The following is a 121896-nucleotide window of genomic DNA, read 5'->3' as shown; positions in this document are numbered from 1 at the left end:
TGGTATTTTAATTTTTTAAATTTATTTGACAGATAGAGTTAGAGATAGTGAGAGAGAGAGAGACAGAAAGAAAGGTCTTCCTTCCATTGGTTCACCCACCAAATGACTGCTATGGCCAGGTCTATGCAAATCTGAAGCCAGGAGTCAGGTGCTTCCTCCTGGTCTCCCATGCAGGTACAGGAGCCCAAGCACCTGGGCCATCCTCCACTGCCTTCCCAGGCCACAGCAGAGAGTTGTACTGGAAGAGGAGCAACTGGGACTAGAACCTGTCACTCATATGGGTTGCTGGTGCCGCAGGCGGAGGATTAACCTAGTGAGCCATGGCACCGGCCCTGGTTCCTAGAATTTTAAGTGAACAAAATACAATATGAAGTTTTTCTATGTTGTGGTAATACGGTTCCTCCCTTTACACTTTATATTTATTTATTACAAAAAATAATTAAAACCATACACTAAGAATGCTTGTGTGGTTGTATCTCATCAGTGTGATCACAACTATGTTCATGTTCCTTTTCTTGGCCTCTTATTCTTGGATGCCTGCCTTGACTATGTTTACTTGTGTTTTACAAAGGTTCAGGAAAGAATATCCTCAATAGGAGCAGAAGGGTAGATCACTTAGCCTTATGTGGAGCTTGCTCTTTGCCAGGAGATAAGCTCCCAGGTTTATAGTGCTTCCCTTTCTCTGCCCTCTGTTGGGTGTGAGCCTCACCCTGTTCATGAACTGCAAGAGCCTTCTTGGTCTTTGCAACAAGAAGGGGATTTCAGATAGGAAACCAGTATGTATTTGCCAGAGAATTGCTGTTAGGCAGCACTTTTAGAGGCAGATGGATAAGAATACTGGTTAACTTAGCCATATTTACAAACTCGTTTATTTCTCTTTTTTTAAATTTATTTTATTTATTTGAAAGGCAGAGTTACAGAGAAAGAGGTCTTCCAGCCACTGCTTCACTCCCCAAATGGTAGCAATGCTGGTGGTAGCTTCTCCAAAGCCAGGAAGCCAGAGCTTCTTCTGGGTCTCCCACATGGGTGCAGGGGCCCAAGAAGTTGGGCCATTCTCCACTGCTTTCCCAGGTGCAGTAGCAGGGAGCTGGATTGGAAAAGGAACAGCTGGGACCTGAACCAGTGCCTATATGAGGTGCCAGCATTGCAAGTGGCAGCTTAATCTGCTATGCCACAATGCTGGCTCCCAAACTCATTTATTTAAGGCTACTTTATCATATTACTCTACTTAAAATTTTCCATTTCTTTTGTTTAATTTCTTATCCTTCACCCCTTTCTGGTAGAGCCCCAACCTGTTAGCATTCCCCCTTTCATATTTTTGCACACCGGTTTTCCATTGTGCTGTATTAATGTTTTTTCATTTCATTTAGTATGAATATTACATCTCATTACATAGCTAATTTCTCTTTAGAACTAGATTGTGAACCTTGTTATGTCAGAGACTTGTTGCATGTTATGTGTCTCCAACTCTTACTGTTACTTGTATAAAAAGAGCTCAGGAAATACCGGATAGTTAAGTAAACTTTCCTGTAGGGTCAGCCACATTTCTATCATAGTCAGGACATATTAAAGGTATTCTTTCATGCAGATACCTTAGTTAAAATAGATCTATTGCAGACAACCTAATGGCTCTGGCTAAAATTTCCAGTAGTATATTGAAAAGAAATGGTGAGAGTGGGCATCCCTCTCTGGTACCAGATCTCAGTGGGAATGCTTCCAACTTTCCCCCACTCAATAGGATGCTGGCCATGGGTTTGTCATAAATTGCCTTGATTGTGTTGAAGAATGGTCCTTTTATACCCAATTTGCTTAGAATTTTCATCATGAAAGGGTGTTGTACTTTATCAAATGAGAAGAGAATGTCTGATTCGTACAATCATTTGTCAACAACTGAGTGTTGAGCACAGAGCTGTCTCGGGGTACATGCTGAGCCCTCTTAAGACCTCTCAAACCTCCCAATCTAGAGTGGCATTTTTCAGTGTGGTGACTACCAGAATTATTTTCATGGTTCCATTGGACCAAGTTTCAGCATAATTGGACATTAAGTTGTCTTCCTGAAAATAGTGTTTGGAAGCTCATAAGAAAATTAGATTACAGGAAAGTTAAAATATTGCAGTTTATCTCTCTAGCCAGCCTACTGTGGACTATTGATGAGGCACAAAAGGTGGGGAACAAGTTCAGGAAGAAGGAACAGTGTTTATGAAGATAAAGCAATGGAAAATGGCATGATGTAGTAAGGAAATCTGTTTACTTAGAAATGGCTGGGGCCATAAATGTACTGTAGCAGGTAAAACTGCTGCCTGCAAAGCTGCCATCTTATATGGATGCTGGTTTGTGTCCTGGCTACTCTACTTCCAATCTAGCTCCTTGCTAATAGCCTGGAAAAGGCATCAGAATTTGGCCTAAATATTAGGGACCCTGGCAACCATGTGGAAGACCTGAGTGAAGATCCTGGTTTAGGACTGGCAGAACACTGGCCATTTTGACTCTGTGACTAGTGAACCAGTAGATGCAAGATATCTCTGTCCTTCTTTTCTCTCGCTCTCTTTCTCTATAACTCTGACTTTCAAAATAAATATATCATTTAAAAAGGCACATGGTTTGGGAAGGGTGTGGATTGTAGTGGCATGGATATAGGTTGGAAGCAAAGCCAGACCCAATGGGTCTTACACTGCATACTCACGGCTTTACAAAAATCAGCTCAGGAATTTTGGGATCTCTACAGTATTGATGGAAGGATAGTGTGACCAAATGGGTCATTTCTCACCCCTTTAGCCCCTTTAGCCCCTTTAGCCCCTTTAGCTGGCAGTGGTGTGCATTAAGAGTGGGAAGTATAGGTTTGTACGAATGAGAGTATCTGGGAACTCATCAGACCCATTGGAGCATAAGGAAGCTCAATTGAGAAGCTGATATAGGTGCTGTTGAGAGGATGGGATCAAGTAAGTGGGAGTGAGGATACCTCCTCATGTGTGATGGTTACTTTTGAAATGAGGAAACATGAAAAGGAAAATTCCTCTGAGTGTGTGGAGTGAGGGACGAAAGCCTTGGGAACGACTCAATGACTTCTCAATAGGGAAACTGAGTGACTAGTCCTATAGCAGAGTGGGGGTATTGTGGAGCACTGGGCGTGAAAAGGATGGAGATTGAGCCTGATTTCAGCTGGTGAATGGGATTCCTCCACGTCATCCAAGGTAGTGGGCTGGTGGGTCTAGAGTTCCGTATGAGCCTGCTGGTAGCTAGGTGCTGCTGATGTTTGGACTGTCAAGTGCACAGTGATGAGAACTGGCAGTACCACTGGCCTTCAATTCGCTATAACCAAAGTGCCCCTAGGATTCAGGCAAAAGTAAAAGTGTGAGAAAAAAACATTAGTTTATTTAAAAGAAACAATAATCCAATAGACAAAAGAAATCTGCAAAATTTAAAAAATTTAAAAACAATTGTAAAACATTCAACATTTGCAATGCCATTTGAGGCAACCTCTTTTTCCATGCATCTAATACATGTGTTATGATGTGGTCTCAGGCATTCCTGAAGTATCCACAATGGCTGAGTTCAGAAAAGATATTTTTTCTTTGGGAGAACTACAGTTCAGTTCATTCCTTGTTCCTTGGGTCCTTCCAGAGCACCTCTTCTCCACGTCGAGAAACTCAGCAAATGCAGATGTAGAGTTTCTGCAGTGTTGAGATGTGTCACCCTCTGACAATATTCTGGAGGAGGTCAGGGCCAGTCCTTCTATAGTATCTTGGCACTGGCAGCTCTCTGCCTTCTCTGGGCACTGGCGTTCAATGCCTTTTCTGCATAGCAGCATTCCATGCTGCCTCCAGGCAACAATGTCCCCATGGCACAGCACTGCCCTTCTGGGTTCAATCCCAACTGAAGTGCTGACTCATGTGCCTAGCTTCTCAGGCTTTAGCCTGACCGAAGCTGTTTGAGAGAAAAGGGTCTGCCATCATGTTGCAAGCATAGCAGGCAGAAGCTTGATGAATTTTCCTCTGCTTGACAAGCATGGCATGTGGCTGGGTCCCTTGGCCTTCTGCCATATCTGGGCAGTGGCTGCTCTCTACTCTTTCTTCCTGTGGCATGTCAGTGCCATCACTGGGAAGCAGCATTCCATGCCATCTCCATGCAGTGACATGCACATGTGACTCCACTGCCCGCCTGGCTCTTTCTGGGTCTTCAGGCACTAACACATGTGCCCAGCTTCTCAGGACCTACCCCAGTACTGAAGCTGCCTGAAAAGTGTCCAGGAAAGAGTTCACCATCGCATGAAAGACCTAGGAGGTAAAGGACTGATGAGTCTGCTGAAATGATTGTGGACTGACTCAGATACCTCTCCACCTTAAAGCAGATGCCACAATCAGAATCCCCCTTATCTGTCTCAGGTCTTGTGCCAGGACCACGGACCAAGTACAGACCAACTACTCTCCTGATGAGCAGAATGAAGGCATGTTTTTCCATATCCTTACCTTAATTTTCAGTAGTCCTGCTGTCAACTCTGAGCTTAAGGACCATGTACCCATGAGAAGGCACTCGCAGGTATGGAGGCTGATTGTAGGCTTCTTATAGACAGGAGAGGATGTGAAGAGCCTGTTAGGAAAAAGGACATCATTATTGGCACCTCTCATTCTGAAAAGGACTAAGAGTTGAAGATGAAGGTGATACCTAGATAACAGGAGGATTACTGAGATCTTGTCATCATGGAAAGGGTCCTACAGGGATCTCAGTTTGTCTTCATCATACACTCCTTTTCCCCACCAGGACATGTTGCTGAGAAGTCACTGACCTTTCTTGTCTGAAGTGTGCCAGAAATATCCAGGCACATCAAGAAGGTAAGATCTCGAAGTCAAGAGCTGAGAATCTGCAGGTCTGGGCTGCGGTGGGTGACAGTGAAGAACAGAGACCTGAGAACTAGTAAGAGGGGCTGGGAGGAGGAGTCGGGGCCCAGACAGAGGAGAAGCAGGAAAGGGGAGCCAGACGAACAGAGCGGTGAGTGGGTGACTTGGAGGGAACAGAGGCCAGGGTGCGCTTGGAGGTCTGGGAGGTCTTGGAGGTAGGAATGTCCTTGTGAGAAGAGATGCTGGTCAGAGCAGGGAGACGGGCAGGGCAGGCAGCTGAAGATTTCTTGTGCTGGAGGACAGGCTTAGGTTTGCCAGAGGGAGGAGCCAGGTGAGGCAGGCAGGTTGGGAAACAGGAATCTGAAGGAGCAGGACTGTGAGGCTGGGGATGACGCAGGAGAATCGGAGGTAGCTTTTTTGTCATTTTCAGCAAAAATGCTTCTAGTTACTCATCTGGCCAAAGAGAGTCAAAATGAGTAACTGGACACATGCCTAAGACTACGCCCACTTTTATCTCCTACACCACCACCCCCAGGTTATTGCATCACAGAATGCCCCTTATGACGTGTGTGTGCCCCTCCCCTTTGATGCAGTGGGGAGCCCCTCTCCCACCAGGGACACAAACCCAGGGGCTAGGTGGAAGAGTGATCATGGCAGATAGCAAAGAGAAGAAATGAGACTGTAATGCCATCCTCTGCCCTTGGGACTGGATGTACGTTTGTCCAATACATATACAGTTGTAAGAGCTAGGATAGTGTTAGGGAGTGGGCCTACAAGGTAGTTTTGCAGCAGTAATTAGGAAATGAAAAGAAATCAGTGCCCACATCTGTTGAACTTACCTTTTCCAAGTAGGATTATGAGTGAATCAAAGAAAAGATGCTGTATCCATGCTAGGAATGAGAAGGACATTGAAATTTACAGAGGGAACCATTGGAGGCAGGCTGTGCATTACAAAGCAGTGTGAATCAATTTTGGGCCAAAAAGAGAGGACATAAAAAAAGTAAGGGCAGAGTGTCCCAGATCACTGGAATGTAGCAAGCTCCCACCCGAGCTCCTGCACAGGATCTAACAGGGCTGCTTTGGAACATGGCTTCACCTTGTGTGGCTCCCCTCTGTGGCCCCTTGGTTTGTTGCCTGACTCTGAGCTGGAACCAACAACACAGCACCAATGTTGAGGTTGACTGCCCATTGCTGTGTGCCTACTGACTATCTGGATTGTGGTGCTCACTTGATCTCCCCAATAAAAACATTTTATCTATGTATGAGGAATATCTTTGGTTAGAATCTTGAGTCATACTTCCATTTTCACTGGAAATGTATTTAAGGTTTATTCCTTTTTCTCACTTCATCTACCACTAAGTAATATACACAGTCTAGGGCCAACCTAGTATGTTCCCCCTCATGGAAGACATCTTTTGACCCTCAAAGTATTTATTTATTTATTTATTTATTTATTTATTTATTTTGACAGGCAGAGTGGACAGTGGGAGAGAGACAGAGAGAAAGGTCCTCCTTTGCCATTGGTTCACCCTCCAATGGCTGCCGCGGCCGGCGCGCTGCAGCCAACGCACCGCGCTGATCCAATGGCAGGTCTCCCATGGGGTGCAGGGCCCAAGCACTTGGGCCATCCTCCACTGCACTCCCTGGCCACAGCAGAGAGCTGGCCTGGAAGAGGGGCAACCGGGACAGAATCCGGCACCCCTACTGGGACCAGAACCCGGTGTGCCGGCACAGCAGGTAGAGGATTAGCCTAGTAAGCCAGGGCGCCAGCCCTATTTTTGTTTGTTTGTTTATTTTTTTCTTTGCAAAGTATTTTTGATAATTTTAATTTTCATTATTTAGCTCAAACAAAGGAGGGTTGACATTTTCACAGTTTGAAAATATCAGTTTTAAATATTTTTTTTATTTGAAAAGCAGAGAGTGTGTGTGTGTGTGTTCATGCTAGAGCAAGCACTTGGGCATAATGAAATCTGCTTTAATCTCTCAACTCCCAATTTTACCAGGTCTAGATTGGCTGAAAACAGGACTGTGGGACTCAATCTAGGTTTCCCATTGGGTGGAAGTGACCTAATGCTTTAATATCACCCTCTGCCCCCAGGGTACACATTTGTAAAAATCTGGAATTGGGAGCTTCCCCAGGACATGAGCCGACTCTCTAACATGGAAATTGTACATCCAAAATGCCATTTAAGCCCTGTGCCAAACATATGTGCCCTTTATCACTCCTCACTAGAACATCTTTAGTTCTAACAAAATCAAAATTATTCTTTGTAAATGTTCTTTTGTTAAACTTGGATATGAGTTTCTATTACATTTATTCAGTTTGGTCTTCAAAGACACAAACTGATTATACCTAAAGGTCTTTCTTATATATTTACCATTTTCAGTAATTTTTCACATTTTTGTGATTGATTTATTTGAAAGACGATTACTAAGAGAGAACAAGATAAAGAAGTCTATCTTCCATTCACTGTTTTACCCTGTGTGTGGTCATGCCATTCCTGATTACCATTGTTCCTCGTTCCTACCCCCATCTGAGCAAGCACTCCTGCAGTCTCTCATTTTAAGCGCTGGTTAGTCAATGATGGGTAAGATCCCCTGGGGGACAACCTAAGACAGGCACAGCTGCACATGGAAACCACATGGAAACAAGGTTAACAATGGTATGGCCAAGAATCATACCTCCCGTTGCTCAAAAACAAATGAAAAGGGGGAAATGGGTGGAATGAGAAGGCCATGCCAAGATGACCACTGGCAATGGAGCCTGCCTGGCAACAGGCTGTGATTGGTTAGGGCATAAACCGCCCCTTGACCAGATTGGCTACCTTGGCTATTTTTTTTTAACTTTATTTAATGAATATAAATTTCCAAAGTACAGAATATGGATTACAATGGCTTCCCCCCCATAACGTCCCTCCAACCTGCAACCCTCCCCTTATACACTCCATCTCCCCTTCCATTCACATCAAGATCCATTTTCTATTCTCTTTATATACAGAAAATCAGTTTAGCATACATTAAGTAAAGATTTCAACAGTTTGCTCCTACACAGAAACATAAAGTGAAAAATACTGTTTGAGTACTAGTTATAGCATTAAATCTCAATGTACAGCACACTAAGGACAAAGATCCTACATGAGGAGTAAGTGCACAGTGACTCCTTTTGTTGTGTTAACAAATTGACACTCTTGTTTATGGCATTAGTAATCACCCTAGGCTCTTGTCATGAGCTGCCAAGGCTATGGAAGCCCCCTGGGTTCACTGACTCTGATCATATTTAGACAAGGCCATGGTCAAAGTGGAAGTTCTCTCCTCCCTTCAGAGAAAGGTAGCTCCTTTGATGACCCATTCTTTCCACTGGGATCTCACTCGCGGAGATCTTTCATTTAGTTTTTTTTTTCCCCCCCCAGAGTGTCTTGGCTTTCCATGACTGGAATACTCTCATGGGCATTTCAGCAGGATCCGCATGCCTTAAGGGCTGATTATGAGGCCAGAGTGCTGTTAGGACATTTGCCATTCTATGGGTCTGCAGTATCTCACTTCCCATGTTGGATCATTCTCTCCCTTTTTGATTCTATCAGCTAGTATTTGCAGACACTATTCTTGTTTATGTGATCCCTTTGGTTCTTAGTCCTATCATTATGATCAATTGTGAACAGAAATTGATCACTGGGACTAGTGAGATGGCATTGGTACATGCCACCTCGATGGGATTGAATTCGAATCCCCTGGTATGTTTCTAACTCCATCGTTTGAAGCTTGAGCATGTCCCGAATTGCACATCTCTTCCCTCTCTTATTCCCACTCTTATATTTAACAGCGATCACTTTTCAGTTAAGTTTCAGCACTTAAGAAGAATTGTGTATTGATTACAGTATTCAACCAAAAGTATTAAGTAGAACAAACAAAAAAAATACTAGGAGGGATAACATATTAAGCTGCTCATCAACAGTCAGGGTGAGGGCTAATCAAGTCACTGTTTCTCATAGTGCTCATTTCACTTTAACAGGTTTCCTTTTTGGTGCTCAGTTAGTTGTCACCTATCAAGGAGAACAAGTGGTATTTGTCCCTTTGGGATTGGCTTATTTCACTCAACATAATGTTTTCCAAATTCCTAACAGGGATCACTTTTTAGTTAAAATTTAAACACCTAAGAACAATTGTGTGTTCATTACAGAGTTCAACCAATGGTACTAGAACAAAAAAAATACTAAAATGGATAAAGTATTACATTGTCCATCAACCGTCAGGACAAGAGCTGATCAAGTCACTGTTTCTCACAGTGTCCATTTCACTTCAACAAGTTTCCCCTTTGGTGCTCAGTTAGTTGTCACCAGTCAGGGAGAACATATGATATTTTACTTTGGGACTGGCTTAATTCACTCAGCATGATGTTTTCCAAATTCCTCCATCTTGTTGCAAATGACTGGGTTTCGTTGTTTTTGACTCTGTATAGTATTCAATAGAGTACATGTCCCATAATTTCTTTATCCAGTCTACCGTTGATGGGCATTTAGGTTGGTTCCATGTCTTAGCTATGGTGAATTGAGCTGCAATAAACATTAATGTGCAGACAGCTTGTTTGCTTGCCAATTTCATTTCCTTTGGGTAAATTCCAAGGAGTGGGATGGCTGGGTTGAATGGTAGGGTTATATTCAGGTTTCTGAGGAATCTCCAGACTGACTTCCATAGTGGCTTAACCAGTTTGCATTCCCACCAACAGTGGGTTAGTGTCCCTTTTTCCCCACATCCTCGCCAGCATCTGTTGTTGGTAGATTTCTGAATGTGAGCCATTCTAACTGGGGTGAGGTGGAACCTCATTGTGGTTTTGATTTGCATTTCCCTGATTGCTAGTGATCTTGAACATTTTTTCATGTGTCTGTTGGCCATTTGGATTTCCTCTTTTGAAAAATGTCTTTTGAGGTCCTTGGCCCATCTCTTAAGTGGGTTGTTTGTTTTGATGTTGTGGAGTTTCTTGATTTCTTTGTAGATTCTGGTTATCAACCCTTTATCTGTTGCATAGTTTGCAAATATATTTTCCCATTCTGTCAGTTGTCTCTTCACTTTCCTGACTGTTTCTTTTGCAGTACAGAAACTTCTCAATTTGATGCAATCCCAAATGTTAATTTTGGCTTTGACTGCCTGTGCTTCTGGGGTGTTTTCCAAGAAGTCATTGCCGGTACCTATATCTTGCAGGGTTTTTCCAATGCTCTCTAATAATCTGATGGTGTCAGGTCGTAGATTTAAGTCTTTAATCCATGTTGAGTGGATTTTTGTGTAAGGTGAAAGGTAGGGGTCTTGCTTCATGATTCTGCACGTGGAAATCCAATTTTCCCAGCACCATTCATTGAATAGACTGTCCTTACTCCAGGGATTGGTTTTGGATCCTTGATCAAATATGAGTTGCCTGTAGATGTTTGAATTGATTTCTGGTGTTTCTATTCTGTTCCATTGGTCTATCCATCTGTTTCTGTACCAGTACTGTGATGTTTTGATTACAACTGCCCTGTAGCTATTTAAGCTGCTGTACCATCTGAAATAAACAAATCTGCAGACTGCTCGCCTCTGGACTGCTTTCACCCGTCTCCCGGGGTCTGTGTGATGACTCTGCGCCTCTTGCCCCACCACGCTCCTCCTCTCAGAACGAATCCACAGCAACATCCCTCCATATCCCCCAAGTTCCAGGGCTGGACCAGTGGCCTTTAACTGCATTTCATTCTCAAACATGTGTGCAGGGACCCTAGCACTTGGCCTATTTTCTGCTGCTTTCCCTGGAGCATTAACAGTGACCTTGATCTGATGTGGAACAGCTGTAACAAAAACTGGAGCCCAGGTGGCAGTTTCACCCACTGCACCCCAACATAGGACCACCTCGTCAAATTCGTTGGCCACATGTATTTCAGTTCAATTTTTTATTGCAACTTCCTTGTCCCTTGTTATACTTTCGGTAATGTATAGCCTACCTTATTATGATCATTGTTTATTTGTCTTCCACTCCTTTCATGAGATCTTACAGCTCAGATACCATTTCCCGTTGTTTTCAGAGAGCACAGTTCATAAACTTTCCAATCTATTTTGAGCTCTCCTGTTGTTTCATTTGGAACTTTGAACCTAATGATCAAAAAACAGTCTTGAAACTATAATGCCTTAGCCTTCGTGCCACTTGTGCAAATCTGTTGAGAGTAGGAGGCACACCTAATTCAATGATCTTACATAGCAGATGTTCTGGAAAGATAGTAGGAACATCCCTTCCAATCAGTATTCATTTTATGAAAGTACAAGTGTATTCTGTCACATAGAGTGAGCCTCTCCTAAGTAACTCAGTCTTGGATGACTCTGGCACGTTTCTTCCATCCCTAGATGCCACAGAAGACCATAGCAGTCCCAGCTGTATGTAGGTGGACCTGCAACTTCAGGGGCTGCATATGAATTTGTGTTTAACATTCCTTTGTTTCTCAGATTTGTCATTAGTGATGTTATGGGCGGAATCATTCATTATCTTTCGCAGGAGTCTGTCCTGTGCATGATTGGATATTTAACATTATCTCTGTTTTCTAACCACTGGAAGTCAGAAGTAGCCTTTTCTTTCTCATACACACTCCCAGCCACTGAATACCATAAACATGTTGATTTAACCTTTCTCTTTCTTGGTGTCATTATGTACAAGCTCTGCTATCAGTTTCTCCCACACAGCAGTCAGGAGCCTGGTACTTCTGAAATCTAAACCATTTCATCTTACATTAAATGCTCTATTGCTGTGTATTGCCCTTGGTACAGTCCTAGAAACATTCATCATTTCGGGCAGGGATGCAGAAAATTGTATTGCCAAGGGCCATTTGAATCCTTATAACATCATTCACAATCCATATAAAAATAAGATAAGATATAAAATTCATATCCTATATGAGGTTCCAGCATTGCAGGCAGAGGATTAACCTACTGCACTATAGCATTGGCCCCCAAGTAGGATTTTAAAATTTATCTTTTGTTAATAATTGAGAAGCAGAAATGGGGAGAGGGAGACACACATCCTATCTGACTGTTCATACCACAAATGCCTGCTGTAGCCCAGACTGGACTTGGCAACAATCCATCCAGGTCTCCCTCACACATGGCCCAGATACAAGTTCTTTTGCCATCACCTGCTGCATCCCAAAATCTGCATTAGTAGGAGGGTGAAGTCTGGTGTCAGAACTGGAGATGTAACTGAAGTAGCTTTCCACTCAGAGTTCAAGCCTCAGTGTGCCCATCAACATGAGGTACTCATGTTGACCTGACCTCTGGAGCCCTGATTTAGTCTGCTGTTGGACTGTCCCTCACTCTCCTTCACCTTAACTTGTTTCTTTGCTGCTTCTGGAAAATACAACATGCTCCTATCTGAAGGATCTTAATATTTGGTTTCTTCCACTTTGAATTCCTGCCTCCTGTTCTCCAAATGATCATCCCCTCTTCCCTTCAGGTATCATCAGATACCATCTTACCACGGTCATCTTCCAAGATCCCTGGTAGTCATTGTTCAGTGATATATCTGTGACCTCTCCACATGGCTTCAATCCTAGCCATCTTCCTACCCCATTCTATCTCTAAGCCCTCCTTACCATTTGTCATGCCAAGTCCTGAACTTTTTTGTGTGTATATTCTTTCTTTAACAGAGTGAAGGCAGTGAGTTTTTGCCTTCTTGTCAGTGCTTGGAATCCATTCTGTCTTACATAATAGAAACACAATGTATGCTATATGAGAAACTAAATTACAGAAGAATGAAGAAAATGTATTTCAAATTATTGTGATAAATCTGTGACTTGCTCCAAATCTGTGACTAGGATGTTTGAAGTTTTCTTATTGTTGTCCTTCCTTGAGTTACTTTGATTCCTTTTATACTGAAGATATTTCTGCCTATGTTGTATAGGCACTGATTGATAAGGCTTTCCTCTTAGTACTACTTTTGCTCTTTCCCACAATCTCTGGTGCACTGTGTTAGTTTTCATTAATTGAAAGGTAGGTTCAAATTTTCTGATTACTTCCTGGATACACTGCCTACCAAATTTTTGCAATATTTACATGTGTTTTAAAGTTTTACCTGTTCTCACTTTCAGCTTTATTGCATTGTGGTCAGAAACATGCTTTATATATGCTATCCCAGAGAAGCTTTCATGAGCTTTCAGAGGATGTATATTCTGTAGTTTTTTGAAGAAATGTTTTATGTTAGACAGCATTGATCTAGGTTACAATTTAATTCTGCTCTTTCTCTATTGATTTTCTTTATAAATGATGTGTCCATTTCTGAAATTGGGAGTTTAGCGCCCCTTACCCATATTGGAGACTGTCCCTGAATGTGTGCTAATGCTTGCTTTATATAAATGCGTACTGGCATTGATGGCACAAATATAGTTACAAGTGGTAATTCCTCTTGTTGTTTTGAAATTTTGATCATCATTTAATTACCTTCCTTGTCACTGTTTCTGCTTTATATTATATTATGCAATTTAATTTTAGTTATTCATTTTTTTAACTTTTATTTAATGAATATAAATTTCCAAAGTACAGAATATGGATTACAATGGCTTCCCCCCCATAACGTCCCTCCAACCTGCAACCCTCCCCTTATACACTCCATCTCCCCTTCCATTCACATCAAGATCCATTTTCTATTCTCTTTATATACAGAAAATCAGTTTAGCATACATTAAGTAAAGATTTCAACAGTTTGCTCCTACACAGAAACATAAAGTGAAAAATACTGTTTGAGTACTAGTTATAGCATTAAATCTCAATGTACAGCACACTAAGGACAAAGATCCTACATGAGGAGTAAGTGCACAGTGACTCCTTTTGTTGTGTTAACAAATTGACACTCTTGTTTATGGCATTAGTAATCACCCTAGGCTCTTGTCATGAGCTGCCAAGGCTATGGAAGCCCCCTGGGTTCACTGACTCTGATCATATTTAGACAAGGCCATGGTCAAAGTGGAAGTTCTCTCCTCCCTTCAGAGAAAGGTAGCTCCTTTGATGACCCATTCTTTCCACTGGGATCTCACTCGCGGAGATCTTTCATTTAGTTTTTTTTTTCCCCCCCCAGAGTGTCTTGGCTTTCCATGACTGGAATACTCTCATGGGCATTTCAGCCGGATCCGCATGCCTTAAGGGCTGATTATGAGGCCAGAGTGCTGTTATTCATTTTTTGAGGCAGAGGTAAAGAGACAGAAAGAGAGATCTCTTCCTGGTGTTTCATCTTCAAATGCTCACATAAACCGACATGAACCTGTAGAATGCTGAGAACCATGAATCTGTGTGGGTTTCCCACGTGAGTGGCAGGGACCCAAATACCTGAGACATCACCTGCCGCTGGTTAAGGGGGTACCTGTAGGAATCTTGAATTTTAAATTGAGCTGAGGCCTGAACTCAGCACAGCAATTGGGTAATGGACATCGCACCATGGTTCATACATAAGGAATTTATCAAGCACTTATCCTTATCAAGGTACAGTACAGCTCAGGTTCCATACATTTTTATTTAATCATCAAAACAAACGTTGCTCTTTAGATGCTCTTATTTTCACAATTATTAGATTGAGAAACCGAAGACCAGTGCAGTGGCATAATAGGCTAAGCCTCCACCTGAAGCACCAGCTTCCCATAGGAGCACCGGTTCATGTCCCAGATCCTCCTTTCATTGAGAGAGAGAGAGAACAGATTGAAGAATGAGTATAGTGGAAGAAACATTAGGGAAAACTACAGAAAACCAGTTTTCAAATATAGCTGGGAAGATTTCCTAAGCAATGCTCAAAAAGAAGAAGTGATAATGAAAAGATTGGTAAAACCTTTAGAGTGACGACAGCCACAAGCAGAGTGAAAAGAGAAGTGTGTGAGATCTTGAAGTTGTGCATTGGCATTTCTTCCTTAATACTAGTGAGTCGTGTGTTGTATGGATGGTAATGTACTACAAGTACATTTCCCAGATGCCTTGTGGTTATGTGGGACCATTTAGTGTAATCAAGGGAAGGCAAGCTGCTCACATTCCCATTAACATATAAGGGAACCGAAGTCAGGGATATTAAGTGACACACCCATTCCTCCATCCTGCTCACAGGGAGAGCTCACTTGGGGAGCCTGTCTTCTGCCACCTTTTTAAAATCAACACTTCCTACATTCTAAGTTTCATATTCTGTTCTGAGCACATTACAAATGCTGCCTCATATGATCCTCAGAGCATCCTTATGAAATATGGTATAGTTTGTTACATTGCAGTATTTTCATTATTTAACAGGGCTGAGTCTTAAAAGAACTTCCTGGCCGGCGCCATGGCTCAACAGGCTAATCCTCTGCCTTGCTTCGCAGGCACACCGGATTCTGTCCCGGTTGCCCCTCTTCCAGGCCAGCTCTCTGCTGTGGCCAGGGAGTGCAGTGGAGGATGGCCCAAGTGCTTGGGCCCTGCACCCCATGGGAGACCAGGAGAAGAACCTGGCTCCTGCCTTCGGATCAGCGCGGTGTGCCGGCCGCAGCGCGCTGGCCGCGGTGGCCATTGGAGGGTGAACCAACTACAAAGGAAGACCTTTCTCTCTGTCTCTCTCTCCCACTGTCCACTCTGCCTGTCAAAAAAATAAATTAAAAAAAAGAACTTCCTAACTCACCTGAGGTCACACAGCTAGTAGGCAGTAGCCAGAATTCAAACCCAGACAAGCCTGACGTCCTGCTCTGTTCTCAGGCACTGCCCGTGTTGAAACCATGCATCCTATATTTAATGAGTGAGGACACTTGCTTACCATAGGCTCTGGGATCCATTCAGCTTTCTGACTTTGTGTCTCTGGGAGTTTCTTTCTTGGTTCCTGTGCAGCATGGTGTGTGAGATTCTAAAACTCACCTGGGATACAAGGCTTTCTGTAGTGAGGAGTCAGGTTTTTGGTCACATTACTGCCTCTGTGCCCTTTTTTCTGGCAACCTCGTTTGTTAGAGCAGAGCATCTTGGCCTCAGAGGCTTTCCTAGGCCTTGAGAATAGAGTCATTTGTCAACAGATGTGTCTTGAGCAGAAAACTGCCTCATTGTACATTCTGAGCCCTGGCAGTAGAGGACTGAGTGAAAAGGACACAGTCCTTGCTCTCTGGAGCTCGTGATCTGGACAGAGTCAAAGTAACACAGTGTACACACATGGAGAAGACACCCCAACCATGACAGTGACTCCTGCAGTATGGGAACCAGTAGAAAAACAGGCAGGGAAAGAGCAGGGGAGTGAATGGAGTAGGTAATTTGGGTCCCCATGCTGGAGGCAGAACACCCTAGAGGAAGCAAGAACAAAAGTGCTGGGGCATGAGCAAGTTTGCAACACCTCAGGAGGAAGGTCATAAGCAGTCTAGTAAAATCCTTATCATTGAAATAAATATGGCTGCCAACATCATGTATATTTGTAACAACGCATCTTTGACCCCCCAAGTCTTCACTGGAGACAAGCATTTGGACAGTGGAATGAACCTGGCCTTCATAGCCATACATTCTCTGCCACTGGTAGCTTCCCACGTGGCTTACCTTTTTTGGTCTGCACTTTATTCACCTGTTTCTTGAGAGAAATATGCCATTTTAGCAGGATGGCAGAGAATGGATTGAAGGAGAATGAGGCAAGGGTTTGGCATCAGTGTGGGCGTGTTCTTGGAACAACACAGATAGCCATGAACTGCCTGGTTCTGAACCCTCATCCTCTGTTGCTGTCCTTACTGCTCTCAGTCCCAACTGCGGTCCTCCCTCAGGTTGGGAGAGTTCCCCTACAGATAACACGTTACAATACTTTGCTTAATCCTTTCCCCCTCATGATGCCATGAGTCCATCCAATCCCCAGTTCCCACCTATTCCTCTACAATGCTTCCTCCAAGGACACAGTACCCATAGGGAACTTTTTCCTCTCTTCTCTGAGTTTTCTCAGATGCCTTGACTTATCATCTGCATGGTGCTACATATCATCATGCCACACCAGAGCTTTATAGAGTGTGTGTGAATTAGAGAAAAACTGCATCACAGTGCACATTCAGAATCTAGCTCTCTCCATTTCCTAAAGCCTGCACCATTCTAAGTCACCATTCTAAGTCAGGCACCATTAAATCCTTAGCCTCTGTCTAGTGTTTTGTCAAAAGGAAACAATGTTGCTTCAGTGCTGAACAGGTCCCCTTCTCTCCCTACTGTGCTGTGCACCTGGCAGACTGCTCCCAGTCTCCAGATACTACTCATGTTGCTCTTTATTTTTCTTTTTTTTTTTTTAACTTGACTGAGATGCTGCTCCTCAATCTGTAATCACCTGTTCCAGAAGGAATTCCTAGAATTTTTTCAGCCCACTCATTCTGGGTATTAATGCTGATTCCTTCTAAGCGCGTTTTCCTCTCTTTAAATCCCTGAATAGGCAAGAAACATGGTGAACACTTAGGGAAACAGCTCTACCCTGGAAAGGAGAGTAGGATCCCCTTAGGGAAACCCATCAGAAGCCAGGCTGTCCAGGAATGTGTGCTCGGTCTCAGAATACAGTGTGAGCAGCCACCACGCACATGGATATATGCAGATGGATGCCTGAGTGTAGTTATGCCTAGGCCATTCTCTGCCTGCTGAATGATACTGGAAGCAGGCCAAAATCCAGGATGTTCTTGCATAGGCTCTGGTTTATGGGAAGAATTTCTATGAGCTCCTTAGAATTTCCAGTCTGTAGGCTAGCATGCTTTTAATTATCAAGACAGATTATACAAGTACCCAGACTGGCATTTCAAATACCCACCTAGAGGCTATGAGAGTGGAGAGAAAGAAATGTTTAAAATGATTGCCTTGGCAATTTTGAAATGTCTGCAGAGCAGAAAGTGTGTTTGTACTCTCCAAATATCCCTGTTATGACAATCCACTTATCCCTAATTCCCCTGGGCTGTAGGCATATGTGTCACTGCTTTTTATTCCAGGTTCCTGTCCCTTGTGAGAGAGAATTCAAAGCAGTGACATTAGTATATAAATTAGAACAGAATTTACTTGAGAGAGAGTACATTCAGGCATGAGTGTGTCAAGACACAAGGAGAAATACTCCCCATGGAGAGCCACAGAAAGTGATTTTCCCATGAGAAGATAGCATGACAGATGCTGAAAGTGTGCTTTCTGTGATGATTGGTCTAATTTGTGGAGTTAGGTGTGATCCTCTACTTCAATATACAAATGAGGTGGAGTTAGGGCAGAATTTAGTGTGCCTCGGGTCTTTGGAGATAGTTTAATGGTATTTCCACCTGGAACTCAGTGTGCAAGTGCACTTAGTGTCCCCTCCTCCTGGTTCTGGAAGAGACTAAGGTGCAGCATGGGATTGTGGGTGTAAAGGGGTGGAGTTAGGTTGCAGGCTTCAAACTAAAACTGAAAATATTCAAGCTTTTCTTCCCCATCTAACCCCCTGCTTATACTTGCCCAATGCCAATTCTTTTAAGCTAACGTGTTCTCCTGTTTTGAAGAATGAGTTGCAGCTAATTTTCTCCTAGACACAGATTAATGAGATTTTATTGCTTTTGTTTGTTTCTTCTTGCTAGTGGACGTCAGATGTGGAGAGATGTTCAATCCTGGGTGACTCCTGTGAGGCCTCTGTCGCTCCCCTCAGTTTCCCTCTGCCCCACAGTCCCAGCGCCACCAGCCCGAGGCACTACTGCTGCAGTGTTACCTGCTCACCACCAGCCAAGTCCCTACCAAGAGGCCTGCTCAATGCTTTGCACAAGTGGACAAGACAGAAGTAAAGAAACAAAAGGTAAACATGGGGAAAGCTTTCCTCTGGAACCCAGGGGTTTTCTAAGTGTGTTCAGCTGGTGGACGTCCTGTCAGGTGTCACAGGGGGATACACACATTTGGATGAGGAGCTGGCAGTCACCGGGCAGGTGTGGGGATTGTTTTCTTCAGAATCTGCCATCCCCACCAATTAAATTTACAAGATTACCATTTCCTAAATGTAAGCTCTTATGGGGCGCAATAATATGTGTTGTGTACGTGTGTCCCCGAGGGAGGGATGGACTTTGCATTTCCTAGCTGGCATAGACACGGCATGGTGTGTAAGGACATAGCACTGTGTTGTTGTCCTACTGTCTCCAATGCAAAGTTGTAATGGTAGACAGTCTTCTCCTATGTACAATGAGAGAATAATGCATGGATCAGTTGTAGAGCAATATACAGTTATGTAGCTCCTCATTGAACATTGGAGGAAGAGACTTGCCTACATCTATTCCAAGGTCCATTTATTTTAAGATTTTTTATTTATTTATTTGACAGCTAGAATTACAGACAGTGAGACAGAGAAAAAGGTCTTCCTTCCATTGGTTCACTCCGCAAATGGCCACAACGGATGGAGCTGCACTGATCCAAAGCCAGGAGCAGGTGCCTCCTCCTGGTCTCCCATATGGGTGCAGGGGCCCAAGCACCTGGGCCATCCTCACTGCCTTCCGAGGCCATAGCATAGAGCTAGACTAGGCGAGGAGCAACCGGCACCAGAAACGGCACCCATAAGGGATGCCGGTGCTGCAGGCAGAGGATTAACCTAGTTCGCCATGGTGCTGGCCCCTCCAGGGTACATTTAAATATTCCTCTTAGTATTGGGTGTAATAGCAGAAGATGTAAAGCTGCCACTAGCAACACTAGCATTCCATATCAGAGTTGTATCTCTGCCTTTCAGATACATACTAATGAAAAATAAAACATTGGAACCTGTCAGGCCTTGGATCAGATTTGGGGTGATCTCATGTATTTCTCTTAGATATAATGTGTCCTTTTTCTTCTTTTATTTTATCAAGCCTGTTTTCTTTATTAGTCTTTAAAGGATTGTGATTTTATTTTCCCTTTTATAATATTTAGCTCTTTTTTTGGTGTTTTTTTAAATATTGTGTGTGTGTGTGTGTGTGTGTATGGGATCTGAGTATTATATCTTCCTCCTACTAATTTTTGTTTGAAATGCTCTTATTTTTCTCCTTGCTTGAGTTACTGCAATGCATTGTTTATTCAAGATCTTATTACCTGTGTTGTATAGGCAGTGACTTACATGGCTTTCCATATAATTGACCTGATGTGCTTTGCCTCAACCTGTGATCACCTCCTCTAAGAAGACTACATGTGGAGCTCTCTACAAACTGATTTAGGAAGTGTTTCCTATAGGATTGCCAAATGTTTACTACTTGTATTTGTTTCAAAATTGTACAACATCCTCTCATCCAGCCCTATCATACTGTCACATGATATTCATGTATCCAGCCCTGTTGTAGTATTCCTATAACAACCCTTCTGATACTAACTCTTATTCTCAGCCTTATTAAAAGTTAGCTCAAATCACAAGTTTATATGTGGCAGGACAAATCACAAGTTTATGTGCAGAGGGCAAGAATGTGAACTCAGGTGCTGTGATTCCAGAACCTCCGTTCAAAACATCTACAACTAGACATGTGGTGATTGAATGAATGCCATGTATGGCCATTTGGAACATGTTGGTTTGAGTGGGAGTTAGTTAATTGCAATGAAGTTGAACATGACAATCTGGTTAGTGTGGATCCATTATTGGCATCACTGTTGAGATCTCCAATGCTCCCTCTAGGACACGCTAACCATAAGGAACTATTTCCTCTGTTCTATTTTCACATATGCCTTGATTTACCATCTGCATGTTGCTACATGTTATCAAGCCACACCTGAGCTTTATAGTGTTTGTGTGAATTAGAGAAGAAACACGGGCCGGCGCCGCGGCTCACTAGGCTAATCCTCCGCCTAGCGGCGCCGGCACACCGGGTTCTAGTCCCGGTCGGGGCTCCGGATTCTGTCCCGGTTGCCCCTCTTCCAGGCCAGCCCTCTGCTGTGGCCCAGGAGTGCAGTGGAGGATGGCCCAGGTGCTTGGGCCCTGCACCCCATGGGAGACCAGGAAAAGCACCTGGCTCCTGGCTCCTGCCATCGGATCAGCGCGGTGCCGCAGCGCGCCAGCCGCGGCGGCCATTGGAGGGTGAACCAACGGCAAAAGGAAGACCTTTCTCTCTGTCTCTCTCTCTCACTGTCCACTCTGCCTGTCAAAAAAAAAAAAAAAAAAAAACACATCATAGTTCACATTCAAACACTAGCTCTGTTTCTTTTATGTGGCCTACTTTAAGTCAGGCATCATTAAAACCTTACTGTCTTCCCATGCTAGATGTTGCACTGGCAAAAAGAAACAAAGTTGAAAAAGGGCATCCAATCCTCCTACTCTACAGCTGCACTTTCTGGTGACTTGCCTGCAAGGATTTTTTTGAATGGTTCATTGTGCCAAGTTTCAGCAGAACTCGACATTTTCTTGATTTCCTGAAAATGGTGTTTGGGAAATTTGTTTACTTATAAACAGCCGGAGATAAAAGCATATGTGTGGAGATTTTAACTGTGGCTGGCACACAGTATGCACTAGCACCTTTATTAAATGCATATGAAAGGGCCAGCATTGTGGAGTAGCAGCTAAAGCTACTGCTTGTGGCAGAGGAATCCCATATTGAGACCTGTTTCATGTCGAGGGTACTCCACTTCAGAACCAGCTCCATGCTGACAACCTGGGAAAAGCACCTGAAGTTTCCTAATGTTTATCCCCTGCCATCCAAGTAGATAACATAAGCAAACTCCCAGGTGCTGACTTGTCCTGTCCTAGCCTTGGTCATTGTGGCCATCTGGGAGAGTACCAGAATACGGAAGACTTCTGTGTCTCTCCACCTCTCTCTGTGATAATCGAATCAATAAAATCATTAAAAAAAAAAGCATAGGGGCAAGATAGGGGAGTAGAGTTGCATAGAACTGAGATGGAAGTGCAATTGGATCTAGGGGCCCGAGTAGTGCCTAATCATCTCAGGAACATGTTCATCTTGGGAACACCAGGTTCACTGCTGTGGTTGAAAGAAAGATTGATGTGATCAAATTGGACTTCTAGGGGTGCACATTAAGTGTGGAAAGGACCAGTTTGTACGAAGGAGAGAGTAGCTGGGAACCCATCAGATCCATCAGAGCATGAGGGAGGCTCTTTTGGGAAGCAGATTTCGGCACAGTTCAGGGGGTAGATTTAAGTGTGTAGCAGTGGGGAATCCCTGCTCCCAGGCGATGCTGTCTTTCAAAGGCAGGAATCCTGGAAAGGGATCCTCCTCAGTGAGGGAGAGAAGCCTTGAGAACAACTCTAAGGTTTCTTAATCTGAAACCACAGTGCTATGGCAGAGCAGGGAGTTCTGGAGCCACAGAAGGAGGCTGATCAGCTGGTGAGTGGGGTTCCTGTGGGTCAGCCAAGGGGGTGGAGAGTGGATCCTGAGTTTCAAAGAGGCTCTGTGGTGTTTAGGAGCTGTTTCATGTCTCTTGGGTGCACAGATGAGGCAAAGTCGCAGAACCTTGGGTTTGGAGTCAATTGAACAGCCTCGTACCAGGGCTCAGGCAAAAGTAGAAAGTATGAGATAAACACATTATTTTATTAAAAAGCAGAAAAAATCCATTTAAAAAATCAGGAAATTTCAAACTTGGAAGAATGGAATTATAGAACACTCATCTTTCACAATGCCATCTTAAGCACATGGCTGCATGCCCATGCATCTAATATACGTGCTCTGACGTGGCCTCAGGGGTTCCTGAGGCATCCACAATGGCTGGGTCGGAGAGACGTTTTCTCTCAGGGAAAGTACAGTTCAGAGCTTTCCTTCTTCCCTGGGGCCTTCCAGAGACCTCTGCTCCTAGTGGAGAAACTCAGTAAATGCAGTAGAGTTTCTGCAATGTTGACATGTGCCTCCCTCTGAAAATATTCTAGAGCAGATCAGGTCCCAGTCCTCCTATAGCATCTTGGCACTGGCATCTCTCTGCCATTTCTTGACAGAGGCTTCTCTCTACTGTCCCTGGCCAGTGGTGTGTCAGTGCCATCTCTGGGAAGCAGCATTGCATGCTGAATCCTGGTAATGACATCCACCAGTGCTCCAATACCTGCCTGGAACTCTCCGTGTCTTCAGGAACTCAGCCGTGTGCCCAGCTTCTCAGGAACTCTCCTGGTACTGAAGCTGCCTGAGCAGTGCCAGGGAAGAGTTCCACAGCATGTGTCAGACCTAGGAGGTAAAAGACTGGTGAGTGGGTTCCCCCTGAGTAATCATCTTCTGAAATGACTGTGGGCTGAGTTACATGCTGCTCCACCTTAAAGCACACGCCACAGTCAATACCCTCTGTTATCTATCTCGTGCACATACACGTGCATTCATTTCCACTGAAGTACTTGAAAACAAGAAGTGTATCTGACCTATCTCTGCGTTAACAGTAAACCTGGGAGAGAGAGGTGGGTGTTTGGTCTGGTCTGCTGGTGGAGTGAAAACCTGACCTGTTAGCCCTGTGGTTTCTCCTACCTGCACCATTGCATACACCCTTCCATCACCCAGATACACAGATGGAGTCCTTCCCTTTCTGGCTGAGCTACAGGATGACCTTTAACAGGTATCATTCTGAGCCTTTCCTGAGTGCCTTTGCACTAGCAAGGCTCAAGCACCCTTCTGAAATCATCACAGCTTCCTAAGGCTAAGAGGAGAATTTACTATCATTCTGCTGAGAAACAGTGTGTTAGCTGGGGAACAATGAGCAAGACTGCGTCCTGCCAGCTGAGTTCTCCAGCAGCTCCCCAGTCTTATGGGAGAGCGGCTCTCAATACACATGTGGTGGGGACAAGGGTGAGGTTGAGGCTGAGACATAACAAGGAGTTCAATTATGCATAGCAATATTAACTCTGGTTCCAGTTACACATTCTCTTATTTCCCAGGTTATTGATAAGGGCATCTCACACAGGAGATAGCCTCAATGCACTACAAGGTTTTTGTGAAAAATTTTCCAGGAATATTCAAGTCACTTAACTTATGACTTTGCAACTCTTCTACCCTATCAACTCTCAGCTTTAGGGGGGGCAATGTGACAATTGAATGAACCTGCTCTTTGTAGTCAGAGGTTCCTGTCCTTCTTCTACTACCAACTAGGTGGCAGAATGTCTCTTGATCTTATTTAAGTCATCTATAACATGTGAGAAATAGGTCTAAACAGCATAAGTGAGAATATAATAAAAGAAAGTGAACCAAGGTAAATGGTATTACTGCTTGGTTCTGAAAATCCTCATCACCTGTGACATCGCTTAGTGCCCCGTGTCCCAGAAGGTATCATTACTCTAGCTAGTGCGTCCCCTCATGATAACACCTTACTTCCTTTGCTCCTGATCTGCTCCTCTGTACGCTGCTCCTTCACAATCCTGTGACTCCATCCTCTCCCCATTCCCACCCACACTCCCACACAGACACAACATTCTACTTCCATCAGATTCTACTTGATGGTAGTGGGGGTCAAGAAGAAGGGAATCACAGGAAAGACACCCTTCTTCCTTCATTGCCAAACAGGCCCCCTTCTCTCCCTACTGTACTGTGGCCTGGCAGACTGCTGCCCATCGTCAGATAGCACTCATGTTGCTCTTTATATTGCTTTTCTATGTAACTTACCTGAAGTGCTGTGCCTTGTTTGTGATCACCTCTACCAGGAAGACTTCCTAGAATTCTGCACCCTGACTTGATGCCCAGTTTGTGCGCTGCAGCCACAACAATCCTATACCTTACTTATATGAAAATGTGTTTATTACTCAGTCTTCTCTATTATAGGACAGAAGCTCCATGATCTACAACCATTATACCCTAATAATAATAATGAAAATAATAACATTTACTGAGCTCCATGTACCAGATGCTTCTCTAAATACTTACATTATTGAAACCTCAAAATTAAGCCTCATGTGTAAAAAGAATTTAAGACATATGTTTTAAACTAATGAAACTGAACTTTATATATTGAGCTAGTAACTAACCATTAATCTAAGTGTGACCCAAGACAATGTGGCAGTAGCATCAAACATCTAAATGTTTGCTGAGTGAATTCATTGTTGAGGATAAGAGTGTCATATTGACATGAGTTAATAAACTGGCATTAGGGTAACTATGTTAGTATATTCTGAGTCTGTGTGGTGATTCTTGTTTCTGGGATGTAATCAGAGAACTCTGATACTTGTCCCACAGTGTTACTAACCTTAGAGGCTTCCCAGTCCTCTGTGAAGCCCGTGTCATCCTCTGTGCAGTCTCCCAGTGAGACTGAGGACCCCAGGACTCACCACCTGCACGTTCCTCCATGTATCATCTCGTGACTTGGAGCCTTCAGGCATTCCTGTGAACTAGAGAAAAACAGCCTTGTAGTTCATGTTGGTGCGTAGCTGCCTGCCCATCATAGGCCAGGCACCCATTTGGCACTTACAAAGAAGAACCTCACGGTCTAGAGTGGCACAGTCCAGAATAGTGTGTGCCAGCCATGAATAAATGAATCAAATATGAATTAGACTTTAGTTCCACAGCCATTCTAGCCACATCAAGTGTTCACTAGGCACATGTATTGGCTGCAGTTTGTATGAGAATGGAACCATTTCTGTGTTCTGGAGACATACGTTGAGAATAACAGAGTCTGAGGAAACTGAAACATTATGCCACAGTATACCAGAGAGGAGAAAGCATGAGCCCAGACACCTGCATGGAGTGTGACTGAGTCTGTTCCTCGATCCTAGAGGATTGTGGACGTGGTGAAGCTTCATGGGTGTGGAGAAGGAATACCTGGAAACTGTGAGTTGAATAGCCCAAAAATTCATATACAACTAAATGAAATGTGAGTTCTTGCCATCTAGACTGTGGTGCCTATCACATGCCGGGTTGTAAGTGGCTGACAGGGGAACTCAACCTCAAAGGCTGAGATCAGAACACAGTGAACTTCTTTTGTGGAGGGAAAAAAGAATAAACCCTGGCTGTCCGTGTATAACAGCAACCTGGTGCCCGGAGAGTTGTCCACAGAAACCCAGGTCAGACCAGCTTTCTCTCCTGTGAGCAGATTAAAGGTATCCTCTTGCACACTCTTACCTTAGGGGCCACTAGTCCTGCTGTCAGCTCTGAGCTTCCAGGTTGTGTTCCCAAGGGAAGGCACTTGCAGGTGTGGAAGCTGATTGAAGGCTTCTTATAGACAGAGAGGATGTGAAGTGCCTGATAGGAAAAAGACATCATTATTGGTACCTCTCATTCTGAAAAGAATGAGCATTTGAAGATGAAGGAGATATACAGTTAGCAGGAGGATTACTGAGATCTTGTCACCATGGAAACGGTCCTACAGTGATCTCAGTTTGCCTACTTGTTATCCTCTTTTCCCCATCAGGCCATGTTCCTGGGACGTCACTGACCTCTCTTGTCTGGATTGTTTCCAAACTGTCCTGGCCCATCAAGAAGGTAAGATCTCGAAGCTAAGAGCTGAGAATCTGCAGGTCTGGGCTGCGGTGGGTGACAGTGAAGAACAGAGACCTGAGGACTAGTAAGAGGGGCTGGGAGGAGGAGTCGGGGCCCAGACAGAGGAGAAGCAGGAAAGGGGAGCCAGACGAACAGGGCGGTGAGTGGGTGACTTGGAGGGAACAGAGGCCAGGGTGCGCTTGGAGGTCTGGGAGGTCTTGGAGGTAGGAATGTCCTTGTGAGAAGAGATGCTGGTCAGAGCAGGGAGACGGGCAGGGCAGGCAGCTGAAGATTTCTTGTGCTGGAGGACAGGCTTAGGTTTGCCAGAGGGAGGAGCCAGGTGAGGCAGGCAGGTTGGAAAACGGGAATCTGAAGGAGCAGGACTGTGAGGCTGGGGGTGACGCGGGAGAATCAGAGGTAGCTTTTTTGTCATTTTCTGCGAAAATGCTTCTAGTTACTCATCTGGCCAAAGAGAGTCAAAATGAGTAACTGGACACATGCCTAAGACTACGCCCACTTTTATCTCCTACACCCCCCCCCCGGTTATCGCATCACAGAATGCCCCTTATGATGTATGTATGCCCCTCCCCTTTGATGCAGTGGGGAGCCGCTCTCCCAGGGGGCTAGATGATCATGGCACATAGCAAAGAGAAGAAATGAGACTGTAATGCCATCCTCTGTCCTTGGGACTGGATGTGCTTTTGTCCAGATACAGTCTTTTCTAAGGGCTAGGATAGAGTTAGGAGGTTGGGGCTTGGAAGACAATTCTGCTGCTGGAACTCAGTAAATGGAAAGAAGTCAGTTCCCCAGTCTGTTGAACTCAAATTTCCCAAAGCTCTTTCCCATCCTTTGTGTGACTGCATGAATATGAGTGAATCAGGGAAGAGATGCTTTGACCACCTTAGCAATGAGGAAGACATTAAACAGTAGAACAGGAACTATCACAAGCAGGCTGTGGGTTACAAAGCAGTGTGAATCAAGCATGTGCCAAACAGAGAGGACATAAAGAAAGAAGGGCAGATTGGCCCAGAGCACTGGAAAGCAGCCAGGCCTCTCCTGTGCTCCTGGGCAGGTCTTTCAGTGCTGCGTCACAGCAGAGCTTCTCGTTGTGTGGCGCACCTTGTGGATCCTTGGTTTGTTGCCTGACTCTGAACTGGAACCAACAACACAGCAGCCATGCTAAGGATTTCTGCCCTCATGAGTGTCCACTGACTGTATCTGGATTATGGCACTCACTTGATCTCCTATAATTAAGTCAAAAGGTTATTTTTTTAACTTTTATTTAATAAATATAAATTTCTAAAGTACAGTTTATAGATTACATAATGATAGGTCTAAGAGTCAAAGGGAACACATAAACAAGACTAGTGTCTGCTAATACTAACTGATAGAATAAAAAAGGGAGAGAACTATCCAGCATGGGAAGTGGGATACACAGCAGACTCATAGAATGGCAGATGTCCTAAACAGCACTGTGGCCACAGAATCAGCCCTTAAGGCATGTGGATCTGGCTGAAGAGCCCATGAGAGTATTTTAGGCATGGAAAGCCAAGACACTCTGGGAAAAAAAAAAAAAGCCTAAATGAAAGATCTCTGTGAGTGATATCCCATTGGAAAGAAGGGGCCATCAAAGAAGGAGGTACCTTTCTCTGAAGAGAGGAGAGAACTTCCACTTTGACTATGACCTTGTCTAAAAAATGATTGAAGTTGGAGAATTGAAAAGGCTTCCATAGCCTTGGCAACTCATGACAAGAGCCTAGGGTGATTACTAATGCCAAAAACAAGAGTGTCAGTTTGTTAAGTCAACAACAGGAGTCACTGTGCTCTTACTCCTCATGTAGGATCTCTGTCCTTAATGTGCTGTACAATGTGAATAAATGCTATAACTAGTACTCAAACAGTATTTTACACTTTGTGTTTCTATGTGGGTGCAAACTGATGAAATCTTTACTCAATATATACTAAATTGATCTTCTGTATATAAAGAGAATTGAAAATGAATCTTGATGCGAATGTAGTGGGAGATGGGAGGGTTGTGGATGGGAGGGAAATTATGGGGGGGGAGCCATTGTAATCCATAAACTGTACTTTGGAAATTTATATTTATTAAATAAAAGTTTTTTAAAAATCGCTAAAAAAATAGATCCCTTATGTTTATGCTGAAGGTCAAAAGATGATCCTTCCAAGTTTTGCCAAAACTGGGTCTCATGAGACCAAGTATACATGACTTCTATGGTCTGATACTGAGAGAATAACTTTTGGTGACACTGACTACATATGATGCAGCATGTGTATTTTAATTTTTATTCTAGGCTCTTGTCTTGCACAAAGGAAGTATTCTATGTGCAGACATGTATAAGTTGCCAAAGTGATAAATTTTATTCAAAATGGCAAGAAAGTAAACACACATACATGCATGAGTGTGGGTTGCCCCATATGGAAAAATACCTACCATGAGTGGGTAGTGGGCCAGAGGACTCCTTCAGAGCCTTTTGTACCTGAACTATATTGATAATATGCTTCATATGATCTTGAGTATATGAATCATGTGACTTTTTATGGTAAAAAAAGAAGATGGACAAACATGAAAGAAACCCACAAATCACACCACTCAATAAAGAATGGTAGCAAAATCAATCAAGGTAAGGGGCTTGTATTTGGCAAATTGTGATTCTTTGATTCTGGAATTTTTTTTCAAAGATTGGACTAAAATCATTTATATGATAATGAAGTGAATCTAATGTGGAATAAGGAGGCAGGTTGCTAGTTTAGGTCTGCTGAGCTGGAAGCCACAAGCCTCCATATGTAATCCTTATCAGTCAAAAAGCTCCCTTTCCCAGGATGCATTTGCTTCATTCAGGAACTACAGGAAGATGCCATGAACAATTGAAGCTCCACATGGAACTTGTAGAGGTGCCATGTAACTCCCAGGTGGCTTCATGCCTATAGAAGTACCACCCCCTTCCTCATAAAAGAGGCCAACAACACTGTTTCAAAACTGACCATGGTTGGGAGTGCTTCCAGGTGCCCTTTCTGTCTCCCCTCCCCCAGGCTCCCTCCCTTTGGACAGTCCTCTGGCCAAGACAAGAGCCTAGAATAAAAATTAAAATACACATGCCGCATCATATGTAGTCAGTGTCACCAAAAGTTATGCTTGAAAATGGTTAAAATAGGCCAGCGCCACGGCTCAGTAGGCTAATCCTCCGCCTTGCAGCGCCAGCACACCGGGTTCTAGTCCCGGTCGGGGCGCCGGATTCTGTCCCGGTTGCCCCTCACCAGGTCAGCTCTCTGCTGTGGCCAGGGAGTGCAGTGGAGGATGGCCCAAGTACTTGGGCCCTGCACCCCATGGGAGACCAGGAGAAGCACCTGGTTCCTGCCATTAGATCAGCGCGGTGCACCGGCCGCAGCGCGCCGGCAGCGGCGGCCATTGGAGGGTGAACCAATGGCAAAGGAAGACCTTTCTCTCTGTCTCTCTCTCACTGTCCACTCTGCCTGTCAAAAAAAAAAAAAAAAAGAAAGAAAATGGTTAAAATAATTAGATTTTATGTCACGTTTGCTTTGTTACAATTTTTAACAATGGCCTAGTTCTTGATTTGGAGTTAAGAGATTCTGAGTTTGTTGGAGAGGGCTGTGGGGAGTATGAACCAAGTTCAGGGACTTAGAATGTGTTCTTCATTTCAAGGGACCAAAAATGAATCTGATATGGTTAAAATATGGAAATGATTACTACAAGATTTTATAAATCACATAGTTCGTTACTATATAGTTTTATTTTCTTCTTCACAAAGCTTAAATGGGGAGGAGTAGTGCCAACAAATCCAGGAATTACAATCTACTCACTATTTGAAGTACATTAATCATGTAATGAGTGAGTCCTAATTTAGACTCCAACGATTAAAATCAGTTTTCTCAATTAAGATGGAAGCAGGCCTCTGTGGCATGCAAAATCTGACTGAAGTTGGAGTGTCCCTCTGTGTGTGGAATTCCTGTGAGACCTGGCTGGACCAACACAGCAGAAATAGGGAAAGGCACATAGTTCCCTCGAAACTGGAGAATGGTGCAGTGTTGGCCAGCAAGGCATGAGGATGTTCTGACAGCCCAGTGCACACCCTGCTCATCCTGAGAGAGCTGAGAGGTGCCCGGCAGTGCAGAGCCCCACAGCCTACCCTCTCAAAGTGCCTGTCAAATCCTTAGGTTTATATATATTTTGGAGGCCAGTGGTTGAGGTACATGCTAGGAGGTAAAGAGTAACTCTTTTCACAGAAAACCATACCTGAAGTTAATGGAAAAATGAAATGATAATTTCCATGAGTTTTTTAAGCCCTCTCATACGTTACTCCCATCACAAGTTGTGTGTTTAGAATCATTTCGAAATCATCTAACTTGTTTTATTTAAAAGGCAAAGCAGGAAGAATTTTAGCATTTAGCAGCATATCCTGTCCAGAATCCACAGTAATGACTTGGAACTATTTGTGATTTCCTGGGTCAACTGACTTTTTGAGTTAACGTTGATTTGCATAGGGAGGGGGATGGTGGGGTAATGGGAACTTTGTGAGGAATCACAACTGCTGTCACATGTGTTGTAGCCACCCCATGAATGTGCCGAATCCCATTGGAAGGGGAAAAGTTTGGTGTTAGAGGAGTTTAGGACATGCTATCCCCAACTTTAGTACCTTGACCTTTGAGAACACAGAATCAGATCACCTTTCTCTTCTGAATTGGATCATGAAATTTAGGAAAGGGTTTCTAATCTTCTCTTGAGTAGGAAAAAGGGCTTTAGTGAGCAGTGCCCTCCCTGCACCCAGAAAGGACCCTCCTCTCTCTGAAGATGCAGTCACACAGAAGGATGGGAACAAACTGGCCACGCTGACTTCCACTCAGATTGTCACCCCAGATCTTCCTTTCTCATCCAGTCTCATTCCCTCTATTCAGTCATTCAGCAAACGTAACCCCAGAACACAGTGATTGGTCGACTTTGATCCATTTTTTCAGGTTTTCTTTCTCTTATGATGGCTTTTTTATAACATGAAACTTACATGAGTTGAATTTTTATTCTTTTCTGTTGTGAATCTGTTTTGTTTTATAGAGACCTCAGCCATGAACCCAAGCAATGCTACAGAAAACAATATTTTCTTATACGCTGTGTATATCTACATTTATTAGAGAACACTCTTGTTACCATAAAGCAGTCACCAAACGTCCTGGTATATGGGAGTGTGCCCTACTTTTAAAATGGAGTTAATGAGGGGTGGAGCTGCAGTGCAGGTAAAGCTGCAGCTCACAATGCTGGCTTCCTATATGGGCGGTGGTTCATGTCCTGACTGCTATACTTCCTATCCAGCTCCCTGCTAATGGCCTAAGAAAGCAGCAGAAGTTAGCCCAAGCATTTTGGCTCCTGCCCCCTCACCCACATGGGAGGCCTGGAAGAGCTCCTGGCTTTAGCCTGGCTCAGCACTGACCGTTCCAGCCATCTGTGGAGTGAACAAATGGATGGAGGATCTCTCCTCTGTATCTCCTTCTCTCTGTGTAAATATTTAAAATAAATAGATAAATATTTTTTAAAAGTAAGTAAATAGAATGGAGTTGATGGTGCTTTATCCATATTTGGAGCCATGACCTTTACTCCTCTCTTTGCAGTGCAAAGCCCTCTAAACTGTGCTACTTTGTTTCTTTGTAAAATTTAAGAGGCTCAGCCTGATTTAGCTCAAATGTGAATGGAATTCTTTTCATGAGATCATGAAAACAAAATGAGATATTTTACTTGCTTGCACCTATTAAGGTTTGTTACAAATCTGGCTTTATACTAGTCTAAATAAATTACATTGTCCCTCTTGTTTAATTCTGATTTGAACAAGCGGCAAGCAGTCATTGTAATTGTGGGCATATTGTACATTACACATGACCAGTGCTGAGCCCAAGCTCTATACCATCTTTGGGAGACAGGGTGGCATCTGAATCCTCATCCAAGAAAACAAGAAAGATGAACTTGCCAAAATTCTAACACAAATGTGTTGTAGTTGTAGGAATTCACAAAAACATTTCATGATGTGTTTGGGAGTGCGCCATGGTTTCAATGTAGTTTTGTTTTTTGTTTTGTTTTGTTTTGTTTTGTTTTGTTTTTGTTTTTTTGGTTTTTTTTGACAGAGTGGACAGTGAGAGAGAGAGAGAGAGAAAGAGAAAGGTCTTCCTTTGCCGTTGGTTCACCCTCCAATGGCCACTGCGGCCAGCGCGCTGAGGCCAGTGCACCGCGCTGATCTGATGGCAGGAGCCAGGTACTTATGCTGGTCTCCCAAGGGGTGCAGGGCCCAAGCACTTGGGCCATCCTCCACTGTACTCCCGGGCCACAGCAGAAAGCTGGCCTGGAAGAGGGGCAACAGGGACAGAATCCAGCGCCTCGACCAGGACTAGAACCTGGTTTGCCGGCGCCACAAAGCGGGAGGATTAGCCTAGTGAGCCGCGGCGCCGGCCCTCAATGTAGTTTTAATTCCTGCCTCCTTCCCCCTCAAAGTTTCAGATGCTGAAAAGTTTGGTCCCCTTGTGGCAGGGCTGGGAGCAGCCTGGGGCCTGCCATGGGTTACATCAGAGAGGTTAGCAGTGATCTTATTTCTCTGGTATTGAATGAAGAACAGAATACAATCTGAATTCAAGAGGATCTTGTTTAGGAGGGAGTAACAGCTGTTCCTACGGGAGAAGGATAGACTCCTGGCTAGGTGGACAAGGGACCAGGGCCCCTTCCTCACAATCTGGAGATGAGTCTTGGGGGACCTGAGAAAAGTCAAGCAACCGGCTTCTGTGTGATTGCAGACCTAAGTTTTACCCAGTTAACCCATCCAAACCATCACTTCTCAATGCCTCTCTGGACCAATCACAAGAACTCCCCTGGTGCCATCTATAAAAGCCCCTGAACAATCAGCCCTCAGCGGTTTCCTCCTTCAGCTACCCCTTCCAACTTCTGGGAGTTTCTCTGCTTCTTTCAATAAACTTCATTTGCTCTGCTCACTCCCTTGTCCATGGGCCTCATTCTTCATGAACATGAGACAAAGAACCTAGCAAAGAAAAGAGTTGTAATTCTAAAATTCAGCTGAAAGAAGATCTTACAACATTATCACAAGATAACAGTGGCTCCTACCTGGTAGAATTGATAGAAATACAGAAGTGAGAGGTGTCCATATTCTGTAGGGATATAGGCATTGCTCATGGGATGGAGATGAGGTGGAGAGTAAAGGATAAGTCAGTAAAAACCACACAGATATGCCCTGACCACCTGTCAGGGCGGTGCTGCTGGAGTTGGATTTAAAGGCTCTTTCTCCACCCAGGCATTCTGTAAGCATGACTCGATCTCTGCATAGTCCTCACTGTCATTTTTGCTTCACTCTGTAGAGCCAGTGTTTCTGCAGCTGCTTTTTCCTTCTTCCATAATGCTGACTGCTGACACACTGAACAATTCTGAATAAAAGTACGAGACCCACCAATAAACTGATGGCAGGTGGACACACCAGTGTTGGTCTCTGTGAAAAGTGAGTTGTGGACTCAGGCCATTGGGCAGCAGCTCCACCACCACCTTGCCTGGCTTCCCAAGGATCAGCCAGAACCCAAGTTCCACACCAAATGGCAATCGCTTCATGGCAGGCAGTCACTACAGAGCTTCCTAGGAACCGTAGATCTTTTTCTTTTATTTAAGATTTACTTTATTTATTTGAAAGGCAGAGTCACAGAGAGAGGTAGAGCCAGAGAAAGAGAGAGAGGTCTTCTGTCCCCTGGCTCACTCCCCAAATGACCGCAACAGCCAGAGCTGAGTTGGTCAGGAGCCAGGAGCTTCTTCTGGATCCCCCATGAGGGTACAGGGGCCCAAGGACTTGGGGCCATCTTCTACTGCTTTCTCAGGCCATAGCAGAGAGCTCAATTGGAAGTGGAGCAGCCAGGACTTGAATCGGTGCCCATATGGGATGCTGGCAGTGCAGGCGGCGGCTTTACCTGTATGCCACAGCGAAAGTGGCTGTGCATCCTTTTTGACTGGAAAGCCTTTCTGTAATTTAACATAAAATTCTCCACCTGATAGAACCTCAATAAATATTTCTTGATTTTGTGTGGGTTTAATGAGAATGTGAAAAGGTGATCTAGATTATTTTCAGCATGGCATATTTATCCCAATGTTCCCTAAATTTTAAATCCAATTTTCCTTAACTTTATAGATATGTTATGGAAACTCTGTCTAGTTAGGCACACATTAAAACAAGTGAAAATATATGTCATATGCTACTTTATAAACACCTTTCACACATGCCTTGTCTCATTAGATTTCAATGAACTTCACAGAATTTAAAGAAAAAAAAACTTAAACTTTTGCTTTAGCAAGTAAGATGGCAGTGGTACATGCCATCTTGATGGGATTGAATTGGAATCCCCTGGCACGTTTCTAGCTCTACCATTAGGGGTAAGTCTGAAAAGCATGTGCCGAACTGTACATCTCCTCCCTTTCTTATTCCCACTCTTATATTTAACAGGGATCACTTTTCAGTTAAATTTAAATGACTAAGAATAATTGTGTGTTAATTAAAGAGTTCAACCAATGGTATTAAGTAGAACAGGAGGTTATGGGGGGGAAAGCTGCTATAATTCAAAAGTTGTACTTTGGAAATTTATATTTATTAAATAAAAGTTGAAAAGAAAAAAAGAAAGAAAAAATTACTACACTTCCACAGGAGTACAAACAAGGGATAAAAACAATAATCAAATTACAAGATGTCCACTTTGTTCCTATATATTTCTTGTATTCTTTTCACATAGAATATTGTGATTAGTAGTGCACTAAGCCTGTGAATATAGAGTGGACTGAAATTGTTTCTTTGTAAGACTTGAAAGGAGGGAAGGAGGGGGGTTGAGGGAGGGAGGGAAGTATGATTATCTTAGAATTGTACCTATGAAATTTGTTCTATTTATATTAATAAATTAAATTTTTACTAAGGGCAGAGCAACAGAGGGGAGGTGAGAACACACTTCCATTCTCTGGTTCACTCCTCAAATGGCTGCAATAGCCAGGCCTAATCCAGGCCAAAGTCAGGAGCCAGAAACTCCATCCAGGTCTCCCACATGTGTGGCAGGTGCTTAAGTACTTAGGCCATCTTCTGCTGCTTTCCCACACACTTCAGGAGGAAACTGGATTAGAAACAGAGCAACCAGGACTCAAACCAGCACTCAGATAGAGAATGCAGGAGTCATAAGCGATGGCCAAACCCATTGCACCACAACACCGGCCCCGGAATTAATTCTTTGGACAATAAATAAAACTGGCAGTTCGAAAGAAGGAATAACATTTGTCATGTGGCTCCTGTCTTCCCCCATCAGCCTCATGCAGGTTTAAATTACAGAAGATACATTCTTCTAGGCAGCTCTTCTCATTGAGGATGTTCTCATCTAGAGAAAAGTAGAAATTGGGAGGGAAGAGTTGCAGAAATCTATTTCCAAGAAGAAATTCTTTGTGATTATATAAAAATAAAATCATTTCTTCTCAGCCTTTTGGCTAAGATCAAGTGTAAAATAGAAAATTCACACCCTGAAATTCTAAGATATCTTTAAAATAGGACTATCAATATCTGCAATGTATCCCATGCCCTCTTTTCCTGCCTTCTCTCTGTTCTTGGTGACAAAATAAAAATCCCTTGAGAAAAAAAATTATGGGGGCCAGGCCTGTGGCATGGCATAGTGAGTAAGGCCACCTCCTGCAGTGCCAGCATTGAATATGGATACCAATTTCAGTCCAGGTTGCTCCACTTCCGATTCAACTCTCTGCTGTGGCTTGGAAAGGCAGTGGAAGTTGGCACTGGTCCTTGGGACCCTACCCCTGCATGGGAGACCCTGAAGAAGCTCCTGGCTCCTGGCTTTGGATTGGCCCAGCTCCAGCCATTGCAGCCATTGCAGCTATTTGGGGAGTGACCTGGTGGATGAAGACCTCTCTATCACTCTCTCAGCCTCTACCTCTCTGTAAATCTATCTTTCAAATAAATAAATAATATTTTTTAAAAGTATGAAATGGCACATGACCAGTCTTAGGATTCTGTGGAATTTTAATGCTACCACTAATCCATGAGGACACCTTTAATTATCTTTTAAAATTACATTTTATTTTTCTTTACCATTCTAATAGCTCTTAATCCATTTGTGTTACTATAACAAAGTCCCTGAGTCTGAGTAACTGTTAAAAAGTCAAGAGGTGTCCTTGGCTCCAGGCTCTGGGGGCTGGAGGATCCATCCACATAGACTGGGACCAGTGACCTGGCAAAGACCCTGTGGCTGCACTACAACCAGGCAGAGAAGCAGGAAAGCCACCCACAGAAGCTACCAACCAATAGCCCACCCTCTTTTAACCAACCCCTCTTGCAAGGACTAACTCACTCCTTGAGAGACTCAATCCATTCTAGGAGACCAGGATTTGTCTACTCATGAGGATGGAACCCCATGACCCAAAGCCTTCCACTAGGTGCCTCCTCTTAAATTTTCTACCACCTCAGTCAGTTCCCACACACTGGGGACCAAGCTTCCAGCACATGAACCTCTGGAGGACAAATCACAGCAATAGCAATATTAACTCACATTTCCAAATGAGAATTTACTCACAAATTAAAGGATTATTTATCAGTTTTCTGTCATCCTTCTCCTGTACATATTTTATTATTTTTTAAAATATTTATTTATTTGACAGAACAACAGAAAGGGAGAGACAGAGAGAAGGATCTTCCATCCACAGATTCACTCCCCAAATGCCTGCAACAGCCAGGTCTGGGCCATGCTTAAGCGAGGAACTCCATCCGGGTCTCCCACATGGGTGGCAGACTGAAGCTCCTGGACCATTCTCTTCTGTCTTTCCAGAAACATTGTCAGGAAGCTGGATCAGAAGTGCAGCAGCCAAGACTTGAACTCGCATTCCAATATGGGGTTCCAGCATGACAAGCAGCCACTTAATTCACTGCAACAACACCAGTCCCAAGTACATAGTATTATACTGTTGAAGGTGAGCGGTCAGAGGTCCTGGTTCTTTGAAACTCCAGTGAAGAACTGAAGGAAGCTCACACACACACAGGATAAGCAGCCAAGGTTTATTAAGAAAATGGGTGCCCACTCTCACCACTGCTATTCAATATAGTTCTGGAAGTTCTAGCCAGAGCTATTAGGCAAGAAAAAGAAATTAAAGGGATACAAATTGGGAAGGAAGAACTCAAACTATCCCTCTTTGCAGATGATATGATTCTTTATTTAGGAAAATACATTCTTGATAACAAAAAGGAGCAGTCACCCAGTGAGAGAGGGCTGGGGGCCCTAGTGGCTGTTGGGGCTATGGCTTTATAGGAGCTGCTTTTTGGTGAAGGGATCCTTGAGTAGGAAAGTTTTTCCTGTGGAAAAGACCTCCTGCCTGAGGTCTTGGGCAATCCAGCAGAGGGCAGGGTCCCTCATCCCTCCCCTGCAAGTGGGTTATGGTGGGCCCTCCCCAGTCACTCATGCTGAATTCTCTACTTGGCAGAACTTAAGTAATAGGTAAGATATTTTTGTCCTGCAGTTTTAATTTTCATTCAGTATTGTTTTCTAATTGACCCAAGGAAAAGGACAGGGAGCCAAGGCTCCCTTCACACTGAGTGAGCAGTCTGGAGCTCAAGAATCTGGGCTCATGCAGTCTGGAGCCCAACCCCTCATTGGACAATTATGAAAGCAAGGGCAAGAGAGTCAGAGACTGGCCAAAAGCACAGGGCTGGACAGAGTCTAAAGGAAAAAGATTTCTAGTGAGGAGGCCTCATGTGTACAGGAAGCCCCAGGACAGTGGAGTCAAAGAGGGAGACAAAGCTGCTCCCCAGGTCCCTCCCATTGCCCTGCAGCCTGCAGGTTCTGCTCCTTGGCCCTCCAGGGGCTGAGAGCACCACTGCGATGAGGATACTCAGAGGGGTTCAGGGTTTTCTGTTGAGGCCGCAGAGGTAGCTCTGCAGTGAGCCTGAGAAGAGCCACTCGTAGGCCATTCTGGCTGCACCGTGCCTTCCACTCAAGCCACACCTCCCATTACTAGCATCCATCTCTATGTATGTGCTGCTCAGAAGGACAAAGTGGGCTCTGAGATCATCTCATGTATTCATGTGGTGACTGTGCCCTGAGCACTTACCCTGTGGAGGGGTTGCGTTAACCCTGGTTGCAACTCTGCAAGAGACCCGCATGGTCTTTGCCCTCCAGAAGCTCCCAGTCTGAGGAGAGGTGGATAAAAGAATGGCAAATACATGTGGAAGAGAACAGCAAGTGCTGTAGGGAAACAAAGATGTGAATGGTGGGGAAGCTGGGCCACTGGAGGTGAAGGCTGCCAGGTCTTAGAAAGGTAGCATTTATGCTCCTATCAGAAAGACATTGGTTGAGATTTGTGACTGTTTTACTTCTTCCTGTGGCCAAATCAGAAATCAATCTCAAGTGTATACCCCTAGTGAAATACACTCTGGAGCTATTTCTCATTCCTTTATTTAAAAGTGACCCTCTGTCTTTAAATAGGGAGAGCGAGTCTTGGGTTTAGCGTAATCATTGTTTGCAAGCCTCAGAGAATTCCCTGCAGAAGGGATATCAATATCTACTGAATCTCCCTTCCTTCCTTCCTTCCTTCCTGAGAGCAAGAGAGAGAATGAGAAAGAGAGAAACTCCCCCACCCACTGGTTCATTCCCCAAATACTCACAGTTCCCAGGGTGAGGCAGGGCTGAAGTTGAGGGCTACAGATTCATCCATGTCTCCATGTGGGTAGAAGGAACCTAATTACTTAAATCACCCCCTGCTGCCTCTAAGGGTCTGCACTAGCAGGAAACTGGAGTCAGAAGCTAGAGCAGGGTATCAAACCCAATAACTGACAATTTAGTCACTAGGCTAACTACTCACCATTGGATCCATAATTTTAATATCCTAAGCTCACCTAATGCTTTCTGCTTTGATATTATGTATTAATTCTTCAACCTGTATTTAAAGGTATCTCCACAATTGACTGCATCCTAACTATTGAAACATCTGTCCTTACACACTCTTCCAGCCTGAATGACTATTTTACCCCACCACCACCACCACCCCTGTTTTACCCCACTATATCATTTTTTGCTTCCTTCGCACATCCTAAAGTCCACTACCTGCTCCATGAATCATCTTGCCCCATGCCAGTATGTGCATGTTTGCCCTGAGAATCTTTGACCTCTGCTAACGTGCCTCAGGGCATGGCCAGTGGGCAGCCCAATGCTGGGAGCAGAGAAGTCAGTGTGTATCTCAGTGCTGGTCTCTACCTCTGGTACTCATGAGTTGCCATCTCCTCCTCCTTCCAGACACGACAGTCTCCCTGTCCCCTTGTCTCTGGTAACATCTCTCTCCCCTGTTGTCCATAGTCCTAAAGTTGGTCTGCTCTTTCTGCTGATGTTAATCTCCAGGTTCTCTTTCTGGCCCCTCATTGTTTAGGGAGATCTTCTAGGATTTTAGAAATTTGTTTTCCTTCAGGATGTAATTGAAGACATGGTTTTGCAAGCAACAGAAATGTTTTTCCCCCAGTATCAGTGAACTACTTGCCACTTGACTTTGTTGTTACTGCATATGCTTCCTCCTGTTATATTATTCACTATCACAAAGCTGGTGTAAATAAGAGTACAGCCCTTCTCTGCAGGCTTCATACTGACATATTAGCCTACTAGTGTGGGGCTTGGGGACAGAAAAAGAAGCAAAGAAATGTGTCTTACAAAAAAAATGTGATTTTTAAATTTTTTTTCTCTGCAATTTCAATGCTGCAGAATTTATTCTCTCCCCCCAGTCCTGGATCTTTCCCTGACAAAACAGAACTTTGCTTTTTAAATTATCTCTGTGTTTGACATTTGTATCCCTCAAAAGGCATTTGAGTCTAATTTTCCTCAATGTGTTAATATGTTCCAGGATAATAGGACTTTAGAGACATTTTTGCTCTTAGCAAAGCATCACGCTTATGGAACAGCAGCAGTGTACAAAATAGCTGTATACTGGCCTAGGAAGTAATGAACCCCCATAGATTCCTCAACACAAGGAAGTACTTTAGAAGAAATACGGTCTCCTGCCAAGTAATAGAGAGAACTGTTATGCACCAAACAATATAAGACTCTAGGATTTAGTTGAAAAAAAGCAATGACATGTATAATTACAAAGCAGCAGAAACTATTTCTCACGTGGCTGCATAGGCTGTGTTTTGTAGCTAATATCTAATGTAGCTTACTGGTTTGCCTTTATTGAAGCCAAATTTAGAAATTTGCAAAGAAAGTAAGTCTCATAAGATAATGGCTTAATGTTTTGAACAGTGCCAAAAAATTGTTTAATTAAACTTATTTTTTGAACTTGATAAAAAAAGAAGTACCTTAGACATTGGGACACAGAAAGTTAAATATTAGTGTATCAGTGCCTGTGTAAGCAAACACACTTTTATTTGTTAAATTTAGTCACTATAACAAAATCCCCAAGACAACCTAACTTACAGAAGAAAGAGGTTTATTTTGGCTGATGCTACTGGAGGTTCAAAGTCCATGATCAGGCAGTCCCATTGATTTGACTTTTGGTGATGGTGTTCTTGTTGGCAGAGTCCCAAGGCACAGAACGTTACATGGCAAGAGACAGGGACTATGCATGTCTGTCTCTGACCATTGTCTTTAAAAAAAATGTTTGCTTATTCACATCTATTTGATAAACAGAATGACTCGGGGGCGTGGGGTGGGGGGGAGAATCTTCCATCTGCTGGTTCACTCCCCAAATGCTCACAGCAACCAGGGCTGCAACAAACCAAAGCCAGGAGCCAGGAACTCCATCTGGGTCTCCCACTTGGGTGGTAGGGGCCCAAGCATTTGAGCCATCAACTACTGCCTCCCAGAATGCATTAGCAGGAATCTGGATCAGAAGCAGAGTAGCCAGGACAAGAACCAGCACATCAATATGAGATGCAGGATTCCCAGCAGCAGTTAATCTGATGTCCCTGAGTGACTGCCTCAGCTAGGTCCAGGTTTTGTTGAGCCATCAGGATTCAATCATGAGGGCTCCATCCTAATGACCTAATCCAACATAACCATCTCCTGAAATCACCCCCTCCAAATAACATAATTGGCTTATGTTTCTACCCTCTAGGCACGATTAATGTAAGATTCTGGGAACAAAACTGCATGAGTTTGACATCAAACTATAGCATCACTCTGTCTATCTCAACAGATTGGATAATAGTATCTTTCCTTGAAAAGATAAGTGTTAAACAAGATGCTGGAGCCTTTGGTTGGTTTGTGGAAACATGCTTTATAGACTTTTATTTTTTGAAAAAGGGGAAAAGAACCCACATTAGTTTGTGTACACTTTTAGTTTTCATTTTGATCCCTCATTTGTTGCTTAAATATCAAGTTTAGAGTTTACTCCAAGCAACTGCTTCTGTCCACTACATATCATTTTGAATTTCCTGGTGTTAGCTCTGTTTTCTCTATTGTAACTGTCTGTTGATACAACCACTTCAAGATACAAGTTTCTCAAAATTGGTTAACATGTAAATTATAGGCTGTCTGATGAAGACACACTGCACCAAGGACACAGAGACTCACAGACCCAGTACAGGTTCCATCCTTCTGGAACCCAGTGTCCCAGAAAACACTCAAAGCCATGTGTAACTTCAGAATGGGATTTGGGACAAGCACATTGGCTCTGGAGGTGAACCACAGGAATCTGTGATTAAACATTAAATGAGCTTTTCAGTAGGATATGAATATATATATATATGTATATATATCAGATCTAGTAAACACTAGAGGTAGATTAGAATAGTTGCCAGGCACAGACTAAAATCAGTCAAGATCTAGAGAGTTGTAGCTTCAGAGGAGGACTTTTGAAATGTGTGTTAATAATACTAAAGGTTGCCGGCGCCTTGGCTTAATAGGCTAATCCTCCACCTGCAGCACCAGCACACCAGGTTCAAGTCCCGATCGGGGTGCCGGATTCTGTCCTGGTTGCTCCTCTTCCAGTCCAGCTCTCTGCTGTGGCCCGGGAGTGCAGTGGAGGATGGCCCAAGTGCTTAGGCCCTGCACCCACATGGGAGACCAGGAGAAGCACCTGGCTCCTGGCTTTGGATCAGTGTGGTGCGCCGGCTGCAGCACACCAGCTGCAGCAGCCACTAGGGGGTGAACCAATGGAAAAGGAAGACCTTTCTCTCTGTCTTTCTCTCACTAACTCTGCCTATCAAAAAAAATGCTAAAGATGATCACAGTTGGATATGGCCATGTCAGTACTGCACATGTGGACAAGTTAGAGACCCAGTGAGAAAAATCATATGCACTCGGTTAAGGAACAAGACTTGGTGGCATTCTTTGCAGGAGCATTTGGGATGGATTGGGAAGATTTGACTGAATGTGTGGCTGTATTTAAAAAGATGCTACCATGATTGCTTCAGGATATGGCACAGTGGATGAGGAGATGGAGGCAGAAGGGGACTTAATAGTAGTGGAAGATTCTATGGTTGTTGGTAAACTGAACAGGGAAAGGGCACAGCCTGGTACAGGCTGTTTTCTCTTCTCTGTGAATTCCTGTGGAGCAATAATTTGCTCCAAACAGTAGCCCATGTTCTGATCTCTACTGCTTTTCAATGTCATTCCTGTCCCCCCTCCCCAGTTGAATGATGGATCCCTAAAATCAAAAGCAATGACTTAGTATTTTGTCTGTACCCATAGTGTTCCATATATTTTACATGCAGAGATATTTAACCCATTTCTTTGATGAACCTCAATATTTTTATTGAAAACATTTTTTATCTATTCATTTGAGAGACAGACACACAGAATTTTCATCCACTAACTCACATCTCAAATGCCTGCAACAGCCAGAGGTGTGATGGGGCTGAAGCTGAGAGTTAGGAATACATCTGGTTCTCCCAGGTGGGTGGCAGAGACCCAGTCACTTGAGCCACTAGTTCCTCCAGAGTCTCCACTATCAGGAAGCTGGAGTCCAGAGCCAGAGCCAGGAATTGAATCCAAGCACTCTTATGTGGGATGCTGGTGTCTTCACTGGAATCCTAACTGCTAGGATAAAATGTCTGCCTATATATACCTTCTGAAATGTTCTTTTAAAATGATGTATTACCATAAGCCGGGTTAGTAATTTTAAGAAACTAATAAGGTAATGCTAATTGTCTCCCTTTAAAAATTAACAATTTTTAATTTATTAGCTATGTTATAAAGTATAATCTTTCAAGAGTTTGGTCTTTTACAGATTCAGTTTTATCTTAGCAATTATATTTAGGAATAAAGAGCCATTAGCTTAGTGATATGAATTTAGACACCAATTTGATTGGATGATCTGATTAAGTGGATTAATATTAAGTATGTTATATAATGCATAATGATGTATCAGATATCACTTTTGTTCTCTTTTAGTGAAGTGCTTACTTCATTTTAGTTTAAATTTTCATCCCCCTCAAACTCAGAGGTTTTCCCCCAAAGTGTTATGTTAATGGTATGAAGCTCATAGAAACTTAATCCAATTATGGTGCTTGGAGATGGGTCTTTTGGGAAGTGGGGATTGGATTGAGTTGATTTGAATTGGATTTCATTCTGGTTACCTTATAAGAGATGACAGGGGCATAGACAGACATACTCTGTGATGCCATGTACCACGTTCTGCGAGCAAGAACACTATCACTAGAGGCCAATCAGTGGGGCTGCCCAATCTTGGACTGTGAACCTCCAGAACTGTAAGCCAAAAAAAAAAAAAAAAAAAAAACCTTTTCTAATAAAGTTAGGCTGCCTCAGGTATTTCGTTATAGTAATGAGGCAGACTAATACAATGAGAAAATGGAACATGAAGTTAAACTGAGTCAAATTGAGCGAAAGAAAACCCAAGTCTGCTTTCCTTATTGATGCTATTTCCATGTGTATAATAATTATTTCTATGTGCAGAATTATAATTTTCATGTATATAATAATGATTTCTTACACTGACTTGAGAGACTACCATTGACTTTCACAGATAATCAAAGGAGAGTGTTAACTAGAGCAGATGACTTCCTGTATAAATAATAACTACCACATTACAGAGACCTCGGTTTCCTTTCCTCGATAGTGGTTCTGGATTTCCATTTTCTATTAAACTGCTGACCATCTTTGCAATTCCTGTGAAATGAAATGCACAAAAGAGGCTTAACTATCACTTTCCATACTGCTACCTTGTCTGTCTGCCTGCTGTCCACTGGACAGCTTCTGCTTGTAGGTGAGGAATCTTCTCTTGTGTCCTGCACCCATCATCAGGGCCTAAACAATCAACAGTGGGCATGTCCTGCTGAAGCAGGGGGAACCCACACAAGCATGGTTTGGGGAGAGCATGTTCCTTGCTGACACAGCCACTCTTCCTTCTGGTCAGGAGTTCCTCCTGGAAACAAGATGAATGCTTTGGAGAAGGGAATGTCAGTGGAGTGTAAACTTTATCTCAGAGTAGCTTTGCAAAACCACAAACCAAATGTGGAGCTGTCATCACCTTTACAGTGTTGTCAAAGATGTATTAATCAAGATAATGTCCAATATTTTAGCTCTTTTCTCTTGGGAAAGATGACAGCATTCCTATACACACTCTGCATACTCGTTGCCATCTAAATATAGTATCCTCCAATGTAGTCATGTTTTTTGTCTGACTCAGATTTTAATCTGGACTATCCATCTTCAGCAATTTAATGTAATGAATCCATTAATAAAACATAATGGCAGTGAAGCATTCGGCATAGCTGTTAAGATGCCAGTTAAGATGCCATATCCCATATTGGCGTGCCTGCATTCAAGTCCCAGCTCAGCTTCTGACTCCAGCTTCCTGCTAATATGCATGCTGGAAGGCAGCAGGTGATATCTCAGATGCTTGGGTCGCTGTGAGACCAGCTTGAGTTCTGGACTTCTGAATTCAGCCTGATCCTGCCAAGCTATTGTGGACATTTGGGGTGTGAACCAACAGATAAGAGAGTTTTCTGTTTGTCTCCCTGTCTCTATCTGTCTGTCTCTCTGTCTCTGTCTCTCTCTCTGCTTCTCAAATAAATAAAATTAATCTTAAAAATCATAATATCTTTAGACACTTCAAAGTTAATCATAAAGGAAATGGTCAGATTTTCTATGACTATAAGTGATTTTCATTAGTAAAAAGTCATTGCAATTATCAGAATTTTTGAGCCTGTTCAATTTTCCCCACTGAGTAACTTTCCTCACTGCACTTCATTCCATCCTTCCTTTGTATGCAGAAAACATTCAACATGTTTTTAATTTAAAAATCTCATTTGCATGAAAAATCATTTTAACAGACTATTTTTAGAGCAATTTTTAGTTTACAGAAAAATTTCTGGTATACCCTCTTTCCTCCAGTCCCAGCATAGTTTCCCATCTCATTATCCTCTTGCTTGAGTGTAGTACATTTGTTACAGTTAATGAAACACATTTGAGAAATTATTGGTAACTGAAGTCCATAGTTTCCATCAGGGATGCTGTGCAGTTTCATGGGCTTTAACAAATACATAATACAATTTCTCCATCATTATAGTGTCACACAGAATACTTTCATTGCCCTAAAATGTGTCCCAACAAATATAATTTTTAAAATGTTATAGAGTTACAGAAAGGCAGAAAGAGAGAGATCTTTCTGCTAGTTAGCTCCCTAAATGGTGCAATGGCTCAGGCTGGGCCAGGCTGAAGCCAGGAGCCAGGAGCTTCTTCTGGGCCTCCCACATGGGTGCAGGGGCTCATGGATTTGGGCCATCCTCTGCTACTTTCCCAGGCATGTTGACAGGGAGCTGAATCGAAGTGAAACAACTGGAATTCAAACTGGCGCCCAGAGGAGTGTTGGCATTGCAGACAGTGACTTAAGCTGTCATGCCACATCACCAGCTCCTGGAGTACTGCTTTAATCAATGAAGTGAGTGTACTGAGAACCTACCCTCTGCCTGGTATTGTGCTGGATGAGTGCTCTAGTGAACTACAGAGAAACCTAACATACAACACTGGACTTTCTTACACACCAGCTGGTCCAGCTCCCTCCAAACATGGATGGCTATCTTTACTTCCAGGACTTATACAACAGAGTATCATACACTCTATGACCTAACATGCATTGCCTCAGTTCTGGTGGCCAGAAGTGTGAATTCGAGTTGTGGCAGAGCCATACTCACCATGAAGCCTTTAAGGGAGAACCCTTCCTTGCACTCCTGGTAATGCTAGGAGTTCCTTGGCCACAGAACTCTGAACCTTGCTTCCGATGGCCTTCTGTGTCTGGTCTCACAACTCCCATCCTCCTCTCTGTGCCTCTCTCCTTTTCCCCCAAGAACACATCATTTTGAAATACAGGTCACCTTATGAGGTCCAGTCTGACCTTAGCTTAATTTACCTAACTACATCAGCAATCGTCATTTTTCCAAGTAGGGTCCCCTTCTGAGATACTACAGATTGGGACTTAAGCATATCTTTTTTTTTGGGGGGGTGGGGGGTTTGGGGACACAGTTCAACCCTTAAAGATTTGCACAGTAAAACGTCTTGTCTTCCTAGTTAACGATGTGTCAACTCCAGAATTCAAATTTCCGGTGGTGAAAGCTCTATCACCCGCCATGTGATAGAGCAGCAGGACCCCACTCTGTGCTCTTGGCACTAGCTTCCTTGTAAACACACACACACACACACACACACACACACACACACACACCGCTCTCTCAAAGTAAATAACTGCCTGGGTATTCTGATGCTAACAAACTTGTTTTCCTGTTTCCTGCCTTGTGGCTGTAATCCACTGCGTGTGGGGCCCGAGTCCGTGCTCCACCTCGGCCAGCAGAGGGCGCGGCAGCATCAACCTGCGCTCGGTGAACGGAGCTTGATCCGCCCCCTGATTTTCACAGGCTGGAGGGCAGACGAATGAGCAGAAGCCTAGAATGATTAGGAGCAAAGCCATCGGGGTTTACGGGTCTACGAAATGCCTTTCCTGCTGCAGACACGCACGCGGCGCTTTACTCTCTGCTGACCGCCGCCTGTTCGAGGATCTCTGCTCCTCCGAGGGCAGCTTTGTGTTTGCTGACAGCTGATTTTGCTGACAGCGTTTAGTTTTAAAACACCCCCGGTCGCTGGCGGCTCTTCTTCGTTGTGCGTTCGTGGCTCCTGTTCTCCCTTTATTTGTTGTCGGAATCAGTGATCCAGTGTTGAGCTGGATGAGTGGGAGGAAGCTTGGTGGGCAACAAGGGACCATTTGCGGGGCCCGCGGGGTTTGGGGCCATCTCCAGCCAGCCATCTGACTCCACTTTTCTAAGGAGGGACCACGCAGCCTCTGGGCCGTGCTGCCCTCAGGCCTAACCACCTGGCGACACGGCCGGCACAGGGTCCCGCTGCAGACATGCCAGAAAGTTTCCCGGTTCCCTGTGAGGAGGCCCTTCTGCTGGGAAGGCCACAGAGGCCACGTGACTCGTCCTGCGCAGAGGGCCACGTGTGCTCGAGATGCACTGGGAAACCACAGGGGAAGCGATGTCCGCTAATTCCGAAGGCTGGGGGAAAGCATGGAGATAAAGGGTACCTAAGACACTCGCAGATGCGTCAATACCGTGAAGATAAGTCGCGTGAGCGGTCCCTGGGTCAGAGCTCGGTGCTCCTGGTGTGACTGACAAGCAAATAAAACCCGCATTCAGTGAGAAATGTGTGACACATACCGCTGTTTTATGGACGGGATTTTCCACATATAAAGAAAATGACAAAGGAGCCTGTTCCCCAGAAGGTCACACCTCTTTGGACAGAGAAGACATTGAACTGAAGGGAAAAAAGCTACAGCGGTCATACAGAGAGAAGCTACAGATAACATTACAGTGATTTCCCGGTAAGGAACCATTTTCCTTAACTACCAGTCCTGTCCAACGTGTTGGTAAAGCTGTTACAGACTTCATAATTCTGATATTTTTATTTACATCTGTACTTCCGAGTTGAAAGCAGTCAGCATTTCCTCAATATTTTCCAACATTAATGCCTGCTTAGATCACTAGATGGCACCTTCTTCCCTCCTTTAGAATCAGAGATCTGAACGCCAACTCTTGTTTGCCAAATGATATTGTTTCTCTTTGAAAATAATGCCAGTGACACAGATTTATTTTTAGAAAAGTAAGTTCCTTTTTTATTCGAACAAAAGCCCCAGAACATGTGCATCCAAATATACTGCTTTGCTAAAAAGGTGGCCTAAAACAGTGCTCCATAGGTTCTAGCAGTTGCAAGTATTTCAAGGAGATTTGAAATCCTGCTTCTCAAATGTTCTTAAAACACTGAGAATCATACACAAATACATCTCCCTACTGTAATTTAATAGCTCATCTATTCCCTGGTAGTATCCAAGTTTGACAGTAAGGTTTTCAAATAATTAACTCTTATTAGCATTTTATATTGCAAAATACAGATTTCCAGTGAAACAGTCACATAGATTCCTAAATGAGTCATTTTTACTTGAAAAGAAGAAAAAGGTAATTGGTTTTAGGGTCAGGAGAGCAGGAAGCAGTGAGGAAAGCACAGAATTTAGGAGCAGACAAGTGCTGGGACCAACCACAGTTTGTGAGCAATTTCTTGACTGTTGGGTGCCTCACTTCCTTCATCTGTGACGTGGCAATGCTAATTGTGGCAGGCAGTTGGAAGCATTTGTGAAGTGACCACTGCAAGGCCTCAGCAGTGGTATGTCTAAGGATTGCTAACTATTACGAAGGGTCCATGTGTTCTTCACCCACCAAAGAGAGGGGCTGGTGTTGTGGCACAGCAAGTTAGGCTGCTGTCTGAAAGGCTGGTATCCCAAATGGGTACCTGTTAGTGTCCCAGCTGCTCTACTTCCCATCCAGCTCCCTGCTAAAGCGCCCATGTCACCCACATCGGAGACCCCAATGAAGCTCCTGGCTTTGCCTGGCTCAGCCCTGGCCACCGGGGCCATCTGGGGAATGAACCAACAGATGGAAAATCTCTATCTCCCCCCCCCCCATCTTTTATTTTTTATTTGACAGATAGAGTTAGACAGTGAGATAGAGAGACAGAGAGAAAGGTCTTCCTTCCGTTGGTTCATCCCACAAATGGCCACTACGGCTGGCGTGCTGCACTAGCCTGAAGCCAGGAGCCAGGTGCTTCCTCCTGGTCTCCCATGCAGATGCAGGGCCCAAGGACTTGGGCATCCTCCACTGCCTTCCCGGGCCACAGCAGAGAGCTGGACTGGAAGAGGAGCAACCGGGAAAGATTCTGGCATCCCAACCAGGACTAGAACCTGGGGTACCGGCGCCGCAGGCAGAGGATTAGCCTAGTGAGCTGCTGCACCAGCCGCCCTTTCTTTTTCTAATCCCTTTGGCATAGAAGTCCAGTGCTACACTGAAAAGAAGTGGTAAAAATTGGCATCCTTGCCTTGCTTCTGACATTAGAGGGAAAGCTTTCAGATTTTCTCCGCTGAGTGTCACGCTGGATGTGAGCTGTTCATATAAGCCTTTTGCGTTGAGGTTTGTTCCTTATATACCTAATTTGTGGGGGAGATTTTGTCATAAAAGGTTGTTGAATTTTGTCCAATAGTTTTTCTCCATCTATTATGATCATATGATTTCTGTCCTCCAATCTGTTGATCTGGTTTATCTTAGTAACTGATGTATGTACTTGTATATAGAAGCATGCTTGCATCCTCAGGATGAAGATCATTTCAATGGGCTGGTGGATTCAGTTTTGTTGTTATTTTAAGCATTTTTTACATCAGTGTTCATAAAAGATATTGGTCGCAGTTTTATTATGTCTTTGGCTTTGGTTTCAGATTAATACTGTCACACCATAAAATGAGCTTGGAACTATTCCCTCTCCAACAATTTTTCTTTTTTTTTTAACTTTTATTTAATGAATATAGATTTCCAAAGTACAGCTTATGGACTACATTGGCTCCCCCCCCCCATGACTTCCCTGCAACCGGCAACCCTCCCCTTTCCCGCTCTCTCTCCCCTTCCATTCATATCAAGATTCATTTTCAATTTTCTATATATACAGAAGATCAGTTTAGTATACATTAAGTAAAGATTTCAACAGTTTGCACCCACATAGAAACACAAAGTGAAATATACTGTTTGAGTACTCGTTATAGCATTAAATCTCAATGTACAGCACATTAAGGACAGAGATCCTACATGAGGAGTAAGTGCACAGTGACTCCTGTTGTTGACTTTACAAATAGACACTCCTGTTTATGGCATCAGTAATCTCCCTATGCTCCAGTCATGAGTTTCCAAGGCTATGGAAGCCTTTTGAGTTCTCCGAATCTTATCTTGTTTAGACAAGGTCATAGTCAAAGTGGAAGTTCTCTCCTCCCTTCAGAGAAAGGTACCTACTTCTTTGATGACCCGTTCTTTCCACTGGGATCTCACTCACAGAGATCTTTCATTTAGGGTTTTGTTGTTTTTTGTTGTTGTTGTTGTTTTGTTTTGTTTTGTTTTGTTTTGCCAGAGTGTCTTAGCTTTCCATGCCTGAAATACTCTCATGGGCTTTTCAGCCAGATCCAAATGCCTTTAGGGCTGATTCTGAGGCCAGAGTGATGTTTAGGACATCTGCCATTCTATGAGTCTGCTGTGTATCTCGCTTCCCATGTTGGATCGCTCTCCCCTTTATTTATTCTATCGGTTAGTATTAGCATGTACTAGACTTGTTTATGTGCTCCCTTTGACTCTTAGTCCTTTCATTATGATCAATTGTGAACTGAAATTGATCACTTGGACTAGTGAGATGGCATTGGTACATGCCACCTTGATGGGATTGAATTGGAATCCCCTGGTATGTTTCTAACTCTACCATTTGGGGCTAGTCAGCTTGAGCATGTCCCAAATTGTACATCTCTCTTCCCACTCTTATATTTAGCAGGGATCACATTTCAGTTAAATTTCAACACTTAAGAATAACTTTGTCTTAATTACAGAATTAAACCAGTAGTATTAAGTAGAACAGACAAAAAACTACTAAGAGGGATAATGTATTAAGTTGTTCATTAACAGTCAGGGCTATGCTGATCAAGTCACCATTTCCCATAGTGTCCATTTCACTTCAGGAGGTTTCCTTTTTGGTGTTCAGTCAGTTGTCACCGATCAGGGAGAACATATGATATTTGTCCTTTGGGACTGGCTTATTTCACTCAGCATGATGTGTTCCAGATTCCTCCATTTTGTTGCAAATGACTGGATTTCATTGTTTCTTACTGCAGTATAGTGTTCTAAAGAGTACATATCCCATAATTTCTTTATCCAGTCTACCGTTGATGGTCATTTAGGTTGGTTCCAGGTCTTGGCTATTGTGAATTGAGCTGCAATAAACATTAGGGTGCAGACCGCTTTTTTGTTTGCCAATTTAAATTCCTTTGGGTAAATCCCAAGGAGTGGGATGGCTGGGTCGAACGGTAGGGTTATCTTCAGGTTTCTGAGGAATCTCCAGACTGACTTCCATAGTGGCTTGACCAGTTTGCATTCCCACCAACAGTGGGTTAGTGTCCCTTTTTCCACACATCCTCACCATCATCTGTTGTTGGTAGATTTCTGTATGTGAGCCATTCTAACCGTGGTGAGGTTCTCCAACAATTTTTCAAGAATAGTTTAGGAAAGATAGATAATAACTCTTTCTTAAATGTTTGGTAGAATTCACCAATAAAGTCATTTGCTCCTGGGCTTTTCTTTATTGGGAGGTCTTTGTAACTGATTCTATCTCCTTATTTATTATTAGTCTGTTCCAATTATCTATTTCTTCATGACTAAATCTTGATGGCTTATTTGTAGGGATTGATCACTTTCTTCTAGGTTATCCAATTTGTTGGTATATAATTGTTCATAATAGTCTCTTATGATTTCATTAATTTCTTTGACATCATCTTTAATATTTCTAAAATGTTTATTTATTTATTTAAAAGCTGTAGAGAGAGAGAGAAAGATCATTCTATCCTCTGGCTCACTCCCCAGATGGCTGCAACAGCCAGGCCTGGACCAGAATGAAGCAAGAAACAGGAATTTTATCCTGATTTACCACATGGGAGGCAGGAACCCAAGTGCTTGGTTCATCTTTCTCTGCCTTCCCAGGAACATCAGCAGGAACCTGGATCAGAAGCAGAGCAGTGATGACTTTAATTGACACTCTGACATGAGATATTGATATTGCAAGCAGCAACTCAACCTCATAAAACTCAAACTCATAAAAGATTGTTGAATTTTGTCCAATAGTTTTCCTGCATCTATTATGATCATATGATTTCTGTCCTCCAATCTGTTGATCTGGTTTATCTTAGTAACTGATGTATGTACTTGTATATAGAAGCATGCTTGCATCCTAGGGATGATGGTGCCACAAACCAACCCTTAAATTTAAATTCTTAGGTTTATATATTTTGGCATCTCTTTTTCCAAAGACAACAGAGGCTAAATATATCTGGGTCATGTAAATAAACATGAAAAATTGATGAAGTCTTTTTTCTAGAAATTATAAAGTAATAAATGCTGATATAAGATAGCTTGTAATGCCTACTACTTTTCACTAAAAATTAAGCTAATAGTTAAAATTCTAATTTAATGTATGTAATTAAAACCTTAAGTAAAGGAAATAGTTCCATATTCAAGGTATATAATAAAATTAAGATGTGAAAAGATGCCAGGATATGTTTTTTTTTTTTTTGAGGAAAAATAATTTTGTCTAGTTAGAGGTTATTTAAATGTTCTTTTAGAATAAATTAATGAAATATGGAAAAAAATGAAGGAATAGAAAAGATACAGAGACTCATATAGTCAAACTGACTAAAATTTAATGAATTTATAATAATTCTAAAGATTGATTTATTTTAAAGGCAGAGTGATAAAGGCAAGGGAGAGGGAGAGACAGAGAGAAAGGTCTTCCATCTACTGATTCACTCTCCAAATGGCCACAACGGCTGGATCTGGGCTGATCTGAAGCCAGAAGCCGGGAGCTTCTTCTGGGTCTCCCACGTGGGCACCGTAGCCTAGGCTCTTAGGCCATCTTCTACTGCTTTCCCAGGCTGTAAGCAGAGAGCTAGATTGGAAGAGGAGCACCTGGGACAAGAACTTGTGTCCATAATGGGATGCTGGCACCAAAGGCAAAGGCTTGGTCTACCGTGCCACAGCATTGGCTACAAATGTTTTTAAAATAATCCTTAAGCTCAGAAATACACTCATTTAAAAACTATAAATTGATCTTCTCTTTAAAACAAAATTTTCTTATAGTATAGTATTAATATGATGAGAGATTACATTCACTTTTTGAGTTATCTACCCTAAGAGAGAGAGGAAAGACACAGAGAGAGGTTCTGTGGTTTATCAACATTATTTCCTGTGCTTCATGTTTTTTATTAGGTTTTTCATTGCTTAAGATAACAATCTTCTCAACATTACAATAGCTAGTTTTTTTCTATAACTGTAATTTTTCTGTTTTGCCTTTGAAATGTCATGTCAGCTTGTTTTTATTTAGTAAAGATCTGTGATCCTATATAATCAAGTGACAAAAATGATTTTTGCAATTTTTGACAAACTTTCCAAAATCAAATTCTAAATTTGTTTTGACCTCAAATTGAGTTAGGGATGTTATTGAGGGCTCCTGGAGCATTCAAAAGAAAGATATTAAACCCATTAGACTTAATTTACATGCTAAATTTTATGGGAATCATTGTCAAATAAGTTATATTAAACCTTTTTTATATATTTTTAGGTATATTATTGATATAAGTCTTCCAAAAACAAATTGTGTGGAATTCTAAGAAATCTAGTGTCGTTCATCATAATTAGAGTTCTTTATGTTAACATGTTGTATACCAAAGAAAAATAGCCAAATTTCTATGTCAATGTGTCCTTATTACAATGAATTCTCAAAAGTCCATTCTTAGAAGACTGCCCATTCTGTCTTTTTCATTCAAAAACAGTTATTTTGAATCTGCTTTGAAAGGATTTGCAATCAGCTATAATCCAAAGTTGGTTTTCTTAAAAGAAATTCATGGAAAAAGATTTCTCAAGTATAGTTTTCTGATAACTTTAAGATTAAACCACTGGACTCGGTAAGCATTTCAAACTCTAATGGAAAACCCAGACTCAAAAAATGTCTAACCCAACCCAATATCAGGCAGGGTGGGAATTAATTACATGGGATTAAAATAATGAAAAATTATGTTTTTCACACTGTTTTACTCAAAACATTGCTAGATTCTTTTAATGTTGTGTTTTCCAGAATAAAGAAACATTTTTGTCTCTTAAGCTATCCATAGCTTACAGCAACTTGGCAAGTTAGACCTTTGTGGACAAAATGACAAGAATTAGTTTTTCTCCTACCATAAATTTGGATTGATTGTGAGTAGTTTTCTTTTTATGGCAATGGACTTCTTTGCTTAGATTCAGTAAGAATCTATTCTCCTTATAAGAAGAGACAGTTAGGAGCATTGGTTATGTTGGCAAGCCTTAGATAGGAACATCATATTTTCAGATATGACCACACAACTTTGAGGACCTGAAAATGACCTTATGGAGCCAATAAAAATCTCCTAGAAAAACTTCCCTGGTACCTTGAATGTGTGAATGCATTGTTCCTTTGCATTGTTTCCAACCTTGCATTGAGTAAAAATATCACTTGCTGACAGGCCTAAGAACTACAAGATAGACTGGAGACCTCAATAAGAGAAGAATTTGGCAGAGTTTGACATGAGTCCCTGGCTTGGCTTCCTCACTTCAAGAGTTTTTCAGACTCTAATCTGAGATTTCTTATTAAAAGCTCAGCAAAGCAAATTTAAAGAGAGCCTATATCATCAAACCACTATTCTTGCAGCACTTACCTAAACAGACTGAGTTTAATGAGACTGTTAAAAGAAAAACTTCAGTCCAATTAAATTTTTTTTTTTTTTTGACAGGCAGAGTGGATAATGAGAGAGAGAGACAGAGAGAAAGGTCTTCCTTTTGCTGTTGGTTCACCCTCCAATGGCCGCCTTGGCCAGCGCGCTGCAGCCGGCGCACCGCGCTGATTCAAAGGCAGGAGCCAGGTGCTTCTCCTGATCTCCATGCGGGTGCAGGGCCCAAGCACTTGGGCCATCCTCCACTGCCTTCCTGGGGCACAGCAGAGAGCTGGCCTGGAAGAGGGGCAACCGGGAAAGAATCCGGTGCCCTGACCGGGACTAGAACCTGGTGTGCCGGCGCCACTAGGTGGAGGATTAGCCTATTGAGCCGCGGCGCCGGCCTAGTCCAATTAAATTTAACAGAGTTTGAACAAAGAACAATTTTGGAATCTGGCAGCCTCCAGAGTCAGAATAGATTTGGACTTACTCTACAGTTGTCACATTGTAACGAATAATATTAATGGATGTGATGGCTTGGACAATTGTTTGGGTAGTTCCCAAAGGCTTATGTGTTAAGGGCTTGAGCCCCAGAGCTTATGTTAATGGATTAAGGATGGAACTTGACGCCAGTTATAGTGTGTGAAGTTGGGGCATTGGAGAGTGATTAGATTGGACTCAGTTGTTAGGGTGGTGTCCCTGTAATTGAATCATGGTGACTTTATAAGGAGAGGATTAGCATGCTTCTTGTCTCTCTGCTTCCTGGTTCATCATGTGATCCTTCCTCAACACATCCTCTGCCCTCATTCAACATCAGGCCCAATGGGGTTGACCAATCTTGAACTTCAAAACTGTGAGCAAAGATAAATCTTTTTCTTTAGAAGTTATCTTTTCTCCGGGACTTTATTTGTAGTGATGAAAAGGTGACTTACACCTGGGCAGACCCAGGGGAGTGACAGACAGAAAATGGGAGTTAGGGGCAAAGATTTCTAGTTGGCTCGTCACCTGCTGTAATCAGCTTATGCTCAAGTGCGTTACAAAAGCAAGTTCTTAAATTAGGTTTTCAGTTTCCTAACACACTCTTAGGTTGTAGTATGTTATGTAGAAATCTTATTGAGGCTTCCAAAGCCCAAATTTAGTTTGACTTAATATTTCCTGCCTTTGAAACATTCTCTCAATTTTGAGAGATTAAGTAAAGCATTGAGTATTGATGTCATTTTCAGTCAGTATCATAAATGGACTCATTTGGTCTCAGTATAGAATTCGAAAGTATTCTTTAGACAGTGATGTAACAGAGTGGTTTGTAAGATGGGAACAAGGAGACTGAAAAATAGAAAAAATAACCTGCTCAATCAGCATTAGTCTACCTAAGATCAATTCCCTGCAAGGATTGAAGCAGAGGGGACTTCCTTATTTTGCTGATGAGGTAGACTAGAATATCCTATATTCAGGAAATAAACTTGATCTATTTTGAGATCTATTTGGTTATGTGATATTTGGCAAGAATGACTCCATTTTGGTTTGTTGTGGTCTAATCTGTTAAGGCCTAGTGCAGGAGCTCAGTCCAGAACAATGGCCTCTCATACTAAGTTTTAAAAACTCCTCCTTTTTTGTCACAGTCACCTAGATAGAAAAGTGACTAAAACTAAGGGTATGTCTGCTACTCTCAGAACCATATTGGGATCCCAGTCTCAACATAGGATATGGTACCCTCAGGTTACTATATTTCTTTGGGTTTTTGGTCATGTTAGTCAAAGAGAGACCACTCAACATTCAGTAGATGTATGTAGGCGAATATTTAAAACCCTTGAAGAAATGAAGGGAGAATATTATGACTGTCAGAAGGATAATACCAAGAGTTTGGAAAATGCTCTCCTCAGTCAACGATTCAATGAACCAAACAAATCAAAATTTAGATCAAAGATTGAGCCAGATGAAATGTCTACCTGCTTTAATCCCATGCAGATTAGTCTAAAATACCCAATGTATTGAGACAAATTTGTCTCTGTACAGCCAGTAAGTCATCTAGAGTAATTTTATTATCTATTGCTTTGTTAGCAAGAGAATTTAAAGAAGTCTATTTTGCAAAAAATAGTATCAACTGCTATATACCCTAATGTGCAAAATGAACTTCTAATAATTGCCTCATTTATATTTATTCCAAGGCATGAGAGGTGAAAAGGACCTAACACATCATGCTGACCCAGAAAGGTTGATGCCTCCTGACTATTAGCTGCTTAGCCTGTTTTATTATAGGCTAAGGGAAGTGAACCAGTGTTCCATTTTTGACTGATTATGGAACAAAAAAATGCCATTAAAATTCCCAGCCCACAAGCAGACACTGTGGTGTGGCAGGTTAACTTGTCATCTGGGACACATACTGGAATGCCTGGGATGAAGTACCATCTCTGCTTCTACTCCAGCTTCCTTCTCATGTACCAGGGAGGTACCAGTGATGGCTCAAGTAGTTGATGAGTGAACCAATGGATGGAAAATCAATCAATCTCTCTCTCTCTCTCTCTCTCTCTCTCTGCCTTTCAAATAAATAAATGATTCTTTTAAAAAGAAGTAAAATTTATAGCACACATTAATCCGTCTTCCATTCATCATGGCAGAAGGCTGCCTGTGCATGAAGGTGGCTCAAAAATCTCCACAAATAATATTATACAGCTTAAGTATACCTATGCTCCTCTTTCCAGTTCTATACAAAATGGTGAAATTAGCAGTTTCTAGTCAAGGATCAGAGATAGTTACCACAGGCAAAAAAAAAAAAAAAAAAAAAAGTTGTGATAGTACCCTGGCAGCCAAGTCGTGATTTCTAGAAGACCAGTCTCCAGGTTCTAGACTGTGAGAAGTTTCACTGTCCTTGGTTGGTGGATCACATAAAGCTGCTTTCAATAGATGTTGTGGGTTGAATGTGTCCTCAAAGTTTCATGTGTTGGAAACTTAATACCCAAAGTCCTAGCTGACATTTGAGAGATGGGACCTCTTCTAGGTGATTGCCAAGCCCTCAGGAATAGGTTGATGGGTTATCATGGGAGTGGCTTTATCATAAACGTGAGTTCTCTCCCTACTGGCTGTGTGATGCCCTCTACCTTATCACGACTCAGCAGGAAGGCCCTCTGCAGATGCTGAGCATATGCTGGCACCATGTCCTTGGACTTCCCAACCTCCACAACTGACATGAATAAACCTCTTTTTTTAACTTTTATTTAATGAATATAAATTTCCAAAGTACGACTTATGGATTACAATGGCTTCCCCCCCCATACCGTCCCTCCCACCCACAACCCTCCCCTTTCCCACTCCCTCTCCCCTTCCATTCACATCAAGATTAATTTTCAATTATCTTAATATACAGAAGATCAGCTTAGTATACATTAAGTAAGGATTTCAACAGTTTGCTCCCACACAGAAACATAAAATGAAAAATAATAGATGATTTTTTTAAATGATGATGAAATCAGATCAGACCTATGTCATGTTTAATCCCAGTGAGAGTCAAGTTGGGAATTGATAATTTCTTTTTTTTTTAACAAAAGATCAGTTTAGTATGCATTAAGTAAAGATTTCAACAGTTTGCACCCACAAAGAAACACAAAGTGAAATATATTGTTTGAGTACTCGTTATAGCATTAAATCTCAATGCACAGCACATTAAGGACAGAGATCCTACATGAGGAGTAAGTGCACAGTGATTCCTGTTGTTGACTTTACCAATTGACACTCCTGTCTATGGCATCAGTAATCTCCCTATGTCCAGTCATGAGTTTCCAAGGCTATGGAAGCCCTCTGAGTTCTCCGACTCTTATCTTGTTTAGACAAGATCATAGTCAAAGTGGAGGTTCTCTCCTCCCTTCAGAGAAAGGTACCTCCTTCTTTGAAGATCTGTTCTTTCCACTGGGATCTCACTCACAGAGATCTTTTGCCAGAGTGTCTTGGCTTTCCATGCCTGAAATACTCTCATGGGCTTTTCAGCCAGATCCAAATGCCTTTAGGGCTGATTCTGAGGCCAGAGTGCTATTTAGGACATCTGCCATTCTATGAGTCTGCTGAGTATCTCACTTCCCATGTTGGATCACTCTCCCCTTTATTTATTCCATCGGTTAGTGTTAGCAGGTACTAGACTTGTTTATGTGCTCCCTTTGACTCTTAGTCCTTTCATTATGATCAATTGTGAACTGAAATTGATCACTTGGACTAGTGAGATGGCATTGGTACATGCCACCTTGATGGGATTGAATTGGAATCCCCTGGTATGTTTCTAACTCTACCATTTGGGGCAGGTCAGCTTGAGCATGTCCCAAATTATACATCTCTTCCCTCTCTTATTCCCACTCTTATGTTTAACAGGGATCACATTTCAGTTAATTTTTAACACTTAAGAATAACTTTGTCTTAATTACAGAATTAAACCAGTCATATTAAGTAGAACAGACAAAAAACTACTAAGAGGGATAATGTATTAAGTTGTTCATTAACAGTCAGGGCTATGCTGATCAAGTCACCATTTCCCATAGTGTCCATTTCACTTCAGGAGGTTTCCTTTTTGGTGTTCAGTCAGTTGTCACCGATCAGGGAGAACATATGGTATTTGTCCTTTGGGACTGGCTTATTTCACTCAGCATGATGTGTTCCAGATTCCTCTATTTTGTTGCAAATGACTGGATTTCGTTGTTTCTTACTGCGGTATAGTATTCTAAAGAGTACATATCCCATAATTTCTTTATCCAGTCTACCGTTGATGGGCATTTAGGTTGGTTCCAGGTCTTAGCTATTGTGAATTGAGCTGCAATAAACATTAGGTTGCAGACCGCTTTTTTGTTTGCCAATTTAAATTCCTTTGGGTAAATTCCAAGGAGTGGGATGGCTGGGTTATCTTCAGGTTTCTGAGGAATCTCCAGACTGACTTCCATAGTGGCTTGACCAGTTTGCATTCCCACCAACAGTGGGTTAGTGTCCCTTTTTCCACACATCCTCACCATCATCTGTTGTTGGTAGATTTCTGCATGTGAACCATTCTAACCGGGGTGAGGTGAAACCTCATTGTGGTTTTGATTTGCATTTCCCTGATTGCTAATGACCTTGAACATTTTTTCATGTGCCTGTTGGCCATTTGGATTTCCTCTTTTGAAAAATGTCTATTGAGGCCCTTGGCCCATCTCTTAAGTGGGTTGTTGGTTTTGTTTTTGTGGAGTTTCTTGATCTCTTTGTAGATTCTGGTTATTAACCCTTTATCTGTTGCATAGTTTGCAAATATTTTTTCCCATTCTGTCGGTTGTCTCTTCACTCTCCTGACTGTTTCTTTTGCAGTACAGAAACTTCTCAATTTGATGCAATCCAAATAGTTGATTTTGGCTTTGCCTGCCTGTGCCTCCCGGGTCTTTTCCAGAAATTCTTTGCCTGTGCCAATATCTTGAAGGGTTTCTCCAATGTTCTCTAGTAACTTGATGGTGTCAGGTCGTAGATTTAGGTCTTTAATCCATGTTGAGTGGATTTTTGTGTAAGGTGTAAGGTAGGGGTCTTGCTTCATGATTCTGCACGTGGAAATCCAATTTTCCCAGCACCATTTATTGAATAGACTGTCCTTGCTCCAGGAATTAGTTTTAGATCCTTGATCAAATATAAGTTGGCTGTAGATGTTTGGGTTGATTTCTGGTGTTTCAATTCTGTTCCATTGGTCTATCCTTCTGTTTCTGTACCAGTACCATGCTGTTTTGATTACAACTGCCCTGTAGTATGTCCTGAAATCTGGTATTGTGATGCCTCCGGCTTTGTTTTTGTTGTACAAGATTGCTTTAGCTATTCGAGGTCTCTTGTGCCTCCATATAAATTTCAGCACCATTGTTTCCAGATCTGAGAAGAAGGTCTTCGGTATCTTGATTGGTATTGCATTGAATCTATAAATTGCTTTTGGGAGAATGGACATTTTGATGATATTGATTCTTCCAATCCATGAGCATGGAACATTTTTCCATTTCTTGGTATCCTCTTCTATTTCTGTCTTTAAGGTTTTGTAATTTTCATCGTAGAGATCTTTAACGTCCTTGGTTAAGTTTATTCCAAGGTATTTGATTGGGTCCCCTAAATAAAGAATCATATCATCTGCAAAGAGGGATAGTTTGAGTTCTTCCTTCCCAATTTGTATCCCTTTAATTTCTTTTTCTTGCCTAATAGCTCTGGCTAGAACCTCCAGAACTATATTGAATAGCAGTGGTGAGAGTGGGCATCCCTGTCTGGTACCAGATCTCAGTGGAAATGCTTCCAACTTCATTCCTTTATGGTCTGAGAAGCTGCATGGTCAATCCTAGAGAAGGTTCCATGTACTGCTGAGAAGAATGTAAAATCTTTAGCTGTAGGCTTGAAAGTTCTGTATATATCTGTTAGATCCATTTGGGCTATAGTATCATTTAAATCTACTGTATCCTTGTTGATCTTCTGTCCTATTGATCTGTCTATTTCTGAGAGTGGAGTATTGAAGTCCCCCAGTACTATTGTATTGGGGTCTAAGTCTCCCTTTAAGTCCGTTAAGAAATCTTTTAGATAAACTGGTGCCCTGTAGTTAGGTGCATATACATTGATAATTGTTATATCTTCTTGTTGTATCGATCCCTTAATCATTATATAGTGCCCCTCTTTGTCTCTCTTAACAGTTTTTGTGGTCAAGTTTATGTTGTCCGATATTAAGATGGCTACGCCCGCTCTTTTTTCATTTCTGTTGGCATGGTATATCTTTTTCCAGCCTTTCACTTTCAGTCTGTATGGATCTTTGTTGGAAAGATGTGTTTCTTGTAAGCAGCAAATAGATGGGTTTTGTTCCTTAACCCAATCAGCCAATCGGTGTCTTTTAACTGGACAGTTCAGGCCATTCACGTTCAATGTGACTAATGATAAGTGGTAACTTTGCCCTGCCATTTGCCAAAGATAAGTTCTAATATATGCTTTGAATTCCCTGTGATCTTTTGCTGTGAGCTTTCCTTCCTTGGTTTCCTTCCTTTACCTTCTTTCATATTGATGACCGTGTTTCTGTGTTTCTGTGTTTCTGTGTGTAACACATTTTTAAGCATCTTTTGCAGGGCTGGACGAGTGGCAACAAATTCTTTCAATTTCTGTTTGCTATGAAAAGTCTTTATTTCACCTTCATTCACAAATGATAGCTTTGCAGGATATAATATTCTGGGCTGGCAGTTGTTCTCTCTTAGTACCTGGGCTATGTCTCGCCATTCCCTCCTAGCTTGTAGAGTTTCTGATGAGAAGTCAGCTGTGAGTCTGATTGGAGATCCTCTGAGAGTAATCTGACGTTTCTCTGTTGCACATTTTAGGATCTTTTCTTTATGTTTCACTGTGGTGAGTTTAATTACAACGTGTCATGGTGAGGATCTCTTTTGGTTGTGTTTATTAGGGGTTCTGTGAGCTTCCTGTACTAGGATGTCTCTGTCCTTCTCCAAACCTGGGAAATTTTCTGCTAATATCTCACTAAAAAGGCCTTCTAATCCTTTCTCCCTCTCCATGCCTTCAGGAACTCCTAGAACCCGAATGTTGGGTTTTTTAATAGTATCCTGAAGATTCCCGACAATATGTTTTAGATTTCTAATTTCCTCTTCTTTTCTTTGGTCTGACTGTATCCTTTCCTGTTCTCTGTCTTCTAAGTCCGATATTCTCTCTTCTGCTTCACCCATTCTGTTTGTAAGGCTCTCTATTGTGTTTTTCATTTGATCTATTGAATTCTTCACTTCAGTCACTATCACAGTTTCCTGTTGTACTAGTTGTTTCATTTCATTTTGATTCCTCCTTAATATTTCATTTTCACGAGAGAGATTTTCTATCTTGTCCATTAAGGATTTCTGTAGTTCAAGAATTTGTTTTTGAGAACTTCTTAATGTTCTTATCAATTTTTTGAGATCTGCTTCTTGCATTTCTTCTATGTCATCATCTTCATAATCTTGAATTGGGGTGTCGTTTTCATTTGGGGGCGTCATGGTGACTTCCTTGTTTTTATTACCTCGGTTTTTGTGTTTGTTATTTGGCATATTGGAGATATTTGGTTTCTTCACTGTGGTGCTTTTTTTTGTTATACTATGACTCTAGATTAAGTGGACTATCTGTTTTTGATAGAGCCTTAGGGCTTGAGATGGGTGTGGCCTGAGAGCTCTGTTTGGTGTGCCAAAGGTGACACTCCCAGGTTAGGCGTGGTAAATCTCTCTCTCTCTCTCTCTTTCTTTTTTTTTTTTTTTTTTTTTGATTCAAAAGGGAAGTAATTCAGCACAGCTGAACGAAGTTGGAGGTAGTTAGCAGGCAAATGATATACCCACAGGAGCCAGAGATCGGAAGCTCTTTCCCAAGGACCACACAGGGAATCTGTTCGGCCCTCAGAGTGGGCTCAAATTCTCCTTCAGTCTCCCACTGGGTTGCCAAAGTTACGGAATTGTAGCGTCTCTGGAGAGTGCTCACGTGAATTCCGTGAGTTCTCTCCCCCACCGTCTCCTTTTTCGCAGTCTCAGTTCAGTAGCACCACAAATTTACTAGGTCCTAATCTCCTGTTAATTCGCCCTGCCCCGAGTCAGGTTTTTCTGCTAGGCTCAGGGCCGGTGCAGACCTGAGGTCGCTCTGCTTATGACGTATGTCCAAGATGGCGCCTGCTCTTTGTCTTGCTCGCCCTTGAGAGGTGAGCAGAGAGAGAGAAACCTGTGTCCGTACCAGTCACCTTTTTTTTTTCTCTCTCTCTCTCTCTTCCAGTTAGCCTGGTGAACTCCCCCCCCCCCCCCGGGGGTCGTTCCCTCTAGCCTCCTGTCTTCACTTGCCTGCCGGTGTCTCGGGCTATTGAGGTTCAGCACACCTCACGTTCCAGCGCTGGTGTGTTGAGTCTGCCGCTGGTGTCCCGAACTGTGGGCTCCCACGCTCTCCACGCAGGTCCGCTGTGAATCACGTGTTCCGGAAGAGTTTCTTCTGCTGTTTCCTCCCCTACTCTTCCTTGAACCTGCAGTATCTCCACTTTTATTAAACTATCTCTCCCCGGACTATCAGTGTGCTCCCTTCCTATTCCGCCATCTTGCCTCCTCCCAAATAAATAAAATCAAATAAACCTCTTTTAATAAACTTACTCTGGGGGTTGGCACTGTGGCATAACAGGTAAAGCTGCCGCCTGCAGTGTCAGCATCCCATATGGGCACTGGTTCGAGTCCCGGCTGCTCCACTTCCGATGCAGCTCTCTGCTATGGGATGGGAAAGCATTAGGAGATGGCCCAAGTCCTTGGGCCCCTGCAGCATGTGGGAGATCTGAAAGAAGCTCCTGGCTTCAGATTGGCGCAGCTCCAGCCATTGCAGCCTATTAGGGAGTGAACCCACAGATGGAAAACTTCTCTCTCTCTGCCTCTCCTCTCTGTGTAACTCTGAATTTCAAATAAATAAATAAATCTTATTTTTAAAAAAAGACTTAGAACAAGTTTTACTGTTAACTCTCATATTCTTATGTCTAGTAAGTTTTAGTTATGCCTAAGTGTCCAACTCCATTGCTTGTTTTCTTAGGTCCTTCCTTAATTAATGATAAAACTCATTCTCAAGGACTTACTTTCTTTCAGTGTATTAAGTGGAGGATATTCTTATGTCTCACAAGTTATAATTATGTCTAAGTGCTTGCAAAAGATGTATTATTCTTGGGTGCTTCTTTAATTAAATTTCCACAAAAAAGAAGTGAAAGGAACTTTGAGATGCAATGACTTTAAACAGCCCTTGTCTCAACTGTTGTGGAACAGTGTTTTCAGATTTTTTTTCATGCAGATTGTCGAACTCTGTACTTAGTGTAGAGTTAGTCTTCTGTGTATAAAGTTAATTGAAAATGGATCTTAGTGGAGAATGGGACTGGGCATGGAAGGAGTGTGGGTGGGAGGGCAGGTATGGTGGGAAGAATCACTGTATTTTTAAAGTTGTACTTATGAAATACATGAAGCTTGTATTCCTTAGATAAAAGGTTTCTTTGGGAAAAAATAAAAAATAAATGAAAAAAAAAACTTAGCCTGGGGCTGGCGCTGCGGCGTAGTGGTCTAAGCCTCTGCCCGTGACAATGGAATTTGATATGGGTACTGGTTCCTGTACCAACTGCTCCTCTTCCAATCCAGCTCTCTGCTATGGCCTGGAAAAGCAGTAGAGGATGGCCCAAGTACTTGGGCCCCTGTACCAACGTGGGAGACCCAAAGGAGGATCCTGGATCTCGGCTTTGGATTGGCCTACCTCTGGCCAATGTGGCCATTTGGGGAGTGAACCAGCGAATGGAAGAGATCTCTCTCTCTGTCTCTCACTCTCTCTGTAGCTCCACCTCTCAAATAAATAAATAAAATCTTTAAAAAATACTAATACTATGGAATTCAGTTTTATACGAATAGAAAACAGACTAAGACATCTTGTGGAAACACACATTGATCCACGGCCATACCATCCTGAACTTTCCAATCTCATCTGATCTCACACAACACACTTTGGCATAATGTACCAGTCTTGCATGAGTTAGTCTTTCCAGAATTTAGAAGAGTGGAAAATACATGAGATTCTATTACTATAGGCATAGGCCTTCTAGTGACTATTTTATAAGGGGTCAACTTAAGTTTTTCAGTAGAAACATATCTGATTGAATCAATCTGCCACACCAAACACACCAGTTGATGTGGTTATTGTTGACTAAAGGTATTTTATTTATAATATTTTAACTATTTCACCATTTGCCCGGTAAAATGAGTACCTTTACCACTGGTGATTTCTCCAAGGATATCCCTGGAGGAAACATATAAAATGTTCTAATTACCTTTTAACTGCAATGTTCTTGTTTGGGAAAGGAAAACTTAGAGGCCACCAGAAAACATGCTTTGAAAATAGCAGTTACGGGACTGGCATGATGGCACAGAGGATAAAAGCCACAGCCTACATGGGTGTCAATTTGTGTCCTGGTACTCCACCTCCAATCCAGCTTCCTGCTAATGCACCTGGGAAAGCAGCAGAGGATGATCCAAGTCTTGGCTCCCTCTACTCAGGTGGGAGACTAGGAAGAAGCTCCTGGCTCCTGGCTTCCACTTGGCCCAGCAGTCATTGTATCCTTTTGGGTAGTGAGCCAGTGGATGGAAGATCCCTCTCTCTCTCTCTCTTCTTTTCTCTCTCTCTCTCTCTCTCTCTCTGTAACTCTGGCCTTCAAGTAAATAAACTTTTGAAAAAAAGAAAAGCAAATAGCAATTGAGAGAAATCCCTCTACAAGTATTCTAGTGGCCCTTTATGTAGCAAAGCCTGAAGTTTTGATCAATCCCCCAAGATTACAGTTTGACAAACTAAATGTTGGCCATAAACCACTTTAACCATTTTATTTATTCATTTTAAGTTTTGATTTATTAATTTCTCTTAAAAATAGAGAGAGACAGAGCTCCTATCCGTTTGTGCATTCTCCAAGTGCCCACAAGAGCTAGGGCTGGGCCAGGCCAAAGCCAAGAGCCAGGAGCTCCCATGTGGGCACCAGGGACCCAAGTACTTGAGTCTTCATCTGTTATATCCAAGGGTACATTATTAGCAGGAAGTGAGAGCAGGGAACAGAGCAAGGAATGAACTCAGGCACTCTGATGGGAGATATGGGTGTCCTTACAAGCATCTTAACTGCTATACCAAATGCCTGCCCAATTTTAGCAATTTTAGAATAGTCACAAGAATAATTTTTGAGAATATGGATTATTTTATCTCTTCCGTGATGAATCATGGAGTGAATAGGGTCTTTTTTTATAATTTTTTTAAAGACACACACACACACACACATACACACACAGTAACAAAGACAAGAAAAGGAGATCTTCCACATGCTGGTTCAATCCCTAAATGCATATGACACCTGGGGCTCTGCTAGCCCAAATCCAGAAGGCAGGAGCTCAATCCAGGTCTCCCTCAGAGACAGCAGGGATAAGTACTTGGGCTATCAACTGCCCTCCTATGGTGCACATTAGCAAGCAACTGGAATTGGAAGCAGGGCCAGGACTTGAACTTACATCTTTTTTTTTTTTTTTTTTTTTTTTTTTTTTGACAGGCAGAGTGGACAGTGAGAGAGACAGAGAGAGAAAGGTCTTCCTTTGCCGTTGGTTCACCCTCCAGTGGCCGCCGCTGCAGCCGGCACACCGCGCTGATCCGATGGCAGGAGCCAGGATCCAGGTGCTTTTCCTGGTCTCCCATGGGGTGCAGGGCCCAAGCACCTGGGCCATCCTCCACTGCACTCCCTGGCCATAGCAGAGAGCTGGCCTGGAAGAGGGGCAACCGGGACAGAATCTGGCGCCCCGACCGGGACTAGAACCCGGTGTGCCGGCGCCGCTAGGCGGAGGATTAGCCTATTGAGCCACGGCGCCGGCGAACTTACATCTTTGATATAGGATGTGAGTGTCCAAAGTGGAATCTTAATTGCTTCGCCAAATGCCTGTCCCAAGGACAAAGCTTTGAATAATGGGACATTTGAAGACTCAGAAAGGTTTAAAGACATTTAGGCATTCCCTGAATTTATATTTAACCTTGGATTTATATCTTCTTTTTTTTTTTTATTTGACAGAGTTAGACAGTGAGAGAGAGAGAGAGAGAGAGAGAGAGAGAGAGAGAAAGGTCTTCCTTCCATTGGTTCACTCCCCAAATGGCCGCCATGGCCGGAGCTACACCAATCCGAAGCCAGGAGCCAGGTGCTTCCTCCTGGTCTCCCATGCGGGTGCAGGGCCCAAGGACTTGGGCCATCTTCCACTGCCCTCCTAGGCCACAGCAGAGAGGTGGACTGGAAGAAGAGCAACCGGGATAGAATCTGGCGCCCCGACCGGGACTAGAACCCGGGGTGCTGGCGCTGCAAGGCGGAGGATTAGCCTAGTGAGCCACAGCACTGGCTTAGGCTGCTGTACTTTCCATCCAGCTCTCTGCTATGGCCTGGGAAAGCAGTAGAAGATATCCCAATTCCTTGGGCTCCTGAACCCATGTGGGAGACGTGGAAGAAACTCCTGGCTCCTGGCTTCAGATCAGCAAAACTCCAGCCATTGTTGCCAATTAGGGGGTGAACCATCGGATGGAAGACCTCTCTCTCTCTCTGGCTCTCCTCTCTGTGTAACTTTGACTTTAAAATAAATAAATAAATCTTTAAAAAAATCTGTTGGAAATTCATCATGAACAGCAATTGACAAAACAATTTGATTGTTTCTATGACATTCAACATTTGAACATAATCAAAATTATTATTGACAACATATTAGATTTCTAGGAAGTTGATATAATTTTAGAACATGTGTATCAATAATATATCCATAAATATCACTTAAAGAAAGTTGAGCTTCATTTCTCATTTGACAATGCCTTAAAATAAGTCTAATGAATTTAATATATCTTTCACAAGGAAAGAAACATATCCTGCCAGGCTTCTAGGAGCCCAACTAGAAAATCACAGTTAGTTTGAGGTCAAGAGAAAGATGAAATTTAGAATTTGATTTTGGCAAGTGTGTAAAAAAACAAAATCAAAAGTTTAAAACATTTGATCAACATAGGCTTATAGAACACCGTGTAATAATAGTAATTCATTAAAACAGAGTGAATATTAAGACTTCAAAAGCAAATACAAAAATTTACATAGCTGTAGAAAAAACATAATTGAGAAGACTCAGTTTTTTTAAGTAATTAAACGCTTGAAAAAGACAACATGAAGCACAAGGAATTATCTTGATGAAACAGAATCTTTGTTTCTTAGGCTGCTTAGCTAAAGATAAAGAAAAACTTTCATTATTTCCTATTCATGGCAGACCAATATTCCATGAAAACCTCATTTTAACAGAGAAGATAAAATTCTAGCTTTTATATCAGTGTACTTTGAATATTAATGCATAAATTTTAGAAATATATAAATAATTTACTCCTGAATTTTAGCTAGCTTGATCATACTTGTTATAAGGGTATTGGCAAGGATAGTTCATTATATGTGAGGTATCCTACTCTGGTTTAATCATAGCCACCTCGAGTATGTCAGACATATTACTGAAGATGCACTTAAATTTCTTAGATGCCTTCAGTCAATCTTAGGTAGTCTTCTAGGAACGTAATTTAATTATTTTTTTAACTTTTATTTAATGAATATAAATTTCCAAAGTACAGCTTAGGGATTACAATGCTTTTTCCCGCTTGTAACTTCCCTCCCATTTGCAACCCTCCCCTCTCCCGCCCCTCTCCCCTTCCATTCACATCAAGATTCATTTTCAATTATCTTTATATACAGAAGATCAGTTTAGCATATATTAAGTAAAGCTTTCAACAGTTTGTACCCACACAGAAACACAAAGCGTAAAATACTGTTTGAGTACTAGTTATAGCATTAAATCACAATGTGCAGCACATTAAGGACAGAGATCCTACATGAGGAGTAAGTGCACAGTGACTCCTGTTGTTGATTAACAAATTGACACTCTTGTTTATGGTGTCAGTAATCACCCTAGACTCTTGTCATGAGTTGCCAAGGTTATGGAGGCCTTTTGAGTTTGCCAACTCTGATCATATTTAGACAAGGTCATAGTCAAAGTGGAAGTTCTCTCCTCCCTTCAGAGAAAGGTACCTCCTTCTTTGATGACCTGTTCTTTCCACTGGGATCTCACAGAGATCTTTCATTTAGGTCATTTTTTTTCCAGGGTCTCTTGGCTTTCCATGCCTGAAATACTCTCATGGGCTTTTCAGCCGGATCTGTATGCCTTAAAGGCTGATTCTGAGGCCAGAGTGCTGTTTAGGACATCTGCCATTCTATGAGTCTGCTGGGAACACCATTTAATTCTACTAGAACTAACTGATATGAGACCCAGAATAGGCAGGGAGTTAGGGGAAAATAAGCTGGAAGATTTTCCCACAATTTCTATAGCCCTGTGCTTTAACTCCAACCCCTAACATGCTAATCCAAAGTGCTCACTTTGCCATGATGCAGCTGACTCCCCTCCAACACTGGGAAGAAGGGATGCCATTATGAGCATGTGTAAGCTGAGCTTCACATAGAGACACCAGAAAGCTCCCAGAAAACATCACGGACACTAAACCCTGCCCAAACTCCACACCTTGTGTGTGTTCCCTTAAGGTACCACTCCCTGCCTGTAAAAAGGACCACTGAGCATGGGAATGACCCTCTCTGATCTCCCTTCTCTTGGCTTTCTCCTGCATTCTCTTCCTGGGCAGCTCGCTGGCCCTCCCATGGTGAGTCTCTGTCCTTGTGGGGTTGACCTCCCTCATACCTGAACATATGCTCACTCCCCCACTTCAGATGAATCCTGCTCTCATCTATGCACCTTACTTGAGTGTCTGCTTTGAATGCTTATCTCACACCAGGCAAGAACTAGGAATACAAACTGAAGGATACATTCCTACAACAGTACCAGACAGTCTTAAAGCCACACCCTTGAGCCCTTGAGCAGAGCTCCCTCCTCGGATCCCATCTTATTTTTATTTTGACTTTATTTTTTTTTTTTTCACTAGACTAAGAGACTGGAGATGAGAAAGAGTTTTATTTGCATCCTGAAGATCTATTTGGCCAAATTCAAAACCTTATCAGAAATATTTTACATCTGTTTTTAGTCCAATTACATTAGCCATAGTTGCTTTGCTGTTGCATAATTGGTCACCATTTTTTTCTTGCACAATACCAGTTTCTATTTTGTTTTCCCAGCTCTTATTGACAGTTTGCTTGTCATTTTCTCAGTTTCTGTTAACAGTTTCCTCACTATTTTTTCATTGTTAGACTATGACCTGGTTCTAAACCTAACTATACATAGTTTTGGTCCTGGTTATGACAGCACCCCACTTTGAGAGGCCAATTTCTTTTTTTTTATTTAAAGTATACAAGTTTCATGTATTTCATATATACAGATTTATGAACACAGTAATTCTTCTCACTCTACTTTCCCTCCTGCCCACTCTCCCACCCTTCTTTCTCCTTTCTCTACTATTCCCACTGCTAACTTTCACAAAGATCTATTTTCAGTTTACTTTATACTCGTAAGATTAACCCTACACTAAGTAAAAAGTTCAACAAACAATATGAGGGAAATAAACACTGTTCTTCATCAGTAGAGACAAGGACTGTAAAAAAATCATCGAATCTTAAAATGAAGAGTTTGCCACTGCTGTGCAACCAACCATCTCAAAAAAGAGGATTCAAACCACTCAGCCCATTGGTTCTTCTGGCCTCATCTGAACTCCCTATGTAAACTGTTAAGTGGGGGCTCATTCAGGGAATTGGCTGGTGGTCAGGTGGAGCACTAGAATGACTGGGCCCAGTGTTTCTTATCCATCAGTTGGCCAGCTGAGGGCAAGACCCTAAAATGGTTAGAGAAGCAGCTTCAAAGGCCTCTGGAGGGTGTCCTACTATACCACTGCAATCTGCCAAAGTAAATGTCAGGAGATTCACCGAGATTCAGATGGTGGGAAGATGGGGCCCATTCTTCGAAGCTATAAATTAATCTGGCAATGGGATTTGTGTGTAGGGAGCCATTTTGCCAACCATCGACCAGAATCCATTGCATACTAGTAAGTGCTATATCTTCAGCATTAAAGTCTAACAAATACAGAGATGTTTACAAAATAATTTAAAGCATTGAACTATCAGCACAGTAGCATTCTGATGAGAATCTCCATAACAGAAACAATTCCTCACCATTTTTACCAAAATTTTTACTCTGAAAATAAATTTACAGAATACAAAAATCAAAAAATACTCTAAAGTACTCCAGCTATTTTACAGCCTCTCCACTTAATGAGGCCTCCTCCATGGGTAAATCTGCAGCACAAAGGAGTTCAAGGTCAAAAATAACAAGAGTGGGACTTACATGAAGGACAAGGGAGGATGTGACCCAGAGGAAGAGACCTGATGCTTGTCCATGGTGACAGGTGGGAGCTCTTGCAAAAGTGATTTTTAAAAACCTCACTAAACTGCCTAAAATAAGAGTATAAAGTTTAGTCAAAGAGAAAGTCATTTGTGTAAGAAGCACCAGCCCATGAGAACTCTGTAAAACAGTTTGTCATCACCAATGTTTCCAGAGTAACATGGAGATTGCATTCTGTGGAAAAACCTGTTCCCATAGGCTATTCCTGTGACCACTGTCATTTGATAGATGGCTCCACAAGGAATTAATAGGAACTCCCATTTATATTTAAGAGGAAAAGGCCTATAATAAGGTGTTTTAAAAATTGATGGGTTTTTACCTTCCATGCATGTAATTTTGATTGGTAAGAAAGAACAGATATTACTTTCAAATCTACTTTTAAATAGGATGTGTTATTTGTATTCTGAACCAAAACCCTTTCCTTAATAGTTCTACTAGTAAAGTGTTTCTAGGAAGAAAAGATTTTAATCTCAGCAAATTGCTCATTCAGAAATAAAATACTAATAAATGATATTTTATTTTTGGTAAGCTCTATATTTCTTCTGAAACTTAAGTAGAAAATTTGCTACAGAAATCTGAAGTAATATACTATCACGATTGGAGCTAGAAATGCATATTGTGAATTTAGGCTGTGTCCTATACTGCTTAAAATATTTTTCTGTCTTCCCATCCTCTCTTGTCTAACTTTGGTTCTGGAAATAAGAAATCTCTGCAACTGGCCTCTTTAATGGCATTTTTAAAAGAGTAGTGAAAAAATCATGTTCCTGAGATTTTCTGAAAACAGTATTTCCAACTCTCCTTTGAGAGGAACGTGTGATATCAAAACGGAGGCACAATAGTGGCTATTTAAGATTATTTAGATGGAGGCTACAGCAAGGCAATCTCCTTTCTAGGAAGCATTTCACTTCACTAAGAAAGTCTAGAAAATCTCCTCTGAGGAAGTGAGGGAAAACACATTTGCAGGCTTTTGTCCACACTTTCCTTCTAGACCTGACTATATCTTTAAATTTTACAAATCCTTTTTGGAATAAGAAAGCATGTGTATTATCTTGTCACACCAGGATACTAAATGTGCACACATTGCTAATGAAATGCTGAATTCTCTTCTTCATCAAGGTGGAAACAGTCTGGGATCAATAAAAAAAAAATCAGCCAGAGCCAGCCCTACCCGAAGGCCACCTTTGGGACCAGTCCTGCACCCGTGGGGCAGCCCTGCACCCTCAATCCAGCCCAGTGCCAGCAACGAGCCCCCTGCCCGAAGGTAAGTCCCATGTGGAGACCTCCCTGCACCAAAGGAGGGAAATGGGTCACATGGCCAAGAGCTTTGGCTAAGTCGGTGTAGAAGAAGGCAAACCCTGTGGGGTAGGCACAACAGAAATAGCAGGCAACTACAGCCACTGCATCTTTTCTGTCAGAGAAGAAGCGAAAAAACACTTTCTTGGTGTGATGGAAGAACATGTGCTTTCTGTTTCCAGCAAGAAGCACATTAAATGATGCAGTGTCTTTCTAATAATGTCTATAATAAAGAGCAAGAAGGGCCAGCTTCACCTGAACTTGGGTGCACAATTGATACAATTCTAATTCCACAGAACAATTGTTTAAGAGCATTTTGTTCTTCAGGAAAGATACTCTATCAACAAGGCATTATTTGTAGTCAGCCTTTAACTATATTAATGTCTAGCTGTTAGAAAGGTGCTGGATTTTTTTGGTATATTATGAGAAATATAAGAAAGAAAATTATTAAGAGCTTTCATGACAAATTTTCTGAGGGAGTTAATTAACCATAAGAAGCAAGGCTCAGTTTCAAGTCCAGCAGAGGTATAGTTGCATGGCTTGTGACTATTCAGTACTGTGATAAGGACAGCTTGGCGTTGATCTTAAGGTCATCTTCAGCGTTTGGAAACAAGATCCATGATGAAAATCCCAAAAAGGTACAAGATTGAAAGTTAGATTTCAGTAACATTCATAGGTAATAAATATACCCTAAGGAAAGACTATCCATTGTTTCCTGAAGGTTCCACTATATTTGCATCATTTCATTTTCGTGAACCTGAAGTTACCAATGAACACAAAATGTAACATCTCCACTTTCTAATTTTTCCAACAAAATTATACTGTGGCAACATTGCCTTGCATGCAGCATAACAATTTGGTTCTTTTTTCTGTGACAGAGAGTTTCTAAATTTACAATTAGATGTTACAGGTCTATAAAACATTCATCAAATAATAAAGGTATCTAATGTCAATGTGATATATATGTATGTATAGTTACATATATTTATAACTTTACATACACAAAACTTTATATTTAAAACTTCATATATACATAAATTTATTTTGAAGTAAAAAATGTACTATTTTAATGCAATTTGAGATCCACAGCATTAAGTGAGTGAAATTATAGAGTTCCCATGTACCACTTGTCCCACACACAGCCTACTCCGAAGACAACTTCCTTTATCATAGCAGTATGTTTGTTATAATCAATGAACCTGCACTGAAAGATCATTATCACCCCAAGTTCTAAGCTGCATTAGGGTCCACTCGTGGTGTTGTACATCTATGGGTTTTTACAAGTGTATGGTGACAGGCACCCACCATCGCAGCATCACCTGGAATAGTTTCACTGATTTTCAGTATCCTCTTCTGTGATAAGAGTTCAAAGGTCCTTGGTTAGTGAATTTTGAGGCCAAAGATGAAAAAGAATTGTGTCCTTCTGTGGCTGACTCAGTAGCTAGGTGAATAAGGAGATTTCAGCTAAAACTTTATCCAGCATCTGCTTCTAATTTACAAGAATCATCAAAGCAAGGTGCCATATTTTAGGGTGATATTCCATGGACTCCCCACAAGGTCTTGATAGGTCATTTCCTGACAGGCAGAGTGGACAGTGAGAGAGAGAGAGAGAGAGAGAGAGACAGAGAGAAAGGTCTTCCTTTGCTGTTGGTTCACCCTCCAACGGCTGCCGCGGCCGGCGCACTGCGGCCAGTGCACTGCGCTGATCCAAAGGCAGGAGCCAGGTGCTTCTCCTGGTTTCCCAAGAGGTGTAGGACCCAAGCACTTGGGCCATCCTCCACTGCACTCCCGGACACAGCAGAGAGCTGGCCTGGAAGAGGGGCAACCGGGACAGAATCTGGCGCCCCAACTAGGACTAGAACCCGGTGTGCCGGCGCCGCAAGGCGGAGGATTAGCCTATTGAGCCGTGGCGCCAGCTGATAGGTCATTTCCTTTTAGCATCTGATTAATCTCCAAATGTCTTGATGTACATTTTGGTTGCTCACAGTATTAGCAATTATGAATAAATCTGCTATCAACATTTATGTGTAGGTTTTAATGAGGAAATAAGTTTTTAGTTTATTATGTTCAGTTTAGTTAAAAAAAAAAAAAAAAACCTGCTGCATTCTGCTCCATAGTAGCTGCACCCCATCAGAGTTCTACTCAACAGAGCTTATTTTGTCAGTGCTTTGGATTTTGACTATGCTAATAAGTATGAGTTGTATCTTTTTTTAAAGATTTATTTATTTATTCAAAAGTCAGAGCCACACAGAAAGAAGGAGAGGCAGAGAGAGAGAGAGAGAGAGAGAGAGAGAGGCCTTCCATCTTCTGGTTCACTCCCCGTTGGCCGCAACTGCCAGAGCTATGTTAATCTGAAGCCAGGAGCCAGGGGCTTGCATGGGTCCCTTTATCTTATTTTAATTAGCAACTCTATAAGACTTACAGTGTTGAATATATTTTTATTTATTTTTGGTTAACATGTAATAGTTGTATGTATTTGTGAAATACTGTGTGATATTTCAACACATGTATATAGCATGTACTGATTGTAAAAAGGTACTTAGCATTTCCATTTCCTTATAATTTTTCATATATGGAGCCTTATAGTCTTATAGTTTTTGATGACATATATAATGTGCAATTGTGGATTATAGCCATTCCCCTATGCATATTTTTGTATTCTTGATACCTGCATATCTTTGGTGAGATCTCTGTTGTCTTGAGAATTTTTAATTGAGTTGATAATTTCTTATTGTTTTAAGAGTTCTTAGTCTATTTTTGGATAGTTCTTTATCTTTTATAGATATTTTCTCCCTATCCATGGGTGTCTTCCCAGTCACTTAGCCTTGTCTTTGTTAGAGCAGATGTTTGAAATTTTAATGAAACCTAACTTATCAGTTATCTTTTCATGGATTATGCATATTTAAAAAGTCATTATCATACTGTTCCCAAGATCATCTCCATTATCTTCTAGGAATTTTATAGTTTTGTATTTTATATCCACATATAGGATCCATTCTGACTTAATTTTTGTGAAGAGTGTGACGTCTGTTTCTAGATTTATTTTTCAGCATGTGGTTGTCCACTTGTTCCAGCACTAACTCTTTTAAAAAGACCATTGTTTCTCCATGATATCGTCTCTGCTCCTTTGTCAAAGATCAGTCAACCATATTTATGTGGGTCGTTTTCTGAGCTCTTTGTTTTGTTTCATTGACCGGTTTGTTTTGTTTCCAGCACCACACTGTCTTAATTACTGTGGCTTTATAGTAAGTCTTGAAGTTGGATAATGTTAGTCTTCCAATTTTGTTCTTAATATTGTGTTGGGTACTCTGAGTCTTTTATTTTCACATAAACTTTAAAATAAATTCATCAGTATCAATGAAATTTGCTGAGAATCTGATTGGGCACTGAATGTATCAATCAAGTTAGAAAGAACCGACGTCTTGACAATATTGAGTCTTCTTACGCATGATCATGGGATATCTCTCCACTTATTTAAGTTTTAAAAATCTCTTTCATCAGAGTTTTATAATTTTCTTCAAACAAACCTTGTACATGTTTTTTTAGATTTATACTTAAGTATTTCATTGAGGTTGTTAATGTAAATGGTAATGTTTTTTTCACTGAGTCAAACACAGTTTATTACTGAATTTCACTTTCACCTTCACACAGACTGTTTCAAAGAGTTAGAAAAAGTGTGGGGAGGGGTTAGAGAGGGACAGGTGCCCCTCAGGATAGGGCCAGCATCTGCAGACCAGGTCAGGGTGGGAGGGAAGGGAGCATTAGGCTGTCCAATCTCTGGGCACCAACTCTCCACCTGCATGGACACAACAAGCCAGTAGCTCCACACACATAAATACAGACATGTGTAACGAAATAGTATATCAACTTCACAAGGAATAAAAACTAGTCTCAAATGTGTACAGCAGATTACAGTCTGATAATTCCAACATCCCTCCCATATCTGGGTGTGGTTCTGATGCTTTCTCTGTCTCTCCAAACTGTGTTTTTCACCTTTCATTATGCCTTTCAACTTTTGTTATTGAAAGGTGGAGAAGCATTCTGTGATCCTGTGAATAGGGCTTCAGTCTTTGGGGAGCCAGTGCCCCTGGACGTGGACTTCACCAGTCCTTCTCGGCTCTGATAAAACCCATCAGATCATCTTCTGGCAAAACAGGTCTCCTGAAGCACAGAAGCTCTGGTGGATTTCAAAATGATTGTTTTTCCTCTCCCCCTGCTGGAGGCCTGAAGAATTAGTCTATCATCAGCTCAAGATCTAGTCAAGCCCTGGAAGGTGAACCCACAATAGATTGGAGGTGCTCTTACAACTGCATCCTCCTGGAGGATTTTTTTTTTTTTTTTGACAGGCAGAGTGGACAGTGAGAGAGAGAGACAGAGAGAAAGGTCTTCCTTTGCCGTTGGTTCACTCTCCAATGGCCGCCGCGGCCGGTGTGCTGCGGCCGGCGCACCGCGCTGATCCGATGGCAGGAGCCAGGAGCCAAGTGCTTTTCCTGGTCTCCCATGGGGTGCAGGGCCCAAGCACCTGGGCCATCCTCCACTGCACTCGCTGGCCACAGCAGAGAGCTGGCCTGGAAGAGGGGCAACCGGGACAGAATCCGGCGCCCCGACCGGGACTAGAACCCGGTGTGCCGGCGCCGCTAGGCGGAGGATTAGCCTAGTGAGCCGCGGCGCCGGCCCCTCCTGGAGGATTTTAACCTTCAAACTTGTCTGCACTGAAGACAGTTTAGGTCTCCCTACCTTTGTACTTGTTCCCACCAAGGTTCCTGCTCCAGGAAGTTGCTATTTTCATTAACTGCCTACCTGCCTCTCCAGTGTCAGGAGTAGCAGGTTTTCTGTAACCTCTGCGTCCAAGAAGAGTTGTTGATTGTTAACTGTGTTCAGTTTCCTATTTATTGTTAAGATTAAGTGATGATTGGCCGGCACCGTGGCTCAATAGGCTAATCCTCCACCTTGCGGTGCCGGCACACAGGGTTCTAGTCCCGGTTGGGGCGCCGGATTCTGTCCCGGTTGCCCCTCTTCCAGGCCAACTCTCTGCTGTGGCCAGGGAGTGCAGTGGAGGATGGCCCAAGTACTTGGGCCCTGCACCCCATGGGAGACCAGGAGAAGCACCTGGCTCCTGCCATCGGATCAGCGCGGTGTGCTGGCTGCAGTGCGCCCGCCGCGGCAGCCATTGGAGAGTGAACCAACGGCAAAAATGAAGACCTTTCTCTCTCTCTCTCTCTCTCTCTCTCTCACTGTCCACTCTGCTTGTCAAAAAAAAAAAAAATAAAAAATAAAATAAAATTTAAAAAAAAGATGAAGTTATGATTTCCAAGTTCTGTGCATTCCAGATAGGAAACTAAGAGTATAAATTTAAAACGTAAATCTGATTTTTTTGTAAAATAATTTCATGAACACTTTAATATAACAGGACAGGCAACAAAGAATAGACAATTTTAAGCCATCATTATTTTCTAAATCTTTGTTAAGTTTAAATAATTATTGATTATTTTAAAATATGTGTAATGTGGATCAAAACTAGTGCATGTGCATTGAGGGTACGCAGTGCATTCAGACTTAGTTCTGTGGTTAAAACACTCTGGTGAATGCAGCGGAAGAGGAAAAGCACTCTTCTGGGGAAGAGGCCCACATGACATCATCTAACACGAGCTCTCAGGTGTCAGATACATCACAGGTAGTCTGCAGCCAGCCAGTCACTTAGCAAACAGCTAGCACATCTGCTGTCAGCATGCATGCCTGAGACCCAGAAAACAGAGATGAGTAGAGGACTTACAGTCTTCTGAGAGGACCACACTGGTAAAAATAAAATATAAGAGGATTAGCCTAGTGAGCCGCGGCGCCAGCCCAAAATCACCTCTTTCAACAGCTGATTCTGCTCCTCCTCTTGCATCCCTCTGTGACTTTGTAACACACTGATTTTCTCATTCTTGTACTCAACAGATACTTACTGAGCCTGACCTGTAGATGTGCGTTACAAGAAGCGTGACATAGAGGCCAGCATTGTGGCCCAGCAGATTACAGCCCTGACCTGCAGTGCCCACATCCCATATGGTTCAAGTCCCGGCCACTCCACTTCCTATCCAACTCCCTGCTAATGCACCTGGGAAAGCAGTGGAGGATGGCGCAGGTCCTTGGGCCCCTACGTGGGAGACCCAGAAGAAGCTCCTGGCTTTTGGCTTCAGATCTGCCCAGCTCCAGCTATTGTGGCCATTTGGGTAGAGAAACATAGGAACCTCTCTCTATCTCTCTATCTCTACCTCTCTCAGTAACTCTGTCTTTCAAATAATTTTTTTTTAAAAAAGAGTGTGACATCCCATTGGAAGAAAGTGACTAAGAGAAAGAAAGAAACAAAACATACCTATGTAACCACAGGTTGTGCCAAGTGCTCTGAAAAAAATGGTCACAAAACCACAACAAAATGGAGAAGAAGGTGGTAGAAGGAGAGGGTATTTCTTTAGATGGGAGTCAAAGAAGGATTCTCTGATGAAAAGAAACTGATGTGGGGAAATTGGGGTCTAATTTTATTAATCCAGGTCCCTGCCTTTTAAGAACAGGCACATATACGGCGCACAAAGTAATAAAGTTCATTTAAAGGGTAAGATGGTACACACACGGGACAGAGAGAGAAGGGTTGGGGGAAGAAAAGTAGAGATAACAGACCCCCCTCCGCCTCTTCTCTTATACTTGTCTCATAAGGAAGAGAGAAAGTGCCTCCCAGCACCTCCTTTTTTTAAGATTTTATTTATTTGTTTGAGAGGTAGAATTACAGAGAGAGGGAGAGACAGAGATAAAGGTCTTCAATCTGCTCATTCACTCCATAAATGGCTGAAATGGCCAGAGCTGGGCCAATCCAAAGCCAGGAGCCAGGAGCTTCTTCTGGGTCTCTCATGTCGGGGCAGGGGCCCAAGCACTTGGGCCATCTTTAATGGCTCTCCCAGGCCATAGCTGAGAGCTGGGCCAGAAAAAAAGCAGATGGGATGCAAACCAGTGCGTATATGGGATGCTAGCACCAAAGGCAGAGGCTTAGCCTGCTATGTATGCCACAGCCACAGCCCCAGCACCTCCTCTTAGATGGTGATGTGCTCACCTGGGAGATTATGGCCCTTCCATAAAATTCCACATGGGGCTTAATATACATTTTTACACAGTGACCCTTTCCCAGGTCCCAGCTGAAAATAGGGCATCCTAGGAAAGGGGGTGCTCTGAAAAACAAATAGGATAGAATTATGTGGGGTAGGGCCTTGTGGGTTGTGACCTCCTGCTCAGCTACCTTACCCCATATGAAAACCATACCTGCTCTCTCTCTCTCTCTTTCTCTCTCTCAACCCCCTCCCCAAGAGCCACCAGTCTGACTCCATGGGTCAGCATGGGAGCTTCCCTGTCCCGTGTTCCATCCAACCTTCCTCTCGGTTGTCTCCTACCTTGACAGCAAGTCCAAATTGCTACTTGGTGGCACCTTTGATCCTGCCATTCAGGATATCTACTTGAAAGTGGAAGAAAATCTCCTATCTTCAGACTTCCTCCTATCTCTGCTCTAAACCTTCTCTTTACATCTTGTGTTCTCTATCTCATGCTCTGTTAACTTCCAAAGCTCTCACTAAAAAGCCAAAACCCCTTTCTTCTACATCTGTTGCTCCAGTTCTCAATGACTTGATCACTGTACTTCCCCCTGCTGCCCAGAATTCCAACCTTATCTCAGAACCAGCCCTTGTCCAAAGTCTACACCCCTGCCTTATCTATGATCCTCTCTAACACCCTTCTGAGGGAGAAGCAAAGGTGAGTTTGTGAACAGGCCCGTCTCCATGCTGTCACAACCCGGCCCTTATCCTCAAACTAACATTTACCCCTCCCCCTCCTATTCCAATTTTACCTTAAGAATTGCAAGGGAGTGGCAGTTGCATCCTCCTGAGCTCTAAGTCACCTATCCCACACTTTGTTTCATCATGAGCGAGCCACACAGGATAACCAGAGCTTTGATTGGTTTGTCCCTGCCTTGTTATTGAATGTCAAGCTGACCTCACCAGGTCTCCTCAATTCCTACAAACTCGATTTCCTGGCCCCACCAGTGGCTACTTCCTAAATATTTTGTTCATTAGCTCTGTGTTAACAACCAAAGCTCTCTTTCTCTCTTCCTAAACCCTACTCCTCCGTTCTGCCATTCTCTCCTCCTGAGTAAAAGCCCTGCACTGGGACATTCCAAACTGCTAAAACAATACCCTGTGAACTTCACCAAAGAGCCTTCCACCCATCCTCTGCGTTCCGTACTGGGTCCTTGCAGTGTTCAACACCTCCCCCAACAGCAGCTCTGCTCTTCAAGCCTGACTTCAAACATGGCCACCCTCTGTCTGGGCAGACGCAGCTCTAAGGTCCCCCTCCAAAGACAACATTGCTCTGAGAGACACCTCTCCTAGTCTATCTGAAGTAATGATCAAGACTACTGGCCTCAAACCAGCAGGCTCACCAGGTTAAGCACTATTTCCAGACGCATCTCCTTTTCCCTAATTGCCCCTCCCTGTCACCTATCAGATTCTCCTCTTTAAAAATCTCTTTCTTCAACCAGGGGTGTCCATCTGCTCTAATGGGTGCCCTCCCCCCATTAAACCTAACATAATGGTAAACAATCTCCAGTGGAAAATTAGACTCAAATTCAATTAAAATCTGAAAAGATCTCTTTGGTAAGTAACAATCTCATGCATGAAAATTTGATTCAGCTGTAGCTGGACATTGGGTTCAAAGGAATTTCTATCTTTTGAATCTAGGAAGATCAGTGCCTTTAAAAATATTGCTTTGTAGGCCGGCGCTGCAGCTCAATAGGCTAATCCTCCGCCTGCAGCACCAGTACACTGGGTTCTAGTCATGGTCAGGGCGCCAGATTCTGTGCTGGTTGCCCCTCTTCCAGTCTAGCTCTCTTCTGTGGCCCGAGAGTACAGTGGAGGATGGCCCAAATCCTTGGGCCCTGCACCTGCATGGGAGACCAGGAGAAGCACCTGGCTCCTGGCTTCGGATCAGTGCTGTGCGCCGGCCACAGCGGCCATTAGAGGGTGAACCAACGGTAAAGGAAGACCTTTCTCTCTGTCTCTCTCTCTCACTGTCCACTCTGCCTGTCAAAAAAGAAAAAAAATATTGTTTTGTAACTTGCCAAACTTATTTTGCAATTTTTTAACAGATTTCTGATGATATAGCAGGGAGTAATCAGTACCCAATGAAACAACAATAGGTAATCAGTAATCATTATAGCCCCTAATATAGATTTTGCAATCTCTGGTTTAATGTCACTGATTTCCAGCTAGAGTTTTATAAAAAGGGTAGAATTCCATATAAATGCAATTTTGACCTTAATTCAGGTATAATACCAGCATCTTCCGGTGTACTTGCTAAATGTAAATTGGGTAAAGGCAAATGAGATGAATGTGTCTAAATATAAATGTTGGTACTCTTAACACCTTATATTCTATAGAAGAACTATTTGGGTTCATTAACAAACATGGTTTTCATAAACTGTGAAAATTAGCTCAACACTACTTATAAGTAACTTGGGCTAAAATTTGATGTTTTATCTTATGTAGAAAATGTCTTAATTTGGAGATTTTTACGTAGAATTAGAATCTGGTCCTCTGTTAAAGCAATGAGGTTTTTGCAAAATGTATGTCAGTAACTATTTAAAAATCATCTTTAAAATCTTTTTAAAACCTACAGTATCTCCTTTTTTAAAAGATTTTATTTATTTATTTATTTGTTTGTTTGAGAGGTAGAATTACAGACAGTGAGAGGGAAAGACAGAGAGAAAAGTCTTCCATACACTGGTTCACTCCCCAAATGGCCACATTGGCCAGAGCTGTGCCAATTCTAAGCCAGGAGCCAGGAGCTTCTTCCAGGTCTCCCACATGGGTGCAGGGTCCCGGGTGCAGGGTCCCAGGTACATGGACCATCTTCTACTGCTTTTCCAGGCCATAGCAGAGAGCTGGATTGGAAGAGGAGCAGCTGGGACTAGAACCAGCTTCCATATGAGATGCCAGCTCTGCAGGCTGAGGATTAATCTGTGCCACAGCACTGGACCCATGCAGTACCTCTTAATAGTTTTGTTTAATTGGTGACTCTGTCAGTTTTCTAGCCAGCTCCAGTAAGCTATTTTCCCTCGTCTGACTCTTAAAATAGTTCCAAGTTATAGGATGATTCTGTGTGCTAATTTAAGTTTTTATTTATGATTCTTAAAATGACTAAAGAGACAAATTGTGTATTCCATTAATGTATTGTGTTCTGCACTGTCTCAGTTAAGTTCTGATTGTTCAAAACAGCTGAGTTTTCTCTTCCTTTCTTCCTTTCTTCCTTTCTTCCTTTCTTTCTTTCTTGACAGGCAGAGTTAGACAGTGAGAGAAAGAGAGAAAGGTCTTCCTTGTCGCTCCCCCTCTTCATGGAGGAACGACACTAGACCCTGCGCTGTTCTTTTGTCTGCTCGGCCCTCCCCGGGTTTGCTGCTGGTTCTTCCCGGGTGGGCTGCCGTCCCTCCACCTCCGTGGAGGGGCGGGCCCCCTGCCAGTTTCCCCACTTCCGCGGGGGAGCGGCACACTGCCGGCCGGCTCTCTCGGGGGCTGCACAGGTGTTCCTTCAGATAGATGTTCCCCGGTGCATGTTTTCTCTCTCCTCCTTTATAGTCCTCTTCCGCCAATCCCAACTCGGCTGCCCACACGCCGAGTACGCTGCTCTCCTCCAATCAGGAGCAGGTCCTGCTGTTGATTGGTTGAACTGGAGGCAGCTGTGTAGAAGCTGTTTCCTCCTCTCCCAGCGCCATATTGTGGGAGAGCAGATGCATAGAATAAGTCTTAATTCCAGTAACTTAGTCTAGTCCGAGTTGCTCCCAGTTGCTCCCCACACTTCCTTCCGTTGGTTCACTCCCCTAGTGGCCGCTATGGCTGGCACTGTGCCAATCCAAAGCTGAGAGCCAGGTGCTTCCTACTGGTCTCCCATGCGGGTGCAGGGACCCAAGCACTTGGGCCATCCTCCACTGCCCTCCCAGGCCATAGCAGAGAGCTGGACTGCAAGAGGAGCTACCGGGACTAGTACCGGGCACCCCAACCAGGACTAGAACCTGGGGTGCCAGTGCCGCAGGAGGAGGATTAGCCAATTAAGCCACCACGCCAGCCAAAACAGCTGAGTTTTTAATTAAGAGTTATGGTTGATTTAAATACATGCTCATTCTAAAGCATCTGAGTAATCACCTTGCAGCAATGATCAAATCTGATCTATATTATGTCTTGGTGTTCAAGGATCCTGTTTCTACCAGATGCTTTAAACCTCCTTGGTATCCTTGACAGGCATTCAAAAAGAAATCTAAGTTCCAAGTCTTTGGACTTTGATATTTCCAGTTGGGCCTGTGGAAATATTAAAGTATATATGTCTCTCATCTCGTAGAGACACCAACTAAACAGGCTATTTGGATTATATTACAGGTACTATCAAAATATGAAATGGTGCTGAATTTTAAGTTAGGATAATGTAAAATACTACTGATGCAAATGTCCAAACGTTAAAAAAATCTAATGATCTTGTGTTACCGGAATGATGGTTATCATGATGAGAAAGGCCTAGAGACCTAAAATGAATAAATGTTTTATAAAATCCTACAGGCACTGTCAAAAATAATGTGTGGAGTACGTAAGTGTTTCTTATTGGTTAATGAGTTTATATTGTAGAGTCAAAATCAAAATGGAGTGAGTGTGGCTAAAACCTAACTGCAGATCTCTTTCTTCTGTACATATTAGTTTTGCTTGCTAAAAGCTAAGGGTGTATCTTGTGAAACTATGCGGGCCCAGATTCCAAGGAACTGAGAAAGGACACAACCTGAGTGTTCTGCCTAAGTTGACAGAGATGCGCTCTGCACTGTTATCTAGCAATCATATATTGGGTTTGTTATTGTTCCTGGGTTTGTTACTATTAACTGTTATCTTACAACCACATTCTAGTTTTTTTTTTTTTTTAATTGTTCACTGCATACCAGGGGTTCGAAATTGTGAGCCCTAGAGGACAGAATACTATAAAAAAAACTGCATAACTCGCTGTTGGGGGCTGAACTCTGGTAAGGAGTGTCAGTCCTGATTGGTTGCTGGTCATGATCAGTTGCTTTGCCTCTCATTTCCAATAAAATTCATGTGTGACTGTCACTGGTTTTTGTAATATTCCATTTTAGCTGATGAGTGGATGCAATAATATTTTTAACCATGGCTACTTAAAGTCTTTTGTCATCCATAATTTGTGTTCAGTTCCAAAAACAAAAAAACTCAGATTTGCTGCTGGTGAAAACTAAAGCATTGTTGGCTCTGTGTTTAAATGTGTCCTCCTGTAGGTTCTGAAGGAATTTTTCCAGTGACTTCTATTGTATTCAATACTTTGGGATGGCTCTGTAAGCAGAGGAAGCCAATAATTGGGCTATAGATTGCAACCGAGAGAAAGTATGGTTAATTGAGGTTACTAATAGCAGGGACTAATTCTAATTGGTAATTTAAAAATAGTTGAAGATTTTAAGAAGCTATTACTAAAACTGCTTTATTTTTCTATCTTGTATGTTATATGTGTGTACATATTGTATGTCTACATGGGAAAATTTATTTATTAAGAACTCTTTTAATTCGCTTATAGATATCTCACAAATTTAAACCGATAAATTAACTGAAGATACCTTTTTGGTTCACATGACCTAGATAAATCTCTATATCAGATGTTTTAAATTTGTTGGTAGAAAGAAACTAAAAATATTTAAGTCATTGACAAGTTTGTACTTGATTTTGCTGGTCAAACAAGTTACACTGTGTTAGATAGTTAAGAGATGTTTCTTGTCTTAAAATTTATGGAAGGCATTGGATCTTCTGGTGTTTTCATAAATTATTTAACAGTTAAAATTGCTAAGTTTTCATTTGATATTACTTAATGACAGTAAGTGATCTGGGAAGCCTGACTTGCTCCCTCATTTCTCTCTTCTCTTCAAGATGGGAAACTGACTCTATACTGAAGGACTCTCTGGGATGCACAGTTTGATCTTTAGACCTTATAAATGGGATGGCTAACATTTGCATATAGTAAATAATAACCTGGCCATGTAGCATAGCCTGTAGGAGAGCTTAAATTATGATTTCACAGTTAGATTTACTTTGCCATGGACACAGTAAACAGGCAAAACCTCCCTTTCAGACCAAACTAAGGGAGAGAAAGTTCTAAAGTGAGGACATAGCTTTCCTCATGGACATTGTCTACCTCAGAAAAACCACTATCAGAACATGCCTGTGACTATAGATTTCTAGTTTAGGCCACCAAAGATCAGGGATGGAGCACCCCCTTGACTTACATCTTCTTCAAGGTTTTCTCTGGTTTGCTTTAACAAAAACCTGGAGGGAGAGGATGCTTGGCAGCAGAAGCAATGTGAAGATGGGTGGCAGGCCATTTAATAGCTGCCTTACACAGTGATCTGCCATCAAGGAGACCCAACAATCCAGTCCACTGCATTGGTTTATATGGAAAGCCAGGGCTTCCCCAGAAGTTAGTTTATGAAGAGTTCTGGCAGCTCTGCCAACTAAGAGTTGGATCATTGAAAATATAACTGCCCTGGAGTCAAAGGACTCTCAGGTCAGAGCTGAAGACCTTGTTGGCTCTAAGGTGAAAAGCCCTTCACTCTGCCCAGCTTCCAAAGAAACCACTGCTGTTGAGGGGATGGCCAAGTAGGGTCAGCAACATTGCAGGCAGAATCATAAATTCTCTGTTAGAGATGCCACCTGCCTTTACCTAACCTCTCCTCCCAGGCCAGTTAGGTAATGGAAGTCAAAAGGGTACCTTCCCTAAGGAGGTTCACACCTCCCTTACGGTGTACCCCATGTGAAGAAATAAATAGGTCTGGGCCTCACAACTGGCAAGATCTTAAAGCCCACCTGATTATTATCAAACCCCTTCTGTTAGTTTCTATTTACCTCTCAAAAATTGCTCATGATTTAGACAGCATCTTGCTTAGTTCCTCTAATAATGACTATCATGTTGATCAACCAGGCCAGGTAGAGTTACAGAGAGGCAGAGAGAGAGTCTTCTGTTCACTGGTCAGCTCCCCAAATGGCTGCAATGGCTGGAGCTGGACTGATCCAAAGCCAGAAGGCAGGAGCCAGGAGCTTCCTCCAGGTCTCTCACATGGGTGCAGCGGCCCAAGTACTTGAACCATCCTCCACTGCTTTCCTAGGTGCATTGACAGAGAGCTGGATCAGAAGTGGTGAAGCCAGGACTTGAACAGTCACCCATATGGGTTTCTAGCACTGCAGGTGGTGGCTTTACATGCTAAGCCACAGAGCTGGCCCCTTCCTCTCTCTCTTAACTCTGACTTCCAAGTAAATAATTAAACCTTTAAAAAATTTAAGAAATACTTTCCCCTTGAGAGTGAGAATAAAGAAAGGATGTTCATGGTATCATACTTATTCAACATTGTACTGACAGTTCTAGAGAGTTCAATAAAGGGGGGAAAAGTCATCTAGATTGGAGAGAAAAGAAGTAACACCTTTTTTATTTTTTTAAAATTGTATTTAAGTTATGCAAATGCCATGTATTCATATACACAGACTTAGGAACATAGTGACACTTCCCCCACCCTCCCTCCCACCCACACTCCTACCCTTCCTCCTCCTCCCTTTCACATTCCCACTCTTAATTTTTACAAAGATCTATTTTCAGTTTTCTTCTTAGCAGACAGCATTGTTGTCCAAGGAATTCACAATAAAACTATCAGAACTAATAAATGCATTAATCAAGATTGTAGGATACAAGATCAAAATACAAAAGTCAATTGCATTTTAGTATACTACCAACAAAGAATCCAAAAATTTAATTAAATTGAGAAGAACTTTCATTCTAAGAATAACACACTAAGGAATAAATTTAACAGAAGAAATATAACATTTGTACTATAAACCTACCACAAATCTAAATCAAGGGACAGAGATTCTATGTGCATGAAGTTGGAATGCTTGATAATGTTAAAATGACAGCAGTCCTCAACTTGACATATGAATTCAATGAAACCCCGTCGATATCTCAGATGACTTTTCACAATTTGATTCATAAAGTTGATTCTAAAATATGCTTGGAAATGCAAGGACCTAACAAAGAAAAAGATGGAACAAAGTTGGAGCACTTTCATCCTCTGATTTCAAAAGCTGCTAAAACTTACTGTAATAAAAACAACATGGTATCAGCACAATGTCTAGAAGTAACTCTTTATTAAATTTCTACAGAAAGAACCAGATAAATGTGAAAAGAGTGGCCTGCTTGATCATGCTGTCATAATTCTAAATTCATATGTGATAATTTGAACTCAGATCCCTGCCTCATAACACACACCCAAATTAACTCAAAATGAATCACCCGTCTGAATATAAATGCTAAAAAGATTAAACTTCAGGCAGCACTGTTAAGCCTTTGCCTGCAGTGCCAGCATCCCATGTGGGCTCCAGTTTGAGTCCTGGCTACTCCACTTCTGATCCTGCTATAGCTTGGGAGAGCAGCAGAAGATGGCCCAACTGCTTGGGCCCCTCCTCCCATGTGGGAGATCCAGAAGAAGCTCCTGGCTCTTGGCTTCAGATTGGCCCAGCCCCGGCCAACATGGCCATTTAGGGAATGAACCAGCTATGGAAGACCTCTCTCGCTGTCACTCCCTCTCTCTGTCTGTAACTCATCCTCTCAAATAAATCTTTTAAAAAATAAGATTAAACTTCTACAAGAAGACATGGAAGACAGTTTTCATAATCATAGCTTAGGTAAAATGTTCTTAGACACAGTTTCTTTTTTCTTTTTTTTTATTTTTTTGACAGGCAGAGTTAGACAGAGAGAGAGAGAGAGACAGGTTTTCCTTCCATTGGTTCACTCCCCAAATGGCCACTACAGCCGGCGCACTGCGGCCGGCGCGCTGGGTCGCATCTGAGGTCAGGAGCCAGGCGCTTCCTTCTGGTCTTCCATGCAGGTGCAGGACCCAAGTACTTGGGCCATCCTCCACTGCCTTCCCTGGGCCACAGCAGAGAGCGAGACTGGAAGAGGAGCAACCAGGACAGAATCCAGCGCCCCAACCGGGACTAGAACCCGGTGTACGGGCGCTGCAGGCAGAAGATTAGCCAAGTAAGCCGCAGCGCCAGCCCTTAGACACAGTTTCAAAAGAACAAGACTTCAAAGAAAAATCCATAAACTGAACCTCATTAAAATTAAAACACCTTTGCCCTTCAAAAGGAACTTATAAAGTGAGAAGCCACAGTCTGGGAGCAAATATTTGCAAATCACATTGTAGAGATGCTGCCTACAGCTCTCTGCTGTGGCCAGGGAGTGCAGTGGAGGATGGCCCACTTGTGTCCTGCACCCCATGGGAGACCAGGATAAGTACCTGGCTCCTGCCATCGGATCAGAGCGGTGCGCTGGCTGCAGCGCGCCAGCCGCGGCGGCCATTGGAGGGTGAACCAATGGCAAAGGAAGACCTTTCTCTCTGTCTCTCTCTCTCACTGTCCACTGTGCGTGTCAAAAAAAAAAAAAAAAAAAAGAGAGAGAGAGAGAGATGCTGCCTAAGTGCCTCTCAGGGAGGCACAACCCCCTGAAATTAGAGGAAGGGTCGCAGTTGCTGCTCAGGTCAAAGCAGGCTGGAGATGGGAACACTCACCCCCAAAGGAATATGGTGGTGGGAGCAGCAGGGGGCTAATGGATGTTGGTACCTGGAGTATTTTTGGAAATTTGAAAATTTGCATGAGTATCTAAATGGGCTTGTCTCTGAAGATTTACAACACAGCTCTAATCCCTATCTTAGACCACCAGACCGAATTCCTTTTCCCAAATCCTTAAGTTGATCTGTAACTTTGCCTGGGTGCCTGCTAACTTGTAGACTTGCTGGTACCCTTTAAATAAAAGTGGAAGCTCATAGCTATCCAGTGGCTCACTCTTAGAATGAACAGTCTCATGAAAAACCCCACATCACCTATCTGACAAAATAATCCAGAATGCATAGAAATACTGGCAACTCTATAGACAAACAATCCAAATTTTTAAATGGACTATGATAGGGCCTCTGGCGCAGGGGATTAAGCTACCACCTGCAACCCTAGCAACTTACGTTGGAACACTGGTTCAAATCGCAGCTGCTCTGCTGCCAATTCAGCTCCCTGATAATGTGCCTGGGAAAGCAGCAGATGATGGCCCACAAGCTTGGGCCTCTGTCACCCATCTGGGAGACCCAGATGGAGTTCCAGGCTCCTGGCTCCTGGTTTCGGCCTGGCCTAGCCCTTGCTGTTGCAGCCATTTGAGGAGTGAGCCAGCAGCTAAAAGCTTGCTCTCTCTCTCTCTCTCTCTTCCCCCCCTTCTCTCTGCCTGACAAATAAAAATAAATAAATAAGAACAGGCAAGATTTCAGCGGATAGTTCACCAAAATAAATAAATGAAAAGATATTTAAATAGCTAATGAGCACATGAAATACTCAACATCTTATTCATTAGAGTAGTGCAAATTAAAGATAGGAGTTGTCACAACACACATAGTAGAATAACTGTTACAAAAAAGACAGTCAAAACCAAGGCTGGCCAGGATACAGTGAAACAGAGCCCTCAGGCATTGCTGAGGGAATATAAAAAAGTGCATGCGATTGGTGGTGGCACAGCAGCTTAAGTAGCTACTTGAGCCACCCATATCCCATACTAAATGCCTGGTTGAAGTCTGCTTGCAATCCAACTTCCTTTTGTCAGAGACCTTGGAGGACAGTAGGTGATAGTTCAAGGACTTGGGTCCATGCCACCCACATGGGAGACCCGGATGGAGTAATGGGACTCCTGGCTTCACCCTGGCCCTTTCCTGGATGTTATGGACATTTGGGGAAAGAACTGGTGGATGGAAGGACTCTCTCTTTCAAATAAAATGAAAATAAACAAAAAAATTTAGTTGGACATTTAGAGAACAAAAACTGAAACAAGCTTAGTGCACATTCCAGCAATTCTGTTAGTAGGAATCTACCCAGGAGAAATGAAAACACGTTTCAAACATGTGGATACTCAGAATTATTTGAAATAGCACAAAACTGGAAACAATCTAAGCATTTGTACCTCATGAATGGGTAAAGTAATGTATACATCTGTATGCTGGAATGCTGTTTAACAATAAAAAAGAGCAAAGTATTGATAGTTGCTATAAGGGATGAACTTCAAAAACAGTTTGCTAAGTCATAGAAGCCAGATAGAAAGACTACAGGTTGTATGATTCTATTCAACAAAACACCCCAAAAAGTCAAAATTGTGGAAATGTAAAGTAGAGTGGTCAGAGCTTCAAGTTAGGGGAGGGGCTGTCAAAGAGCTGGAAGGAATTTTGGGATGAGGAAAATGTTCTGAGACTATGGCAATGGTTGCCTAACTCTATAAATACCTACAATGACCTAAAAAATTTTTTTCATTTTTAAAGTCATCAATGAACTATACCCATGAAATGGAGATTATTTTATGTAAAATATGCTTCAATGAAGTTTACAGATAAAACCCTCCAGTGACTTCCAAGGTCTTTCAGTAAAAATCAACTTTCCTGGCACAACCTATGATGCTGACACATGCCAGAGCCCTCCCTCAGCCTCACCTTGTTGGTCCCATCTCCTGCCAGCCCTCATTTCCCTGTATCCCTTGCTCACTTTTCACTGGTGTTGAGCCTGCCTCTGCCTGACCACTCTTCCCCAAGCGCAGGCTTGGTTTTGTTCACCAGTGTATCCCCATGCAGCAAAGCCTGCTTGGTCATTTACAGCTCCCAATAAGTGTCCCAGAGTCAATGACTGAAGAAACAATGTCCTTCATCTCTATCCCAGCCCAGGGCTCTCTCTGGCTGTCCCTTGCACCAGGTCCTTAGCCTGCATCCCTGTCCCCCATTCAAGCCCATGATCTTATTACCTTTTGCTCAAAGCCACCCACCCCAGCAGAAATCTCTTACTTAGTTCCCCTTTCTGCTGTCTGCTGCCCACCCTCCTACGGAGAGTCCTTGCCTGATCTTGGATGATGTTCTCTGCCTACAGGGTGTGCTTGGATGCTTTAGCCTAGCACATTGAACCAAGCTGCTCTCACAGGAAGGAAGGCAACAGAGTTAAATAACTCTGAGACCTCTTCCTAAGCTGTCACTGACCCAAAGGAGCCTCCCAATGCTGCTTTAAAGATCCACTCCGTCTTGAGACCCTGGTTCCAGGGAATGCATATGGGGGCTGGAGCAGGGAGGAAAGATTGCTTTTCCCTCTAAATTCACACCAGTGCTTTAATGCATACCACCACATGTGAGGTTTTTTCTTCCCCACACAGACCAGTCCTCTAAGACCCACTAGATAGGGCTGGCAGTATGGTGCAGTGGGCTAAGCCACCACGTGTGATGCTGGCATCCCATATCAGAGCACTGGTTTAAGTCCTGGCTGCTCCACTTCTGATGCAGCTCCCTGCTAATACACCTCAGGAGTTAGAGGATGATGGCTCAAGAATCTAAGTCCCTGCAACCCATGTGGGAGCCCAGGACGGAGTTCCCGCTTCCTGGCTTCAGCCTGGTCCAGCCCTCACTGTTGTAAAAAAATTTGAGGAATAAACCAGCAGATGTAAGATTCTCTCTCTATTCCTCTCTCTCCTCCCTCTCTCTGTATGTCTGTCTTTCAAATAAGTAAATAAACAAATAAGCAAATCTTTTAATAAAAAGGACTCAATGAGCCGTGGCTCACTAGGCTAATCCTCCGCCTTGCGGCGCCCTCACACCGGGTTCTGGTCCCAGTCGGGGCGCCAGATTCTGTCCCGGTTGCCCCTCTTCCAGGCCAGCTCTCTGCTGTGGCCAGGAAGTGCAGTGGAGGATGGCCCAGATGCTTGGGCCCTGCACCCATGGGAGACCAGGATACGTACCTGGCTCCTGCCATCGGATCAGCGCAGTGCGCCGGCCACAGCGCGCCAGCCGCGGCGGCCATTGGAGGGTGAATCAACAGCAAAGGAAGACCTTTCTCTCTGTCTCTCTCTCTCACTGTCCACTCTGCCTGTCAAATAAGTAAATAAATAAATAAATAGCGTACAGCTCAGGTACACCTGGATGGAAGAGGTGCAGAGGGCAAGGTCTGTAGGACAGGATTGCAGTTTCCGTGACCTCGCTGGCCTGCCACCCTCCCAGCACCTTAGCATCAGCTACACAGAAGCTCCCCACACCCTGTCCTTTCAGAGTTTCATTAGGCAACCTGAGAGAGGTGTGGTCGATGCAATCATTGGCCATTGGTGATCAACTCATCCCTCAGCCCCTCTCCTCTCATCTGAGTTGGGAGGGGGCTGAAAGTTCCAGCCTTCTGATCACGTGGTTTGTCTCCCTGGCAAGCAACCTGCAGCCTGAGGCTGCCCAGGAGCTCCCAGGCACAGTCATCTCATTACCAGACTATGGCTATACCATAGTATAGCCATATACTATGACTATAGTATACCATACTATACCATTTCAAATATTCCTTGGGTTTTAGGAGCTGTATGCCAGGAAATATGACAAAGACCAAAGTATGTGTTTCTTATTATCAATCATAGTGTGTATAATCCAATGGCAAGATGCCTGCAACACAGAAGTGCTTGAGAAATGATTACTGTGTGTCTTCCATGAGCCATGGAAGGAGTGAGAAACAATAGGTGAAGGAGGCATACCAAAGAAGACTGTGGCACCTGGATTTACCCGACACCAAGCTTCACCCATTCAGCAACACCTGCTGTCAGTCTCCCTGTGGTCCACAAGGACATGATAAATGGTTTTATATCTTTATTCTATTCTTAACAAGAACAGTCATTGAGTGGGTGCTGACAAACTGAGGTCAAGTTATAAATAGAACTGATCTATCTAGGTCAGTTTGACCATGAGTATTTTTGCTTTTCACACTACTGATAAAATCCTAGAACATTACATTTATGTCTAATGGTTTTTAGCCTCGCTTCATTCTTCCAAGAGAGAGAGGAAGTAGACAGTTCTGCCTGAACCTGCCAATAGCTCTCTAATCTGTGGAGCAAGTGTCAACCCAGCCTAGGAAAAGAGCAGATACTTTATGATTATGGGCATATGCATCTTAATTTTTATTTGAAGTTCTTGCCCCCCCCCCACAGAGATTGGAATTCAAAGCAGAGACTTAATACAGTGCACAAGTGCAAGCAGAATTTATTTATAATAGAGAGAGAGTATACATGTATGAAGGTGAGTCAACCCACACAGAGAATACTTGTCGGCCGGCACTGTGGCTCACTAGGCTAATCCTCCGCTTTGCGGCACCAGCACACCAGGTTCTAGTCCCGGTCCGGGTGCCAGATTCTGTCCCAGTTGCCCCTCTTCCAGGCCAGCTCTCTGCTGTGGCCAGGGAGTGCAGTGGAGGATGGCCCAAGTGCTTGGGCCCTGCACCACATGGGAGACCAGGATAAGCACCTGGCTCCTGCCATTGGATCAGTGCGATACGCCGGCCGCAGTGCACTGGCCATGGCGGCCATTGGAGGGTGAACCAACGGCAAAGGAAGACCTTTCTTTCTGTCTCTCTCTCTCTCTCACCGTCCACTCTGCCTGACCCAAAAAAAAAAAATCTCAGTGAAAAAAAAAAAAGAATACTTGTCATGAGGGAGCCAGAGAACCACCTATGAGGAGAGAAAAGGAAAAGAGGTCAGAGAAGGACCCATAAGCAAGGTTCAGAAGCCAAAAAAGCTTCCCATGCTTCCCTGCTCCCATGCTATCAGCCCCTTTTATGAGGTAGGGGGTGGTGACCTAATTGAATATGCAAAAGGGGTGGAGTTTAGTGTGTGTGAGGCTTTCTGGGAGTTTCATGGTACTTCTGCATAAAGCTTAACTCCCGCATGGCCATCATGGCATCTCATCTTTCCTGGGCCTGGAGGAGACACAGGTGCACCATGGAAAGTGGGTGAATGGGATTGACAGCTAAGGAAGTAGAATAACAATGCAGGGCTGTATAGAGATTATAAGAAAATCTTCCAGCTCAACTATTCCTACCTAATCTTCCTGCCTAGTTCCCCAACATCAAGTTCAGACTATGATCTATTTTCTCCCAACAAGGAACCACATGTACTTTATTGCAGGGCAACAATTGCAACTTATTTGCCCAGGGCGAAAGCTTGAGTGGCTTCCTGACTCAGCATTATTAGTATTCTGCCCTTCCCCTGTCTGGTTAGGAGCCCCCACCAACTCCCCTGCAGACCCAGGGCCCGGGAACTCATCAGGATGGACTAGAGGAGAGCTGTGGATGGCAGGCTTCTTTATGGGCAGTGTTCTCAAGCCTCAGGATCATGAAGAGACGACACCACAGCAAAGAGCCATGAACCTCCAAAGAAGGTTCTGTGCCCTGATCCCAGGACACAGAAAATGCATTTTAAAGAAAATCTGCTTTATTTATCTACAATGCATTACTGAGCAGTTCAGGTCTCCAAAATAAGGCAACTCTAAGTAATAATCTTCTAAATACCTAATTGCTTTCACGTAACAGGAAAATGTTAAAGACAGTTTCAATCTAAGAACCTAATGAAAACTGATATCTCACTGGAAGCAGAAGGAGTACCTTTACCAATGGGGAAATTTTTTTAGTTCCTTGAGTGATCTCTGACTTCTTTATTTGGTATCCGGTAGTTAAATAGAAAAATATCAATTCAAAGTTTTTTTTTTTTTAATTTCCCTCATTCCTTCATTCTTTCTATAAGTAGCATTTTCCTCTGGGAAGCGAATGCATATTGCCGATTAGGTGAGTAGCCCCTCAGCCCTTTCTGATGACCAGAGAAAAATTCAGAGATGTCCTAAATTAAGTGACAAGCCAGTGGATGGAAGAAGGGAAGAGATAAGAGAAGTTTATACAAAACTCTCATCATTAGGCTGAACAAACAAAGAAAAGGAACTGCTCCACATCCCTTTCTGTATGTGGAGGACCAGCCTCAAAACACATTGCATTCTGCATGGGGAACAACCAACTGGGAAGCAGCCCACCCTTCTCCCTGTGGACTATGCGGCCTACCAGGACTCAGCCTGCTTCCTATTGTTCACCCCCCACCATCTGTGGGCAAGGTATCCTCAATGGAAGAAATGTACATTTCCTCCCCCTCAAATATTCATTATAAGGTATCTTTGCTTTTTAGATTCAGTGGGCATTTTCCAAATGCTGTCTTTCCGCTGTGCTGCTGGTAGTTCAGGGAATTTGTCCAAGGACTAGTCCTTTTATTTAATTTAGCATCTTTAACAGTCCAATAAAACCTTTCTCATGCCAGAGGTTATTTGGTCTCCAAAATTTGGATGTAACATTGATCATCACAAACACCTGTCCACACTCATTAAATTCTGATGTAGTGGGGCTGGGGTAGGACCTGATTTATATTTTCACAAAGTAGCCAGGATGGAGAACCTCTGAGGTAGGGAGTCCCTCCTTTCCAGGTTACACAGACAGACAGAATCAAAGTGTGAGAGGGAGGAGGCAGGCATCACCTGATACTATAGTGGTAAACTGAGACACTGCAGGTAACAGCCTCAGTGTGGGGCAGGAGGTGAGGATGGTTACATCACTGCACATGGTGGTGTTGAACTGGGTCTTGAAGGATGGGGAAAAGGCACATGGGCTCCTCTGCAGGGTGGAGGAGCAGGGGGGATGAAAGGTGAGAGAGCAGAGGCAGGCAGGGAACTGTCAGAATCTTAGGGAGTAGGTGCAGAAGCAAGCACAGGCTGATGATAAAGAGCTTTGTATGCTGCTCAGCTTTTAATCTGTAGGTTATTGAGCTCTATTGAAGTTTTTTTCAGCAGGAAAGAAAATCAATCACTTCTGCACTCACTGGATTTTGAGCTGGGTGTAGAATGCAACTGGGTTTCTGGTCAAACACTGCATCCAGCTTCAGAGGATCAAGAGTTCCCTGGGTGCCTGGTATGGGTCATTTCAGATAGTTCTGTACCCACACTGAGGCCCCCACAGATCTTTTGTGTAGTTCATTTGAGTGCATGAGTAGGGTGTGTAGCCATTATGGGATCTTCCTGGGTATTGATCAGCTTGCAGAGAGGCGAGGCAGTGATCACACCAACCAATATGATCATACCCTCCCCTCAGTGACAATAGAGGAGATCTAACATGCCTCACATGGATGTCATCCTAGACTCTAGCACCATCCCCAAGCACTGAGCAGAGCTCCAGGGCACCACCCAGCACACACCTCTGAATATCCACTGAAGGACCAGACACTCCACTAAGCCACAGACATGTATTTCAAAAATAAAACCCATCAGAGGAGAAAAACAAGTGGTTCCACAAATGCCTAAAAATAAATGTAGAAGCAAGAGAAACTTGTACAGGAAGCACATAGAACTCTTAAAACATGAACAGAAAAAGATCTTTACCGTGACATATTATAGTCAAACTTTCAACAGAAAACATGAACAAAGTGTTCTAAAATGTGTATAAGAGACTCTAAAGATTACCTTCAGAGGATGTTCAATCAGGCTAACATGATTTCCTATCAGAAACCCTATAGTCTAGGAGAGAATGAAGAGACATGATGCAAGTCTTCAAAGAAAAAAAAATCAACCCAAAATACTGGATCTTGCAAAAACTTCATTTATGAATGGAGGTGCAATAAAGAATTCCCAAAACAAATGGAAATTAAAGGAATTTGTCATCACTCTTCTTGCCTTACAAAAGATGCTTAAGGAGGTTCTACACAGAGAAACATAGAAAGAGAATCATCATTATGAAAGAATGTAAAGGCACAAAATATCCTTGTAAATATACAAAGGAAATCCAAAGCAAACAATAAGAATATTTATGGAAAAATGGCAGGGCCAGGTCATTACTTATCAATAATAACTTGGAATATAAATGCCCTAAATTCTCCAATTGAAAAATACAGACTGGCTAAATGGATTAAAAAATAAGATTCATCCATTTTGCTGCTTGCAAGAAGCACATCTCACTAACAAACAGACAAAGACTGAAAGTGAAAGCGTGGAAAAATATATTCCACAATAACAGAAGGCAAAAAATAACAGGAGTAGCCATCCTAATATTAAAAAATAAGACTTTAACATGAAAACTGTTAAAAGAGACAAAGAAGGACATTATGTAGTGATTAAAGGATCAATTCAACAGGAAGATGTGACTATAGTAAATGTGTATGCACCCAATAACCAGGATGCCTGGTTATTTAAAATAAATGTTAATGGATCTAAAGGGTGACATGGAATCCAATACAATAGTAATCGGGGACTTCAACACCCCACTTACATCAATGAACACATCATCTAGACCAAAAAAAAATCAGCAAGGAAACAACAGAGCTACTCTACAATGTGAACCAAATGAACCTAATTGATATCTACAGGACATTTCATCCCACAGTTGCAGAATACACATTCTTTTCATTAGTGCACAGAATTTTCTTAAGGATAGATCATATGTTAGGCCATGAAGCAAGCTCAGCATATTTGAGAAAAACTGAAATCATACCATGTGTCTTTTCTCACCACAATGGAATGAAATTTGGAATTAACAACTTATGAAACTCTAGAAAATATGCAAACATATAGAAACTATAACAACATGCTCATGAATGAACAGCAAATCATAGAAAGAATCAAAGGCAAATAAAAAATTTTCTGGAAACAAAATAGATGGCAACAGAGCATATTAAAACTTAGGGGGGGGGGCCGGCGCCATGGCTCAATAGGCTAATCCTCCACCTTGCGGCACCAGCACACCAGGTTCTAGTCCCAGTTGGGGTGCCAGATTCTGTCCCAGTTGCCCCTCTTCCAGGCCAGCTCTCTGCTGTGGCCCAGGAGTGCAGTGGAGGATGGCCCAAGTGCTTGAGCCCTGCACCCCATGGGAGACCAGGATAAGCACCTGGCTCCTGCCATTGGATCAGCGCGGTGCGCCAGCCACAGCGCACTGGCCACGGCAGCCATTGGAGGGTGAACCAATGGCAAAAGGAAGACCTTTCTCTCTGTCTTTCTCACTGTCTACTCTGCCTGTCAAAAAAAAAAAAAAAAAAAAAAAAACTTAGGGGGAACAGCAAAAGCAATGTTAAGAAGGAAGTTTATACCAATTAGCACCTACAGCAAGAAATTATAAAGGCATGATATAAATGACCTAACAATGCATCTCAAGAATTTAGAAAAACAAGAACAAAACAAACCCAAAACTACTAGGAAGAAAAAATTAAAAATTAATTAAAATTAGAGAAAAATAAACAAATGTGAGACCAAAAGAATGATACAAAAGATCAGTGAAATGAAAAGCTGTTTAAAAAAAATGCCATTTATTGGTCCAACTACCAAAAAAGAGGGAGGGATGAGAAGAAATGGATATATTTCTAGACACATACAATCTACCAAAACTGAATCCAGAAGATAGAAAACAAAATATTCTAATAACCAAGATGGAGGTCAAATCATTAAAAAGACCTTCCCAACAAAGGTAAGCCAGTGGTCAGATGGTTTCTCTGCTGAATTCTACCAAACTTTTAAAGAAGAAATGTTGCCAATTGTCTCAAATTATTCAAAACAATTGAAATGGAGAGAATTCTCTCAAATTCCTATAAGGCCAATGCCACTTTAAGTCCAAAACCAGAAAAAAATACAACAAAGAAAGAGAACTATAGAACACTATCCCTGATGAATATAAATGCAAAAAATCATCATCAAAGTACTAGCTAATCAAATTTAACAACACATTAGAAAGATCATTCCCCTGGACCGAGTGAAACTTTTCCTTGTTATGCAGGGATAGTTCAATGTATGCAAATCAATAAATGTGATACATCACATTAACAAATTGAAGAATAAAAACCATATGTTTATCTCAATAGATGCAGAGAAAGCATGTGATGAAATGCTACATCCTTGCAAGATAAAAACCTTAAGCAAATTGGGTACAGAAGGGGCATTCCTTAACACAATCAAGGCAATATATGACAAATCCACAACCAGCATCATATTGAATGGGAAAAATTAGTTCTACCACATTACCCAGCAATCCTACTCCTGAGAATTTACCCAAAATAAATGAAATCAGCAAATAAAAGGGTTATCTGTACCCCCATGTTTATTGTAGCTCAATTCACAACAGATAGAATATGGAATCAACCCAGATGTCCCTCAACTGATGACTTGATAAAAACAATATGGTAAATATACACTATGGAATACTATCTAGTCATAAAAAGAATGAAATCCTGTATTTTGCAACAAATGGATGCAACTGGAAACCATTATGCTTAGTGAAATAAGCCAGAATCAAAAAGAAAAATATCATGTTTTCCCTGATTTGTAGTAACCAACATACAGTGTACAAAATAGGCAAAATTGCCAACTTGAGTTTTGATTACTATTTATAGCTCTTGTCTACGCTCTTGAGGAACAGTGTTTTTTCTGCTTACTATTTGTTGAATTATTTACTTAGTAAGGGTTAAGCTTATAATCATAAACTGAAAGTATGTCATTGTAAAAATTAAAATAAAAACAAGAAAGGAAGGATGAGGGAGAGCAAGTGGGAGGGAGGGTAGGATGGGAAGTATCATTATCCATGAATCTGCATATGTGAAATACATGAAATTTCTTCACCTTATGTAAATAAAAAATTTTAATAAATATATCAATTCTAAGACAGTTTTCCCCCTCTTCTTTTGTTAAAATCATTGTCACAGAGAAAACTTGTATAGTGTTAACTACTGAGATCTACTTTTAATTTATGTTGTAATGCGGCAATAGTAGTACTTGATAGAGATTTGGATAGACTTGTGGTAGAGGTGATGAAAGCCTGTTGTCACATGCTGTTCCTCATATAATGGGTCCTAATATAATTATTCATAGCTGTGCTAATGATCACCTAGGCATATTACTTCATAATGTATCAGTGAAATATTTAAATTGTTATTTGTTATTTGTTCTGTTGGTTCTCTTCTAACTCAACAAAGTACACATTGACTTTGCTTTTTGACACTTCAGTCAATGATTCAATCACAGGTCCAACCTTGGAAAAGGGGAGGAAAACGAAAGTCTCACAGGCATGGAAAGCCAAGACACAGTGGCAAAACAACCTAAATGAAAGATCTTGGTGAACAAGACCCAAGCGAAAGGAACAGGCCATCAAGGAGCCTTTCTCTGAAGGGAGGAAGGAACCTCCACTGTGATATGGCCTTGACTAAACAAGTTCAGAGTTGGTGCACTCAAGGGGCTTCCATAGCCTTGGCAGCTCATGGCAAGAACCTCGGGTGATTACTGACGTCATAAATAAGAGTGTTAATTGTTAAATCAACAACAGGAGTCACTGGGCACATGCTCCCCACGTAGGATCTCTGTCCTTAATATGTTTTACTATGAGAGTTAAACACTACTAGTGGAACAATACCCTATACCTTGTGCAGTTGTGTGAGTGCAGCCTGTTGAAATCCTTGCTTAGTATATACTAAGTTGATCTTCTGTATATGAAGGTAATTGAAAATGAAACTCGATGAAGGGTGGGATGGGAGAGGGAGTGGGAGAGGGGAGGGCCACGGGAGGGAGGGAGGTTGGGGGGGGAGCCACAACAATGCAAAAGTTGCACTTTGTAAATTCACATTTATTAAATAAAAAAAAAATTTAAAAAGGGGAGGAAACTTCCAGTGAGGATTTTTTAAAAAGATTTATTGTTCTATATTTGAAAGGCAGAGTGGCAGAGGGAGAGATAGAGGAAAAAAGGGAGATCTATCCACTGGTTCACTCCCCAAATAACCACATGACGGAGGTTGAGCCAGGCTGAAGTCAGTAGCCTGGAACTCCATCCTGATCTCCCACGTGGGTGGCAGGGTTCAAAGCAGTTGGGCCATCATTCCCTGCCTCCCCAGGCACATCAGCAGGGAGCTGGATTGAAATTAGAGCAACCAGGACTTGTACTGGTGCTCCAAAATGGGATTCTGGTATCACAGGCAGTGACTTAACTCACTGTGCCACAACACTGGCCTTGCAGGGTACAATTTAATTCTTCTTTAATTTTTAGTCATTGGCATTGTTTAGACTTGCCTGTACATGTTGACATACTTGTAAAATGCAAACCAAAATTTAGTTGGTTTAATTATTGTTTATAAGTCCCCTAAGACAATGTGTTCATACCTATCGTACAATGCAAGGTGAAAGCTACTAAAGATGCAAAGACTCACATTATGATTTAGACAGTTTCTCACTTACATATACAGCAAAAAGAAAAGTAGGTCAAAGATGACCACTCCCCAAGTCCTGGTTCTATAGACTAGAAAGGAAGACACCACGTGCTGCTGGGAATCTCTTCTAGTCTGCAGGTTTAGGGGAGCAGGGCAAGAAGCCCTTAGCTCATCAGAACCAGGAGGCAGCAAGAAACTCTCATGACAGCCTCCAGAGAGATACAGAGGCATGGGGGCGGATGGTCTTGAAGCAGCTCCTTAGGCCTCCATTTCTTGTGTTCTAGGAACATAACAAAAACTCCTGCCAAGTGTGCAGCAGCCACTGTGGGGAAGACATGAAGTCCTTAGGATCCTTCTTCCCCATCTCCACTGTGCAACAAAACCCTAAAGTTGCATGGGGAGGTCAGAATCCCTGCCATCCTCAGAGTACTGGAGAAGACTCATGGAGGTTAGGGAAAGGAAAAAGAAAGAAGCTCTAATCTGAGTGAGGACTGAGAATGTTTCCTGGTCCTAGACCAACAGAGTTCTCCCACCACTGGGCAGAGGCAGAATCTTAGATGGCCCTGCCTCCAAAACTCAGATACACAGCCCCTGCCAAAGACTGATGTTGAATTCAAACAAAAATGCACTTCCATGCCAGCTAGACCAGCAAGTACTGAATAACAAACAAGGGTGAGAACACGGAGGAGAACTTCTCTGAAATGAAGACTCAAGGGGAAATTATAGAGCTAAGGGTGTAGGAGACATTGAGAAAAACCATATGGCAAACCAGCCCTCATTTAAACATGAAGTAACCCTAGAAGGATTTGAAAAGGGAGACATGGATTAAAACCATTCCAACAAAACCCGAACTCAGCCCAGTTCATTAGAAGACTGATCAGTCCCCATAAGCCCAGTGAAACCCAAGGTGCCCATCTCCAATCATAAATATTATGCACCTCAGTTTCTACTCTGACCTTCTGAAAAATATTAGAAGGCCCTCAAATAAGTGAAATCATGCTAAAGGGACAAATCAATCAATAAAACCAGACTTCAATCTGACACAAATACTGGAAATAATATACAGGGGTTTTAAAATAACTATAATTAGTATGTTACAAGCTCTCACAGAAGATGATTAGCATGCAAGATCATCTGGGTAATTTCAAAATAAATATTAGACTTTACATGAAGAATGAATAAAATGTAAATGCTACAAATAAAAAGTACATCATAACAGATGAAGACTGTCTTTAATGGACTAACCTGTAGACTACGCTGCTGAACAAAAAATTAGTGAACCTGAAGATAAATTAGTAGAAATAATCAAACTCAAATATGAAGAAGAAAAATAGAAAAAATAGAACAAAGCATTCAAGAAACAATGAACAATATTAAATATTCTAACAGAAATGTCATTAAAGGGGCTGGTGCAGTGGCACAGTAGGTTAATCCTCCGCCTGCAATACCAGCATCCCATATGGGTGCCTGTTCTAGTCCCAGCTACTCCTCTTCAATCCAGTTCTTTGCTATGGCCTGGGAAAGCATTGGAAGATGGCTCAAGTCCTTGGGCCCCTGCAACCGTGAGGGAAACCGGAAGAAGCTCTGGGCTCCTGGCTCCTGGCTCCTGGCTCCTGGCTTCAGATCGTGCAGGTCTGGCCATTGCGGCCATTTGGGGAGTGAACAAACGGATGGAAGACCTTTCTCTCTGTCTCTCACTCTCACTGTCTAACTCTTCCTCTCAAATAAATAAATAAAATCTTAAAAAAAAAAAAAAAGAAATGTCATTAGAATCCTTGAATGAGGGCCTGGCGCTGTGCCATAGCAGGTAACACAGCATCTTTTTTTTTTTTTTTTTTTTTTTTTTTTTTTTTTTTTTGACAGGCAGAGTGGACAGTGAGAGAGAGAAACAGAGAGAAAGGTCTTCCTTTTGCCATTGGTTCACCCTCCAATGGCCGCCGCAGCTGGCGCGCTGCGGCTGGTGCACCGCACTGATCCGATGGCAAGAGCCAGGTACTTATCCTGGTCTCCCATGGGGTGCAGGGCCCAAGCACTTGGGCCATCCTCCACTGCACTCCTGGGCTACAACAGAGAGCTGGCCTGGAAGAGGGGCAACCAGGACAGAATCCGGCGCCCCAACCGGGACTAGAACCCGGTGTGCTGGCGCCGCAAGGCGGAGGATTAGCCTAGTGAGCCGCGGCGCCGGCCAACACAGCATCTTATATAGGCACCACTTCAAGTCCTAGCTGCTCCATTTCTGATCCAGCTCCCTGTTAATGGCCTGGTAGAGCAGTGAAAGATGGTCCAAGTGCTTGGGCCCCAGCACCCATGTGAGAGACTTGGAAGTATCTCCTAGCTCCTGGCTTCAGCCTAACTCAGCCCTGACTCAGCCCTGGCCCAGCCCCGGCCGCTGCAGTCATTTAGGGAATGAACCAACAGATGCATGATGTCCCTTTCTTTCTTTCTCTGTCTCTCTCTATCTCTCTGTAATTCTGCCTTTCAAATAAACAAAAGATTCATTGAATGAGAAGAGAGATAACAGAGAAAAGAAATATTTGAGAAGATGTTGATTGAAAATTTTCAAAATTAATAGATGCCAAAGCAACAACTAAGAATGTTAGAGAATACTAGGCAAGATACATACACACACACACACACACACACACACACACCACCAGGACTTAAAGAAATCAAGGACAAAGAGAAAATCTTGAAGTAGTCAGAGGAAAAAAAAGTGAGATTATAAAAACAGAAAAGGAAAGAATTTCATCAGATTCTTCCTCAAGGTCATTGAAGTCAATGGAAAAACAAGTTAAAATGAAGAAAGAAAAACACTGTTAAACATTGTAGATTAAGCTCATTAGTTATAGCAAAACAACTTTTTTATGTATTGTTAGCTGCTTAACTAATTTCTGTTTTCGCAAAAGACCCACGGTTTGATGCTATTCTTCGAGCAGAAATACAGCCAGAACTAATGCTTGACCTCTTTCTTAATAAACTGGAAATCCCATTGCTGCTACTGCCTTACCCTTGCTACTAAGAACCAGGTACTGGATCTTGTACCACAGACACCACAGAAAAATTACATGTCTCATTGAAAATCTCACAGAAAAATTCATCTCTCCCTCAATGACTGCAACCTCCTCTAGGGGTATAGTTCTCCAGGATTTGGATGTGTACCAAACGCACAGGCAAGAGTAAGCAGATAAATTGGACTTCATGAGAATTTTAAAATGTTGTGTATGAAAGATATGTCAGAGAAAACTTGGGATCACAGAATGGACTACATAAGATACATAAAAAGAATGCTTAACATCCCTAATCAGTAGGGAAATGCAAGTCAAAACTTCAATGAAATATCACCTCACATCTGTTAGGATAGCTACTATAAAAATAAGATAAACATTGAAACAGACATGGAGAAACTGGAATAATTATACACTACTGAATGTACAAGGGTTTAGCCACCATGGAAAACAGTATGGAGATCCCTCAAAAATTTAAAAATGGAACTATCATATAAGCCAGCAATTCCACTTATTGATATATATTCAAAAGACTCAAAAGTCAGATCTTGAAGGGATACTTGTGTATTCATATTCATGGCAGTGTTATTCACAAAAACTAACATGTGGAAGCCACTCTAAGTGCCCATCAAAGGATGACTGGAGAAGCAAAATATGGTACTGTGTGTGTACACATATGAGATAATCTTTAAAAAGAAGGAAATTCTGATATGTGGTAAAACATGGATAACACTTGAGGACTTAATGCTAAATGAAATTAAGCCAGTACAAAAAAATGCTTTATGATGCCACTTCCATGAGGCAGTTAGAACTGTGGAAATCATAGACATGAAATAGAATGAGCTGAAGAAAAGGAATGTAGGGAAGTTGTTAGTTAACGTGTACAGACGTTCTGTTTTACAAGATGAAAAGAGTCTTGCAGACAGTTGATGGTGACGGTTCTACAACAATACAAATGTACTTAACAGCAGTTTATGTGCAATTTGGCACAAAAAAATGGGAAAGAAACAAAATGAGACCATTTTCAGATAATTAAATTAGAATTATTCAACCAAAACCATGAATTTTCTGTTTTTTTACTTTGCTTCTCACAAAAAGAGAATGAACATTAGTTGAAAAAATTAGTTGAACATCATTTATATGTCTTGCATAAAATACCAAATGGAGTAACAGGAAAGCTAAGATGGAAAAGTATATTGCTTTTAATTTTATAAACAAATATATAAAATTTGCCCAAAATTTTGAATGAATAATCTGCTGGTAATCTTTTTGAGAAGTTGTTTCTCTCTTATTGGTTTCAAGTCTCATCTTTCAAAAGTTTGACTATGGAGTACTTGTGGAGTTGGAGTTGTTGAGCTTCTTGGATATGCAAATTGAGGCCTTGGAACAAATGTGGTGAGTTTTTAGCCATTATTTCTTAAAGAAGTCTCTTTGTCTGTCTTACTAGCATTCCCGTTGGTAGACGTTGGTCCTCCTGATGGTGTTCCCATGGATGCCTTCAGTTCTATGCATTTATCTTCAGTTCTTTTTTAATTTTCCTCAGGTTTGGTAATTTCCCTTGTCCTGTTTTCAAATGCACTGATTCTTTGTTCTATCTGCTCAAATCTGCCTCTGAGTCTGTTGAATTTTTCAGCTCCATTACTGTGTTTTTCAACTCCACAATTTTCTTTCTTGTTTCCTTTTAGCTGTTCTAGCTCTTCATTGAATTTACATTTTCTATACATAATTTTCTTTATTTCTTCACATTTCCCTCAGGTTCTTTGAGTATCTTTAAGAAAATTGTTTGAAAGTCTATTGCTAGTGCTAGCGCCACAGCTCACTAGGCTAATCCTCCACCTTGCGGCGCCGGCACACTGGGTTCTAGTCCCGGTCGGGGCACCGGATTCTGTCCCAGTTGCCCCTCTTCCAGGCCAGCTCTCTGCTGTGGCCAGGGAGTGCAGTGGAGGATGGCCCAAGTGCTTGGGCCCTGCACCCCATGGGAGACCAGGAGAAGCACCTGGCTCCTGCCATTGGATCAGCGTGGTGCGCCGGCTGCAGTGCGCTGGCCAAGGCGGCCATTGGAGGGTGAACCAATGGCAAAGGAAAACCTTTCTCTCTGTCTCTCTCTCTCACTGTCCACTCTGCCTGTCAAAAAAAAAAAAAGTCTATTGCTAATATATCTATTATCATCAGGCCAACTGATGATATGATGATATTAACATCAAGGCAGTTGCTGATGAGTTTTTTTGGTTATAGAAGCCATACTTTCCATACTTGCATGCCATGTGACTTTTTTTTTTTTTTTTGAAAGTCAAGCATTTGGATCTAGCCTGATTGTAGCTCCGAGAATCACAGCCTCCCGTTCCACAGGATTTGCTTTTTTATTTTATTTATTTATTTATTTATTTTGACAGGCAGAGTGGACAGTGAGAGAGAGAGACAGAGAGAAAGGTCTTCCTTTGTAGTTGGTTCACCCTCCAATGGCCACCGTGGCTGGCGTGCTGCGGCTGGCACACCATGCTGACCCGATGGCAGGAGCCAGGTACTTATCCTGGTCTCCCATGGGGTGCAGGGCCCAACTCGGGCCATCCTCCACTGCACTCCCTGGCCACAGCAGAGAGCTGGCCTGGAAGAGGGGCAACCGGGACAGAATCCGGCGCTCTAACTGGGACTAGAACCCGCTGTGCTGGCGCCGCAAGGCAGAGGATTAGCCTAGTGAGCCGCGGCGCCGGCCAGGATTTGTATTTTTTATTATTGACTTTGTCCATTGTGCTTGTTTCTAATTTTTATAGTTTCTATCTTATCCTGAGATATGCACATGGGACTTCTCAAGTCTTCTGAGCCTGTGTATGAACAGACATTTTCTATTTTCCCCATAAAGAAAAAAAATGAAGGACAATGAAAATGGTACCAGACATTTAAATCCACTGAAAATCTCTCTCTCTCTCTCTCTCTCTCTATATATATATATATATATATATATATATGTATATATATATACACACACATATATATGTATAGATATAGGTACAATGGATATATATAGATAGATATCTCTATATAATGTATTTATATCCATATGTATATATAAAGATTTATTTATGTGAAAGGCAGAGCAACAGAGAGAGGAAAAGACAAAGAGAGATCTTCCACCCACTGATTTTTAGTTGGACAAAAATATAAAATTTTCAGTGCTGGATTGTAACACAGTGATTTAAACTGCTGTTTGTGGTGTCAGCATCTTATCCAAGCACTGACTTGAATCCTGGCCGCTCCACTTCAAATGCAGCTCCCTGCTAATGCTTCTGGGAAGTAGCAGAAGATGGCCCATATGTCTGGGCCCCTGCTTCCAGAGGGACTTCTTGGCTTCTGGTTTCAGCCTGGCTCATACCTGGCTGTTGCAGTCATTTGAGGAGCAAACCAGCAGATCATCACTTGTGTGTTGCTCTGCCTTTTAAATAAATTCATCTTGGGACCGGCACTGTGGAGTAGTGGGTAAAGTCCTTGGGCCCCAGCACCCACATAGGAGATATGGAGGAAGCTCCTAGTCCCCGGCTTTGGATCAGCTGAACTCCAGCTGTTGCAGCCATTTGGGGAGTGAACCAGTGGATGGAAGACCTCTCTCCCTCTCATTCTCTCTCTCTCTCTCTCTCTCTCTCTCTCTCTCTCTCTCTCTCGTTAGACCCTCGGAGTGAGGATGCTAACATGTCGAGAGGCACACCCCAGAGACTCAGACTCCAGACCAGCTGATGCAAAAGCAAGAGGATTTATTCAGCGTCTGTGCACACGGGCCTCCTGAACTTGGGAGTCCGGAGAGCACCCCCAGTACAAGCCACACGATTTATATACCCGCAGCGACCAATCAAAAGCACTATAGAGTCCATGCACACAGCAGTCCAATCTGCGAGTTGTTCATGTGAAGGGCATGCGTCTTCTATCCAATCAGCTACAGGATCACACGGGAGGCATGCACCTCGTCGCCATTTTGTTGTTTACTTCTTTAGTAGTTCCTTTCCCTGCCAGCGCCATCTTGTTCACCCTGGGGGGGGGGGGGGCGACGTCTCGCTCCCTTTGTTCCCCTTGTGGGAGAGCAGTGTCCCGCTTCCCACACCGTTATTTGGGTATTAGGAAGCATACAAACTGGGTTAGGTCTTAGCACAGCCAGGCACAAGTGTTGCAGCTAGCTAAGCATAGGGTCCCTTAATTTTATAGCTGCACCTAATTTTAGCTTTGGGGGAAAAAGTTTAGGGCTGTAATTTTAAACTTTAATTTTTTATTTGGGGCAAAGGTGACTTCTTGTTTTTAATACTGTTAGCTTAAGTCACTCCATCTTGGTTTGATTTTTAAGGTTCTTCACTCTCTCTCTGCCTCTGCCTTTCAAATAAATAAATCTTTTTAAAAACAAAAAATAAATAGTACTGTAAACCATATGTCTTATTTTAAAACACTAGGCATTGCCCCATTTTTATTTTAATAAATGTGTAGATATACTATTTTGTTTTATAAAAATAGAAGGGATAAGTTGAGAGATATTCAGTATTCATCTCTGATTGATCAATTTATAGGCTTCCTTTTTTTGCTTATTTCACTTTTGTACTTATTGTATGATAGATATTGTTATAGTAAGAAAAATGGTGTGTTCATTAAATATTTCTAGAAAGTGTGAAAAATTACAGAAATCTTATTGCGCCCTAGAATTCAAGCAGCAAACACAGAGGATGTGATTTGTCACAAGATGTGAGATGCATATGCTTGCTAAGGAGACTGATTTTCTGCTGCTATTCTGGGCGCCCACTAAAGCTTCCTCACCTCTAACATGAAGTCAGGCTGAGATGGTGAGAGGACAGGCCACTTCAGGGTGAGCACACCCAGGACTTGGGCAGGCCACCCTGACCTGTCACCACGCTCAGCTGTGACCACAAGGTGACAGCCACACTCATCCTGGCAGTTCATCTTTCTGTTCTGAGTTTCCCTAGAGTGTCTGGAATCATTCAAGAAGGACGGAGTACAATGACCTCGTGAAAACATCTAAAAGGACTTACAAAAACTGGGCTGTGGTTTCCAGTTTCCATAGTGAGTGGATTTAAGTAGCACCATGGGGACAAATATGTTGGGGGAGCTTTCTCAGTGCTCTTGTAGCTCCCATTACTGTTGATGTAAAACATTTTTCACTCAATCCTGCACTGACTTATAGATGGGTATGGGTGTGGACTGCTTTTTCCCCTGCAACAAGTGGGTTGGGGCACCCAGCAGGTGTTCCTGTGTTTTAAAGAAGACAGGCAGGAAGAAAACAGCCACAACCAGGAGGCAGGGAGAGCCTGCTGTCTCTGTGGCTCTGTCTTTCAAATAAATGAAATACTTAAAAATAGATTAAAAATAAAGAGTTTAAAATCTTAATTTTGACTGAGGTAAGATCACAAACTTGGGTCACTTTTCTCCTCTCACTCTTCCACCCAGATGAGCCTTAATTCCCTGCTTCCCTGCACACCTTCCAGTTGGTGTGGATCACTGGTTACATATACAAATCACAAAATGTAAGCAACATTAACCAGGAAGTTTCAATGACACCACACCCTTTACAAAGTCTTCATTACTGCTTCATCTCAGGAAAGGAGATGGTGTTTTTATAATCTTTCACTAAAGCACTTATACCCAGGCAAATATCAGATTACAAATCTAGCTGCTTTTTCTCTCTCTGTTCATTTCCTCTAGAGAGGGGTCAGTGCTGTGGCACAGTGGGTAAAGCCACAGCCTGCAGTGCTGGCATCCCATATGGGTGCTGGTTCTAGTCCTGGATGCTCACTTCCTATCCAGCTCTCTGCTATGGCCTAAGAAAGCAGTGAAAGATGGTCCAAATCCTTGGGCCCCTGCACCTGTGTGGGAGACCTGGAAGAAGCTCCTGGCTCCTGGCTTCGGATCAGTGCACCTCTGGCCATTGCGGCCAATTGGGGAGTGAACCAACGGATGGAAGATCTTTCTCTCTCTCTCTCTTTGTCTCTCTCTCTCTCCTTCTGCTTCTCTGTAATTCTGCCTTTCAAATAAATAAATCTTCTTAAAATTTTCCTCTAGAGTATGAAGTCTTTTTTAAGATTTACTTAATCTATTTGAAAGGCACAGTTACAGAGAAAGAGAGAGAGAGATACACAGAGAGAGCTTCCATCTGCTGGTTCACTCCCCACATGGCTGCAATGGCCGAGGCTGGGCCAGGCTGAAGCCAGGAGCCAAGAGCTTTATTTCGGCCTTCCATGTCAGTGCAGGCGCTAAGGACTCAGCCATCCTCTGCTCCTTTCCCAGGAGCATTAGCAGAAAGCTGGATCAAAAGTGGAGCAAGTGGGACTTGAACAGGAGTACATATGGGAGGCCAGCACCAAAGGCAATGGCTTAACCCATTAGACCACAAACGTTGACCCCGAGTATGAAATGTTAATTCAGACTGTAGACAGTTTGAAAAACTGTTGAGTGCTCTGTGTTGTGTCAAAGCATAGCTGGTGAGCTGATGACCTTGGACCCAGATTCCACAGATTCCTCACTGAAGGGCATTTTGTTTTTCACATGAATTTCACAAGAACACAGGGAGAATTTAAAAGGCTCATGGGAAAATGGAATTAAAAGAATCTGAAATCCATGTGTAGTTTTTTCATACTACACTTTTCCATGAATGTTTTGACTGCTCTCTCTATATATATGGATTTGATAATGTTTTTGTACCAGAATTAGCTTATATTTTCATTTCATCTTCCATGAACTTTTTGAAGTCTCTTTGTGTGGTCCTCAAAGGTTCTACAATTTCATATAACAGCTTTCGGGTGTAGTTTTAAATTTTACTGTCAAGCACAAACCTTTTTCTGTCTCTCAAGGACTACAAGGAGTCAAGCTCTCAGTTTGGAACTGCTTTCCCTTTTGGTTATGCTTTTTTTTTTTTTTAATTTGACAGGTAGAGTTACAGAGAGAGAGAGAGAGAGAGAGAGAGAGAAAGGTCTTCCTTCCGTTGGTTCACTCCCCAAATGGCCATCACGGCCAGCATGCTGCGCGGATCCGGTGCCAGGAGCCAGGTGCCTCCTCCCGGTTTCCCATGCAGGTGCAGGGGCCCAAGCACTTAGGCCATCCTCCACTGCCCTCCCGGGCCACAGCAGAGAGCTGGACTGGAAGAAGAGCAGCCAGGACTAGAACCCATCGCCCATATGGGATGCTGGTGCTGCAGGCGGAGGATTAAGCAAGTGAGCCACAGCGCTGGCCCCTGGTTATGCTTTCTTAAGAAACTGTGGTTTGTAAGCCTCAGCAGTAAACACCATTGCTGTTGAGCTGTTAAGATACTATAGAAATCCTGTGGAATTCTCTGAGATGTGTGGTTCAAATCACAGCAGGCCTTCCTTGATCTTCTCATGGTAATAGCACAGTGTCTCTCATCTCATTTCAAAAATCCATTTTTAAAAATTTTAGTTATATGTTTACTACAAGGCAGAGAGAGAGAGAGAGAACGAGAACCAGAAATAATGCCTGCAACAGCCAGGGCTGGGCTGAGGCTGTTGAATGAAAACTGTTGAAATGGGTCCAGGTTGGTGCTCTGGAGCTGAGGAAAATTTACTAGACTGGACACAATGGTGAGAAGAGAAGAAGTTACGTTTTATTTGAGTAGGAAACAGAGAAGCTCCATCAAAGGGAAGGATAAGAGATGGAGCTGTGAAGACTGGTAGTCTAAGGGTGTTTGTATCTCTTTACCGAGTCATCTCCAAGGAGCAAATGTAGTGGTTACAAATTAGCTATTGTGGAGGCAGGGGCAGTCTTAATGGAGCCCTTTCTAGCTTGTTTTTGTCAAAACCTAATTTCTGGTAGTCTTTGTAAGTATTTGTTACAATGGGCTTCCATCCTGTTTTGCTCAGTGTGTACCTGCAGGCAGGGAACGCCAGTATGTATGTGTTGGCAAGGATCTGTAACATGAAGTTAGCCAGCTTGCTTCTAGTCTCTGGCTCCCTCAAGCCCAGAGCCAGGGGAAGGGAACTCAATCAGGGTCTCCGACTGGAGAGGGGAAGAACTTAAATACATAAGCTATCACTGTTGTCTCCCAGACTGCACATTAGCAGGAAGCTGGAATCCACACACTCTGATATGGGACACTGTCACCCTAACCTGTGTCTTTTTTTTTTTTTTTTATTTAAGACCTTTATTAGCAGGTGCTTGCAGTTTGTTGACTTTTTTGAAAAAATCAAGGTGTATTGAGAAAAACCAGGCTTTTTTAAAAAACACGTTTGTCGTTACCAAAAAGAGACATCTTTAGGTAAAAATAATAAAAACCCCATGCTGCATAGATAATGCAGATAGTTCTAGTAATCTGGTCAACGGGCAAAAAGCAAGCACTTAAGGTCTTCAGCTCCAATCTTTTGTTCATTTCTTATTGCTGGAATTTCATATTCATTTCTTCTTGTTGGATGACTAAACCGGATGATGGTAGAGATGTTAAGCTGGCATTTACTCAGTCCCGCCCTGCTCAGCCTCGGGAGCGGACGAATTCTCAGCTGGTGGATCGGCTGCTTTTGTCTCTTTGCCATCTTGTGGTTTAGGGTTATCTGGGCGTCTGCGTCGGTAGTTGAAGTTGCGGCGGTACCGACGCTGAGGTGGCTGCTGACCCTGGGTCTCATCTCCTTGGTTTTCCTTATCTTCTTCATTGCCGTCCTCTCTAGGCTGTCTTTGGCGAGGAGGACCTCTGCGGAATCGTGTTCTATAACCCCGATACATATTCTGTCTCACTGGTCTACCTTGTTCTCCTGCACCCTGGTTGTCAGCACCTTCCATCACTTCTCCCTGCACAGGAGGGTTGGAATACTGTGGTCGACGACCATAGGGTCTCCGCATGTAGTAAGGTGGGAACCTTCGCCTGCGGTAGGGCCGGCGTTGTTGTGTCTTAACACATCAGCCAAACACCCACAACCTGTGTCTTAACACATCAGCCAAACACCCACAGCCAAAAACATTTAAATGCATTTCCTCTTAACAGCAGGACCACCTGGCAGGAAAGCCATCTTGTGCTTGCCACTCCTTTTATGTCACAGCCTGCTAAGCAAACACATTAAATTAATGGCTGCAGTGTGATCACAATTACTAGTGTTGCTATTTTTACTGCACTGAGATAATCAGGAGTCATGGAAGTCTCTTAGCTCTGTAGATGAAACAGTGAGACCATGAGGAAACAAGGATCCACATCCCAGTTCTCTGCCTGCCCAGCACACCAGTCCTCACTGATATAAAGGCAAATGCAAGTTGTAAAATGGTGCTCATTTAGGAATAAGATAAAAGGAATATTCCAAATGATGATAGGCAAGAAGCTGACCTATTGTGAGTTGCTTTTCATATGAGGTGTAAGGTAGGGATCTTGTTTCATACTTCCACATGCATAGATCCAATTTTGCCAGCACCATTTGTTGAAGAGGCTAGCCATTCTCTAGGGATTGATTTTAGCTCATTTGTCAGATTAGTTGGTTATAGATGGGTGCATTGATTTCTGGGGTTTCTATTGTGTTCTATTGGTCTACACGTCTATTTTTGTGCCAGTACCAGGCTTTTTTTGATTATAACTGCCCTGGAGTAAGTCTTGAAATATAGTATTGTGATGTCTCTGCCTTTGATGTTTAAGATTACTTTATGGCTGGCGCCGCGGCTCACTAGGCTAATCTTCCACCTGCGGTGCTGGCACTCTGGGTTCTAGTCCTGGTTGGGGCACCGGTTCTGTCCCAGTTGCTCCTCTTCCAGTCCAGCTCTCTGCTATGGCCCGGAAAGGCAGTGGAGGATGGCCCAAGTGCTTGGGCCCTGCACCCGCATAGGAGACCAGGAGGAAGCACCTGGCACCTGGCTCCTGGCTTCGGATCGGCGCAGCGCTGGCCGTGGCAGCTATTTGTGGGGTGACCCAACCAAAGGAAGACCTTTCTCTCTGTCTCTCTCTCACTGTCCAACTCTGCCTGTCAAAAAAAAAAAAAAAAAAGATTACTTTAACTATGGGGAGGGCGTCTCTTGTGCTTTCTCATATGAATTTTACCAATGTTTTTTCTACAACTGAGAAGAATATCCTTGGTATTTTAATTAGGATTGCACTGAATCTATAAATTGCTTTGCGTAGTATGGATATTTTCATATTAATTCTTCAAGCCAGTAACATGGAAGATTTTTCCTTTTTTTGTGTGTGTCTTCTATTTTTTTCTTTGATGTTTTGTAGTTTTTGTTGTAGAGGTCTTTTACATCCTTTGTAAACTTATTCCAGAGTATTTAAATTTTTTGAAGCTATTTTGAGTGGGACTGATCTTACAATATCTTAGTCATCTCAGTCATGGTATTATTTGTATGTAGAAAGTCTATAGATTTTGTGTGTTGATTTAGTAGATTTAGTATCCTGCACCTTTACCAAACTCTCTTTTGAGCTTCAATAGTCTCTTAGTGGATTCTTTTGGATTCTCTAGTGGATTCATGTCTTCTGCAAACAGGAATAATTTGACTTCTTCTTTTCCCATTTGAATCCTTTAATTTCTGTTTCTTGCCTAATGGATCTGGTTAAATCTTCCAGAACTATATTGAATAGAAATGGTGAAAGTGGAAATCCTTGTCTGGTTCTGGATCTTAGTAGAAGTGCTTCCAACTCTTCCCCGTTCAATATGTTGCTGGCTGTTGGTTTGTAATGAATTGCATTGACTGTGTTAAGGAATGTTCCTTCTTTACACAATTTGCTGAAGCTTTTTATAATGAAAGGTTGTTTTATCTTATAAAATGCTTTCCCTGCAGCTATTGAAATAATCATATGGTGTTTATGATTCAATTTGTAAATGTGATGATGTATCACAATTATTAATTTGTGTATGTTGAAGCATCACTGCACACCAGATATAAATCTCAGCTGGTCTGGTTGAATGATCTTCTGATGTGCTGATGGATTTGATTAGCTAGTATTTTGTTGAGGATTTTTGCATCTATGTTCATCAGGGATATTGTTCTATAGTTCTCTTTCTTTGTCGTATCTTTTTCTGGTGTTGGAATGAAGGTGATGCTGGCCTCATAGAAAAAGTTTGAGAGGATTCCCTCCTTTTCAATTATTTTTTAATAGTTTGAGAACAATTGAAATTAGTTCAACTTTAAAGGTTTGGTAGAATTCACCAGTGAAGCCATCTGTTCTTGGGCATTTCTTTTTGGGAGGGTCTTTATTAATGTTTAGTCTTGATTATCAATATATTTAGGTTTTCTATGTCTTCTTGACTCAATTTTTGTAGATTGTATGTGTCCAAAAATCCATCTCTTCTAAATTTTTATGAATTTCTTCTAAATTTTTGTAGGCATACAGCTCTTTGTAGTAATTTCTGATGATTCTTTTTATTTCTGTGGTATCTGTTGTGGCATCTCCTTTTTCATCTCTGATTTTCCCAATTTGGGTCTTCTGCCTTTTTTTCCTTGGTTGTTTAGCTAGCAATGTATCCATATTTTTTATTTTTTCAAAAAAACCCAGCTATTTATTTCATTGATTTTTTGTTTAAATCTTTTTGTTCTCTAATTTTAAATATTTTTATCATACTAATTTTGGGTTTGGTTTGTTATTGTTTTTCTAGATCCTTGAGATACATTGTCAGATCATTAATTTCAAGCCTTTCCAGTTTCTTGATGTCAGCACTAATTGCCATAAATTTCCCTCTTAACAATGTTTTTGCTGTATCCTATAAATTTTGATATGTTGTGCTGTTGTCTTCATTAATTTCTAGGAATTTTTTGTTTTCTTCTATGACCAACTGTTCATTCAGGAGCATGTTTTTCAGTTTCCATGTGCTTACATATTTTTTAGAGTTTCTTAAGTTGTTAATTTCCAGCTTCATTCCATTGTGGTTATAAAAGATATGTGGCATGATTTCATGTTTTTTTAATTTGCTGACAATTGCTTAGCATATGGTCTATCCTAGCAAAAGTTCCACATACTGGTAAAAATAATATGTATTCTTCAGCTCTGTGACCAAATGTTTTGTAGATGTCCCTTAGGTCTATTTGGTCCATAGTATATTTTAGCTCCATTGTTTCGTTCGTGGTTTGTTTTTTTTTTTTTGTCTAATTTATCTGTCCATCGATGAAAGTGGCATGTTGAAATTCCCATTATTATTGTATTGGAATCTATGGCTCCCCTCCTTAGATCCATTAGCATTTCTTTTAAATAACCAGATGCCCTGGCACTGTGTGCATATATAATTACCATAGCCATTCCTTCTTGTTGAATTGATCCTTTTTGTATTACATAATGCCCTTCTTTGTGTTGTTCAACAATTTAAAAAATTTTGATGTTAAAGTCTATTTTGTCTGAAATTGAGATAGCTAGTTCTGCTCATTTTTGCCTTTTTTAGCCTGAAATATCTTTTTCCATCCTTTTACTTTTAGTCTCTGTGTATCTTTGTTGGTGAGGTGTATTTCTTGCAGGCAGCAAAATAGATGGCTCTTGTTTCTTAATCCATTGATTAAGTAATGACTTGGTTCTGCCATTTCCTCATAAATATATATTTTGTTTGCTTTTGATTTCCTTTGCACTTCTACTGGGAGATTGTCTTTCTTCACATTCTTTCATAATGATGATTCTTTCTCTATTTTTGTGTGTAGCACATCTTTTAGTATCATTTGTATTCTGGATCAGTGATTTCAAATTCTTTCAATTTCTGTTGGTTTTGGAAGGTCATTATTTCACCTTCATTTATAAATGAGAGCTTTGCTGGGTACAGTATTCTGAATTGACAGGTTTTTTTTTCTTTTAGGACTTAAGACTATATCTCTCCATTCTCTCCTAGCTTGTAGGGTTCCTGATGAGAATTCAGGTGTCAGCCCAATTGGAGATCCTCTGAAAGTGATCTGGAATTTCTTTCATGTACATTTTAGAATCTTTTCTTTATGTTTTACTGTTGAAAGTTTGATAATAATGTGTCATGGGGAAGATCTTTTCTGGTCATTTCTATTAGGAGTTTTTTGTGCTTTTTGTATTTGATGTCCCTTTCTTACTCCAAATTAGGGAAGTTATCTGCTATTGTATCACTGAATTGGTCTTCTAATCCATTCTTTCATTCCATACTTTCTGGAACTCCTAAGACCCATATGTTAGATTGTTTCATAGTATACCATAAATCTTGAATATGATTTTCAGTTTTTCCAATTTCTTCTCCTTTTATTTCTCCTCCTCCTTCTTATTCTGTCTGACTGAGATATTTCCCAAAATTTGTCTTCTAGCTTGAATATACTTCCTTCTGCCTCATCGAGTCTGTTGTTAAGACTTTCTATTGTACTTTTATTTGACTTCTATAAGTCAAATAAATTCTTCATTTCTAATATTTCTCTTCAATATCTATCTCCTGGCACAATTTTTCATATATGTCATATTTGGAATTTTTTACTCATGTATTTGCTTCTCTGTGTTTTTGAGTAATCTTATGATCATTCTTTTGAATTCCTTTTCTGGCATTTAATCAATTTCTTTATCTTGACATTCTATTATTGAAGTATTGTGTTCCTTTTGGGGAGTCATCTTCCTCATTATGTTTATTATATTTGTTTTTAGGCATTTGTGGAAACACTTGTTATTCTCCTCTTTTGGCCTTTATCTTTCAAATATTCTTCTGTGGCTTAATGGAGTGTCTGCTCCTTCAGTGGTTATCCACAGGTATGTGTTGGCTGGGGCCAGGGAGATCTGGTCAGTGCCCAAGGGTGGGACCAGAGTCCAGAGTGGCATCCACGTTGGATGAGGTATTATCAGCAATGGGGACAGTATGATCATTCCAGCTGGCTTGTTCCTTGCCTCACCTCCTCTCTACCAAAGTAATCAATGCCTAGGGTGAGTCCACAGTGGCTACACATCCCACCCATGCAGGTGCATGAACCACACAAGTGATCTGTTCTGTCCTCAGTGTGAGCTAAGAACCCTCTGAAATTCCAGACCCCAGGCAGTCAGAGAACTTTGCCCACAGCAGCCATGCAGTCACAGAATATCCACACTCATAGCACGAGGGTTTCCACAGTCGCAGGGAGCAGGGAATCCACGCTCAGCCCCACAAGCCTGCCCCATCCATGGGGAGAGCTGAGGCATTCCAAGAGCTAGCTGCCTGTCAGTCCTCTGCCTTTGCTGTTTGAGTCTGAGTGCCCGTGATAGAGGGAGGCAAGAGGAGCACCTCACAGGCCCATGTGGGTACACTGCCTCCTGCCAACTCCGCAGGCCAGACTCAAAGTCAGAAGGGACTGCAGATTTATCCCGTCATTAAAAATCCCTAGTCTCATACAAACGGCACAGCAGCTTCTACTTGTCTTATTAAGAAAGTGCTTCCTGAGGCTGGCACTGTGGCACAGCAGGTTAAGTTGCTCTCTGCAGTGAGGCATCACATGTGGGCACTGGTTCGAGTCCCAGCTGCTCCTTCCATTCCAGCTCCCTGATAATGTGCCTAGGAAAGCAGTAAAAGATGGCCCAATTCTTTGGGCCCCTGCACCCATGTAGAAGACCCAGAAGAAGCTCCTGGCTTTGACCTGGCCCCACCCCAGCCAACTATTGTGGCCACTTGGGGAGTGAACAAGCAGATGGAAGATCTCTCTGCCTCTCCTCCTGCCTGTAACTCTGCCTATCAAATAAATAAATAAATATCTTAAAAAAGGAGGCTCTTCCTCCCTGCTAGTCCCTGGGAGCCCTTGTAGGAGAATGGGAAGAAGTCAATGTACTCTCCCCTCACGGGGTGGGGAGGGCACCCTGCCCCATTCTAGGGCTCCAGGCTAGACTCAAAGTCAGTGTGGTCTGCAAGGTCCTCCCTCAGGCAATACCACTAGTGCCACAGCCAGACACAGATTCCTTGCACCTCACTCTAAGAAGATAGCGCATGCCAGTGCCCTGCTGTGGGAGCTGCCAGTAGTGTCCCTGTTCACTGCTGCATGTTTTCACTGTCCACGCTGCTCCATGGTATCTCTCTCCTCCCTGTAGGATTTCCTTTGAAAACTTCTCTCCAACTCTCCCCTAGGAATACAGTTACTCTACTTTTCCTCTGTTATCTTTCCATGGTAAAAATCAGCATGTCTTTACCCTGTTCAGCCATCTTGAGCACCATACATACAGAGGCATTTTAAAAGTTCATGAAAAATGAAAATTATGAAAAAATGCATAGCTTTCAAAAAACTCTGTGCTAAAAAATCTTAGCCTTTAATTCCATCTTTCCAAGAATTTTTGAAGTACCCTTGTATGTCAAATATATAAGAGAACTACAAGCTCAGAATGCTGTTTGTAACACATTTGGCAAAGTCTGGGAGACCTTTCTCTCTGCCTCTCCCTCTTACTGTCTGTAACTCTACCTCTCAAATAAATAAATAAAATATCTATAAAAATATGTTCTACATTTATTCCAAAATGAACATTCCAGTAGGAAAATTGATAAGATACATAAGTTGCACATTCTCATATAAAAATACACATGGTTATGAGAAAATAGAAAAAAAACTCTGTACAAGTTAAGACCAAAATATTATTTTCTTTTCTATTAAGAGAGGAGAACTTCTTATCACACACAGTAAAGAAAGCCTGTTGCTTTCATCCACTGCAAGTCAAGGTATGCCAAAATCCTGACTGTTTGAGCAAAAAGCACTAGAATTAGTATTTATGTGAACCAATAATGTTAATTCTCATTTCTTGGAATTTATCCCAAATAATTAATGTACATTTTAAAAAGGTTTATGTATTTATTGGAAAGTTCTAGGGTCAGAGAGAGACAGAGAGATTTCCCATATGCTGGTTTACTCCCCAGATGGCTATAACAGTCAGGGCTAGTCCAGGCTGAAGCCAGGAGCCTGGAAATCCATTGGGGTCGCACACATGGGTGGCAAGAATTCAGGTGCAACTACCACAGCTTCCCAAGATACATTAGCAGGGAACTGGATCAGAAGTGAAGTAGCCAGGACTCAAACTGACAGTCCAGCATGGGATGGAGGTTTCCCAAGATACGGCTTAAATAGCTGTGTCCACCACACCCACCCCAGGATACATTTTAGCTATAAGAATATTTACAGAAAATGAGAAACAATCTTAATTACTTAAAAATGAATATTTGGAAAACCAAAACATTGTACCTTTAATACCATGCAAACATTTGAAACGGAAAAGAAATATACCAAAATACTATGAAGAATGATGTCTGATAGGTCGACTTTCTAGATTGTGGGATTGCAGGTGTATTTAAATTTCTTTTTTCAAGTTCATCAATATTTTCAATACCTGCTATAATAAGTATAAAATAGTTTGGCGATGAAAGAAATCTTTAAAAGCTACTTCACAGAAAGGAAAAATGAGAACAATTGCCAAGCTCTGATGGGGCAAGCAGCTGTGTGCACTGTGAGAGCTGAACTTGGCAGGTGTGGGGCCCAGTCACAGACCCATCTTGGTTGGAGTCTTTATCAGTCACTCACTGGCTCTGTGATATTGACCCAGTCACTAACAAGTTCTGAGTCTCAGTTTTATCACCTGGAAAACAAGAAAATGACACAGCTACCCTGTAGCCCTGTTACAGGGATTGGATGAGATCTTGAACACACAGGGCTGAGGTGGGACAGAGGATGGCTGCTCTCCTCCATGCCTCCAACTGATATGGGCCTGCACACCTTGATGTTTAATCTGGTTCTTGTCTCCTACAG

At 42.3% G+C, this 121896-nt stretch overlaps 3 long non-coding RNA genes and 1 pseudogene across 3 annotated transcripts; 1 reads left to right on the top strand and 3 right to left on the bottom strand.

Annotated features, from left to right (window-relative positions):
* The first annotated feature begins 1322 nt into the window (after window positions 1-1322).
* On the top strand, window positions 1323-75212 carry LOC138844064 (uncharacterized). Its single transcript, XR_011379456.1, has 4 exons — window positions 1323-4829; window positions 18362-18573; window positions 26040-26110; window positions 72926-75212. It is a non-coding gene; the product is annotated as an uncharacterized lncRNA (long non-coding RNA).
* LOC138844063 (uncharacterized) lies at window positions 2782-5345 on the bottom strand. The gene is made up of 3 exons (XR_011379455.1): window positions 4784-5345; window positions 4467-4587; window positions 2782-4274 (listed from the first exon to the last, which is right to left on the bottom strand). It is a non-coding gene; the product is annotated as an uncharacterized lncRNA (long non-coding RNA).
* LOC103349286 (uncharacterized) lies at window positions 22243-26625 on the bottom strand. The gene is made up of 4 exons (XR_517500.3): window positions 26065-26625; window positions 25751-25870; window positions 24879-25020; window positions 22243-22882 (listed from the first exon to the last, which is right to left on the bottom strand). It is a non-coding gene; the product is annotated as an uncharacterized lncRNA (long non-coding RNA).
* A 37608-nt stretch (window positions 75213-112820) lies between the features above and the next one.
* LOC138843962 (Y-box-binding protein 1 pseudogene) lies at window positions 112821-115213 on the bottom strand (annotated as a pseudogene).
* Between the last annotated feature and the right edge of the window lie 6683 nt (window positions 115214-121896).

The sequence above is a fragment of the Oryctolagus cuniculus genome, chromosome 10 (assembly GCF_964237555.1).
Source record: "Oryctolagus cuniculus chromosome 10, mOryCun1.1, whole genome shotgun sequence".
NCBI lineage: Eukaryota > Metazoa > Chordata > Mammalia > Lagomorpha > Leporidae > Oryctolagus > Oryctolagus cuniculus.
Note: the sequence above shows the minus strand (reverse complement) of the source record. Positions and strands in the feature narration are given on the sequence as shown.